Consider the following 144179-nt stretch of genomic DNA (forward strand, 5'->3'; position numbering starts at 1 on the left):
TGCAGTGTCTTCCCTGATGTTAATAGTTACTGGAACTTTTCACTCAAACACTTTTCCATTGATTTGCTCTTAAATGAGCTCAAAATGTATTTGCGCTCGCTAAGCATGAAGACGGTTTGGAGAGACCTGTAGGCGACGTTCTACGTCTATAACCCAGACCTCCTCTTCAAACAACAAGGCACCCTAGTACTCGTACGTGTTCTTGACATTTCTTCTTCCTCTCATAGCAAGATATGTGCACCTCTGAATGGAAAGAATGATTCTGACAAAGTTCAACTTTCGCATGAAGGTCCCTTTTCAAATCTGTACTGTGCCATCTGACAAATTCCTTACAAATGAACAAACGGTGTGGCCAGGACAAGCAAATGGAAGATCTGGCGGCTCTGAAACTGAATATAAAGTAGAGTAGTAACGGTTTCTAAAGAAACTGTGGCGCTGCGTTGGTAGGAGGTATTACAAGATTTGATTTTGTCAGCTGAGTTGATTATGTGAATTAGTCATTGTTTTCAAAGCTTACATTTCGAGCGCATGTCAGTAAAAATGAATTTCAAGAATTAATAGGTAGACTTAAAGCCGTAAGGGCAGGACTTCGGTGAGTTATCTAAACTATCTATCGTAGAAGAATTATTAGACATAATTCTAATACAGATATGATTTCCTGGTGATGTTTAGCAACCGAACTTCCAGTGCGCGGTTGAGTTAAACCTGACGAAAGACAAAGAGCCCAAGAAACATTTAACAAAACTGATGATAAGAGCCGCAAAGGCTTGCTTACCCAGATGTCACACTTGCCGGGAAAAAATCTCTCAGGAATTCGATTGGCCCACGTAACGGCACTTGCAATGTAGAGTAGACACATCAGAGCGACTTAGGCGCCTGCAGCTTGCCGGTACGCTAAAGTTACTCCCTACAAACATATGAGATGTATTACAGGAATAAATCCAGAGCAGCCAAATCAAAGCATTATAACTGAAACGAAAATTTCATGCGAAATCAAATTATGTTTCCATTGTACATACCTAGTGCGCATGACTAGCGCGCAGCCAGCTTAACAAAATGGCGGAACTTCTTTCTGCGATGAGCTCTCCAGTGATACAAATTGTCATTTTATTGTAAAGAGATATGAATAAGAATAGGGAATAAATCTTCGAAAACAGTAATTGAGTACTTGCTGGTACATACAAAATTATGGTTTTATCTGAAACTGAAGTGAGAATGAGTATGAAATAATAATATAAAAGAGCCAAAGGACACTTTTTCTTTGTAGTTCAAGTTTGCATAACATTGTATATCAAAGATTTTCAATGCAGGTTTCATTTTCAGAGAAAGATCAAGTCCTACATAGAAGAGGCTCTATTCGCTGTTGTACATACCTAGTGCGCATGACTAAGGCTCTATTCGCTGTTTTTCAGGCACTGTATCTGTGCTCAATCGCATGCGCATGCGCCTCCATAAATATTTTATGAATGTATGAGTGTCGCTGTGACACTCTCTTTTCAAATAAATACTATAAGGTTTGCCAATTAAGTGATTTTCGAAAGAATTTCATTAGTTTATATGTTTTGCAAAAAAGGAAAAAAAAGAAATAGCTTGCCGCAATGTGAAACATTAAGCACCAGTTGCATAGCCAACCAGTCTATATTGATAATACCTGATAGCTTTATTCAATCTTCATCCAATCAGATGGAAAACTAAAACAAACGCGGCGTTTTCCCGCGCTTTAAGCAGTTTGCGGGTATTTACTTTGAACTCTTATTGGCCACTGATAATGTAAACCTTTGTTTTGATTGGTCGCTGTGATTATTATTATTTATCCTTTTGTTTTTGAACACTTTATTGAAAACTGCTATATGAATTGAGTTTTGAACGACAAATTTACCTGCTCTAAATATTCGGTAATGGAGCGCGCTGAATTTGTCCCATACGGAAACAATGATGCAGATCACACCAAGAGAACAGATCATTGACATGTATACACTTTTCAGAACTCTTTAATGGTAGAAACCATAATATAACTGAGGTAGAAATGATCCCATGATGAATATTGCTCTCCCTGCGTAATGGAGCCTTGAAAATCAAATGGAACAAAGCACATCGACATTTGATCAAACGAATTTATATACGGCTCGCACAAATACGGGTCGAACAGAGGGAATTCGTTGAAAAACAAATAAGACAGAATTCCAACAACACTAGAAGCATTTGGAAAACAATCAGGTCATGTATTTCAAATACGGCTCGCACAAAGGGAATTCGTTTATAAACAAATAAGACAGAATTCCAACAACACTAGAAGCATTTGGAAAACAATCAGGTCATGTATTCCAAAACAGCCCATGAATATCAAGAGTTTTACTAAAGATGATCAAACCGTAGCAAACGAATTTAACAAGTTCTTTAGCTCGGTTGTGAAATCTCCGATAAAACAAAATCAACTTCTCGCTAACAAATTTAATTACGCGCCCGCTCCGGACACCTTCATTCCGAGAAACTATCCAACTTCAGAACAGTTCTCTTTCACCATGGTGGAATGCTCTCAGGTTACAGACATTGTTAATTCAATACCTAACAACAAAGCTCCAGGAGTTGACAAAGTACCACCTCGTGTAATTAAAGAGAGTTTGCCGCAGACCATCGTTCCTTGTATCACCTCCATCATTAATGCCTCTCTTGAAAGTGGTGTTTTTCCAGCCTCTTGGAAAATTTCCGAAGTTTAGCCAATTCTCAAGGATGGAGATCACGAAGAAGCTAGCAACTATAGAACAATATCGCTGCTCCCAATACTCTATAAGATATGCGAAAGAGCGGCATTAAATCAGCTGTCTTCATATTTAACAACTAATCAAAGAATATCAGCGAAACAAAGCGGCAACAAAAGATGGCATTCAACTGAAACAGCACTGATCTCTACTACTGATTTTATTCCTCGCGCTATCGACCAGAAAAAAATCACTGCAATCGTATATCTTGATATGAGTAAAGTCTTTGACACTATTAACCACGTGATTCTTCTAAAGAAACTAAAGGACATTGGTTTATCATCTTCTGCACTTCAATGGTCGAAAGCTGTCTTTCTCAAAGAAGATAAAGAAGTCCGCATCAACTCTGTATTATCTGATAGATTACCAGTAGTCAGTGGTGTACCGCAAGGGAGTGTACTAGGAGCATTATTATTTATCATTAGCATTTATTTAAACAACCTGCCAAACATCTGTCAGGATTGTTCAACTGAGTGCTATATGGATGACACAAAGCTTCTATTATACTTTAGTGCGAATGATTCTACTCAAGCTATAGAAAGAGTGAACTCTGATTTGCAACGTATACACGATTAGTGTTTCGACAATTGCTTACTGCTTAATCCTGAGAGGACTAAACTGATGGTCTTTGGCAGTCGAAGAATATCTCTTAAAGTACCAGACTTTAAATTTTCCCTACTTGGAAAGGAAATCATCCCAGCTCAGACAATCAGAGACCTTGGTGTCAGTTTCGATCCCACACTATCCTTTGACAATCATATCTCTGCGACTATCTCATCCTGCATGTCGAAAGTATCCCAACTAAGCCGCATTAGATTCGTTTTTAACAAAGATCTGCTTGAAACTATAATTAACGCAGTTGCTTTTAGTAAGATGTACTTCTGTTCGTCAGTATGGTTGTCCACATCAGCTTGTAATGTTCATAAGCTACAATATGTTCAAAATTTTGTCGCCCGAATTATTTGCAATGTAAAGAAGTATGATCATATTTCTTCCACAATAAGGAATCTACGCTGGCTACCGGTAAAAACAATCCTGTACTATCGTGATGCTACCTTATTATTTAAATGTATAATGGACCAAGCGCTTGAATATTTGACATCCGAGCTTGTAACAAGAGGCAGCGTATCTGGGCGTATAACTAGGAACTTTCAACAGCTTAACATTCCTCTTTTTAAAACTACAACAGTTCAGAGGACCTTTAATCATAGAAGTGTAGCCATCTGGAATAAACTTGACTCAAGATTGAAACTATATGAAAAACCAGCTTCTTTTAAGAGAGCTTTGAAAAGGTAACTCCTGAATGACTCTTTATTTAAATAAGCATTCTATTTTTAAGTTATAAGTAATTTATGTTGTATATATCGGGTTATTAGTTAGTTTTGTATGTATAGCACCAAGTATGTAAATTATGTAATTGTTGACTGAAAAGCCCCAGAAGGGGATGTGTTTAATAAAATGTATGTATGTATGTATGTAATTTCGTACGTACATCATCTTAGACTTTCTCGTAGAAACTAAGGAAGGAAATGGCGCACTAGCTGGACAGGGTAACTAACTAACAACTGATTTGTAGACCGGTCAAACAGCGGGTTCACTATGTAGCCTGCTAAATGATCACCTCGCTGAAAAGCTGAGTAAATGATAGTATGACTTGCTTACTGACTAAAGAGCTGACTGACTTTAAGACTGACTGACTGGCTTACTGAATGACTGACTGACTGACTGACTGACTGACTGATTGATTGACTGACTGATTGATTGACCGCTGGTTGACTGACTGACTGACTGACTGACTAACTGACTGACTGACTGACTAATTGACTGACTGACTGACTGACTGACTGACTGACTAATTGACTGACTGACTGACTGACTGACTGACTAATTGACTGACTGACTGACTGACTGACTATATAACTGACGGACTCACCGACCGAATGAAAACGAGATTTTATTTGACCGATTCGTTAATCGATTGAATGACTAACTGCTGTCAGACGGAGATTGACTGACTAACTGACCGAACCGAATGAGCGGATGAATAATGTAACAATTGTGTGACTAACTTTATTGCATAAAGGCTGATAGTTTCGAAAGAAACTGTTTGGGGCTGCGTCGGTGGGAGTAACGAAATAATTTGGATATATCGACAAAGTTGAAATGGTAAATTGGCCACCGTAATGATTACAAAAGCTGACATTTCGAGCGTTAGCCCTTCGTCGTTAGCCCTTCGCTCCGACGAAGGGCTAACGCTCGAAACGTCAGCTTTTGTAATCATTACGGTGGCCAATTTACTATTTCAACTTTGTTGATATATCCAAATTATAACTTTATTGCACGCTGGCTTTTTTTTTTCGCTCATTTCCTTTAACGTTCTTTTTATTTAAGAAGCGCGGATATAATCGAGACACCATTAAGAAAAAATTTACGAATGAACCCAGTTTAAGCCTCCGAGTGACTGCGCCATTCCTCAGCGTGGAAAAATATGACATGTTAAGCTATAGAAATACAGGCAACCTTACCTTCGAAAAATGATCTTGGGGACCGTCTTTGCCGGAATGGCAGTAAACAGTGTGAAAAATCCAGGAAACTCCCAAACACAAGATTGCGCCGACAAAGAAGCAGCTAAAGACAAGTATCTCGTGCCAGTCTCCAGGGATTGGATTAGCGACAGTGAAGGATCGCACAAGCATGTACGATGTATTACACACAAACACGATAAAACCAATCAAATGAGTCCAAATATTGCCCGTTTCACTGTGAAGTTTAAAGATACTCTTAAAGCATGCAGTAAAACATGGCACAGGTGGTCTGTGGAAACTGGATGAAAATTAATTTCCGCAAGGCCAGTCTGGTAGTTCAGAATGGGACAGAAGGTGTTTTTCATTATGAGATACCAACTCTGACTCATGGCGAAATGATTTCTTCCCCTGCAACACCATTCCTAGTCTCTTGCCAATTTTCTTTTGCAGCGTTTTACTTTCTTTTATGTCTCTGAGGAGTACCAGTCACGTCTTTTCAACAATATAAGCCTCCTTTGAGCTCGTAAATGAGTACGATCCAACAGAGAAAACTTAATTCTGCCCAGTAGGCAAACATCAAATGAATACCTACAACGCCGCTTTAAGAAATCTAAACAGTACTGACTATAGGTCATCGTATTCACCAGCTTCTCGCGCGCGTTTATGAAAAATACGATTCTATGTGCTATTCTTTTACCCAGTGATTGAAACCTGTCCTTAATTCTAAAACAATGATTTCTTGAATTAGCTTATCAAACGGAAACGCACAGTTGAAATCACGTTATCTCAACAATGCTAATGATTGACTCCATAGAAAATATTGTCTCTAATGACGCTATGAAATTAACTTCAGCTTAAGGATGTAAACTTTTCTCTCTTAATTTAATGTATCAGCGTTTGGCATAAAATTAAAGTCTCAAGAGAAAATGTAAAGTTCAGCTATTCGAACGACTCAGAGATGTGTTGCAAAACAACTCGATTTATAATACCATTCAGTGTTGTGATAAAGACTATCCTCAAGCTGTCACTTAATTGACCAAAGCATCAACCCGGATATAAAAAATCTCCCTATTATCTTTCCGTGTGTAGTTGAATTACCTTTAGTTAGCAGTTTCTCGCCTCAGTTCACTGATGCTTGTCTGTACTACGGTTCAAATTTTTAAGGATTATATTGCTCCTTACGCTTTCATTGGAGCAACTGAAGGATAAAGATATTTTCCGAACATTTAAGACCTTAAGTTTATGTTGATTTCCTTACTTGGTTCCATCGCTTCTAACTGTTAACCGACAACAGAAAGAGAGCCCGGTCTCGCCCGAGTCTTAATCCGTTTTCAGAACCATAGACAATGTTTAATAAATCATTCAAGCGCATTACTAAGCCAGGTACGGATATTATCATTCTTATGGTTTTCAAGGCTTTGAAAACAAAACTTACGCTTCAAATCCGGACAAATCTTTCACGGACTCTAACAACTTCAGAAAGGTAATAAATTTGAACGCACAACAGTCACGCGCACTATCCATTGGGCTAACTGGGCTAACTGATCTAGACTCTTTCACAGAAATTCACGAAAGTTAGTGATAGGAATTACACGATCCTCGACATCTGAATTTTTCCTACTTATTCTACTTATTATATAAACACTGAAAAAAAACCTGACCATTTCGCTTTAGCTGAAAAAGGTGCAATTTATTATGGAACCTTAGTAACGGTAATATTATCACTTGTGAAGATAACGTGTAGCTTTCACGGTGCGCGAAAGCTCGCCAAGTATTCATTAGTGTTTATATACAACATATAATACCACACGCTACTTCATTGATCGACGCCTTCCCATGAGGCTAAAAGCGATATATGATAATGATAATGATGTTCAAAATCGTAACAACGAAAAAACAACGCGGTTCATCAAGTGGATTAATAGTTATCAAAAAACATTTGAGTTCATGACTATTAAAAATCTCTCCAAAAAAAACGTCTACTAGATAGTGGGGAGTCTTCTTAAAATCTAAATTTGTATAGGTGATCGCATGGGGTAAAATTAAGGATTAATATCACGCGTGTTTTCGGAAGTTGCTGAAATTGCCCGAGTCACGCAGCGACAAGGGCAATTTCTGCAACTTCCGAAAACACGAGTGATACTAAAACTTCATTTTACGAGGAGCCATGTGATTACTTGTTTATAATATAAGGGGCAAAATGTTTTCTTACTGATCTCGCGCAAAATGGGACGCCATTGTTACAAAACAAACAGAAATTTCTTTATCTGGGCAGCCGTTGCAAAGCGATTTTCAGCCAATCATTTTCAAGTAATTTTTCCCGGGGCAATTACAAAAATTAAAAAATAATGCCCTCTGTCTTGACCAATCACAATTCAGTAATTTTGCCCCTTATATGATAAAAAGTGGAATGTTAATCAGGACACAAAGTCGATAGTTTTAAGGTTTTTTCAAGCAACAAGGGTTGTTTAAAAGCTTCGAAATCCGTATTTCAATAAGAAATTTAAATACGATCTTTTGCTCGATCGCTAATTGACAATTGGTTCATGCTTTAGCGTGCACTATCGAGTTATGGAGCACCCGGGAAGTGGAGAGCACGAAAGAAGCGTAAGAGTTGCCCGAGGCAATAGCCGAGGGCAACTCTAGCTTCTTGAGTGCTCTCCAAACTTCCCACGTGCTCCATAACTCGATGGTGCACAGCTAAGAGCATGAACCAATTGTTTTATAACATAGCCGGTAGAGTTGTACATCATATCCGACGCGAAAAACGGACAACAATATCAGAAGTGATTGTTCTCGATAAGCGAAATATTTTTTTGTGTCCAGTTGTCCTACTGTCATGTTTTCCATCGGAGTTTGTATTTGTTTCTCGTTACACCAAGCTAAAATAAAAACAAGTTTTCTCTGAGTTTAAAAAGAAACCATCTAAAAGTTATTTTTGTGAAGGAAAACCAGACAGAAAGACTGTTATCGCTACATCTGTAATTTGATGTATATATGAAATGAAATGTGTTAATACTTTTGCAGACAATTTTCCCGTCAGTTTTACTATTTCCGAGGACAACTGTAAATATTTATTTAACAATTTTAAAGTGGAAAAATTTAAGCTTATCTTTGAAGGTTGAAACAGACCAATTTGTCATTTGTTTGGTTTAACCAGTGTCTTTCTGTCAAAATTTGTTGCATTTCACCCTCGGACAAGTGAAGCGACGGCGCTGATGCCGTCTCCTTTTCCGTTGTTTTTCTCGTTTTCTGCCTCATTTAAGAACTCTAGCCCAATGAAAAAGGTCGGAAAATTGTCTTCGTTTTGGGACTGGTGGGCCGAGTCTCTGTCTGTATCTAATATTGTCGCGAAATATATTATTTTTTCCGCGCTCACAATTGCCGCTCGCGCGAAAAAAAAAAATTCTGGCGAAGCGATTTGCTGACGCTATCAGCGTGCACTATCGGGATTTTGAGCACGCTTACGTATATTGAATTTGATTGCGCGGCTCTGCTAGCTATGTTATAATTAATAATTGTTCATGCTTTAGCGTGCTCTATCGAGTTATGGAGCACGCGGGAAGTTTGGAGAGCACGAAAGAAGCGTAAGAGTTGCCCGAGGCGATAGCCGAGGGTAACTCTAGCTTCTTGAGTACTCTCCAAGCTTTCCGCGTGCTCCATAACTCAAAAGAGCAGGCTAAAGCATGAACCAATTGTTTTAGAACATAGCCGGTTGAATTTTGCATCAAATCTGACACGAGAAACGGACAACAATATCACAATTGATTGTTCGCGGTAAGCCGAAATATTAAGCAAAATAGGAAATAGTTTTTATCTCAAGTTTTCTGTTTAAGGCTCGAGCTTTATTTTACTGCGTTTAAATGCTTAATTCTTTATTTTTAAAAAAGAAATCAAGCTCGAGAATGGAACTTTTATTTAACAATTATTTCCTGATTAAATGTAAAATTCTCCTAACGACAGAGAAGAAACTTTGCGGTTTAATTGGTTAATTTACAACACGCCACATTTTCTGTTTCTCTGAGAAAACGAACACTTCGCGCAAGAGAAGAGTTAACGTAGGTCAAAATGTTTCAAAAAGTATATCGATTGCCGAAATTAGACCATTGCAAAACGGTCCAAGTAAACACTGAGAACAGTATAACAGTAAATGTCAACAAGTGTGGCTAAAAAAATTTGATCCAAGAGTGATGTGGACATTTTGAACGGTGCAGTTAAAGAAAGATCCGAAGCCGCTTGTGGTTTTCTCAGTTGCAGTGAACACAACGGGCCGTTTTCCTGCACTTCTTTCTGTATGTTTATGGCGGTTACAGTGACAAGAGATTCGGATCTGTCATAGGTCAAGCCTTTCGAAAGGACTTCGCTGCAGGTACGGAGCTGTGATGTCGAGGGCTGCGTGTTCTAATGTAAAAGACTCTGTTCGCTACGGTGACCAGAGATTGCCATTATGTGGCGGTTCTCTACACCAGCATTCGACCATAAGGGGATTGCGGTGGCTCTGACGCTGTGGTTGGTGTACATTTTGGAGAGTTTTGCTTCGTCACTGATGCTTTTCATGATCCCGTCGAGTTTGTTGCCACCAGTGGGTCGGGCGTCGAACCAAACGTTATCGTCATAATTCCACTTAGAATTATCTCTCGGATACTGAAAGAAAGCATCGCACCGAGGATTGAGTTTGGCCATGTAAAACTTCAAAGCTTTGTATCCGTCGTTCTCTTCAGGTGTTTCATACATTCTTGACAATTTCTCATTGCTGGATACATCACTCACTCCTCCGGGATGGTTTTTTGTCGCTTCATCAGCGCCATTGTGACAAATCTTCTTCCCGACGCATCAACTTCAAACTTGAAGCTCGTTTTCTTCAGCTGCCTCTGACCTTCTCTTCCTCTCCGACAAAAGAATAAAATAACGTGAAACAATACATTGCGGAGGAGAGTGAGTGGATTACTCAGTGCAATGGCTGGCGATGCTCTCAACTTCATCAAGTCTTCGCTCTCTATGGCTGGCTTGTGGGTGACATTTTCCTTGCCCTGGCGCTTCAAACAGACTATCTGAGCGTTTAATATATTTCATTTAATCGTTTAAATCGAGTATCTGAACTCAGTTTGAGCCCTCTGCTTAGGGGTGGTGCATTCAGGTATCTCTCAACAGAGCGCCTGAAACCAAAGAGAGAGGATTTGCTGTAGGATTACCCGGACTTATTCCTCGCTTCGGCATAGAACCTGCCCAGGTTTGTGTCCAGGTTTCCTACCGTCATGTTTTCCATTGAAGTTTGTATTTGTCTCTCGTTACACCAAGCTAAAATAAGAAAAAATTTTCTTTGAGTTTAAAAAGAAATCATTTGAAAGTTATTTTCATGAAGGAAAACCAGACAGAAAGACTGTTATTGCTACATCTGTAATTTGATGTAATTAAATGTGTTAATCCTTTTGCAAACAATTTCTCCGTGAGTTTTACTATTCCCGAGAGCAACTGTGAATATATATTTAACAATTTTAAGACGGAAAAATTTAAGCTTACCTTTGAAGGTTGAAACAGACCAGTTTGTCTTTTGTTTTGTTTTACCAGAGTGTCTTTCTGTCAAAATTTGTTGCATTTCACCCTCGAACAGTGAAGCGAATCGTGATGGCGCTGATGCCGAGTCTCCTTTTCCGTTGTTTTTCTTTTTTTCTGCCACATTTAAGAACTCTAACCCAAGGGAAAAGGTCGGAAAATTGTCTTCATTTTGGGACTGGTGGGCCGAGTCTCTGTTTGTATACATTATTGTCGGAAAATATATTATTTTTCCCCGCGCTAACAGTGGCCGCTCGCGCGAAAAAAAATTTTCTGGCGACGCGATTTGCTCGCGCTATCAGCGTGCGCTATCGGGATTTTGAGCACGCTTACGTATTCTTTAAAAGCGTATGCTTCAATTGACAGGTGTCACATCGTGACAGTTACTTTTCCAAAATATGTTTGAAAATTTGTTCGGAAGCCTTTTAACTACCTTTACAAATAAAAATCTTTCGGCGAAAGTTTTCTCTTGAATTTAAATAACATTTGTTTTCTTTATAACTCACTCGCAACCAAATTGTTAAGTTCAGGTAGGATATTCCCGTAATTAAACTCGTAATTGTAGCCCTAAATCATTCGGGTTATTCAAATTAAATTTGAATAACATTTGTTTTCTTTATAACTCCCTCGCTATCAAATTGTTAAGTTCAAGGAGGATATTCCCGTAATTAAAATCGTAATTGTAGCTCTAAATCATTCAGGTTCTTCAAATTAAAGAGAAAACTTTCGCCGAAACATTTTTATTTGTAAAGGTAGTTAAAAGGCTTCCGAACAAATTTTCAAACATTTTTTTTGAAAAGTAACTGTCACGATGTGACACCTGTCAATTAAAGAGGAAAGAAGCATACGCTTTTGAAGAAACAGCAGTACTGGTGTGACAAACACACACGAGTTAACTGATCATGCGACGATTTTCTCGTAAAGAGAAAAACAGAGATCTGACAGAAAGTATTTTTTTATTTCCAACAACGATTAATCTTGGAAGATTTACCTCTGTTCCGTTTTAAAATGTCACAGAAAGTCAAATTGTAAGTGAATGCAAATAGCTGTTTTGGAGTTGTCAGTCTGCTTGTTTGTTTTCTGTAATGGCGTGTGTAAATCGGTGTTTCTTCCACCGAAAAGCTGAAGTCAATGAGATTCTTTCTACCTAGACACAAGGAGATTTAATGCGACTTTTATTCATCGAATTCCTGCGTTTCTGCCGTGAAATTTACGGCGAAATAAACAATTTTTAATATAAGAGAAAAATCGAGTTTCCTGATGAGAAATTTACGACGAAAGTGTATTTTAAGATTTTGAACTGCTGCTCAATAAAATTCTTTCTTTGTTAGCCTAAACTTATAAAATCGTTTGTATCTGGTGCATGTCAAACCCATTTGTAGCTTAAAGGTTAAAAAGGGATTGTCACTCACTGAATTGGCTCGCCATTAAGTCTTGTGATCGCCTTCGAATGGAATTATTTTTTGTTACTTAGTCCGCGTTTTACAAGTCCGCGTTTTACTAGTCCGCGTTTTACTAGTCCTCGTTTTACTAGTCTGCGTTTTACTAGTCCGCATTTTACTAGTCCGCGCTTTACTAGTCCGCGCTTTACTAGTCCGCGTTTTACTAGTCCGCGTTTTACTAGTCCGCGTTTTACTAGTCCGCGTTTTACTAGTCCGCGTTTTACTAGTCCGCGTTTTACTAGTCCGCGTTTTACTAGTCCAGTCCAGTCCAGTCCAGTCCGCGAAATACCATATGCCAACATGTGTCCAGAACGAAATGTACCAAAACGAATAGATTTTGCGTCCGTGCGCAAGAAACCAATGCACTACAATAAAACATTGCATTTCTACCACAACGTTGAACACACACGGACAACAGTACACAAAATTTTGATTTCTCATCTGCCGAAAGTCTTGAACAGTTACAAGTGGACGCAGCTTAGAGATATGGGGGCAATTTTCCCCGAAAATTTACCATATTTTTACATGTTATTGGGGAGGTTACAGTCGGAGCCCCATCGCTTCGGCTCCACCGTCCTTGATTTACCGTGAGTTACACTTAACTTGTCATTCTCTTGTTCCGGTGTGTGCGTATAGGTTGATAAAAAGTAAACTAAATGTGAAGAAAGACATTCTTCACCTTCAAAAGTATAGTTCTAAATAGCAATGTAAACAGATTCAATAAAATTGATATCGAATAGACATGCTTCATATGTGTTCCACTTCCACAGTGACCAGTTAAAATACAAAAACGTTACGAGGATCTATAGACCCGCTCAAAATAACGCTTCGCTTGATTATTTTATCATAATAAGAATTCAATGTGAAATTGTCGCAAATCGTCGAAAAAGGAATGAATAATACTCTATAAATAGCCAGAGCAACTTCGACATGTTACCCCACGTATTATAGGCGATTTGTAAAATTATTTAGCAGAGAAATCCTTCAATTGGGAAAGAAGACATATACAAGCGCGAAAGTCTTCAGGATCCTGCGCATGAGAAATGCGCAAGCCTAACGCCCCCATAGTGGCGTTATACAAAATCGCCTTCGTATCCTCTTTACACTATATTAGTAATACTTAGTAGTAATTCTAGTAGTACTGTGACGCAAAAATTGAACTCGACTCTCTACTCAAGCTGTTCTTTCGCACGCATCACTTCAAACTGAGTTGTGCAGTGTCTTCCCTGATGTTAATAGTTACTGGAACTTTTCACTCAAACGCTTTTCCATTGATTTACTCTTAAATGAGCTCAAAATGTATATGCGCTCGCTGACCGTGAAGACGGTTTGGAGAGACCTGTAGGCGACGTTCTACGACTTTGACCCAGACCTCCTCTTCAAACAACAAGGCACCCTAGTACTCGTACGTGTTCTCGACAACAAGGCACTCTAGTACTCATACGTGTCCTCTCATAGCAAGATATGTGCACTTCTGAATGGAAAGAATGATTCTGACAAAGTTTAACTTTCGCATAAAGGTCCCTTTTCAAATCTGTACTGTGCCATCTGACAAATTCCTTACAAAAGAACAAACGCTGCGGCCAGGACAAGCAAATGGAAGATCTGGCGGCTCTGAAACTGAATACAAAGTAGAGGAGTAACGGTTTCTAAAGAAACTGTGGCGCTACATTGGTAAAAGGTATTACAAGATTTGATTTTGTCAGCTGAGTTGATTTTGTGAATTAGCCATTGTTTTCAAAGCTTACATTTCGAGCGTAAGTCAATAAAAATGAATTTAAAGAGTTAATAGGTAGACTTAAAGCCGCAAGGGCAGGACTTCGGTGAATTATCTAAACTATCTATCTTAGAAGAATTATTAGACATAATTCTAATACAGATATGATTTCCTGGTGATGTTTAGCAACCGAACTTCCAGTGCGCGGTTTGAGTTAAACCTGACGAAAGATAAAGAGCCCAAGAAACATTTAACAAAACTGATGATAAGAGCCGCAAAGGCTTGCTTACCCAGATGTCACACTTGCCGGGAAAAATCTCTCTGGAATTCGAGTGGCACACGTAACGGCACTTGCAGTGTAGAGTAGACACATCAGAGCGACCCAATCGCCCGCAGCTTGCCGGTACGCTAAAGTTACTCCATACAAACATATGAGATGTATTACAGGAATAAATCCGCAGTAGCCAAATCAGAGCATTATACCTGAAACGAACATTTCATGCGAAATCAAATTATGTTTCCATTGTACATACCTAGTGCGCATGACTAGCGCGCAGCCAGCTTAACAAATTGGCGGAATATTCTTTCTGAGATGAGCTCTCCAGTGATGCAAATTGTCATTTTATTGCAAAGAGATATGAATAAGCATCGGGAATAAATATTCGAAAACAGTAATTGAGTACCTGCTGGTACATACAAAATTATGGTTTTATTTGAGACTGAAGTGAGAATGAGTATGAAAAAATAATATAAAAGAGCCAAAGGACACTTTTTTCTTTCTAGTTCAAGTTTCCATAACATTGTATATCAAAGATTTTCAATGCAGGTTTCATTTTCAGAGAAAGATCAAGTCCTACATAGAAGAGGCTCTATTGTATATCAAAGATTTTCAATGCAGGTTTCATTTTCAGAGAAAGATCAAGTCATACATAGAAGAGGCTCTATTCGCTGTTTTTCAGGCAGTCTCTGTGTTCAATCGCATGCGCCTCCATAGATATTTTATGAATGTATCATCATTTTTGTTATATAATACCGTCGCTGTGACACTCTCTTTTCAAATAAATACAATAAGGTTTGCCAATTAAAAGTGATTTTCGAAAGAGTTTCATTAGTTTATATGTTTTTGCAAAAAAAAAAAAAAAAAAAAAGAAATAGCTTGCCGCAATGTGAAACATTAGGCACCAGTCGCATAGCCAACCAGTCTATATTGATAAGACCTGATAGCTTTATTCAATCTTCATCCAATCAGATGGAAAAAGTAAACAAACGCGGCGTTTTCCCGCGCTTTAAGCAGTTTGCGAGTATTTACTTTGAACTCTTATTGGCCACTGATAATGTAAACCTTTGTTTTGATTGGTCGCTGTGACTATTATCATTTATCCCTTTGTTTTTGGACAATTAATTGAAAACTGCTATAAACACGTAATTTTTTAAGTGCAGATTTTCTGAAGTAAAGAAAATTTGGGAAAAATCACAGTCAAAGAGATGCTTCTTTGCCACTTCAGTATATGTTGGGTAACATGTACTCTACAATGTATCTTTCTTACCAGGACACTCAACTATATGGAAGAAAAAAAGTTTAATAGTCTATAAAAGCCACTCCACAGTTGAATTGATTACAACTTACAACTTTTACAACAAAAACAGACTTTCTTTTGAGAACTCAGTATTTCTTGAAATTTTTACATACGTGCTTTAGATATACCAAGTAGGATATGGCATATCTGAAAGCGATTTTTCTAAGAATCTTTTTTACAAATGTACATGCAGACATTACCATAGAGATGATAATCCAAAGGGACTTTAAAAATCATATGCATGTTACATTATACCAGGACACTTAATAAGCAAATCTCTTGAAATTTCCATGCACATTTCAGGATCGATTATAACGTTACTGAATTTACCGTGTCAATGGAAGATCTATGGAAATTTCCATAGACATGTCAGGGTCAATTATAACTGCGCATCTTAAATTTTGCTGTGTTATTGGAAGGTCTATGGAAATTTCATCTTACATTATACCATTTTAACGGAAGGTCTATGGAAATTTCCATGCACATGTCTAGATCAATTATAGCTGAACATGTTACATTATACCATTTTATGGAAGGTGTATGGAAATTTCCATGCACATCTCTAGATGGATTATAGCTGAACATCTTACATTATACCATGTTAATGGAAGGTCTATGGAAATTTCCATGCACATGTCTAGATCAATTATAGCTGAACATGTTACATCATACCATTTTAATGGAAGGTCTATGGAAATTTCCATGCACATGTCTAGATCGATTATAGCTGAACATCTTACATTATACCATGTTAATGGAAGGTCTATGGAAATTTTATCTTACATTATACCATTTTAATGGAAGGTCTATGGAAATTTCCATGCACATGTCTAGATCAATTACAGCTGAACATCTTACATTATATACCGTGTTAATGGTAGGTCTATGGAAATTTCCATGCACATGTCTAGATCAATTGTAGCTGAACATCTTACATTATACCATTTTAATGGAAGATCTATGGAAATTTCATCTTACATTATACCATTTTAACGGAAGGTCTATGGAAATTTCCATGCACATGTCTAGGTCAATTATAGCTGAACATGTTACATTATACCATTTTATGGAAGGTGTATGGAAATTTCCATGCACATGTCTAGATCGATTATAGCTGAACATCTTGCATTATACCATGTTAATGGAAGGTCTATGGAAATTTCATCTTACATTATACCATTTTAATGGAAGGTCTATGGAAATTTCCATGCACATGTCTAGATGAATTAAAGCTGAACATCTCACATTATATACCATGTTAATTAATGGAAGGTCTATGGAAATTTCCATTCAAATGCCTATATCAATTATAGCTGAACATTATTCTTACATTATACCATGTTGATGGAAGGTCTATGGAAATTTCCATGCATACGTCTAGATCAATAATAGCTGAACATCTTACATTATACCATGTTAATGGAAGGTCTATGGAAATTTCCATGCACATGTCTAGATGGATTATAGCTGAACATCTTACATTATACCATGTTAATGGAAGGTCTATGGAAATTTCCATGCACATGTCTAGATCGATTATAGCTGAACATGTTACATCATACCATTTTAATGGAAGGTCTATGGACATTTCCATGCACATGTCTAGATCGATTATAGCTGAACATCTTACATTATACCATGTTAATGGAAGGTCTATGGAAATTTTATCTTACATTTTACCATTTTAATGGAAGGTCTATGGAAATTTCCATGCACATGTCTAGATCAATTAAAGCTGAACATCTTACATTATATACCATGTCTAGATCAATTATAGCTGAACATCTTACATTATACCATTTTAATGGAAGGTCTATGGAGATTTCCATGTATATGTCTAGATCATTAATAGCTGAACATCTTACATTATACCATGTTAATGGAAGGTCTATGGAAATTTCCATGCACATGTCCAGATCAATTAAAGCTGAACATCTTACATTATATACCATGTTAATGGAAGGTCTATGGAAATTTCCATGCACATCTCTTAAGATCAATTATAGCTGAACATGTTACATTATACCATTTTAATGGAAGGTCTATGGAAATTTCCATGCATACGCCTAGATCATTAATAGCTGAACATCTCACATTATACCATGTTAATGGAAGGTCTATGGAAATTTCCATGCACATGTTTAGATCAATTATAGCTGTACATCTTGCATTATGCCATGTTAATGGGAGGTCTATGGAAATTTCGATGTACATGTTTAGATTGATTATAGCTGAACATCTTACATTTTACCATGTTGATGGAAGATCTATGGGAATTTCCATGCACTTCTGGATCAATTAAAGAACCTAGATATACATGCATACTCAATCATGCATTTCACTTTTTTTAACTCTTTGTATCTCCTTCTTAAGTACTGGACAGACTCCTTTCTTAGTTTATCATTCTCGTCTAATTCGATGTCAAAATAGATTACACTTTCTTTAGGAATTTGGCTGGAAGTCCATCCAGGCCATGATACCCACTTTCCTTTGTAAGTACCTTTTAGCCACTCCACAGTGAACGAAGAGTTAGTGACTTCCTTTACCTTTGCCAAATGGGGAGGTTTGTAGTTTCCCTCAAGATTAACCGCAACTGAATGCAACCTGGCAGAACTCCTTCAAAGTTATCTACCTCGGTGACCACAGCTGTCTGCCTCCTATAAGCTCCACTGTACACCTGAAATTGTAAACAAATTATAAATTGAGTCAATTGTGAAAGCCATAATTGATAGGCATTTTAGTGTGTGTGTGTGTGTGTGGTCACCTAAAGGAAAATTCAGCTGTGGCTGAGTCAGCATCTGAATAAAACACATGATGGAAAGGTTTGGTGGGCACGTACACCAAAAGGCTTTGGCCAAATTAAAATAGCTACAAGTTTGCATGAGTAGGAGGCTTAATTGAGTTGAGCACACATTGTATGTCTTAATTTTTAGCATAAATCACCTCTCGCACAGGAGCAACTTGAGTTCTGACCATATCATCCACATCCTCAGGGACACCTTCAGGTTTTTGCCCCAAAAAACCCACACTATTCCCAGCAGCCTCCAATTGTTTTTGTCTTTCTTGAACTCTTTCCTTGTTTGCAATGATTTCTTTCAATGGCCAAGCAACTGTCCTTTCTGGCGGATGCCATCTGGTATTTTCAGGGTCAAGTAGTGATGCCCAATCTTCTTTATGTTGTTCCAGAAACAATCTTGATCTGAAATATTTTTTAATGTCTGATCTGAGCCGCTGAAGCTCAAGCTTCTCTGTATCTGGAGCAACATAATCTGGTGGGACATCTACACTTATTTCTGCGTCAGCCTGACATAAATAATAAAAATTCAATCATTAAAAAAACTGTAGCAAAAACACTTATTCCGGAAATTTCATATTTGAAGGACATGAATTAGACTAGAGAATGAAATCAGACCTAAACAATAAATAAGCTTCTAATTAGTAACTTCATTACAATAATACCATCAAGCTGTAACAGAGATCAGTTTGCCATTTTTCTAATAGTACTTGTCATTGTTACTAATATTATTATTATTATTACTATTATTATTATTGGTCTAGCATGATGCTAAGAATTAAAATGTAAGATCATCATACTCCAGCTGAGCAAAACAGGTATTATCTTCGGTGTATAAACAGAGTATAATTATCACTCGAAAGTATTGTTGGGATTTTTTGTTTTTATTTATTCCGGCTCCATAATGTACAGCAGATATTTCCACTCACTTTCACTATAGTTAACCACTGTTCTGGATCAGGGTCTACTGGTTTCCAGTTTTCCTTTTTGTCACTCCCCCAGTTCTTGTACTGCATAACGACTTTTCCTGAAGGAGCTTTTGTAAATTTAAAAGCATGAGGATTTGAGATGTTATGGAGCACAGTTGAAAAGGGCGACATCCACTCCTTCACAGCAAAAACATGTTCAACCTCTACAGCCTTTGGAGTTGGGGTGTAACAACTCTCAAAGGAGGTCATAAGCTCTACCAATTAACCAGAGAAAACATTTTAAGATATTGTATCCATCCATATTATATTGTCAGGAGAGGATAAACATCAATCAATTGAAGGCTGAAAATATAATTGTATAAACATGGCCATGACTCAATAATTATACCAATCTACTCTTCTGCAGATATTTTGATTCTTTTCAATTTGTTTGTTAATTGGATAACACCAGCATACATATCAGGTGTACATGTCATATATGGCAGGTGGTCAAATTTTAAAAGATAAATTCCTAACAGTCATTTTCCAAGCTAAAAGTTCACTGATTGCATTCCTCCTAACAGTACCTTTAAAGGTTCTTGTGTCCTTCTTTACCAGAAATTCAGAAAGCCTGTAAGACACAATTTAATATGACTATCAGTTAACAACAACATATGTGCAAAATTAGAATTTTGAAGCTGGCAATTATAAGTATCATCCCAGCAGTGAAACTTTGACTAAGTATTCGGCAGCATTAACAAGATGGTTCTGCAATGTAACTATTCTCAAAGATAGTTTCCCTCTCAACTTAATTCAATGAAAATGAAATTCTCAGATTCTTACTTGTTAAACATCTGGTCAACAGCTTCATGAGTGTGACCAACCATTAAGAAATTTAGTTTTACCAGTAAAGACAAAAATTGGATTTGAAGGAATTTTTGTTCATGATCACTGCCATCCCCACCCCATAGTGCCAGTAGAATGTTGCAAATCATTAAATACAAATTATTAGGATAAACTATATTTCATTTAAGTGTATCACTTTTCAAACTTCATTTCCTTATGAGCAGCGGGTACAACATACCTTAACAAAAATGTCAAGCTTCACAAGAAGGGCTAAAAAGTTGAGAACAAACTGATTTTTATTCTCTCTCCAACAGTTGTCCATTTGAAGGTACAAGGTATCAGGCAAGTCTTCTCCCATGCTTTGCAATTCCAGGAGTAATATGTTAATGGTGAGATTTGCATCATGGGGATATTGAAATAGGTCAAAATAACCTTTAGGCTGCCTCCCATGGTTTAACACACCAGTCAAATGGGTCCGGAGTTTTCTTGCATTAGCATATGCATGTGCAATAACTACTAATCGTGGATAGAGAAGCTTTGCCTGATCCATACCATCTTGTGCAATACATGCATATTTTTGTGGATACTTTTTAGCTTTGTCCCTGTGGTGGTAATACACTTTTCTCTCTTTCCTACAAAAAAAAATGTTTCATTACAGATATTTCAGGAAACAGTTAACATTTAAAAACACAAGCAATGTGTCTCACTGAAATTAATTTAGCACTTACATTTGAAGATCATTGTGGAAATCAAAAAGCTTGTCCAAGTATTTCCGCACATCTTTATCTTGAGCTTTTCTCTTTTCCTCACCCAATCCTGTGCAATAATCATGCACATCTTGTAAATCGGTTTACCTGCAGTAAACAACAGTTTCTTTGTACTGAAAATTGAAATGTCACAAGGAATCAATTATCTGAACCTTTAGAGATATTGCTTTGATGTAATGTATTGTAATTTTGCAGTCTGGGGTTATTGTAATCAAAGTTGCATGAAAACTACATCTGATCCAGGGATTTAAAACAACAATTGTTCTTAGTATATCATCAATTGTACATAACCATTCAAAACTAACACTACAAATTGAGGAACTTCATATCACCTTGGGTATTTTAACAAAAGGAAACACATCTCTCAAGAGATGACAAAAAGTACTGTAATGGATGACATCTTCATTCTCATCTTCCATATCAGCTTTCAAATAACCAAACATGATAGTTTTGTCCAGAAAGCTTGGAAGATGCAATGCTCCCGTGTCAGGCATCTTATCGCCAATCTATGTGAAACAAGAAGTTGTTGTAAAGTTGTCGTTGTAAAGATTTATAGCACATAAACAAATCAGTTCAGGTTACTAGGATTTCTGTTAAACTATGGCTGAGTGCACTGAGGAGTTCAAAGTAATCAGTGCAATATATTGCGAGGGATACTTATAGAAGTTTGCATTAAGACAGGCTCACATCTAAACAAAAATAATGCAAAACGAAATTCGTTTTATTGTTGTATTCTATTGTTTTTTTTTTTCTTCTTTTTTAAGAAGTGGAGAGTGGAGACGCATAGGACTTAATTAGCCACCTTTGTCAGGTCTGTCTATGTACCATGGTTCAATGAAGAAGCAATCAATCTTAATAAGGCATTACGTTGATCAGAGCATTCATTACCCTTTTGAAGAATGCTTCCATCCAAGTTTCGGCCACGAGTCTCTTGTGACTTAAGTTCTTGCTCCTTGATTTTTGCAAAACTCTCACACCAGCGTGAAAATTGCGAAACGTTTCACTTAAAGCTGCTGCGCTCAGTCCAAAAACCACGCGGTATGCTGTACTGCATACTTTGTATCCACTAAGATAATAAGGGATGCTTTGAAGGTCACTATAAGGAAACAAACATAAGGAATCACGTTATAAAGAGATGGTTACAAATACGTTTTATCTAATTTAGTCTTATTAATGATTTAGACAATCTACGAGAAGAAACTTGTTGGTGAAACTAAAGGAAAACATAAGATGTACTCTACCTTTTATTTGGTTTGGCATGCATCCATAGCCAATCAAGTACGATCTGCCTTTTTTGCAGCGAGTTATTGCCCTGAAGATTCGTACGTATCATGCACATCTCTGCAAGATCCATGACTTCCAAGCATTTCCCAGCACAACATCCAGATTTTGTTGCTATAAATATAAAGAAACCCACAGAATGATGAATATCTCTGAATCCAATTGCTCAAATATCCGTCAAAATCACGAGCGCGCTCTTGGATCGTCTGAGAACCAGGCTGAGTAATCGCCTTCGTGCCTTAATTTTGCAGTAAATGACTGTCGATCGCAAAAAACAAAACAGCGAACGGCGGAAACAAATCACCCAAGTTTCCTCTCTCTACCAAAACGTTTACCCTTCCCCACTTGTTCTGCTCTATATGGCATAGCCAGCAACGAAATAATGGCGGATTAGTTGGGTTTTTTTTTTTTTTTTTAAGTCGTTACGCTGTTGGCTGTTTTGGTGTTTACGTCCACTCTGTATTTCGAACCCAGTTTCTCTAGTAAACGACACTCAGGAATGCGTGACGATATGTCATTGGGAAGTTCGTGATACTTCCTTATCTAATTACCACAATTATCACTTCTTTGGTTAGAGCCTAGCCTAACCTCACCTTCTTTCAAAGAAGCAGCATGACACTTCTCGCGATCGCAACCTCCAGGTTTTCTCACTTTACGAACTTTCCCTACGGCAGAAAATGAACGTGTCTCTTTGTTCGCGAGGCAAGAAATTTCAACTTCTCCTCTTTTATTATTACCACATGCATAATTTGGTTAAGATGACAACTAAGAAGGTATGATGAAACTTTCTAAATTGCAGACAATTTGAATCTTTGACAGATATTTTTAAATCAGAACTTTAAATATGTTATATTATCAGATCAGGCATTCCTTCCACCTTCCCCGTACATAGTAGAACTGAATAACAAAAACTCGGCTCTTCATGTTACAATTCTTGTTAACATCAAAAAATTTATCAAAATACATCGAAATGCCTTTTTTATTGATCCTCTAATTTCCCAATAGATGGTAGTTTATAGATTAGGGCGTCAAGATTGTTCCAGTATCCTGGTTGTTGTATTATGGATTTGTGACGCTCCCCTTTGCAGTGCAAATCCAGCTCACTATCTAGTACGTGCTCTTCACAATGTTCACAATAAGCCTTTTTACTCGCTTTGTGTACGCCGCCCAAAGCCCGTTTGGATTCCCGGTCTTCCTCTACGCCTAAAGTCGGGAACTTGTCAAATTCTTTGAAAATGGGGCAAAACCTCCTGGACTGATCTTCAAATTTGATAAAATGAGGTTTCAGTTCTCTAATATTTGCGCGTTTCCGGCGTTGGGTTTTTGAGGTCAGTTCGTTCCTATCTCGTTTTTCATTTTGGATAAGTCGGAAAAATTCCCTTTTGGAATACACTGATATATCGTTTTTTTCAGCGACGTCCACGATTTTACCATCATATGAGTCAGTGGAGGAAAAATACTTGGAGGAGCTCTTAATTGCTCTTTGGCCTCGTGAATAGATATTGAATTCTACAGACGATACAAGTTGGCAAGCAGTTTTCCGGCTTTTCACAACGAGATCTGTTACTTTGAGAACATCAAAGAAGTCCTCTACTTTTCCGCCTAGATCAACTACAGTGTTTCTGAATTGAAAATTACTATCCTCAAACATAAAGAAAAACGTTCTGTTTTTGAAGTTAGGGAAGAGTTGATTAGAAATGTTACCTTCAAAGTTGCCGCTTCGCGCCTTGCTACCGCTGAAGCTTTCATTTTCAGAAAGGACCATATCGTTATCGTCCTCACAACCTGCATTGCTAGAAATTTCTACTTCTTGCTCTTTAGAAGCTCTGTGCTCAGGCGAGAGTGGTGTTTCAGCTCTTGAAGAGTCTGACGATTCGTACCCGATCGAGGCTTCCCTTTTCCGTTTAGCAGGCGTGCTTGATAAGAGAGGTTGAAATACTTCCACGGCTGACTCTTCTATTCTCGTAGCTCCGCTCTCAAAGCTTTCTTCAGTTACTGATGTTTCTACCAAAGGCTCTTCGGCGAAACTTGACAGAATCGAGAGTGACAGAGGCTCTTCTGCAACCGAACTAGAGTAATCCATATCCATAGCCGTTCATGTATTACTATTTCAGTTTGAAAAAACTAACGATTTCTTCGACAGCATGACGAGCTTTGCCCACCAAAAAAATTTATGCAAATTAGGCTAAGCCGGATCTGAGTTCCGCCTGGCAATTATTAACTGTAAGAGAAGATCTCAGTTCGCGCCCACAGCACGTTCAAGGTGTTGCGGATGAAGTTTCTGTAATTACTTTTTGGCACTTTTCGGCGTCAAAATTGCATAGTTTGGGTAACCATAACACGAATGTTTTCCAGAAAGGGACACGCGGTAATGTCGGTGTCTCTCGTGTGCAGGCATTTTTCCAGGTAAAGCCCTCGCGTGGAATCAACTCATGTTTAATTTAACGCTCCTTTTATGCGCACAATGTAAGCCAAAACAATTTTATAGTTAAACGTAAAGATCAGAATATTTTCTTCTAAGGATGATAAATGATCGACGCTGAACTAAATTATACGCTGAAGAAAATGCAAAACAGCATAACACGTAAAAGAGGAAATTTGGAAAAATACGAAGTTACGGAAACCATGAAAATCTTCGATTTTTAAGAAAGGAAATTTTTATAATTCCAAGCTAAGTAAGCTTTTCTACTGTTTCATTCTTTAAGGCTTTGTGTAGAGCGGGGCCTTTGTTTTATAAACCGTAAAACTTAGTGACAAGTCGAAAGGGCTCGCTCTCGGTTATGATACCAAAGAGTAGAGGGACACCACGGTGATCTTCCAGGTGTTTGATCATCGTCGCCGCTCGTGGTGTACTTCGCTACTTAGGTGAGCGAGATCGACGTTCTTCCTCTCTTTAATTCTGACAGCTGTGTGAGACCTGATCCTTACAATGAAAAACGGTCGATTGTGCTATTTTAGTGGCGGCTTTAACGCTCGTCCATATTCAGCGCTTATCCTAAACATGGCATCTCTAGCTATCTACAAGACACGCTGCGATGTATTATTCGTCCATGTCCAACACAACAACTGTGCTAGTGAGATAGAGAATCGAAAGATCACATTGTTGCGCTCGAGGCAGAGTGCGCTAAGTTTGCCAAGTTCTACAATGGACAACAGATCGTACGGCCTCCCGCAAGAATAAGGACAAGGTCTATCAGTTACAAGCAATGGATAAGTGGAATTGTAAAAAGTTTTAATTCGTCCGTGCATCGAAAGGCCGATGGTATGTAATTTTGCTCTTTTCCGTTCTTCACACACTCGAATAGCTGTTAAAATTAAATTTAATTGCGGGTTGTGCAGTCAAAATGTAACGTCGCCCAACATGATTTTAGTTAAACCAGTGTCTTCTGAGGCGCTTCCACCAAAATAATTTAGAAGGGAACAACAGCGCTAACCGATTTAATATCTTCTCAAGAACATGTCAAAGTCTATTAAAACGCAGAAATTAAAAATAGTAAGAATTGGTGGTTCATGTTAAAAATCATTAAAGAACAGTTCTCAGTTTGGCTCGATAGTGCTGTCACTTTGCACTAGTTGTTCATAGTGACTTACTCATTACTTTCAGTATTTGTTCGAGCTTTTCTTCGACGAAATAGGGGAAGAAATCGCAATTCACCTCTAAAACAAAAATAATAAGCTCTTCTCCCAATTGGACACCAGATATGACTGCGTAGTAATAATTGCGTTGTACGCGAAGTTGCAGTGTGAGAAAAATGAGTGAGGAAAATAATTCTAAGTGCTGTACAGCGCGGTTTTAAACATAGATTACCTAGCTAAATGACCTGCTTGTCTTTGATATTTATGATAATATAGGAAGGTCCCCAAGGAATACTAATAACCCGGCGTGTAATTTTGTGATTGACAAAACCTGATAACTCAGGTTTATGTTTGAAAGGGCAAATCATTTAGTACATTTCACTCCAGAAGTAAATAATCTCTTAACTTTCGTAATTATTATTTTGGTTTCAGGCAAATGGTGTCGAGTTGAAAGATACTAAGTTCCTGAAACATACATCCAAGCTTTGTTAGCAGGCATGCCGAATGCTTTTATAAACGTGCGAGGGTAAAAATACATTTGCGGCCCCCTGTATGGAGAGAAAAATCCAAAGTTTTTTATTACAGGGATGGTAGAGTGAATGATGTTATTTCTGGTCTGAGTCATCAAAGTTCTGTACCATTAGAGTTAAGAAAAGCTATCGGGGGAATATGGAGGTTGCTGCAAGTAGCAGCTCTTAAACTCTCAACAAGCTTTACAGGCGGCCAATTAAAGAGCATGGGGCAAGAAATCAAGCACGATTCTCACCCAGTAAACTAAAATGGTTGTTAGCAATTGAGATGGACGAACAACCAGGGAATTTGAAGTAATCTGGTGGCCTGATATTTTCTCAGGCACTAAAAATGGGAAACTGACCTTGCGATTTTATGTTCCTAAAGTGATACTTTGATTTCAATGATGTGTAGTACACAGTCTAGTTGACTTGTTCGTCATGTTTCCATAAATTTAGCAGCTGTTTCTTGGCAGTTTTTGTAAGTTTGTAAAATGTGTTTTGCATTTCGAGGAACAAACTTGTCTGTAGAAGGCTAAGATTAAACCCTGAATACAGCAAAATGACCCTGTAATATTAATGCAATTCATGTCTAGCTGGGCGCACTATACTCTGATGCCCTTCATTCTGTTGTAACCAAATTCAGAGGAAAAAAAAACACCTGGAGAAACTCTTAGAGGGATAATATCTGTGGACTTTCACCATTTCTATGGTCATCAGGAATGACAGAATAAAGCAGTAACTGTTCACAAAGTCTTAATTCACTTAACTGAAAGAATAATGAGTTGGAGGAAACTATAGATCATTTTTTTCCAAGCATCTCTAATAATTCATGATGGAAATAATAATAACATTGATAACAATAATAATGATAATAATAATAATAATAACAATGATAACAATAATAATGATAATAATAATAATAATAATAATAATAATAATAATAAAAATATTTACATTGGTTAGAGAAATAATGTTCATTATCCTGATGGTTATAATTCCTATGATTATTTCCATTAATCTAATCATTATTATTATCATTCATATTACTATTATGATTATTTCAATGTTTATCTATGAACAAAATAGTGTTATTGTTAGTCTAGCTGAATGAGTATCCAAGTGACTGAAACTGGGGCAAAAACAAATTAAGAAAAGACAGAAAAACCCCCAAAACTGTTCAGGACTGCAATTCTTGAGTTGGCTCATTGTGAAAGGTTTTGGGACTTCATTAAGCAAGTGCTGTCTGTAGTGGGCCCTGTGTCAAAGAGAGAAGAGTAGCAGCTGAATTAATAATAATAATACTAAGGACAATGATAGCATTGATTGACCAAAGTCACCCTATGACTAATAACAGATGATACGTGACAAACAGGATAAGCAACACACTTTTCAAAACAAAAAGAGCAAGCTAAAACTGCCATCAGATAAAAATAACTGTCCATAAAAGACTGACAGCATAGAGCTGAAAAAAAAATGGGGACTGGTTCTGCCATCAGATAACAACAGTCCATAGACTGACCACCCAAGAGAAACAGAACAAATCGGTGGTTCTGCCATCAGATAACAACAGCCCATAATGGACTGACTACCCAAGAGAAACAGATCCACCTGTTAGTTCTGCCATCAGATAACAACAGTCCATGGACTAACTACCCAAGAGAAACAGAACTAGGCAGGTGGTTTTGAATCAGAAAACAACTATTTAAGACCTCTGTACAATGTGTCTTAGAAAATCTTCTGCATTCTAACAATCTATTGAAGAGACAAACTATCAGAAACACTTGAATTTCTATTTGGGGGGAGGGGGGAGGAATTAAATGAAAATCTACTTGCCTCAGCATGCCATCCTCACTGAGCAGCCTATTTCAATTTGAAAATGATGATCACAATCATAAAGATAATGATAATGATAATGATAACAATAACAAATCATTACTATTATCATTTATATTACTATTATGATTATTTCAATGTTTATCTAAGAACAAAATGGTGTTATTGTTAGTCTAGCTGAATGAGTATCCAAGTAAGTGAAACTGAGACAAAATAATCTCAAGAAAAGCCAGGAAAACCCCAAAAACTGTTCAGGACTGCAATTCTTGAGTTGGCTCATTGTGAAAGGTTTTGGGACTTCATTAAGCTAGTGCTGTCTGTAGTGGGCCCTGTGGCAAAGAGAGAAGAGTAGCAGCTGAATTAACAATTATAATAATAATGAAGACAACGATAGCATTGATTGACCAAAGTGCCTCCGACTAATAACAGATGATACGTGACAAACAGCATAAGCAACACATTTTTCAAAACAAAAAGAGCAAGCTAAAACTGCCATCAGATAAAAATAACTGTCCATAAAAGACTGACAGCATAGAGCTGAAAAAAATAGGGACTGGTTCTGCCATCAGATAACAACAGTCCATACACTGACTACCCAAGAGAAACAGAACAGATTGGTGGTTCTGCCATCAGATAACAACAGCCCATAATGGACTGACTACCCAAGAGAAACAGATCCACCTGTTAGTTCTGCCATCAGATAACAACAGTCCATGGACTAACTACCCAAGAGAAACAGAACTAGGCAGGTGGTTTTGAATCAGAAAACAACTACTTAAGACAAGCCCTCTGAACAATGTGTCTTAGAAAATCTTCTGCATTCTAACAATCTATTGAAGAGAAAAACTATCAGAAACACTTGAATTTCTACTTGGGGGGAGGGGGGGTAAATAAATGAAAATCTACTTGCCTGAGCATGCCATCCTCATTGAGCAGCCTATTTCATTTTGAAAATGATTCTATCAAAATCATAAAGATAATGATAACAATAACAAAATCATTAATAATAATGATAATTATAATAATCATAACAATAACTACAATGACAAAGTCCGTGTTAGTCTGGCCTCTACCTTGCAGAAAATACAGCCCACCAACTGAAGCTGAATTCTTTAAAGGTATTGTATTGCAATTGGTCATTGAGGCACTCAAGCCACCTCACCACGACAAGGTACGAACATTGAGGTGGAAAAAAGGGTCTGTAAAATTGACTCCATGCTGATTCGAGATGATAAATCTGTGTTCGAAGCCTCTTCAGTTCCACTCCAAGGGAATTTACTCTAGCTGATCTTTCGGTAAGTTAGGAAGCGAGCTCTTCGGAGTCGTGACTGAGTTTGGCGCCAAAAGATAAATTTTTCGCGCCTTCGGGCTCAAAGTCTAGCGTGGCGGAGTTCACCAGATTTACGATAGTCATAAATCCCGCAGATTTAATAAATTCGTCGGGGATTGTTTATTACGAAGAAGATAGACCAGCTATTAGACGGAACGTGAACACAACGTGAACGAGGTCGGGAATCCTGGCTAACCCCACTACTTCGAACGATGAGTTGGCCGGCTGAAGTTCCCGTGTCGCCACACTTTGGATTCGTCGGGAAATATCTTAAATACATCGCATATGAAATATTTACGCAAAGGAACGTCACATACCTCTTTCAAAAGTAGATACCAATGCTTGCAAGGGTCAAGTGTGGCACTTGTAATCCTGCAAAGACTCTGCGTGGTTAAGTTTGCCGGTGGAAAGCCGCACGTCGAAAATCCGACTGCCTCTATGACTTCATTTCGAATGGTTTCGAAATCGAAAACATGATGCTTTTCGACATTTCGACATGAAAAATCTCGTCGAGGTTTAATATTATAATATTGGTAAGAATTTAACCAGGATACGAGGCCAAGTCGTGCGACCGCCACAGGTTTTGTACCAAAACAATAACATCGTGTACTACGATCGCAAAGCGTGAACACTGATCGATCCACCAAGTGACGCAATACTGGAAATTCGATACGGTTGTTATTCAGGTCGTACGGCACATGAAAATTGCGATATCTTTTGTTACTGTTTTATGGCAAACCAAGCGAAAGAATCAGACCTAAATAATCGAAAGAGAGGCTTTTCGAATACGGCGCCTCGCCGGTATTGCCTCTTCTGTGAAAAGGAAGGATCTTTGAAAGGCTACGTGATTAAAAATGTCGTTATAAGGAAACAGGCAGAAAAAGAGAAAACGCAGTATTTTATGACCATTACGCGCACAACAAACTTCATTTCATTTCATGATTTTGATTTTCATCGCCAACAGATGACCCCGCGTTAACTCGCACGCAATCGCGTATCTCTCGTGGATTCGTGGACGCTAATCTGTATAATTACATTGTGGTGTAATTAATGTGATGACATCCACCCAACGCCTTCTTCCCCAAACCTCGGCATCAGTTTACGATGCCTGCTGAGAATTTTTTTCTTGAGCAAAGCTCGTCATGTGGTGCGGCTGTCGGAAATTTCAAAACTCCTACGTCATCGGGCATACAAAAGAATTTCGTATAGGGTGTGCATACTAACCAATAAACAAACGATACGGGTTCAAAATTGTCGTCGCACATTCTTCAGGGTTCATGCCGGTCAGCTATTTGACAAGCCAGGCTCAACAAATTCAGTTAGTGAAAAGATATGGCAACAACACATAGTAGAGGGTCCTCACTACCTTACTCGAAATATGGAAAAAGGGAAGAGCGGCACTATTCCGGCAGAAAGTGGTATTTCACGAAAGCAGAAAACGGAGAGGTACGCACGCTGCATCATCACAATAAATCACCCATTCTAGCGCAGGATGGCACTGATCCTGGGTCTGTTGTTCACATGAAGCCGGCGAGTGAAGATCTAAGGAAACTCAAGGTACGTTTCGTTTCGAGAATTCTGAAAATTTTAATCTTTAGTTAGAAGAAAAGAGAATTTGCTCTAAGAAAGATCATGTTGAGTTTGTACGAGATGAAGATCCTTTTTTATCGTGCAATAGAAAAATAAGATCGAGGAGAATAAATGTTCTCGAGTCTGAGATTAGCTGCATTTGATTTGGCTTCCAAAAGGTTTGCACTAAGTAAACTTGGCCTGTCTATAGCAATGGATTTCCCTCTTTCGGCGTTTAGCTTACTCTGACCATTCACTCTTAATTTTTTACTACCTATATACCGTATACAAAGAAAATAATTTTAGTTTAGCTGCTAGCTTACATGAAATTTCCCACAAAAATTTAAAGCGTTTCGGAATGCGAGCACAATAGCAGTCAATGTGCAACACTTTTCAAAAATGGCGCAAGAAAGTTCCGTTTCTGGTCTTCGTTTCCGCCAAACGTGTTTGGATAAGCCGGCGATGCCGCATTTTCAATCGAATTTACTTTTCGCACCAAAGTATTTCCTAAAAGATAAGGTAAAATGGTTTTATGATATTTCACGAGGCATTCATTGTTTCTTAGGTAAAATACAACTCGGAAAAAAGTCTTCTTCTGGACGTTACGTTCTTAAATCCCACCGACGACCTCAATAAACAGTTGTACCGAGAAATTTCTGACATTTCAAGATTTGGAGAACAAGTCAGAAAATTACTTGAAGTAGAATTCTTCCCCGTGTCAAGTTCTGGCAAACGACCTGCAAGTAGTTTCTCTACTAGTGGCTGCGAGGAAAATCAAGCCAAAAAACGGCGAGATGAGAATGAGTCAAACACTATTTCGGTACAACCAAGTGAACAATTTTCTCTTGGTGCTGAGACCTTGTCGATTACGGCGTCTACGTCGACAAACGTAAACGTGAGCGCCAGTGTCTCATCTGTATCCGGTGCATCTACATCTTCAAGCGAAAGTGGAGATGAGCCAGTAATGGATTCGTCACAGCAATGCTACGCCATATCTTTGCGTGAGTGATTATTGTAAAGCTTTCGTTTGGTGGGAATTCTAAATTGTTCATTACTGAATTTTTGTGTATATTGGTTCCTAAAGTAGCTCATTTTTGTGCAGGGCCTCAAAAAGTTCTAGTATCGAGCTTAAAAGCCCCAAGGAAAGATTACACACTTCGGGATCTCGATGAAGTGTTTGTGAAATCCCTCGTGACCGAATTTAAGGATAATGAGGTCCCTTTTGGTCAAAAGCCATTGTTGGCGATAATCAAAGGCGTTTCAAGGCCAAACGAATTCAAAGAGGACAAGCTTGATTCATACGAGTTAGAGGTGATAGGTGGCAACCACCGAAGAGCGGCCATGCAGGCTATGCTAACGGAAGATCCGGAGAATATCAAGTATAAATACACGGAGGTCATTTTGTTTACAGGTTAGTAAGCCAGAGCTTTATCTCCGCACAGGAGATTTTGCTATGAAATACGAAGCAACACAATATTTTTTTCTTTTTCTTTTTCTTAAATTCTCTTATAAAGATTCTTACATGCAAAGGAGGCTATTGTTGACTGCCTTTAATTTTTCAAATTTGACAACTTTCCAGAACTGGAGTGAGGAAAAATTAAAGTCTACTTTAAGGCAGATATGTGGCCTGAACACAAGGCTAAAGATGACTCACTACATCATTGTTGTAAGAGAAAGAGATGAACCCCTTACACAAACCCTGGAGGAATGTACCCCGGGAGGAAAGGCTTACACATTGTATGTTGCCTGGAGTAGGATGTCCGCTAAAGGTGACATTTTCTTTGTTTTTGTCATTTGGTTTAGAAAATTTCCAATTTCCATTTAGTGTTAAGTCTTGATTTAGTGATAAATTAAACGACTCAGTGTGGCATGATAGTCTCTGAATGCTTAAATCTCTTGCAAACGGCTGGCCCTGGACTGACAGAGGTCGTCGAAAAAAATTGTGTCATTATTGTTGGCACACCATCGAAAAGTGCCTCAAATTGGTTTGTGGCTGAGAATGAGTTGGACCTCATGCAGCACATCATAAAGCTTTTCGTGCCTCCAAGAGGGATTGTATTAGAGTTTGGACACTCGTATACTCTAGGTAAGACACAATTATACAAACAAAATGTACTAAAGTTGCACATTTTACAGACATTGAGTCCTTTATTTTCTGTGCCATAATACAGTTACGAAAATGGTTAAAGGAAGTGAGACAAAACTGCTGACTTGCAGTAGCCTGCAGTCAAAACATCTTTAAACAATGCCAATAGGTGCAAAAGGTAATAACTTGTTTATCCCTTATTTTTATGTTTCAGTGAGTTCCTGCCTGAAACCGTCGGTTCAAAGGAACGTGAACTTATTATCCGTATATAATGACGAGAAGCCTGTTTCTGGTTTTAGGAAAGAAGCTGTCACACTGAGCCGTTCAGCATGCGAGAGATCAGGGTCCAAAGATAACGACGAGTAGAGAAATTGCATTGCAAGACAATCGTACTGAATGTAGATTTATAATCCCTTCGCCGGAAAAATTGTTTGAGTGAAAGTTTCGAACAGATCAGTCAAGAGTCATTTCAATGAGGTTAACCGTTAGCCGTTAAAAAGCAAACAAATTTCGCCGCAAGGCAAAAAGATTGAAAAATTTTGACCGTTTGTCTTAAAAAAAGTCTAGCGGGAGATTTGTTTTCATTTGAACGCAACGGAAAGAAATTTGCCGTTAGCTGTAAAAACCATTACCCTACTGAGACACTTTTATCACAGAACACACGTGAATAACAATTGAGTAAAATTTGTGTAATTACTTCGTGATTGGGTATGACATGGAAATTTCCATGGACCTGCTTTTGACACGAATCAGCTGCTATTTTGAAAATTTGACTGAGTATTACATGGAAATTTCCATAAACCTGTTTTGAAAAGGTATTTCGGACGCTAAATTTTTAGCAAATGAGTCAGTATTACTTATATATTCCATGCACCCATTTTGGGCTAAGAAAGTTTGAAATTATTATAGTTTTTTTGCTTGTGAAAGAGTATTACATGGATATTTCCATGTACCCGCTTTGGTCAGGACTGTTTGATACTGTTTGTATAGGTGGATAATAAGTATTACATGCAAATTTCCATGGATCATTTTGGTGAGGCACTATCCGGCACGATGAAATCGTAAAAGTATTTCATGGAAATTTCCTTTTACCTGTTTAAATTGGCTTAGAACGATTGATACTGTTCGTATACTTGAATAAGTATTACATGGAAAATTCTATGTACCCTTTTTGCCCAAGAACGTTTGAAATTGTTATTTTTTTTAAACGTTAAATGAGTATTACATGGATATTTTTATGTACCTGTTTTGATTAAGAATGTTTGATACTGTTTTGTATCCGCGAGTACGTATTATCTGTACATGGAAAATTCCATGGACCCGTTTTGGCCAAAAGTGTTTGAAATTATTTTTTTACGCGTAAATGGGTATTACATGGAAATTTCCATGTACCCGTTCAATTTTTTTTTTTTTTTTTTTACGTTTAAATGAGTATTACATGAATATTTTTATGTATCTGTTTTGATCAAGAATGTTCGATACTGTTTTGTGTACGCGAGTATTACATGTACATGGAAAATTCCATAGACCTGTTTTGGCCAAAAGTGTTTGAAAATATATTTTTTTAATGCATAAATGCTTATTACATGGAAATTTGCTTGTACCCCTTTCAATTTTGTTTAACAATGATTGATACTGTTAAGTATACGTGAATGAGTATTACATGGAAATTTCCATGGCCTTTTTGTGTGGCACAATTGTATTGAAATCTTAAATAATACTGACAAGTTTTCTTCTCTGAAAAAGAAATCGACATTTAAATGGTTTACTTAACCATTCGAGGGATATATGTGCCGCTGTTTGGGCGAGCTATCATAATATTAGGGTATCGTTCACCACTGATAACTGGGAAAGTAGACGCAAACATGCTCATTTTTTTACTGTTTAGTAACAAGTTGAAAGAAACCAATTAAATTGTTTTGAAATTGACTGAAACATATATAAATTTGGATGGCCGATTGAGTCACTGAAATTGTTGATTGAGCCGTGAGTCTTAGTTCATGGACAGCCGCTCGGTGATGTTGGCGATTCTTTGCTATAACCTTAGTAAGTAGACCATGGTAAAGTTTAATTTTTTTTCCAAATTTCTTACTTCAGAAAATCTGTACTTAAAAAATTACGTGTTTATATTAATTGAGTTTTGAACGACAAATTTACCTGCTCTAAATATTCGGTAATGGAGCGCGCTGAATTTGTCCCATACGGAAAGAATGATGCAGATCACACCAAGAGAACAGATCATTGACATGTATACACTCTTCAAAACTCTTGAATGGTAGAAACCATAATATAATGGAGGTAGAAATGATCCCATGATGAATATTGCTCTCCCTACGTAATGGAGCCTTGAAAATCAAATGGAACAAAGCACATCAACATTTGACCAAACGAATTTATATACGGCTCGCACAAATACGGGTCGGACAGAGGGAATTCGATGAACAAATAAGACAGAATTCCAACAACACTAGAAGCATTTGGAAAACAATCAGGTCATGTATTCCAAATACGGCTCGCACAAAGGGAATTCGTTTAAAAACAAATAACACAGAATTCCAACAACACTAGAAGCATTTGGTAAACAATCAGGTCATGTATTCCAAAACAGCCCATGAATGTCAAGAGTTTTACTAAAGATGATCAAACCGTAGCAAACGAATTTAACAAGTTCTTTAGCTCGGTTGCGAAATCTACGATAGAAAAAAATCAACTTCTCGCTAACAAATTTAATTACGCGCCCGCTCCGGACACCTTCATTCCGAGAAACTATCCAACTTCAGAACAGTTCTCTTTCACCGTGGTGGAATGCTCTCAGGTTACAGACATTGTTAATTCAATACCTAACAACAAAGTTCCAGGAATTGACAAAGTACCACCTCGTGTAATTAAAGAGAGTTTACCGCAGACCATCGCTCCTTGTATCACCTCCATCGTTAATGCCTCTCTTGAAAGTGGTGTTTTTCCAGCTTCTCGGAAAATTTCCGAAGTTTAGCCAATTCTCAAGAATGGAGATCACGAAGAAGCTAACAACTATAGACCAATATCGCTGCTCCCAGTACTCTCCAAGATATGCGAAAGAGCGGCATTAAATCAGCTGTCTTCATATTTAACAACTAATCAAAGAATATCAGCGAAACAAAGCGGCAACAAAACATGGCATTCAACTGAAACAGCAATGATCTCTACTACTGATTTTATTCCTCGCGCTATCGACCAGAAAAAAATCACTGCAATCGTATATCTTGATATGAGTAAAGCCTTTGACACTATCAACCACGTGATTCTTCTAAAGAAACTAAAGAACATTGGTTTATCATCTTCTGCACTTCAATGGTCGAAAGCTGTCTTTCTCAATGAAGAGAAGCAGTCCGCATCAACTCTGTATTATCTGATAGATTACCAGTAGTCAGTTGTGTACCGCAAGGGAGTGTACTAGGAGCATTATTATTTATCATTAACATTTATGTAAACAACCTGCCAAACATCTGTCAGGATGGTTCAACTGTATGCTATGTGGATGACACAAAGCTTCTATTATCCTTTAGGGCGAATGATTCTATTCAAGGTATAGAAAGAGCGAACTCTGCTCTGCAACGGATACGCGATTGATGTTTCGACAACTGCTTAATGCTTAATCCTGAGAGGAATAGACTGATGGTCTTTGGCAGTCGAAGAATGTCTCTTAAAATGCCAGACTTTAAATTGTCCCTACTTGGAAAGGAAATCATCCCAGCTCAAACAGTCAGAGACCTTGGTGTTACTTTCGATCACACACTATCATTTGACAATCATATCTCTGCGACTGTCCCATCTTGCACATCGAAACTATCCCAACTAAGCCGCATTTGATTCGCTTTTAACAAAGATCTGCTTGAAACTATAATTAACGCAGTTGTTTTTAGTAAGATGTACTACTGTTCGTCAGTATGGTTGTCCACATCAGCTTGTAGTGTTCATAAGCTACAATATGTTCAAAATTTTGCCGCCCGAATTATTTGCAATGTAAAGAAGTATGATCATATTTCTTCCACATTAAGGAATCTACGCTGGCTACCGGTAAAAACAATCCTGTACTATCGTGACGCTACCTTATCATTCAAATGTAAAACGGGCCTAGCGCCTGAATATTTGACATCCGAGCTTGTAACAAGAGGCAGCGTATCTGGGCGTATAACGAGGAACTTTTAACAACTTAACATTCCTCTTTTTAAAACTACAACAGGTCAGAGGACCTTTTATTATAGAAGTGTAGCCATCTGGAATAAACTTGACCCAAGACTGAAAGTATATGAAAAGCCAGCTTCTTTTAAGAGAGCCTTTGTTCTTTTAAGAGAGCTTTGAAAAGGTATCTCCTGAATGACTCTTTATTTAAATAAGCATTCTATTTTTAAGTTATAAGTAATTCATGTTGTATATAACGGGTTATTAGTTACCAAGTATGTAAATTATATAATTGTTCACTGAAAAGCCCCAAGACCGGGATGTGTTCAATGAAATGTATGTATGCATATATGTAATTTCGTAATACATCATCTTAGACTTTCTCGTAGAAACTAAGGGAGGAAATGGCTCACTAGCTGGACAGGGTAACTAACTAACAAATGATTTGTAGACCGGTCAAACAGCGGGTTGACTATGTAGCCTGCTAAATCATCACCTGGCTGAAAAGCTGAGTAAATGATAGTATGACCTTGCTTACTGACTAAAGAGCTGACTGACTTTAAGACTGACTGACTGGCTTACTGACTTACTGACTGATTGACCGACTGGCTGACGGACTGACGGACTGATTGACCTACTGACTGACTGACTGACTGACTGATTGATTGATTGACTGACTGACTGACTGACTGTCGAACTGATTGACCGACTAACTGACTGACTGACTGACTATGTTACTGACTGACTCACCGACCGACTGAAAACGAGATTTTGTTTGACCGAATCGTTAACTGATTGAATGACCGACTAACTGCTGTCAGACGGAGATTGACTGACTGACTGACCGAACCGAATGAGTGGTTGAATAATGTAACAATTATGTGACTAACTTTATTGCACGGTGGCTTTTTTTTTTTCGCTCATTTACTTTAACGTTCGTTTTATTAAAGAAGCGATATAATCAAGACTCCATTAAGACAAGATTTACGAATGAACCCAGTTCAAGCCTCCGAGTGACTGCGCCATTCCTCGGCGTGGAAAAATATAACATGTTAAGTTATAGAAATACAGGCAACCTTACCTTCGAAATATGATCTTGGAGACCGTCTTTGAATGGCAGTAAACAGTGTGAAAAATCCAGGAAACTCCCAAACACATGATTGCGCCGACAAAGAAGCAGCTAAAGACAAGTATTTCTAGCCAGTCTCCAGGGAATGGATTCGCGACAGTGACGGGTCGTAAAAGCATATACGATGTACGTAATACACACAAACACAATAAAACCAATCAAATGAGTCCAAATATTTATTACCCGTTTCACTCTGAAGTTTAAAGATACTCTTAAAGCAGTATCTAAAACATGGCACAGGTGGTCTGTGGAAACTGGATGAAAATTATTTTCCGCAAGGCCAGTCTGGTAGTTCAGAATGGGACAGAAGGTGTTTTTCATTATGAGATACCAACTCTGACTCATAGCGAAATGATTTCTTCCTCTGCAACATTATTCCTAGTCTCTTGTCAATTTTCTTTTGCAGCGTTTTGCTTTCTTTCGTGTCTTTGAGGAGTACCAGTCATGTCTTTTCAACAATATAAGTCTCCTTTGAGCTCGTAAGTGAGTACGATTCAACAGAGAAAACCTAATCCTGCCCAGTAGGCAAACATTAAATGAATACCTACAACGCCGGTTTATGAAATCTAAACAGTACTGACTATAGGTCATCGTATTCACCAGCTTCTCGCGTGCGTTTATGCAAAATACGATTCTATGTGCTATTCTTTTACCCAATAATTCAAACCTGTCCTTAATTCTAAAACAATGATTTCTTGAATTAGCTTATCAAACGGAAACGCACAGTTGAAATCACGTTATCTCAACAATGCTAATGATTGACTCCATAGAAAATATTGTCTCTAATGACGCTATGAAATTAACTTCAACTTAAGGATGTAAACTTTTCTCTCTTAATTTAATGTATCAGGGTTTGGCATAAAAGTAAAGTCTCAAGAGAAAGTGTAACGTTCAGTTATTCGAACGACTCAGAAATGTGTTGCAAAACATTTCGATTTATAATAACATTCAGTGTTGTGATAAAGATTATCCTCAAGCTGTCACTTAATTGACCAAACCATCAACCCGGATATAAAAAATCTCCCTATTATCTTTCCGTGTGTAGTTGAATTACCTTTAGTTAACTAGCAGTTTGTCGCCTCAGTTCAGTGATGCTTGTCTGTACTGCGGTTCAAATTTATAAGAATTGTATTGCTCCTCACGCTTTCATTTGAGCATTTGAAGGATAAAGATATTTTCCGAGCATTTAAGACCTTAAGTTTATGTTGATTTCCTTTCTTGGTTTCATCGCTTCTGACTGTTAACCGACAACAGAAAGATTTCCCGGTCTTTCCGGAGTCTTAATCTTTTCAGAACCATAGACAATGTTCAATAAATCACTCAAACGCATTACTAAGCGGTACGGATATTTTCATTCTTATGGTTTTCAAGGCTTTGAAAACAAAGCTTACGCTTCAAATCCGGACATATCTTTCACGGACTCTAACAACTTCAGAAAGGTATTAACTTTGAACAGTTGTTATTAGATATCCTTACTTATTGCTTGGCTGTAATAAGAAATTATTAAATTCAAGCTTCCCTTTTGGGTTATTGAGGAAAAATACACGAACAGTGTGGCGATAAAGTTTGGTGTAACTGAACCTGCGTTTCATTACCACAGACTAACCAACCGATTAAAATCCTCCTTATTTGGGCCTATTTTTTCCCAACCCGGTAATAAAAATTTTGCGAAAAAGAGAAGAGAAAGCAGTCCACCACTTTCTCGTATTTTGATATTTCCAAAATATTTGTCTTTTAATTTCCTCCAAAAGAAAAGAAAAACATTAATATTCAATTCAGTACCACCTTACGAAACATTAACAGTTCCCTTTGTGGTTTCACAGGAGCTGGTTCCCAAAGCAACATGAAGAACCACCGTAATTACATCAACAGTCTTTCGCAGAAAAATTTGAATATTCCATGTCAAACACTAAAGGCGCACTTTTTCTAGTCAGTTCATTGTATTTCTCCACCATTCAATCGGCGTTCCAGAGATTTCAGTTTGCTTCTTGGTGAAGTGGGATGATTGGTATAATATTAGAATCGATTCATCAACGAAGTCGAGAATCCAGTTAAGACCAAACAGCCTTATTGGCCTAGCAAACCCAGTGCAGGTTTAGTGAGTCCCTTCAGGTCGGGACAGCATCAAATAACACCCATGCACGTATTGCGGGCGCACAGTAAGCTCGCTCCGCGAGTTGCTGTTGCAGTCAGCTGTATTATAATCGGACTCTTTCCGAGTTCTCAAACTTCACACTTTCTAATTTTGGGATTTATCTGCATGAGAATTGAAAGTCATTTATATCTCAAAGGCTTCACAATTGTAATCAATTTAGAACAGAAGCCTGGTCACAAGGTATCCCGGCCCGAAAACGACTAAACTTCTTCTCCTGGTTGGACATTAGTAAAATATATTTCAAAGAAAATTCAATTGATCCAAATATCGCCCGGATTATTTCATTTTGACGAGAATATTGTCTTCCAATGCACGAGTTTATATATTTTGCCTGACTTAAGTGTCAACTAATTTCGTTGTATTAATATTTCTTGCTTTCATATCCAGCTTTGAACTTGACCCTCCCCAGCGTGTATTGAGCTCATGCAGGAGCAGTCATCACCCGAGTTTTGTTTTCGAAAACATTACTTTGACTCCAGGTTTATCTTTCCCTAAATCAACAGCCACTACTTGGGACAGAGAGCGAATCTGAGGGCGTGGCCGGGATTTGTGAATTTCACTAAAGTTATTTTTAGAGTTACAATTAAACGGAAGTCTAATTCCTGGGACGTCCGCACATCTTAATTGAAGCGCGCCAGCCCTTGTATTTATAATATGCATTGCAATGGCGACTGTTGAATATTCAACATGACCTTGTATTCGACCGCGATTTACAGGCGTCTGGATTGCGGCATAAATATACCGGATGACTCTATTGAAGGGCCTGGTGAGTGCGTTCCACAAAAAGAAGTTGCAGAAAGCGGTCCTACTCGTAAGCGCAAGAGAAGCGAGGTTTTGTCTTCCGAAGAAGACTCCAATTCTGTTTCCTTCGGCGGGAAAGCCGTGAGAAGAAGTCCGCGTCCGGGGTTAAAGCTTTAAAAGGTCTTCTTGAAAAGAAACAGAAGAAAGCCAAGGAATTATCCCAAGAGCAGTATCTTCGGGAACTCAGGACCTCCAAAGAAGTTCAGATATTAAAAAAGCTGGATGCAGAAGTCTATCAACTTGACGCTTCGCTGCACTGTGAAATGGAAGCGATATCCGGCCATCACCAAAGTGCAGCTCTCAGCGTCTATCCTCGCAAGGAGAGGACCTTCAGTGAAAAACTTGGTACCTACCATCCAGTAAGATTACTTTTCTGTCCATCAGGGCATTATAAATTACAGGTATTCATCCATAAAACTGTCGACGAGGGTCAAGTTGACTTGAACGATCGATTGTCTGTGGAGCGAGTGATTGAGGTTCTTCGACCACATTCAGGTTTTGTTATGTGCCCTGGAATTTCAGACTACGATGTTACCTTCGCGTATATTCGCATTCAATCATCAAACGTGAAAGAAGAGCTTTGGCCTTGGAGACACATAAGTGCTAGAAAGTGCAAGTTGTGGCACAAATCGAGGAAGCTGGATTTGGCCGACGAAATGTGCGACATATGTAGCGAGTGTAGACTTGCGAGGAGACAAACGCTTGTTGTTCGTGACAGGAGAACGAGCTTGCTAGAAGAAGAGCGCATTGAAAGACAGCAGGCGTCGTCCAAAGTTAGATTGTCCTGCTTGAGCCCGGAAGCCAAATATTGAGGCATGAGAACGTTCGAAAAGAGCGAAAGAATTTGATAAGAATTGCGGAGCGAATGATCAGTAGAACATTAGTCAATCGAATAGTTTAGGCAATTGACTGGTGCAATGAAGGACAAGAAGGTTTAGCGAAAGTTGTGGAAGAGGCTGACAATCACAAGCCCGGTACTGGAGCGGTTATCCGTGAAATGTGGCAGATGGAGAAGGAATCATTTTTCAAGGACCAGGCCAAGAATGGTAAGTCAAGAAGTTTAAGTTTCCTTTTTTCAAAAACACAAGGTAAACATCATTCATTACCATATTTCACCAGAGTTACGGTATGATACTCAAAGAGTAGTATTTCTTTCATACTATTTTAAAAACAAAGTGTGGTAGTAAAGCAGGTAGTTTGTAAGACAAATTAACGCACATGTACAAATGTACAATCAGTGAAAAATACTCTTTGATACCAGTTGATTAACAAGTAAAGTGATACTCATTATGCCACCCTTTTAAATTGAAATCATTGGTCGGAACCTTAAAAAACGCTCATCAGAGCTCGCTGCGTTTCCTTTTGCCTTAACTATATCTATATAGACTATGTACGATGACTGAAGATTGGCAATAAATAAATGTATCTGTCTAAAGCAGAGTGTTCTTTTTCGATTTTAAGAAAATAATATTCGTTCGCTATCCGGTTATTTACATGTCGGCCATGTGCATAAACAATTTTTTTTCTGTTTATGTCAGTCCCCATCGAGTCATTTCTTTCTCTTTCTTCTAGAAACTGGAAGACAAAGTAATAAGTGGTCGTCTGCAACGATAAGAGTTGATAAGTTTTTTATTTAATTAATTTTCATATGCTTTTCCAGAGAAATTTTTGCCAGAAACATGCATCAAAAGCATGAATTTACTAGTATAGGGTTGCCCTGTATACAATAGTCCAAATATCAGAACAAAAACAACCAAAAAAAATTGCTTGACAATGTGTCATAAACACAGAAAAAAACTCTTGGTCCATGTCTTGATTCACATGTAAAAGGGACAAGGAGACCATATAATTTTTGTTTTATACAATTTAATGTACTGTACCTAAATGATTTTGTGTAATTTCACTTCTTTTATTTAATAGCTCTTGCTTCCTATGCCAGAGGTTCAGCGGCATTTCGTGCAGTTCGAGACCTAGGCATCCTGCAAGTACCGTGCACCAAATATCTTCAACGTCTCATTAGCAAAAATGCTGATAGGCCTTGGATCGATGAAGACTACATTCCTCATCAAAGGCAAGAATATGAAAATTTCACCAAAATACAGGTTGATACAGGAAAGAAAAGACCATTGGGCATTGTCCTGGTTTTTGATGAGACAAAGGCTAGTAAAAGCAACCATGATAAAGTCTTAATATAAAAATAAATAAATTAACAAATATAGCTGCTGGTTCATGTATTTCTGGGTCTTTTTCTTTTGTTCTTTCTTATAATTATATCAGGCTTTATTTAAAGAAAAGTTTTATACAGTAGAAAATCTTTACACATGTAAAGGTCAGCTAAGTAAGTGCTGAAAATTAAGACCATGAATTTCTGGATGTCCAAATTGGCAAAAGTTAAACACAGGACAGAATAAAAAATTAAGTCATTGCTTTAGTGCAATCACCGTTAGTGCAAGCAATTTAACAGTTACTTCAACAATGTTGCAATAATTAATTTAGTTGATTTTACCTGGAAGCATTTACTTTACTTGAAACACAGGTGCAGTCAAAGATTGTTTGGAATTCAATGAATGGGACCATTAGGGGCTATGCTATGAGTCCAGAGGAATTGCCTTGGCTACATGATGTGTATATCAGTGTTGGAGGGGATTATGATCTACAGAAAATCTTATATATCCTTCAATTTTTGTGGAGAGATTAAACTTCAAAGTGTCATGTTATTGGTCCTTATTTCACCTTATTTCATCTTACTCAGTTTGTCTGGTGTACGATCCTTTTGGCATCACTGGTTTTAAAGCAGTTTTCCCTTTCTGGTAACCTTAGCCAGTCAACTGTTGATGGCCGTCAAGGAAGTAATGCATGTACCCTTATTGCCTCACTGTTTGGCTTTCAGTTTGGCAAACATGCTCTGCCAAAGTTAACTGCAAGCACCCCACCAAGTCAGTGGTTTGAAGTACTGGCTCAGGCAATGTTTGAAGGAAATGCTCTGCATGATCTGCTGTTTGATGGAGAGGCTAGAAATCTTGACACAGAAGATGCTGTGGAGAGCTGAGGAGATGATTTTCATATTTCAAGTTATGATCAAGCCATTGGGTTTGATTTGCAATCAGGAGATGTTTCACCTCTGATCACCACTTTGCAAGCAAGGGCAAGCCGGCAACAGAAGCAAGTGGCTGTTATGATCTCTAGCCTCCGCACTCTGGCAGTTCTAATTTGGGAGACAGAAGCCATTGCAATTGTAGATTCCCATTCCCATGGCCAGTGTGGAGCCATGGTAGGCTATGTACCCCATGGACAGGGTAGCTGTCGTGATATTGTAAATTGGTACTCAGGGGTGATGCAAAAATTCTTCAATGAAAATCTAGGCTTGCGCACTCTTACATTTGTTTCTTATGATTGCACGTAGGTCTTTTGCCATAAAAGTTAATCCAAGTTCTTTGTCTTTAGTGAATGGGGATAACAGTACATTAAACTTAACATATAAGAGTTTTTAAGGGTCATGTATTGCTTGCCCTGCAAGCAAGTACATTTTTGCTCTATGACTTGGCTTGCAAAAAGAGAATTTTTTCACAGGTATGCCACAGCTCATACAGGCAAATTGTAGCCCCTGGTGGCTGGGTAGAATGTGACAGGTGTTAAAGAAGGGAATTTTTCAATGTAGATCACACATGCAGATCGGGAGCATCACATAACTGAACTGACTGAAAGAAAATTAAGTTTTACTAGAGATACTTACCTTAAAAACTGAAGTAAAGAGCGTAAATGTTTTTGGGGTTAGAAATTAGGGCCATGCTTCCCTTATAAGTTTGTTTTCTTTAGCCCTCAAAATTTCTCTAACCTTAAAGTATGTTTTGTCCTATTTATAATGTCTCCGAGTTCCATACTTCGTACATGAAAATTAATAGAGTCTACCTTTTTTTAGTAATACTAAATGTCTTTAGGTTGTCTCTCGGTGACTGACCAGCTTCAACAACTTTACCAGATTTGGCCAACTCCTTCTCAAATTTTCCTCTGAAGAACTCTTGTTCTTGTGTTACATAGTTTGTGAAGTATATCACGGTATATCTTATTAATTACAGAAAAAGGATAAGTTGTAGTTAATGCTCCACATTTTCCCATTGACCATTTGAAAGATTTTAACAATTGCTCATCATTATACACATTAAAGTGAACTACTTCCAAAAAATTGTTTTGTGCTTGTTTAGTTTCGTCTCATTCACGTATTCTGTGATTGTCAAATCAGCATCCCTAACAAAGTTAAGAAAATCCTTCTTCACCAAAGTCAAATTACCCTCATCAAGCAGTTTTAGAGCCTGAGAAAGACTGTTTTTGTCAGATTCTTTAAGTTTCTCCAGAATATCCAGTTCAAGCTCCATGTGAATCCTGCTTTGCGAAGTGACCTTTCTCTTGCCTTTTTTTGCTGACAGGGTATCTTCTTAGTTAAATCATTTGAAAGAGAGCTGCCCCTGACATTCTGTGCAAAGTAACATCATCCTCTGGTAAAATTCTCTGCTGAACCTGATCTACAGGCATAGCAAGATTGCACGATTCGGACTGGGCGAAGTCGTAAACAAGAGAGTGCACAATTCCTGTCACGGCCCGAATTGTAGCGGATGAATGGTTAATTGTCAAGTCGGGAAACACTGGAGCACATACTCTGAATTTTTTGATGAGCCTTCCAAATACCTTATTATAGGAATATAACGAAGCATGTTAATAACGCGAAGAAAATTTACGCGTCATAAAATTAACGCGAATTTTCCAAAAGTTATGTTTACATACATTTAATTAACGCGAATTTCCGTGCGGTATGTTGCATAATTAAGACGTGAATTTAATATTTTTCGCACTCATTTCGTTAGAAAACAACAACGGCCAACAACAAAATTTGCTCTCTATTTCCGGTAAAAAACATAAGAAATGAAATGAGATGACAAAAATGCGATAGACATTTTGCGCAAGAAAGTTGAAGAAGTGAGTTATCCCCTCAGAGAAGGCGATCGCTACACTGATGAATCTAAGGACATTTTGAACTTAATATTAAAGGATGATGCGTCAACCGACTCTGACGGTGACGTAGAGGAATTGTGGCTTTGCTTATAATAAAGGTGTCCTTAAATAACGATGCTTTTAATTAACGTCATTTTAATTAACAATGAGGTAATTTAAGATACATAAAATTAACGCGAATTTTTGAAATTCGCGTTAATTACATGCATTGTTAATTTCCTATAATAAGGTAGCTTGTTAGAGTGTTCATCCAGCGCAATGTCAAATGAAGTTTGCGGTCTTTCTTTTCTTCCTCTGCAACTGCAGATACATGTTCCATGTACACCAAAAACATGTGATTCACCAGATTTCGCAGCTCGTTGTAGCGAGCCTAGAGTATTTGCTCGATGAGCTTTCGATGGGTTTCCAAATATTTCATGACTGGTTGTTTACAATGCTGTTCCAATAAGAAATTCCAGCACATGGGACGTTTACCCTCTAGTTTCATTATAACTTCGTCTAGTTCCTTTTTTGTCAGCGTCTTTGTTGCTTTCTTTTTTTGATTTCCGTCGCGATTTGCTTGATACTTTTTAGTGTTTTTGTTTTCGTTGGAATTACTGGTCGTGCTTCACTAGTACCGGGAACGACTTTCGGCTCCCTCGACTTTTTTGCGCGACGATTAATATTCCCCGCTCTCTGTCGGCTTTCCGCTTTAGGTTTTTTTCTTCCACCTTTATTTGGTGCCAAAGGTCCTGCACCGAAATCACTGTCGTCGTTGTTATCGTGCGTAGCGCTTGTTGAAGTTGAAAGTTCGCTATCAGCATCGCTGTCCGCGCCGGACCTCAGTTCCTCCTCAAAGTCTGATATTTCATCGAGCGAATCATTCTACTCCAAGGAAATCGTGGAATCAACCTCTCAATATAGATTATCGGCATCATCTTTTAAGATAAAACCTTTCCCGTGGATAAGAAAATTGCCCTCATCGATAAATCTCACCTCCACGCGCGACGCCATTTTTTTCTCACATCTTTTCTTGGATGACTAATGACATCACCGATTAAAGTTTGCGGACCTCTCGGAAAACCAACTTCCGACAAATGCAAGGGTCTAAATAACCTTAGTGAAATTCACATATCCCAAGGGCCTGACTGGGCGTTTCCGTCTCTGTCCCGATTATGGCTCTTATCTAAATTTACTTTGTTAAGCTGAGTATAGATACCAAGAAGGCTAGAAGTGGCCTTATGTCTTCAATCGGTGAGGGTGAACTTTCTATGGGAAGAAACGTTTTGGGACATTTTGTATGTACTGCCTACTTAAATCGATTTTTCTTTGATCAGTGCTGCACTAAGTGAATCATTCAGGTGAATATTAGTAACGGCTGGAAACGTTTTTCTCTGTGTAGAATACTTGTAGGCTCCGCGATTTTTTCCTTACTCTGATTATGAATAGCTTCCTGGAAATTAACTGATTAAGTTAAGTTAGGCTCTGTCTTCACTCGCATTTTGAGATTTTTGCCACCTCGTTGTCAGCCATTAATCATTAGGAAGCTTTAGCAACGACGACGGCGACGGCAACGAGAACGGCAGAAAACAATAGGCTTAATGAGCAAAAACAATCGCCCTGCACGTCCGTTTAACATTTTGGTACATTTCTTTGCCGTTCTCTGCAAAACTACAACCTGAAATAACCAAACTTTAGGTTTTCTCGAGAACGTGAGCGCGTGACGGTTAATTTTTCTTTCTTTCTCCTTACTTTAACGCACCGTTCTTAGTGATATAGTCCCTGAATAGTTCGCCGGCATTTTCCAAGTGAAACACATCGGAATAACCTCGAAAGAGTTACAAATGTTTGTATCCATTATTGTCGCAAATATATTATTTTTCCCCGCGCTAACAATGACCGCTCGCGCGGAAAAAAAAATTCTTGCGAAGCGATTTGCTGACGCTATCAGCGTGCACTATCGGGATTTTGAGCACGCTTACGTATATTGAATTTGATTGTGCGGCTCTGCTACCTATGTTCTAAATTTAACTAGGCACAGCTAGTTTACATCGGCTTTAGTGTGTCATCTCTTGCTCATCGATTTTATTATTTTCTGTTCATGTCATATTTTAAATAATTCATAATTTCCACTGTGAGCTTTTACTTATCAATTGTGATTACTTATTTCATACATTGCTAATTTTGAGGGTCTCACTGAAAACCGCTATGGCGAACTGGGCTCCCTCTTAAAATATTTTTTAATAATAATTATAATGATGTACATCGTGTATCACCTGAATGTATTTCACCTGAATGTATATACCGTCGTTAAGCCATTGTAACCGGCGGTCAGAACAATCAGTGCAAGTGTGGTGTGATCAAAATGTTCTCGTCCCGGCGAAAGCAGACTAGGGATGCTTTTAATGAAGTTTTGGACAGCTTTGATGAGCAGTGAAACAGTTTGCTGAAGAACAAGGCACGAATAATTTAAAGAAGAACGTTTATATGAGGTGAATAAACTGATACGAATGATCTTAGCCAGACTCGACAATGAACGTTTCTAAGCCCAAGCAATTATTTAGAATTATCTTTACTGTTAAATAGTGATACAGTGCGTCTCGTGCATTTCATTTATCGCGTAGATACATGTAGAGAAACAGCCTCGTAACCCTGCCACCGGATCAGTTCCAAGGCTTGTCCAAATATGAACGAGATGGCGGACGGAAATTATACCTAACTGCATTAGTAAAAATTCTTGACCTTACGCGAGATATCTGATCATCTTTAATCAATGTTCATTAGCGGCTGTCGTATTATTTGGTTAATTTAAATTTTCTGTTAGGGGATGTGGGATTCCGAAAAAAAAAAAAAGAACACATACTTGAGGAATAAGTAATTCTAAATTATAAGTTAAATTGTATCGGGACATGTGTGGCGTGTCACAAAAAGTGACTTATTCCTTCTCCTTTGTTCTGCTTAAGGTTTCGTTGAATTACTCAAACTAGTGTGCCTTGGCTGGCTTAGATTCCGACACCTTGGAAGTTACCAGAGTCACGTATGACATTGCTCGAGTTTGAAGTTGCTATTACATCCAAGATAGCAACTGCCAACTCTGATCTCATTGGCATGATGTCACATGACAGAAAAAAAAGACAATTATTAAAAGGATGTAGCAATTCTTTCCCATATATGAATCAGCGCGTACTCATAGTCGGATTAAGCGAGGCAACTGCTGACTGCCATTACCTAATTTTTATAAGTAGTCCAAGCAGTGAGGTATTTTTAATATCCTTTTTGGTGTCACATAATTGATAAAGATATTTTTTTACAATAAGACGCGAAAGAGTTGATAAAGCTATTAGAAGTTTTTTTTGCAATGGAAGTTTGCTTCTAGAGTTTTATGTACTTTAAAAGGTTCGTGTGGTGGGAAGCGGGAAGATGACACCACACCTTCCTTCCTCTAGTTACTGCTTACTAGTTACTCTTGATCACACGAGTCACTAATGGCAAGTAACGGTCATTCGTGGTCGCTCATAGTAACTCGGAGTTACTCGTGGTTACTCGTGGTCACTCGTGGTCACTCGTGGTCACTCGTGGTCACTCGTGGTCACTCGTGGTCACCATGGTCACTTGTGGTTACTCATGGTAACTAGTGGTCAATCATGATCGTTCGTGATTCACTCGTGGTCATTTGTGGTCACTCGTGCTCATTCGGTGTTACTCGTGCTCTCTCACAATCACTTATATTGCTTTTTTTTTAATATAACTTTATGTCGTAATGTTTGTCATTAACGAGTTACCCTTTCATTCTATCGTCGTTTACAGGAGCTTTTATTTCAACAAAATCCGCCCAGTGAGCAACGAGCAATTTAAAGATATCGCGCCAAGTATTCGATTCCTGTGACTTTGAACAAACTACTATTATTCAAGGCGTACGTGTGATTAAGCTTCACCGTGAGTGAATTCCAAATTCAAAGGAGACAATGCCCATAACTCTCGAATTAGCGTTCCTTCCCCCATCTTTACAGACAAGTAATCCAGTCAGCCTAGTCATGCAAGTTGAGAATTGCATTATTCGCGTTGCCTATAGATACCTTTACGAGTGTAAAACCATAGTGGTAAAACTAAGGATGGGCTTTGTATATTAATGCACCGTTTATACCGTTATCACGCACAAGTTTTCAGTATAATCCTACAACCAATCAGATCTGGCCATCGAGAACTTTTAGGAAAACTAAATTAGGGCTTCCTTTCAATGAAACGTTCCCTCTCAAGTAGATTACAGTTGTAACATTGCATGTATAAACATTTCGAGACATTAGGGATGTTTTTCGTACTCAGTAACGAATTATTCTTATTCAGATAAGTGTGACTATGTTGGGAAGGGGGTCTTGGTTACTTGCTCTCTCGTCTTCTAAAATGCCCATTTTCCCCATTACTTAGGATCCTAACTGAATAGTTAACAATGAAATTGAGGCAACTTTGTTCATTGACAATGGTATACCATTCCGTTCCTTCCTGCCCTCTAAATCCACCTTTTAAGAGCTACAAGTCAAAGGGAATTTGTTCGATTGCTCTCAAATTTGGACAGTAGCTAGTTTTACATATAAGCAATAAACAGTGTCTCCGAATTTTTTGGTTTTTAGATACTTTTTTTTCAAGAGCGATTTTTGTACGATCACTCCACACTTCTTTTAATCCTATTTCAAAAATGTTCTGTAACTTGTCACTGAAATTGAATACGACAAATCGCAGACACGCTTTTTTAGCGCTTTGGCCCCGGTAACGGAGGAACACATTAAATAGGCGAAAAACAAAATTCGCTTTGACATGTAACGTTCAAAAGGTGATTCGGACGCTCGTATTTAGAAGTCGTGAAAAATTCGATAATTAATTTTTTTTCAAATTTTTTGGTATAGTCTGAGAGCCAGTCCTATAAGCTTTAATTTGATATAGGGGTTTAGATATCTACAGTTTGAACCGGAAGCGCTACTTCGCTGGCACGCGAGACATCCCTGAACGTGCACGGTAACCTTAAGCCGAAACGGAGCTGCTAAATTTGCGAAGCGAGTAAGCTGCGAAATACGATACGCTAAGTTCTTCAAAAGAATGATGAAAGGGAGGAACTGAGAAACGATAGAACGGTGGATCAGCGGAGTTGCGGAATATGTCGGGAAGCGGACGACCGAATACATTTTACGCATGAAGAAGAAAAGAAGAGCCTCAAATAATGGAATTGCAATAGAATAGGACAATTATTCATAATTCACAAGCGAGGTAAAAGAAGCATAGGCATGTTGGAGCCCAGGGGATTGGAAACCATGAGTCTTTCGAGCTATCCCCTTTGAATTATTGTTATATTAACATTGTTAGCATTACTATTATTGTAAGAGATAGAAAACTTTTTTGAGAGACATGTTTCGGCATGCTTATGCCATCTTCAATCAAAGAGTAACAGAACGCGAGTAATTATATAATAGACAAGTAGATGAATAAAATATTTACATTATGATGTAATACAAAAGCGGGTACTAATTACAACGTGACACCAAACATCAAAGGTGTGAACTAAAACGTTGGGAAAGTCTTATAATGCTGTAATTGTTTGTTAAGTTCAAGTTCGAACTTATTTATATAAAAAGCTTCTTCGAGTTTTAAATCAATTGAGTTGTTAGCAGAATCCACAATACTAAAGCTAATCTTTTTCTTGGTTTCGACGAGGAAACATGGCTTAATAATTTTAACCATTCGACTCGCATCCTACTTTATAGGCGTTATGTTTACGACACCTTCTGTGTCTTCCACAATGATCATTTCTTTAGTAAATTTCCTTTCAAAACTGTAGAAATCCTTAACATAGTTGTGGCGGCAAGCGAACATCATGGCCGAACGAAGCGCCGAGAAAATCGCGACCGGAGAAAATAGCAACCAAGCCAGGGGATATGTTACGGAGACTTATCTTTTAATCAATCTCGTAAACTGTAGGCGAATTGAAAAAGGAGACTTATATAATCGATTGCACTCAATTAAAACACGTGGCGACTTAACAGCGTAAATAAATCTAACATAATGAAAAGAAATAATAAATGAACTAAGTACCACGGCAAACACAAAATATATAAACAAATAAGGATGAAAGAGCTTGCTCGAAATGAGATACAGGAAAATTATGACTAGAAACAGCCGCTAGACGATACGACGGCGGCGAGTAAATAACATACACACAAAGCATAATATCAGATCAAGACAAACGCTACCTTGCATAAATCGGGCAAGCTACAAAAGTGAGAACAAACGAATGCAACTTACATATCGGTCCCTATACGCCGGTGGCTTGAAACCAAAACTTAAGAAGTAAACTTAGGATGGACGCCGGACATGAACAGTGAACAGTAAAGGAGCTTACGATGCAACAACTAAAGAGAGAAAAACTATCCGAAAGGCTCAAATGGCACAAAAGCCAACTGTAACTGAAATGTTACGCAAATTTCAAGTCACGCAGTTAAAGTCACGCATTTACAATAGTCATGAGCATCAAGCCTCGAATAACTCTTGCTAAAATGGTGATGACGTATACATGTATAGTCAGCTGAAAGAAATGATTTTCAAATGTAGCAGTGGAAAACAATTAAAAAGACCATGACATGTGTTAAACAACTAATCTACTGACTCGCATGTATGTTTCAGCTGCAACAGCTCACTGAATTAATTAAAAAAATTGATTCCTCTACTAATTTCTTTCCAAGTTTACCAATGACAACATCATCTGTGTTTATCTCTTACAATATTGTTCTGTTTATTCTTGTCCTTGGTCAACCTGACCAAAAAATGATCATGCTTCCTCTACAATTTTTCATTTGAGCCTAATTACACCTTAAGTGGAACCTCGATTTAACAAAGTGCCAGGGGACTGGGACTGGTAGTCTCCCTCGCAGCCGTTTTTAGTCTCGTCACGCAACGCTCCTCCCCACTAAACTCATTCCTTGATCATGAATAAAGATTGTAATAGGCAGTGAATTATCGCAAAAGTAGATGTACTTGAGAGACCTCAGACTACATTTCCCGCGCAATTTGACATCGTTTAAACGTCGTATAATGATCAAGAAATCAAGTGCGGTCACCAAGCTAAAAGACTAAACAATCCGCCATATTGACAACATGTGCGGTCACCAAGCTAAAAGACTAAACAATCCGCCATATTGACAACATTTTAAACAACCTGAAGAAGACCAGTAAAACTGGTCGAAACGTCGGTTTTAAAAATATTTTAACCTCGGAAAATCCTGGCAACGATTAAAAAATATTTTATTTTTTACAAAGATGAGAGGTGAAAGTTTCAGGAATGCGATAAGTTCATAAAAGGTGTAATTTTGGCTCTTGAAGAATCCATGATCAGTTTAATCAAGTCATCATTTAATTTGTCATCAACCTCAATGTTTGATTTCAGTAGTTCTGTCCTCATTTCTTTAAGCTCATTTTCCAGCTGTGCACATTTTAATCTCTGGTTTTGCAATGTCAATTTTACTCTTTCAGGGTCTGTTTTGGATACAGGTGCTTTGACATACGCAGGTGTCTATTCTATTTGGCCTTCATGAAATTATTTGCTGAAGTCTGGTATTTAGTGCAAGCAGTATAAACGGAGTCATCTTTGTTACATATTAAAAAAAAAACATCCATGGGATCTCCAACTTCCCTTGTAATAATAATAATAGTGCAGTAAATGGTTTGAACCCGGGGGTAACATGTGAAGGTGTAGTCTGATCGTCCGGGTGAGTGTAGTCCTGAGAAGGACTGTTGTCGGTGGCAGTGACTGACGTTTCGACAACCTGTGCGGAAGTCATCATCAGAGTCAAGTGAATGATTGTTGTCAGTAGAATGTTCTTATTCCAGTTCGTGTGAAAAATTACAAGGGAAGTTGGAGATCCCATGGATGTTTTTTTTTCAATATGTAACAAAGATGACTCCGTTTATACTGCTTGCTCTAAATACCAGACTTCAGCAAATAATTTCATGAAGGCCAAATAGAATAGACACCTGCGTATGTCAAAGCACCTGTATCCAAAACAGACCCTGAAAGAGTAAAATTGACATTGCAAAACCAGAGATTAAAATGTGCACAGCTGGAAAATGAGCTTCAAGAAATGAGGGCAGAACTACTGAAATCAAACATTGAGGTTGATGACAAATTAAATGATGACTTGATTAAACTGATCATGGATTCTTCAAGAGCCAAAATTACACCTTTTATGAACTAATCGCATTCCTGAAACTTTCACCTCTCATCTTTGTAAAAACTAAAATATTTTGTAATCGTTTCCGGGATTTTCGCACGAACTGGAATAAGAACATTCTACTGACAACAATCATTTACTTGACTCTGATGATGACTTCCGCACAGGTTGTCGAAACGTCAGTCACTGCCACCGACAACAGTCCTTCTCAGGACTACACTCACCCGGACGATCAGACTACACCTTCACAATAATAATAGTAATAATAACGAATATTTATACAGGATAGCCCTTCAGTGCAGAAGCACTGTTATCAATGGGGTCCTGTCTACATAACATAATATAGGGATAAAAATATAAGAATAAGATAAGAATGACTACACAACTAACTAAATGCCCTAACAAAAAATTGATCTAAAGACTCCCTAAATGGTACCCAACTGCTAATTTGCTTGAGTTTTAAAGGTAAAAAATTTAAGCTGAAGCTCCTAAAAAATAAAAACTTTTCCGAGCAAAGTCAAGTCTCACTTTCGGCAGAGCAACGATGGTCCCTCTGTTCCTCGTATTAAAATTGTGGTTTAACAATTTAAAATATTCTTTGAAAGGACTACAAACATTGCCTTTTAGGCAATCAAAAACAAATAAACGAGCCTTTTTCTTTAAAACATTTTCAATTGTGGGTAGACGGAGTTCACAGTTTAGACATTTTGAGTTTTGCAGAATAATCCTTTGACTAGGTTGCTCTAGGTTTCTTATTTGGCACCTTCGTGTCTCTGACCAACCAAGCGTAATTTGACCGCAATAAGTGAATATGGGCATTATCATTGCTCTGTAGATTCGTTCAGCGCTTAAGGTGTCAGTGTTAGAACGGATTCGCCGTAATAAATTCACTCTTCCTGCAGATTTCTTGTACGTTTTGTGAAATGCTTGTCAAGATTCAATGTAGGGTCCAGATAGACACCTAGGTACTTTTAATTTGTAGTCGTGTCGATGCGAGATCCATTTACGGAGAGGTTTAGTTCTTTGCCATCAAAACCACTTAATCTTTTTGCTGTTCCGAATAGCATTACTTCAGTTTTTCCTTTTTTGAGATTAATGATGAGTTCGTTATCTCGAAACCAGGAGGCGGGGCTACTGATGTCTTCGCTGAGGTTGTGTTGAATAATATCCAAGTCTTTCGAGGATGCGAAAAGTACTGAGTTATCTGCGTAGGTGATAATCTTACAATAACGGAGCGGCTTGTGGACATGATTAAAATGAACTAAACACAATAACGGCCCGAGAATACTTCCTTGGGGAACACCTGTGAAAACAGGGTAAGGTTCTGACAATACTCCCTTAAATTGAGCGATCTGGTTTCGGATGAATAAATAGTCCGTAAACCAGTTCAGTTCATTATCCTGTATTCCCTAGCGAGACAGTTTTTCTAACAAAACGGAATGGCTGATGGTGTCAAACGCTTTAGATAAGTAAATGAAGATCGCTCCTGTAGCTTTACCTCCGTCCGCTTCCTTCCGGATGAGGTCTGTAAAGAGAGTTACTGCTAATTCCGCCGAGCGATTGCGACGAAATCCAAACTGATGTTCAGAGAGAAATTGTGTGCAAACTGCTGTTCTCCCTCATCTTCCTTTGTAGAATCTATAGGAATAACATGGTGATACAGTTTGATAGTAATTTCAGAAGCATCAACACCTTTACAGAAATTGTAGTCGTTTCATTCTTTGACCAGGGCTGATAAAGTGACGTTTCATACGGTGCGACAAAATTTGAGGTACAGTGGATGGTCTTCAACCAGGTAACATCCCAACACTTTCACGGTAAAAGGAAGGCTATCGTCCACAATTACTTCGAACTCAGGCAGAAGATAGGGCTCAACTTTCTTCTTGAATATCGCTTTATCAGGAGACATCTTAGAGGTCCACTCATTTAAAGATTTCAGACATGTAGCCCGCTTACAAAATTCGGAAAATGTTTCATAGCAACTTGTGTTGATGTGTGCGTCTAGGTCTTTCATGATCGTTCTTGCTGGTCGCGGTGTCGGTGTCAACAATTCGTGATTTCTTTGAAGCATATTAAGAATAGGCAATGCACCAAATCTAGGCTTCTTTCTTGTCACTTTCGCCGATTGAACTGTAAAAGAAGCAAAGATTATTATCAAAGACTCGAACATGAACGAATAAGACGCAGGACGCGATCGAGCTGAACTTTTCGATTTTAAACAAACATTACTTCAGCTGTTACTATGGTAGATAACGCTTATACTTACATATTTGCACATCCTTGGGTTTGAAATGCTTCTCGCATGTATAAACCCTGTCGTACTTTGATTGTGCTCTGAAGCTCAGATCCATTTCTCGCGTTTTGGTTATTTCGTGAAGCCAGGCTTCCCGCCATTTTCTGGACTCTTCGTCCTTTGCTGTAGGGAACTTCCATAAGCTGATTCTTCTCGATCGTCTGGATAAACCGCATCCAAACACCACACAGTTATCCCCTGGCATCACATGAAGTAAGCTGTCCTCAAAAAGTGACTTTTACGCCTTAAAAACTATAGAAACTTGGAAAGTATTCTGCAATGCTTCAAATTTGTCAGTGAATGCTCTGTAGATGTTTCGATTCTGTGCACGTTCATCAGAGCGTGACTCGAATAAACTTTAACAAAGGCATGTCCCTTTGAAGTTCGCTGGGTCTCCTAACCAGTCCCCTCTACTAACTATGAGCTTCTTGAATAATCACTTCAGATTCACCCAGAGCCCTGGGGTCACTTGTGAAGTTTATGGTTTTGTAAGTGACAACAGTTTGTTTGGTTTCTTTTAATTTCGCATCGAGGTCATGTGAACTTAATTATTAATTTTATCGATTTTTGTAAAACGGGTTTCATGACATCAGTTGTGTTTATTTTCATTCTGGTAAGATTATATTAATTATTTAACTTGCCTTTTTGTTTTGTTTTGTTTGTTTTGTTTGTTTGTTTGTTTGTTGGGTTTTTTTTGTCAAAAAAAGCGCTCTTGTTATTGTTTTTTGTCCAAAAAAGCGCTCGTGTTCTTTTTTCAAGTTATTGCTCGTGTTCGTTGACAAGAAATTATGTAACATGACTTTAAAGGCGATTTGCCAATTATGGTACACTCGCTACTCGCGAGTGAACACTATTCGCGGCAACTGAAGTTAGCGTAATGCAGTGCTACAATTATTTACGACAACCTGATTACGCAGTTTATTTCATTTGAAACTGAAAACACTTTACCTTACAGTGTATCTTTCTTATCCCCTACAGTTGGACTCAATGCTCGTAGAATGGATGCAAGCTGTTGTGGATCCCTTAAAAACAGCTCAGACGGCTCGTGTAAGGGTAACATGCCTCTATATGTCCATCGAAGGGAGAATTGTCTGTAAAACTGATTCAAACCAACCTCTTAAACGTTCCAGTTCTTTGCTTCTTGCAGAAGACACAGTTGTTAATTACTGACGTAGGAGTTTGACTTGCTCATTGATTTATGAAGAATAAATTCCTGCCATATTACAGGTGCATTAGAAAAGTATAGGGAAAATTTCTCTATGAGGCTACTCTCAGAGTTTATGAAGAGTTTACATTATCGTTTGCGTACACGATAACAGAGGCTTGAAAACGAGATAAACAGTCATTAGCTAATTATTTAATGTACAAAGTGTGATCACTTTTACTCCATGAAACTATGTTCTTTTAAATAGTCAGGGTTGCAATAATCACAGAGGTTTACGCCAGGCAATATATGATTCGAGACTTTGATAGAACTCAGCTCCTTCAAGGGGAGTACGGACAATATGTGAAAATAAGAATTAGCATCTATAAGTCCTTTTTTTCGCCTGGAGCACCTTGTGCTGATGAGGAGTATGTTGAGATGCGTGATGGTTATAATCAGTCTGCCAATCTACTGGGTGTATTTTGTGGAAGGAACACTCCTTAGTTTACCCTGCGATCCAGTGGACATAACATGTGGTTAAGATTTTCACCCCAGCATAGATACTGGTTTCAATGGGACTTAAGATATGAGGGAAAAGTAAGGAATGAAACAGGTAAGAATTTTTAAGTTTAATTTTTTTCGTTTTCTTATTTGTATAATTAATTACAGCAAGAGTAGTTTATAATTTGTATATTTGTTGATACATATCCTGTATAAATGTTGTTGTTATTACATGTAAATCACTTTTTTCTGTGTTTTAGATTTTCTATGTGGTAATAAATTTCGCGGGATTAAATTCTGCGAGGATTTTTTATGCGCAGGTCTTTAACTCCGCAAATTTGAAAACTTTAATCCAGCTTCTAGATAAAGAATGATGTTTGGGTGCTTACTTTCCTTCGTACAGATTATGATATGTTACCCAAGTAACGATTTCGCGTAGATGTACTTAACTTTAGACACCGAGTCTTAAACTCGATTGTCGGTGTAGGAAGATGAAGATATATAGTTTTAGGTGTACACATTTCGATGTCTCATTAGTTTTGCCGTGTTTGTGCTTAGTTCCTACAGGCCTAAAAGAAGTCGCAAAGACTCAGTTTGTCCTGCTCAACCATTCTTCATCTTTATGGTGCCCGGCGGAAGGTGGACCGGCCCCTTGTATTGTCTGGAGAATGAATGGTACTGTTGTACAAAACAGGACTAGTGTGAGACTCCGAATCAAAGTTGCAGAACAAGAAAGAAATGCAAAATACAGCTGCGAGGTGAACGAACATGGTCAGTTGAAGAGGATTAACATTAGTCTTGTTGTCGAGGGTAAGTTTCAAGTTACATATTTACTTTAAGGGGAGCTCAGCTGTTGCTTTTGCTTATGGTAACCTTACGATTTGTCTTGCAATTATTTTGGGTCTAATTTTGTTTTTGAGGGAAATTGTCTATGATTCCATGTAAGGGTAATCTAATAAATGATATTCATGAAGTCAATTTTAATTGCAGTAAAGTTTCATATCTCGAAAAAAAAGAATAACTTGCTACAATATTTTAATGATTTTGCGTTTAATTACTGCGCAGTTTACAGGTAGCTCTGAGCGTCGTTTATTTGTGTCATTAACGAAAAGAGAAGTAAATGTAAAATAAAACTATGTCAATAACAGGCTTAGTGTGCAAAATGTGAAAAATTGTATTCCCTGTCGGGGCCCCAAAGGCGCTACCTTGCACTTCCGGCGGATGTTTTTCGCTTATTCATTGTATTCCTCCGTTTCCGGGGCCAATGCGCTAACTAAACGTGTCTGCGACTTGCTACATTCAATGTTCAATTACTGGCAAAATGTGTGGCGCAAAGCATTGATGAAGGTCAGTAACAGCTGCTTAAATTACTTCAGGATATCTGAAGTTTTCCCTAAGGTCTTCTTTTTAAACAGTTGAAAATAACAACACAATGAAAGTGTGTTCCTTGGATTTTATCAAGCAATTTTTCAATTGTTTCATCTAACAAGGAGTGGGAAAGGTTCCGTTCAAGATCCCTGACCTGCAAATCAAGCCAGTTTGTAGAACTCAGATGCATGCTGATTACTTCACCCGTGAATGCCAAGAGGTAATGAACATGCAACTTCTTCTTGCCACATTATCTCCACTACTATCAGAAAACAGGTAAAGGTAATAACTTAACTAATGGATGAAAACACTTTACTGATTTACAAGAATATTTAAAGCAGCTGAAAAGGAGAAGTTAAATCATTCTCTGGAGTTTCAAAGTTAACATTACAAAGACATTGAAAGCGATTGAAAGCTATGTACAGCAACAAGTTACAAATCAGCCACTAAAGGATTTAGGGAGCAGGTTTTATTTGGAGCTGCAAACTGTTTAACATGCTTGGATGGCCTATGAGTCTTTTCTTGAATGTTACTCTTTCTATGTCATTAGCTGAAAAAACTTCCGAGGAAAGATCTCAGGAAGGAAACAGAGGAAAAACAGAAGCATATCTAGTGTTACTTTTAAGTTAGAAAGAACCAAATCAAGAGGATGGCATGATTTTCTTAGCAGTAAGGCTTTTTACAAGTTCTTTCTTTCATATGTTTTATTTTTTTCTTAATGAGGTTGTCCACAGTTCATTTGAAGTTTTATCTGTTCTTCTGTAACCTCTCTATAATCCTTTCTATGACATGCTTGGCTTCACACACGGTCATAGTGCTGGGGTGCAATCTTCACCAACCTGTACAAAAATCAAGCAGGAAGCTTTCTTAAAATGTCTTACAATAGTCATTCAAGAGGTTCATAGGTTCTCCTGAGGTTTCCAAAACGTCTCTTATGCATTCTAGGCTTAATTGATTCTATCCACTGTTCTAATGCACTCCTGTGTCAAGCCTACTGCAATAATGCTACATCTTGTTGTTCATGTTGTAAGCTGAACTATGATTGGTCTATTGGAGGGCAGACACATTCACCACAGCATAATTGAAAGTTTTTTACTTCATTATTATACAAAACAGACAGAATTCATGTTGTAGTGTGACTTTTCAATCATAGATCACAGAAGATGTGAAATTGTGGTAAGAACATTCAGTTACACTCAGCAGAGCCAAGTGCTCCTCTCTTTGTTCGTACCACTATTTTGACTTCATCTGTCACCTATAACAGAACAGATGCATGGCGATATGGAATCTAATTGTTAAACAGACTGACACCAAAGCAGAAGGTCTTCTTCACGGTGCAATAAGTGAGCCACCATAAAAAAAAGCTTGATGCGTGATTAATAAAGTCATCTTGCTTGATACTGTTGTAACACGTCTTGTACCTTATACAAAAATGACACCTGACCTAAAAAATGGGCAAAAAAGAAACTAGATCCTCCTGGTAGGTCTTGATGAAAACAAAGATAACAGTCATCATCAATTGCCGGAGATCACAGTTGACCAAGATTAAGCTGAATTTGTTTTTGTTGCACTCGTGACAACACTTCACAGATCAGTCACAAAGGGTTATTGTGTAAACACCCCAAAACAATACACTCAAGAAACCCTTGAGTACCACTAACCTTACTGGTCAACCTTTCTGTCTGTACAGGTCCGAATGTAGCTCTTGGTGGTCAAAACAAACTCATTGTACTACACTCACTCAAGCTTGTGATCCAAACAAGTTGATAGATGCAGTTGTACTACCTAATGGTTGATAAAATAATAATTATAGTAAAGTAAATTTCAATTGACCTGCGGATAAAAATCAAGCAAGGGTATAATCCTTGCAGTTGTATTGGAGTTTTAAGAATTGCTGAAAAGAAGCCTGGAAAAGCCTCAGACTGATGGGATTTAATCCCATGGCTCCCAGGTACTATTTGGCCCTACTGATAACTGAGTTATGAAGCCACACATTTGGAGGGTTCCTTCCCATGGAGTTATCTGCTCTCAGTATGATGCTTCGGTGATCCTACACAATGACAAGTTCTTTTTTTGCTGTCAGTGATGTCAGTAGTTTAGCTTGTTACCAGTCCTCTTGTTGCTTAGCCTCAGCACCCCCTCATCACAAAGAAAAATGGTGTACCCAAGAATCTGGCAAAGACATCCGTCAATCTCCTAGTATATTAGCAAAATCTGGGACAGTTGGGAAACAGTGAAATTCCTGATTGGCTTGGATTTTCCCAGCATAATTATGAAAACAGGGCTTAATCAACGTTGTGCTATTACTATATAACCTATAGATACAGAAATTTTGTGCTGTAAGTAAAGGGAATAGGTGGGTAATGTCTCACCTGGTTGTCTTTGACAGTCAGGTAGTGTCCAGACCTCTCCAAATGAGCCACCTACTCATCAGAGCAGTAAAGTGGGAGGGATGGGTGGGTGGGTAGGTAGGATTTACAGATTTAATGGTCAGTGTCAGAGGTACTTCAAATTAGATCACTGCATTAGTTTGGGGAACAAATGCCATTTCTCACCACTCTTCATTTTGGTAGGACATTCTGTACTCAAAGTACTTGTACACGAGTTGGCAGCATCAAAAGAGAACCTGTTTGTGGCCAAACATAATTTTACACTGTCCAAATTGCTGATGTAATTTTCAAACACACATAAATCTGTTGAAGTCAGTGCTACATTGTGCAAAGTCGAACCTGTCCATGATCCTGGTAAGTTGCTGTCTCACATTATCAGCCGATTTGAGAGAACGATGTTGGATAAAATCATCATAACACCACTGTGTATCTTCATGGTCTAAAAATAAGGATAAAAAAGTTTTGTTTGAAATAGCCAGGGACATCTTTGGGCTTTGACTGTATCAAGCCAGCCTACAAATAGCAAAGTACTATTTCCAAGGCTGGCAAATCTCACAACCAAAAGTGAGTTCCCTTTCTTGGTCCTTGTAAACCGTGATTAGATCAGCAGAAGGATAAGAAGACATTTTGGCTAATTTTGTCTAAAACTACCACAAAATCCTTGGAGACTGCAGAAAGAAAACTCAGGGTTGTCACTAGAAAATGTAATAGGTGTCTGATCTGAACTGAGTAGGTGGCTGCACAACACGCCCCTCAAGGGGGGTTTGGGGGTGTGTTCCCCTGGAAAAATTTGAAATTTGAAACTCTCTGAGATGCATTTTCCAGCATTCTGGGGCATGTTTGAGCAGCATTTTTTTTAGCCAGACATTGATGTTAAATTCAATTTCCCTGTTTATCGCTATAAAAACCCTCTGGACACAAGCTTTACGTTTTTATTTAAAATAAGGGTATGTTTCATTCATCAAAGTATTTCCTCTCATCTCTAAACATCACAACTGATAAATATTTGGAAATCACTCACCAAATGCTGCAAGGTTTGCAAAATCACAGAACATCCACCTTAGTTTATTTTTTAATTAGGATTGTCTGAGGGGTTTAATGACAAGTATTCCAAAAGGTCCATATTTGGTGAGCATTCTAACGTTGCAAAATCCTTAAAAAAAAAAACCAACAATCTAGCAGCAACTTTGACGGCCACGTGTATGGTTGGAATGACATTTTAAATCGCAGAACTTAATGTTCGCGTATCTCTGTCGAAATCATAAACAAAAGAACAAAATTTTCCTTCAAATTGTTGTCATGTCTCTGTCGGATAACGTAAATTATATGTTCTATTCTGCGATTCTACAAAAGCAGTTAAAGTCTCTCTGTCCCGAACCAGAAAGAACTTATTCCAATGAGAAGTTAAATTATTTAACGGTACATGTTTACAACAAAGGAAAATCTTCCTGCCTTTGAAATCTTAAGAGTGGAATGGACACAACAGTTTCAGCAAGGTGAAAAAGATCTTTATAGACACTTCCTTCTCCAACCCTCTGAAAGCTCTTTTGAAAGAATGTAGTGGATCAGCGATAATTTGCCACTGTATTTTAACAAATGGGGCCAGTTTATCTTGGTATTAAATGCTTCAGGAGCTTCACAATTATAATATTTGACAGCGATCGAAACTACCTCTTATCTTGGTGGCTCTCTTTTTTTGCTAGATTTTGTCTTCTTCGATTGACTTGACAAGTAATCGCGAAGAGATCGCTTTCTTCGCTGGCCATCATTTTCGATTTTTGAAGCATCAACGCACATGTGAATTGCGATGGTTTCGTGCTTCATGACGGTCACGCATTTATATTACTCAAGTAAACTGTCAACACCACTGATAGTTTTTGCACAATAGTTCCTGTACAAGTTTTCAGTTTTTTCCTTCTTCCATAACATCAGATATATACAAGAGAATGATCACTAAAGTAAGTCTCAGATTTACAAAAAAGATTTCTTGGGAAGACAAATCTCACTATTACAAAATTTCTGGTCATAAAGTAAGCGGCGTAAAATGGCCTGACAGCCGGCGGGTTTCCGCCGCCTACCGGCTCCTAATGACAACACTGAAACTACTCTAACTTCTGCACTAGAACTCAAACAAAGAGTTACATTATACTGGTAAATGCAATGTTACTCATGAACCTGAATTGTCAGATTATCTGCAAATAAGTTTAATCCTTTGACTCCCATGAGTGACCAAGACAGAATTTCTCGGCTTACAACTTCAATACAATAACAAGCAGACGAGTGATGAGAATAAAGAATCCAATGAGTTGATCCAATACCAAATTCTCCAAACTAACATTACAAGAATTGTGTGGCAGACAGTGAGAAGAATTATAAATGAGATCTTGGCAACGAAAGATTTAAATTGAAATCTTCCCCAAGGAGAAAAAAAAAAAAACAAGGTTCCATAATGTACAGAAAGGACTAAGAGGACAAGATTAGTAGGTGCTTTTTTAGTTAAGAATGCACACACAATAACACCAGAAGGCTTGGCATACAATGTAAGTATGGGTTACAAGTCCAACTCACTTTGTTTGTATGCATAGTAAACATTCAGTAAGGTCAGGTGGTCTCCATCAATGTGAGCAAACTTCATCTTAGCTTCATCAGCTGCCCTCTTAGCTTCATTTGGTCTCATAAACACCTGAGGAACAAACAGACAGAGGCAGGATCATTAATAAATGACTTATAATGATAACAATTTATCAAAAAGTATTTTTAAGTAAATCAACAGGTTGACTTGATATCTGTATACCTGATAACATAGCAGTAACGGAGAGAATTTCATTAGAACAGTTATGGTCACAACTGGCAATCACCATCTTGGCAAGTTGAGGGTCGAGTGGAAACTCTGCCATCATGGAGCCCAGTGATGTGAGGTCTCCATTGTCATCAAGGGCACCAAGATAGTTCAGCAGTTCAAGTGCTCTCATCAAAGTTTCTGGTGCTATCAAACTGACAAAAAAAGAATGAAATCTTAGCTTTCTTTGTTTGGTTTGTATGCAACCTTTTACTTGCAAGACTTTGAGCTATTCCTTAGAAAATGACACTTCTGAGAATCACCACAAATCAAGGGCTAATACAAATGTACCAGCTTGCTCACAAGCAATGAACCTACCAGGAGGATCCATGAAGTCAAAATGCACCAAGTCGTCAATGCCCAACTTCTTCAGCAGTGGCACCACAGTACCAAGGTTGGACCTCAGGATTTCAGGGTAGTTATTGTCTTGCATTTCAGTTTGATAAGCTTTCTCTGTGTACAATCTGAAACACTTGCCAGGACATGTACGACCAGCACGGCCAGCTCTCTGCTGTAAACTGGCTTTTGATAAAGCAGAAACTAACAGTGACTTTACACGGATATGGGGATTGTACCCCTATTATAGACAAACCAAAGACAAAATGACTTTACACTCGGTCAACCTGTTAAGGAACAATGATAAGGAACAATAAAATATATATGCAGAATTAGAAAGATGTATATTTTTGAGCTTTGTAAGAAAAAGCTATTGACATTTTTTTACCTTGTCACAAACATGGGACAGAGGAAAAGTTCTGAGACCTTACGAGGAATTGAACCTGCACACTGAGTCTAATGGTCTGGGGTTGGATTCCTTAGCGGAACTCAGAATGTTTTCTTTGTCCCATGCTTGTTAAGAGACAAGGAAAACAGTAAAATACTTTGTGAAAAGTAGACAGTAATCAAATACTGAAGTAAGACAGACCTTCTGCTTGGAAAATCCAGGATCTATAACAAACACCACACCATCAATGGTAAGAGATGTTTCAGCAATGTTGGTGGACACCACACACTTGCACCAAATGGCACCATTTGGGCGTTTTGCTGGAGGAGCGTCAAAGATGCACTGCTGCTGTTGCGGAGGAAGAGTTGAATACAGAGGGATGCAGTGGAACTCGCCTACTTCAGGTCCCAGGTTATCAGTTTCCTTCTTCAGTCTCTTGCATGCTTCTTCAATTTCCTGACTGGGAAGAAAAAAGTGAAATGTTGAAAGGCTACTTTCAACTTGGTTTAACTTTGTTTAAAATATATGCGAACTGTGAAAAATTAACACAATGCTCATGTTTAATGTCATTCAGGAATGGATGGTCCTTTAAAACTAGGGTTATATGGCACATAAATTTCTAGCTTAAAGAAGTGGCAACTAAAAGTCTTCTTAGTGTGAGATTGATCTTCACAGAAATGAACACTACTTAAGCAGTAGTGAAAATAAGGCCTGAAAAAAATTCACTTCACAGGTTTATTATGAACCTTCACAATGACCAGCTCCTAGTTGGCTTGTTAACTCAGTTGGTAGAGCATTGCACTGGTACTGTAGAGGTCATGGCTTTGAATTCTGTACAAGCCCAAATTTTTTTTCAGGCCTAATTTTCACTACCGCTTAAGTAGTGTTCATTTCTGTGGAGATCGATCTCACACTAATTTCTTTAACCGCAGTTCGTATACATGACTTTCAAATAAATACATTCACAAGCATTAAAAAGTTTTCAACTTCCACCACTTTTACTGATTAAGCACCAAAACGTTAATAAAGGATTTTTTCCCGTGATTTCAGGCCCCATGTTAATCAACTCTTTGGTCATTCTTGTCCAAGAATTTTTAAAGTAAATGCAATTTAGGTTTAGAAATTTGAACAACTTGAACCCACTACATCCTTACATCAGTATTCTTATTTTCTAGACATTTCCTACAGTGCTGACATGGAGAACTTTTCTTAACAATCATGAGCTTCCTTAGTTTGTGATCATTTTCTTTCTTCTCGTGACCTTAATGCTTGTTTCAGGGGTCACACTGCTGGGAGAATTTAGATGCTTATCACTCTTAGGGGTTAATCCTTTCACTACCGAGATCTCATAAGTAACTCTCTACTGTCTCTCATACAATTCTCATGATGTGAAGGTGTAGTCTGATCGTCCGGGTGAGTGTAGTCCTGAGAAGGACTGTTGTCGGTGGCAGTGACTGACGTTTCGACAACCTGTGCGGAAGTCATCATCAGAGTCAAGTGAGTGATTGTTGTCAGTAGAATGTTCTTATTCCAGTTCGTGTGAAATGATCGGTTGGTTTTGCCGTGATGTTATTGGCTGTAAGACTCAAGTGACGTAAGTCGTTCGTGATTGGTCTGTTTCGGTCTGTCGGTAAAGCTAGGTTGTTCTTTTTCGGTCGTTTGTGATGTTTATGTCGTGAATGAGTCGTTTGTATGGGGCGGGTAGTTGTTGACATCTGTTTAGGGGAGTCTGTTCTAAGTTAGTAAACCAGCTTTCCAGAGTCAGTCGTTGAAAATAGTCAGTGCTGTAGGTTAGGCATTGCGCAGAGTCCCAGTCAATGTTGTGGTTGGTAAGTCGATGGTGTTCAGCAATGTGATTGCTGACATCACCTTTCCTCGTCGCCCGTCTGTGTTCAGTCAGTCTTGTTGTGAGGTTTCTGCCAGTCTCACCGATGTAGGAGGCTTGGCAGTCGGAACAATTGATCTTATAAATCGTTCCCTGTCTGTTCCTCGGTTCGTCTTTGTCTTTAACGTTGGTTAGTAACTGACGTAGTGTGGTGATGGGTCTGTGGGCGACGCGGATATTGAAGGGTAGTAAGATGCGCGAGATGTTTTCAGACATACCTTTTATGTACGGTATGGTTGCTGTAGTCGTAGGGGTTGCGGTGTCGTTTGTTTCGGTAGTGGTAGTGGGTCGGTGAGTGTTTCGTCGGATGAAGTCGTTGTTGTAGTTGTTCTTCGTAAAAACACGGTGAAGGTATTTGTTCTCGTCGGATAAGCTGTCTGTCGAGTCACATACTAGTTGTGCGCGTCGTGTTAGAGTTCTGATAGCTTACCGACAGACCGAAACAGACCAATCACGAACGACTTACGTCACTTGAGTCTTACAGCCAATAACATCACGGCAAAACCAACCGATCATTTCACACGAACTGGAATAAGAACATTCTACTGACAACAATCACGCACTTGACTCTGATGATGACTTCCGCACAGGTTGTCGAAACGTCAGTCACTGCCACCGACAACAGTCCTTCTCAGGACTACACTCACCCGGACGATCAGACTACACCTTCACATGTTACCCCCGGGTTCAAACCATTTACTGCATTACGTTCACTTGGACGACAGAGCGAAAGACTTGCGAATGACTACATCACCTACGCAAGCACTGTCAGGCGAATACGACAACAACTCTGGTTCAATCACCGCTGTAAAGATCACGGCCTTGTTCCGGCCGGGCTCAAACTTAAGCCCCCGTTGAACACACAGGAGGCCATCCAGATCGTCAAAGCCACCTGCAGACGACTGGTCAAAGCGCGGATAAATGATTGCCACAGAAGACTCAAACACCACAGAAACAAATTACGACAACTACACGACCAACTGAAACAAGTGATACCAACTGACCTACTTGACACCGTTACGACAATTGCCGACAAACGAGCCAACAAGACGACTGAACGCGCCCGCACTGGACATCAACAAAAATTGACACGACTGCTACGAGACAAAGAAGAGAGACGAAGCAAACCGGACGACAACTGGGTAAGTAACATTTCTTCTCGTTCCTTAGACAAGACTGAAACTCGGGTACTATCATACGGACTAAAACACTCAGTAACACCTAAACGCATACCGACTGAGGCTATTGTATCTAGTGTTGAGGCGGCCCTGTCTCGGCAACGAGAACTATCTGAGCCGACCAAGGATAACATCAGAAGCAGAATTGCCTCCACTATACAATCAACGTCACTACATGACAGCAACTTGACTAAAGACGAACAACGCGCACTGAAACGACTGAGAAACGACGAGAACATAGTTATCCTTCCAGCCGACAAAGGACGAGTTACTGTTGTTATGGACAAAACTGACTATCACGACAAAATGGACGCACTAGTTAACGACAAACGAACCTACGAAGAACTCAAACGTGACCCAACTCCTGCTCTTCAACGTAAACTCAACAGTAAACTACTGACACTCAAGAAAACGAACGCCTTTGACAACCAACGGTACTATCGACTGAGGTGCTCGGTACCACAGCCACCGAAACTCTACGGTTTGCCGAAACTACACAAACCTGTTTCCCGATGCGACCTATTGTTTCTTTCTGTGGCTCTCCCACATACCAACTATCCAAGTACCTGACGACAATACTACAACCGCTAACCGACAAATCCAGACATAAACTACAATCCACTGAAGACTTCATTAACGCTACCAAGACTGTTCAGATACCTGACGACTACAAACTAGTGTCATTTGATGTGAAATCACTGTTCACAAGTATTCCACTTCAATTAGCATTACAATGCACTGAAACTGCAATCCGAAAATCTACCGAACCACTACCGCTACCGACAGACGACATCATGGACTTGCTAAACATTTGCCTAACGTCTACTTACTTTCAGTACAACGGTAAACACTACAAACAGTTACACGGCACTGCCATGGGGTCTCCAGTTTCTGTTGTTATAGCAGAAATTGTGATGCAGAACATCGAGGAACGCGCCCTTTCGACTTGCCGACAAACGATACCGCTTTGGTTACGTTACGTTGACGACACATTCACCGCCGTTCGACACGACGAAATTGACGCATTCCACAACCACCTTAACGAACAAAACACTGACATACAGTTTACCAGAGAAGTCGAAGAAAATGGCAAACTTCCTTTTCTAGACTGCCTGGTAAGCCACAACGACAACTCATTACGAACGACAGTTTACAGGAAACCGACACACACCGACAGATTACTAGACGAGTCATCCTACAACCCTACATCACACAAAGCCACAACTATCAGAACTCTAACACGACGCGCACAACTAGTATGTGACTCGACAGACAGCTTATCCGACGAGAACAAATACCTTCACCGTGTTTTTACGAAGAACAACTACAACAACGACTTCATCCGACGAAACACTCACCGACCCACTACCACTACCGAAACAAACGACACCGCAACCCCTACGACTACAGCAACCATACCGTACATAAAAGGTATGTCTGAAAACATCTCGCGCATCTTACTACCCTTCAATATCCGCGTCGCCCACAGACCCATCACCACACTACGTCAGTTACTAACCAACGTTAAAGACAAAGACGAACCGAGGAACAGACAGGGAACGATTTATAAGATCAATTGTTCCGACTGCCAAGCCTCCTACATCGGTGAGACTGGCAGAAACCTCACAACAAGACTGACTGAACACAGACGGGCGACGAGGAAAGGTGATGTCAGCAATCACATTGCTGAACACCATCGACTTACCAACCACAACATTGACTGGGACTCTGCGCAATGCCTAACCTACAGCACTGACTATTTTCAACGACTGACTCTGGAAAGCTGGTTTACTAACTTAGAACAGACTCCCCTAAACAGATGTCAACAACTACCCGCCCCATACAAACGACTCATTCACGACATAAACATCACAAACGACCGAAAAAGAACAACCTAGCTTTACCGACAGACCGAAACAGACCAATCACGAACGACTTACGTCACTTGAGTCTTACAGCCAATAACATCACGGCAAAACCAACCGATCATTTCACACGAACTGGAATAAGAACATTCTACTGACAACAATCACTCACTTGACTCTGATGATGACTTCCGCACAGGTTGTCGAAACGTCAGTCACTGCCACCGACAACAGTCCTTCTCAGGACTACACTCACCCGGACGATCAGACTACACCTTCACATGTTACCCCCGGGTTCAAACCATTTACTGAATTCTCATGATGTTACTTGGGAGAATTTGGCATCTGATCAACTAATAATCCCCTGATTAATATTATTTTTTTCTTTATTCTCATCACTTGTCTTCTTGATATTGTATTGGCATTGTAAGGAGAAATTCTGTCTTGGTCACTCACTGAGTTTAAAGGTTTAAAGGATTACATGAAACATGCCGATCTAAACTCAAAAGGGGAATCAAGAACTTTGAACACACACCTCTTGCCCAGTAAGAAACAACAAAATGTCGCCCTCCACTTCCTCACACATGTGAATCTGTACCACTGCTCTAATGGCTGCCTCCAAGTAGTCTCGTTCAGGTTCAGGAGTGTAAAAGATCTCTACAGGATGTGTTCGTCCAGGGATTGTCATGAGTGGACATTCGTCAAAATATTCCTGGAATTTCCCGACATCTAAGGTGGCACTCATGATTATAATCTTAAGGTCATGTCACTGTCGTACAACCTGTGGAAAACAGACGCATTTTATACAACTTCTGTAAGTTACAGGTGTAACAGTGGACCAATGCAGTGTCACCTGCACATGTACTATCAGCAGCATGATTAGTGAGAATATTGGTCTGATTATTTAAACAAATTTTAGCCGTTGTTAAATGAAGCCGCATTCTAAATGATCTTCAATTTAGTCCAACCATTTACTTGAACATTTATTTTTGTGAACAGTGTCAAGAGGGTTGAAAGCTGGTAGTAGAAAGAACATTTATTTAACTAAACCGATCCCTTTGAAGGGAAAACCTAAGGCCCACTCATTGAATAAAACCATGACTGTTTTCAGTTGGACCTCCTACAAATAACCAATCCTTTGTGATAAAACAGTTCTTTTCATGTGTAAAATGACACTACTGTTTGCACCACACTGCAAATCACTGAAAACAGCCTTTCCCTCACTCATTGTTGCCCATTTGCAGCAAAAAATTAAAATCACAGAAGATCAAGGCTTGACCTTTTCAACTTACTGGCCAGGTGGTTAGTGACATCTTAGATATTACGACAATTTCAGTTTGTTTACTAGCAAAACTGGCAGGTGGAAATTGAAAACCACTGGCCAAAGCTGAATTTCTACCACTCTGTAGCTAGTGGGCTACTGTTAATGTTGAGCCCTGATGATGAAAAATTATTTGGAGGGGGGGGGGGGGGGGGGGGGAAGGGGGCTTCCTATACAACGGGTTCTTAACCCTATATCTCCCAAATGTGATAAAAATGTAACTTACTACAAGGACAAAAGAAATTAACAATGAAGTAACGTGGAGTTATATGGGTCAATGTGTCAACAGTTTTGTTGGCTATACTGTGGTACTTGTTAGAAGAATATGAAATCTCCAGATGCATGCACACACTGTACCTCTTTCAGTAGACCCATGAGAATATCAGTGGCAAGAGTTCTCTCGTGAGCCTCATCAAGACGAATGACTGCATAACGATCCAGTAGAGAATCAGTCATAGCCTCATGCAACAACATACCATCTGTCATGTATCTGGAAACAAATTAAAATGAGCTTTAAATGACAGTCAGGAATGATTACCTCATTTGTTCAGACATCTGGGATAGAGCTACCAGCCAAACTAATGCCTTTGCATTATTTTTCTCACACCCTCTTCCTTCCTGTTTTTTAACTCTCTTTCTCCCACTAGTGATTCTCATTTTGACCTAACACCAAATTCTCCTAAATACTTAATTAACAAGGAAATATTAAGCAGCTAGAGGTAAGAATTAACAATCAGATCTTGAGAGTTACAGAGTTAAGGATGAAATTGACTTTTTCTTCCTTACTTCAATATAATGCAAGGACTAGTGCAATCTTCAAATCGGATTGTGTACCCAACCTCCTGACCTATGGTGACATCCAATTCGTCAGCTACACGCTGAGCAACACTAATGGCAGCAACCCTCCTGGGCTGCGTACAAGCCACACACTTGTGTTTGTCAATGCGAGTTTCAAGACACCACTGTGGAATCTACAAAAGTAAAAGAGTTTGTCAAAATTGTTTTTCTTTTTTCACTACAAACTGCACTTACAGTAATGCAAAACAATGCAACATACAAGACAATACACAGACTAGGAATACTTAGTCTTGGGTGTATTATCTGCCTGTAATCATGAGAAACAAGTTGATCCTAATGATTACTATTTCATAGTATTAAAATAAAGAGTCTGTTACACTGCCAAGGCTGGGCTGGACACTAATGGTAGCCCACTAGCCACAGACTAGTACAAATTCAGTTTTGGGTGGTGGTTTTCAGTTTCCACTGGCCAGTTTGGCTAGTAAATGAACTGACATTTTCATAACATCTAAGATGTCACCAGCCACTTGGCTAGTAAGTTGAAAAGTTAGTGTTGAGCCCTGCAAAGAGAGAGTGGAACTGTATAGAATAATAATAAAAAAAAACAAATTTGCCTGAGAGGAAATGGTGATCGAGTGCTCTTCAATCCAAAAACCTGAAAAGACTTACTTTGTTTGCATGCATGGTAAACACTTAGTTTACAACAAACAACAGTTGAGACCCTACTATATGTACAAGGAACAAGGAAAAAATATCTGTTCAAATGTACCTCACTTCCCTTAATTAGTTTCACACAGCAGCTCAGCTGGAATTTGTACAGTAACAGTAACTAGTATCTACATGTAGTAGGCATCTGTTACGCCCAACTGAAGCCTGAATTCTTCCAAATATTTACAGTCTCTAATTCCTCAAACTTCCCCAACCACAGCTCATCTGATAAGGAGTACAATTTAACCCAACTTCTAATAAACTACTAAGATAATTTAGTGTTATTACATTGGTTGATAGTGCAAAATGCTCACCATAAAGGGTTTCAAGTGTTTGCCCTTTGTCAAAGCAAATAAATACTTCATGTAAATATTACCTGGGTTGCTTTACCAGATCCAGTCTCGCCAACAAGAACAAAAGCTTGTTTTTCCTTCATGGTTTCCATGAATTTTTCTCTGTATTCCCATACTGGTAGCTCGATTCTCTTCTTGAGAATGTCAAAATATTTGTCTGAGAATAGCTTCCCATTGAAAGGATTGATCTTTCCACGAAGATTGCTTGGATTACTACCAACAGAAAAGAGACCAAAATGCATCAGGAGGTATAGTGTACATAAATTATACTTCTGACAATAGGTCAGAGAGAATTTTCTTTTGAATCATTCTAGATTTAAGGGGTGGGAAGGTTTATGGTATTTTCTCCCTGGCAGGGCTTGCATTTTTGACACTAACTTTTCAACTTACTAGCCAAGTGACTAGTGACATCTTAGATGTTTCAATAATTTCAGTTTGTTTACTGCCAAACTGGCATGTGGAAATCAAAAACCACTTTTCAAAACTGAATTTCTACTGTAGTCTGTGGCTAGTGGGCTACCATTAGTATCAAGCCCTGTCCTGGTACCAACTCGCCTGCACCAACCTTTGCACTTATAAATTCACTTCAATAAGCTCATTTTTAAGTTTAGGTTTGATGTTTTATGGAATGACAATGACTTTATTAAAGATTCTACAATTTTTTGTTAGCCTTACACCATTGCAACACAATAACAAAATCACTAAGATGCTATGGACAGTTTACAACACCTTTTTGACACTTACATACACGTATTATGTGTCAGCAATGTGGATTTCTCTAGTAAGAAACTTTTATTTTGTTTATATAATTTATTATAGTTTCTTGTGTATTTTATGTATTAAGCCAGAGAATCAAAGCAATTGTTCAAGGATTTGGATCTCAGCATCTAAGTGTTCCTATGTTTAAAGCAGTATGCTGGTTGCCTAACACTTTGGTTTGTAAATGACTATGAATAAATGAAAATCATACATATGAACTAAGAAATAATTTAAGGATAAGAGAAGGAACTTCACAGTGATGAACACTACTTATAAGGCAATGGAAAAGTAAATTTAAGGAAATGTAATTCCAGGCTACCAGATGCAGCAAGTGACTGTGAAAACCAAATGAGTGACATTCACCTCTACAACATCCTACCAATAAAACAGCTGAAGACCAAGTAAATTGACACAAAACAATTGCCTCAGGAAGAAAGGGAAGGGTAGCAGCCACTCATAAGTATGTGTTACACAAAGCCACAGAAACAATTATCCATCCAAGGCATGTAAAACGCTCCAACAGCACTTGCATAGGCATGTAATTTCTCCGTGTCTCACCTAACTATCGCCTGAATTACTGGAAGTTTCTTGTGACATTGTGACTGTAAAATAATTCCTTACCTACATGTGTTGATTTTTTTTTTAAATTTTTGTTTTTCTCCTTTTAATTTTTTGTTTGTCTTGAGGCAAATAATTTTATCCTGTTAATCCAGTGAAAGCCTGGACGTATGAATTTAATCGACCTAACGTGAGTTTTCAGACTAGAGTTAATAAAACCACAAGAGGGGAATTCGATGTCTTAGGTGTTCTCTATCGCGCGAATAGTAATCAATTCGGAGACAAATTTAGACAGCAATTCAAGAAAATCGTTTCTTATATTTCATACCCTTAAGTATATATAACACAAGGGAACCTCCTGTGAAATCAGTTATGATTTCGAGATTTGGAAAATACCGTCTTGCATAATAATTTCACAGCTGTGCAGATTCGAGAAACGGCCAAAATTAAACTAGATAAGCTGTGATTCAAATATTTCCAGAGCACTGCCTTCCTGAGGAAAGACTGTGATCGAAGAGATAGTTTTATTTAAGTCTCTGTACCAAAACCAGCTGCAGATTAATTTAAGCTCGGCGATATTCAAAACTGAAAAGCTGTCCTTTCCATATGTATCAGAGCCTACCTGAACTCCTCCTTAATCCTTTTCGCGGTAGTTAACGAGTTGGATGAGTTCCCATCGACATCTAACCTCCTTTTCGACATCTTGCAGGGACATCAAAGTCAAATATTCCTATAAACGTTCTCTAACTGTTATATTAACACAAGCGCCACTAAGATTTCCATCGAATTTTGCCGGCTGAGAAAATGCAAAAGACACGCGTTTTCATCTCTTGATCCCACAAGTCTCCGCGATCATAAAAGAGACTAAATATGGTAAAATTTCCCATAACTTCTGGCGAGCGGTATACCGCGCGAAATATTGAAAAACATGGCAGACGAGAGGCGAACGACAGTTCAAGTTTGGTTCGCGTTTTCGTGTGGTAGATTGATAGTTTTAGCATCTATGAGTAGAAACACGATCGTGATGGATACATACTTATAAGATGGCAGAAAGTACAGTCACTACGAGGGCATTTTATGGGGACAATTATAAGAGGTACCTGGACGTCACTTAATCAGCTGTTCTGTTGATTTTCATTTACGACTACTACTAGTTTGTTTAATTTTCTGGCTGTAGAACGAATGAAGCTTGGCAACAAAAGATGAGTAAATTGGAGAGATGTGCCAGGGAATTCGGAGATCACCCGATTTTACTTAAACGTCAAAGGTACGCCCATTTTTTTAGTATATTTGACAGAAATCATTACCACGTTTGAAATTATGCAAATGTTATTCATCGGTAAGAATCAAACATCTTGGGGAAATGAAAATTCTCAACCCCCCTTCAAATTTTGCATGCAGTTAGGCACTCAATGGGGATGCACAAAAATGCCCTTGTTAAGGGTTGCAGCACTCCTGTTGCTATGGTAACAATGGCTGCTTGTTCGAGGCCTTTTACACAAAAGAAGTGTAAAATGTTTATTTGTCTATCTCAAGCTACATGCAACATTACAGATTGGTACTTCTATCATACATAGTGACATCATTCATCTTTACTTTTATGCATTCTATTTTCCCTTGGAGTGGATGTGAACACACGAATAGACTATTTATTTTGGTATAGTTTTGGTCACTTCTGCTGTAGGGTAAAACAGGGAAAACGTTTGTCTAAATTTCTCCAAAAGTACACCAATTCTGGAACTGAAACTATGCAGGTAGTTCATGGTTATAATAATTATTCTAGTTTTTAAATGTGTAAAAATCTCTGCGGGCCAGCCTCTACTTTTCATAGTGGTAATTCGCGAATGAAGGCAAAAATTAGATATTGCATAAATTGGCAATGTTTACATCTAATGTTCTCAAGAACAAATGTTTCACGCAAATGAAAAGTGCAAGACTTTGAAAGAATGTTATCTTCTGAGCAATATCCTAAAGAGAGATCTTGCCTCTAGTTTTAATATTTAAAAACAATTGATCAACCCTCATGGAGGACTACCCGAGGTAACAACAATCATGTGTGTATCATCCAGATTCCAAGTACTGTATCTTCTCTCATGGGAATTTGTGCAATCCGAAATCCTCTGATGATACACCGATATACTTGTCTGTCATTTGAAACATGTTAAAGTTGGCTGATCTACACGAAACTATCTTAAGACCAATCATTTAACATAAACATGTACATTATCATGATGGCGTGATGCTGGATTTCTCCATGAAGTTTCCAGTTTCCATCAGGTTGCTCCAAGAAAGACAAGAAATGGACATTAATTGTTTCGATATTTCAGCAGATTTCCGAGCGTTCTGTAGTAAAAACAACCAAAAAAAAGAGAAGAAAACCTTATTTAACGTTTGTAAACACTGAGAGTGAGAGTATAAATCACAACTTGTCAGCGGTAGTAATACATGTAAAATCAAAATCAACCACTCATGCAAAAACTATCACAAAGTGGAGATTTTGAAGTAAGTAAGTAAAACTTTATTTACACAGGGTAGCCCATTCAGCACAAGGCTGGTTTCCATAGGGGCCCTGTTTCTTAAAAATAAATTACATCAAAATTCTCAATTATTTCTAACACATCCCCATTTAAAACTGTACTTCACCATTTAAAAATGTACCTGACATTTGAGGTATCTTAGTTCCTGAATGAGCCAATCAGATCTCAAATGCATTTTTAATGAGTTCTCTGGGAACTAAGTTCCTGTGTCAACCAATCAGATTTGGTTTCCAAAATGGACTTTGCTCTTTAGGAACTAAGTTCCTCAATAAACCAATGACATGGAAGAATACATGACATGACATTTCTAAATTAAGGTTTGCCTATTTTATTTATTTCAACACTAAATATAGCAGACAACAATGTTACACTTTGGAAATGAGTCGAATACACGATGGTCTACACGGAAACGAAAAGGCATCTGATACTATACAATTCTGTAATAAATGCCACAATGGTTTTGCGCGCTTTTTACCAGCGCTAATACATAATCTTATTAGTAGTTTTCTTGTGTAGTATCGCTAAGTATTTTTACAAGTTGTACCGTAATTTGACGAGCCCGCAGGGCGTGTGAAAATACAAAAAAGGAGTAAAAGTACTCAGCGATACTATGCGAAAAAACGGCTAATAAGTTATTTATTATCCAACACGCCAAACTGTTATCTATGTTGTTCAGTGCGGGTGAATTTCGCGGATATTTATTTACGGGGCATGCGTGACAGAAGTATGCGAAGCGGTACCAAACTGACGCGTTGTTTTGTTGCTGTTTCTATTTTCTTCCATGAATTAAAGGAAGAAATTTCCTGGACGTCGAGCTGTTCTTCTTCGTTTGATTCATCTAGTAAACTTGGATCTATATTTGCCAGCCATTCTGACTCTTCGTCCTCGGATATTTGATTCAAATTGTCTGCTGTTTTGTTTTTCGTCATTTAACTACAAATCCACCATTCTTCGCTTTCGCGCTGCGAGAAAATCTGTTTAACCGATACTGTAGATTACAAATACCGGGTGACATTTGTACTCAACCAATCGTTGTCTAACATTTTCAACGCTGTAGTGTATGTATAAAGGGCAGAAATTTCCTCTCCTACGATTCAAATGCGTTGTTTATTTTGTTTCGGAAAAGTATTTTGCTACGCTTCAATGATCTCGTCTCGGATTGGTCAAAAACTGACAGGTGTATTCATGCGTGGAAATCAACTGACAGTCGCGAAATGAGATGAAATCGGCGTTGAGTTTTTTGTTTTCCTCTTCTCTCTCGGGAGTTAAAAAAATCCATTCCCAAAGGAAAATTAGGCAGATCTTCATCGGCTTATTCGCTTGTTGCCATGTCTAGTCTAACATTTTTACGGAAGTTTTAGCCGGTTTTTTAATGAAAAATGCCGAAGTCACTCGCGAAAAAAAAAACAAAGTGTCGCGAGGCATTTGACATCCGTAGCGTGAATCAGTGGGAAGCACGCTCGCGCAATGACTGAGTTTGATTGCACGACTCTTACAAGCTATGTTATGATAAGCAACATAGACCGGTCTAAAAACTTATCGCAAGAGCAACATTTCCGGGGGAGACTGTTTTGACTTGTGTACATCACCATTTCAAAATGAACGATTGGTTCATACGTCAGCGTGCGTTCATCGAGATATGAAGCACGCGGGAAGTTTGGAGAGCACGAAAAATGCCTAAGAGTTGCTCGATGCGTAGCCGAGAGCAACTCTAGCTTCTTGAGTGCTCTCCAAACTTCCCAAGTGCTTCATATCTCGATGAACGCACAGCTGACGTATGAACCAATTGTTTTATAACATTTTCAACGCTGTAGTTTTTGTGTAATGGGCAGAAATTCCCTCTCCCACGCTTCAATGTGTTGTTATTTTGTTTAGTACATTTTGAAATGGTGATGTACACAAGTCAAAACAGTCTCCCCCGGAAATGTTGCTCTTGCGATAAGTTTTTAGACCGGTCTATGTTGCTTATCATAACATAGCTTGTAAGAGTCGTGCAATCAAACTCAATCATTGCGCGAGCGTGCTTCCCACTGATTCACGCTACGGATGTCAAATGCCTCGCGACACTTTGTTTTTTTTTTCGCGAGTGACTTCGGCATTTTTCATTAAAAACCGGCTAAAACTTCCGTAAAAATGTTAGACTAGACATGGCAACAAGCGAATAAGCCGATGAAGATCTGCCTAATTTTCCTTTGGGAATGGATTTTTTTAACTCCCGAGAGAGAAGAGGAAAACAAAAAACTCAACGCCGATTTCATCTCATTTCGCGACTGTCAGTTGATTTCCACGCATGAATACACCTGTCAGTTTTTGACCAATCCGAGACGAGATCATTGAAGCGTAGCAAAATACTTTTCCGAAACAAAATAAACAACGCATTTGAATCGTAGGAGAGGAAATTTCTGCCCTTTATACATACACTACAGCGTTGAAAATGTTAGACAACGATTGGTTGAGTACAAATGTCACTCGGTATTTGTAATCTACAGTATCGGTTAAACAGATTTTCTCGCAGCGCGAAAGCGAAGAATGGTGGATTTGTAGTTAAATGACGAAAAACAAAACAGCAGACAATTTGAATCAAATATCCGAGGACGAAGAGTCAGAATGGCTGGCAAATATAGATCCAAGTTTACTAGATGAATCAAACGAAGAAGAACAGCTCGACGTCCAGGAAATTTCTTCCTTTAATTCATGGAAGAAAATAGAAACAGCAACAAAACAACGCGTCAGCTTGGTACCGCTTCGCATACTTCTGTCACGCATGCCCCGTAAATAAATATCCGCGAAATTCACCCGCACTGAACAACATAGATAACAGTTTGGCGTGTTGGATAATAAATAACTTATTAGCCGTTTTTTCGCATAGTATCGCTGAGTACTTTTACTCCTTTTTTGTATTTTCACACGCCCTGCGGGCTCGTCAAATTACGGTACAACTTGTAAAAATACTTAGCGATACTACACAAGAAAACTACTAATAAGATTATGTATTAGCGCTGGTAAAAAGCGCGGCAAAACCATTGTGGCATTTTTTACAGAATTGTATAGTATCAGATGCCTTTTCGTTTCCGTGTAGACCATCGTGTATTCGACTCATTTCCAAAGTGTAACATTGTTGTCTGCTCTATTTAGTGTTGAAATAAATAAAATAGGCAAACCTTAATTTAGAAATGTCGTGTCATGTATTCTTCCATGTCATTGGTTTATTGAGGAACTTAGTTCCTAAAGAGCAAAGTCCATTTTGGAAACCAAATCTGATTGGTTGACACAGGAACTTAGTTCCCAGAGAACTCATTAAAAATGCATTTGAGATCTGATTGGCTCATTCAGGAACTAAGATACCTCAAATGTCAAGTACATTTTTAAATGGTGAAGTACAGTTTTAAATGGGGATATGTTTTCTATATATATAACTAGGATTTTAAAACTACATTAACAGCCTAAGACCACAAAGCCAAAACTCAGTTAGGACCTAAAATAGTAGATAAAATATCAAGTTAAGATAAAAAGAAATGTCTTGCTTGGCGGCAGAATGTTTGAATGTTTTCACTCTTCACAATGTTTAAAGGAAGTTTATGTAAAATTTTTGTGCCAGAAACAAGAAAGGTCCTTTTCCCAAAATTTTGTTTTACTTTTGGTAGGGATAGCCTCATGCTTTGCCTTGTGGAATAGTTGTGAATATTCGAAAATCTGGTGAAATATGATGAAAAGTAACTAGGAACTAATGAGTGAAGACAGAGAAAAACAAGTTTAGCCTTGTGGTAATAGTGTCTACTGGAAAGATTCGGCCATTGCAGCTGCTCGATTGCTTAAGATGAGCAAGAGCATTGTGTAATAATCCATGCAGATCTATTTTTGTAAGCGCTGTAGTCGATCTATGTCTTGCTGTGGAAGGTTGCTCCAGGCAATGTCACAGTAATCAAATAAGGGAAGAATTAAAGCATTAAGAACAAGTGTTGCTGCCTCCTTTGTGTTGTTTGCTGCCTCCTTTGTTGTTTGCTGCCTCCTTTGTGACAAAACTTCTAATACGGCCCAGAATACTAACTCTTGATGCCTTTTTTTTTACTTTCATAGTGAGCCTTGAACAACTCAGTATCAAAGTTTTCCTCCCTTTTCTTTTTTTGGTTGTTTTCAGAATGCATGGCAATCTGCTGAAATATTGAAAAATGTCAATTTTTCCTCTTCTTTGGAGCGACCTGATATAAACTTCATGGAGAAAGCCATTGTCACGCCATTCTGATAATGTACATGTTTATGACAAATGACGGGTGTTACGATAGTTTCGTGTAGATCAGCCAGCTTCAACATGACGTTGTTTCAAATGAAAGACAAGTATATAGGTGTATCGTCAAAGGATTTGGGATTGCTCAAATTCACATGAAAGAAGGTACGGTCCTCGGAATCTGGATGATATGTACACGATTTAAGTTACATGATTGTAGTTGCGTTGGTTAGTCCTCCATGTAATATTTTTTTAAAATATTACTGCTAGAGGTGAGATTTCTCCTCGGGATATTGCTCAGAAGATAACATTCTTTCAAATTTTTGCACTTTTCATTTGTGTGAAATGTTTATTGTTGACAACATTAGATGTAAACACTGCCAATTTAGGCAATATCTGATTTTTGAGCTTCGTTTGCGAAATGCTACCATGAAAAGTAGAGGCCGGCCTGCAGAGATTTTTACACATTTAAAAACTAGAATATTATAACCAACTAGGTGCAAAGTTACGAATGATGCAGAGCGCTATTTATGCAATAGCGAAAATCAGACCTGAAAAAAATCAGGCCTGTATGGGATTCGAACCACTGACCTCTGCAATACTAGTGCAGCTAACAAGCCAACTGGGAGCAGGCTGTTAAGTTTATTCTTAATAAACCCGTGATGATAAATCAGATACAAATATGAACTTTCATATATTCAAATATGAACTTTCATATATTCAGATATGAACTTTCATATATTCATTGTATCTAAGTGCATAGTTTTCAGTTCCAGAATCAGTGTAGTTTTGTTTAGCTTTAGTTATTTATTTTTTGGCAAATGTTTCAACCACTTTTAGTATCTAATAGCTGAATAATTTTGACTGGATAATGACGTTACTGCCATGTCCAAAATGTCCCTGTCTAGCATGTCAAACATATTCAAATGTTTTAAAAAAAAATGTTTTATTGCAATTTTCTATTAGTTTAAAAACATTTTCCTGAAGGCAATTTGCTTTTTCGTCATTGTTTTTTTATCCATGAACTGTGTACATAATACATAATACATAAGTATGGGGCTGTGCGGTGCGAAATCCTACCCTCGTGTCATCTTTAGTTACAAATGGTCCCTACACAATTCCAATTTACACCTTTGGCTTAAAAAAATTTAATATGTCACCAAATTAAGATGTACGATTATGCTATAATTAATCAGTGAACCAAACAATTTAGATAAAGATAAAGATAAAAATGATCATATAAACCAGGAGTTTAATGGGAAATTTTTTTTATTAACTTAAATCATGAGGAAAGGGATGATAATGATTAGAAAACAACCTAGCATGCTCCGAACCTCACTAAAATGCCAGCATGGACTTATATATTTTCCTTCCTATTTACTTCCTTCTCCTCAAAATACATCACTCCAAGACCATGAGGTTGTGTGCAGGTAGAACCAATGTTGCATCGGGGTATTGGGGTCTAGTAGAGACCGCAAAAAAAAAAAGAAAGAAAAAAAAGCAGATCACAGCTGAAAACCATGTGTAAAACCATCAAAATGATTTAAATTTCCACATCCCTGTTATCAAAACCCTAATGCAGTGATCAAGACTAGAGAAATGGAAACCTAAACCTAATAGGAAAAACCGAAAACCATATCTGATACCAAATGCGAAACCCATTGGAATTTTTTGATAAAAACCCAAAACCATGTTAAAAGAAATGGAAAATGTGCAAACTGGAATGAGCACCAAAACCGAAAAGCAGATTTGTTTTCGGCTAAAAGCTGAAAACCATTCTAAAAAATAGCCAAAACTGCAAGACCAGAAATCCCAATGCCCCTCCTCATTGTGATCTGAACTTTTTAAATCTCTTAGTTGCTGTTGAAGTTAGGCCTGTCCTCTGAGGTTTTATAACTGCTGAATGTTTAATGTGTTACTAGTGGGTGTAATGGGTGCTTTAGAAAAGACTGAATGTCTAATGTGTTTCTAGTGGGTGTAATGGGTGCTTTAGAAAAGACTTACTCTGTCACTTCCACTATGCTGCATGTTCAGCTTTACTCTTATCTTTGCTGGTAATTAAAATTACAACTCAGTTGTGAAGTTACGTCCCTAACATTGATGATGTTTTTTAGGATAGACGACCCTCCACCTATCTTTGAAACTTTCCCACGACAACAGATGGCCTTTGATTACCTCGAGACTTGTCAAGAGGTAGGTGAGCTAAAGGTTTAAAAGTTTCTTTTAATTTCTTCTCATTTCTGGGAGTTGAGACACTTTTTAGCAAACGTAATATTATATATATACTTTTTTGTCACCTCAAAATTATAATTTTCTTAAAGCTTCCTTCAACTATTTAATTCACTGTGATTAGCAGGTCTAGGCCTAGTATCACTCAGAAAGGCAATTCTAATCCTCAAAGAAAAACATACCTGCAGTTTATAGAATCTCAATGGTTAACAAAACATCAGCTTCTCAAGATTTTAGAATAAGAATTCTCCTTTGACGAATTTGACGTAGCTGTTCCTAACAAACACCAAGGCAGACAATCATTAGTGAAGGTTTACAGTTTGCCTCTCATCTTAGAACATTAATTTCTTTCTGTGCCTCAACCATTCCATAATTTATTCAGCAGAGTTACTTCACCTAAATTTTTATTTGTTTCTGGAAGAATGTCTTGCAATGCAAGTGAAGTAACTGGGTTTTTACCTTTTAATTAGGAATAGCTGTTTTTTGGATTTGTTTTTCTCTTTCTACGGTCACTGTAGTATTGGGTTCATTCTCACCATAAAGCAAAACTAGTTGAAGGATAGGAAGTAACGAAATACTGTAACTAATAGCACATTTTATAGTGAAATTTAATTTTTTTACTGGATAGGATGTTCATGTGTTTGCGAAAGAGAAAGACTGTGATGGAAAACGTGGCTATATTGTTGCAACTTTGCCATATTTTTGGTACAAATACACAAGGTCAGGTATCACATTTATTTTACTGCAGTTCTTAGCAATCTTCAAAAAATGCACTAATGGGTGGATCCAGGGTTTTTCTCAAGACACAGTGGGACAAGTAACAAATGACCCAGCTGATGTCTGCACTGACAAAAAGAAGGGCTACTGCTTGAAACAGCCATGCTAAACTACCATTCTCAAGGCATCAGACATACATTTTTCAATCCTGTCTCGTGTTTTTCTCCAACACAAACAAACTGCTGAGTTTTCTTATACAGGTGTAAGAAAAGTGCAGGTCATCTCAGAGGGATGGGGTGCACATCTCCTGCATCCCTGCCCTGGATCTCTCCCCTACAAGGCATGGTATATTTAAAACTTCTGGCAATGCAAAAGCTTGGTGGGAAGGGTAGGTGAAGCTGACCAAAGAAGAGTTCAACTGACCTTTATACAGATCCTAAATTCAAAATGACTAAATAGCTCAAAATGAAGAAAGTTGATGCAAGTGCAAAAAAACAAACACACAAATGAACAGACAAACAAAAACCTTATTCTTTCCTTGTCATTCCCGATATTTCTTTTTTGAACTTGGTAGGATATGTTCACCAGAGGACAGAATTAATTATTATGAAGTTACACCAGAAGGTACTCTTAAATCTGTGTATAATTTAATTGTTTAATACATATTTTTAAAATAGCCATTCATAGACTTTGTGCTTTCACTCCCAAGATCTTATTAGTAAGCCTCCTAACTGTACTCTTTACAATTCTTGTGATGTTAGTTTGGAGAAATTGTTGTTGGATTGACTATTCTCATCAGTTGTCTGCTTGATATTGAATTGATGTTGTAGAGAGGTATTCTGTTATGGTCACTCAGTTGGGAGTTAAGGAGTTAATTGGGAGTGAAACTGTTGAAAACTGAGATGGCAAATTATTCTAGATTGGTAAAATAGTGTTGAGATGAAGGAGGTGGCCATTGTAGCTGTTGATAATAAAATAGAGGTCTGGGCCCAGTTGTTCAAAGGCTGATTTCCGCTAACCCAGGGTTAAATTTTAATCAAGATTCTTTGTTCCTTTGTTCAAAAGCCTTTCTCACAACAGATAATTTTCTTTATTCTTTGAAGGATGTTCAGTCATCAAACTGTAGACAAAACGAATTGTACTGAAGCTTTTTTTAAAAGCTTTCAGATCTTAAATCTGATTTTGATTCACACTAACCCTGGGTTATCTCAACCCAGTTTTGAACAACCCGGCCCTGATGGAGTGAATGATTGTTGTCTTTAAAATGAGGAAGTCTGGTAGCAACTATATTGTGGAGTTGGTTTGATGTCTTACACTTAAGATTCTGTCGCAATATCATTGACCTTTGAATAATCATAGGGGCTGCTTGTCGACTGTATTTTGACCTGGAATTCAAAACCAAATTTAATCCACAAAAGGATGGAGCCAGTATGGTAGACATTTTCATCAAGGTGAGTAAAAGACAGTTCATTAAAGACAAGAGAATAAGTGCAGACAAACGAGAGAATATTTTCCATTGCTGAGTAAATGTGTGTGGGAGGAGGTCTGCATAATAAAGGAAAAAACTGTGTTGGAGGTCTAGAGCACCACCCAAGGCTAAAAGCCTCAGCTCATACTCAAGACTTATGGTACAGTTTTTCTCGTATGGACTGATCTACACCAGTAAATAACTTGATATCTATTTTTTCTGCTGGCTTGCTTTTTTCTGCTATAGAGCAAATTAGATAACATAGAACAAAATTAATACTGGACTGTTGTCTGTATTGTAAAAAGCTGTACTGGAGAATTCTATGAGTTTTTTGCTCAGTGAAAACCCCCAAGCCTGATCTGTCATTCCTGGGGAGCATTAAACCCTAGCCTGATCTGTCATTCCTGGGGAGCATTAAACCCTAGCCTGATCTGTCATTCCTGGGGTGCATTAAACCCAAGCCTGATCTTTCTGTCCTGGGGAGCATTAAACCCTAGCCTGATCTGTCATTCCTGGGGAGCAATAAACCCTTGCCTGATCTATCTGTCCTGGGGAGCACTAAACCCTAGCCTGATCTTTCATTCCTGGGGATCATTAAACCCTAGCCCTAACTGTCATTCCTGTGGAGCATTAAACCTTAGCCTGATCTTTCTTTCCTGGGGAGCATTAAACCCTAGCCTGATCTTTCATTCCTGGGGAGCATTAAACCCTAGTCTAATCTGTCATTCCTGGGGAGCATTAGACCCTAGCCTGATCTGTCTGTCCTGGGGAGAATTAAACCCTAGCCTGATCTGTCTGTCCTGGGGAGCATTAAACCCTAGCCTGATCTGTCATTCCTGTGGAGCATTAAACCCTAGCCTGATCTTTCATTCCTGGGGATCATTAAACCCTAGCTTTATCTGTCATTCCTGTGGAGCATTAAACCCTAGCCTGATCTGTCATTCCTGGGGAGCATTAAACCCTAGCCTTATCTGTCATTCCTGTGGAGCATTAAACCCTAGCCTGATCTGTCATTCCTGTGGAGCATTAAACCCTAGCCTGATCTTTCATTCCTGGGGATCATTAAACCCTAGCCTTATCTGTCATACCTGTGGAGCATTAAACCCTAGCCTGATCTGTCATTCCTGGGGAGCATTAAACCCTAGCCTGATCTTTCTGTCCAGGGGAGCATTAGACTCTAGCCTGATCTGTCTGTCCTGGGGAGCATTAAACCCTAGCCTGATCTGTCATTCCTGGGGAGCATTAAACCCTAGCCTGATCTTTCATTCCTGGGGATCATTAAACCCTAGCCTTATCTGTCATTCCTGTGGAGCATTAAACCCCAGCCTGATCTTTCATTCCTGGGGAACATTAAACCCTAGCCTGATTTGTCATTCCTGGGGAGCATTAAACCCTTGTCTGATCTTTCATTCCTGGGGAGCATTAAACCCTAGCCTGATCTGTCATTCCTGTGGAGCATTAAACCCTAGCCTGATCTGTCATTCCTGGGGAGCATTAAACCCTAGCCTGATCTGTCATTCCTGGGGAGCATTAAACCCTAGCCTGATCTGCCTGTCCTGGGGAGCATTAAACCCTAGCCTGATTTGTCATTCCTGGGAGCATTAAACCCTAGCCTGATCTGTCATTCCTGAGGAGCATTAAATCCTAGCCTGATCTTTCATTCCTGAGGAGCATTAAAAAGAGGACATATTATGGAATGAATATGAATATTTTTTTCTTCTTCAGTATGTTTGTCACCACCTGAAAATTATTTATGGTGTTGATTGTAACAGGAAATATATTATAGATTTGGATTCAAGGTTAGTGTCTATCAATGAATGGTTCTTTCCATGCAAATGCATGATTCAGATAAGATTTCTTATTATCCTTGTGAAGTGGTATTACTATTTTCTATGATATACTGGTGATTAAAAAATGGTAATTGATCAACTTAGTTGCTCTCTTCAGTGCAAGTGAAAGTATTCCTGAGGTCTAACATACTTGGGATTCCTACAATTTTAATGATAATTATCACTTTAAAAATATAGAGATGCTTTATTCCAGAGCCTGGTATGGTCTTTTCAGATGTTTCAAAGAGAAATGCTCCTCTTTCATTCAGTGCGTCATGCTGAAGTACAACCATGTTGTTCATGTATCAACAGTTTTTTCCTCTTTGTTTTAAGGTTTTGGCCTCCTTTTGTTGTTTCCATAGCTTCTCTCATTTTCCTTTTTGACTTTGGCCACTGCTGTTGTTCAGCTAAGATGATAAAGTAACATTGTCAGAGGAAATTTAGGTCACAATGACTCAACCAAACCCTGACCTTATCATGGTATCTCTTTACCTATAATTTATTCACATTGCCAAAATCGCAAGAGAACTTCATTTCTAAATAATAATTTTGATCCGTTGATCTATATAATTACTCTGTAATCCCCTGAGTCATTATCAAGTAAATTGTTGTTGATTTGTTTTCAGTACTTCCTCTAAGTTTTCGAGACAACTGATCTTCCACTTACCTGGTGCTGTATTTAAAGATAACATTCATGCTGGTAAAATGCTGTTGTTTGTGGCACAGAAAATATTTACTCTATTGTGCTACTTTAAGTAACTCAGAGTCTGCAATTCTGCAGATAATTTGAAGGATTGAGGATTTCTTACTGTTATCATGTTTTGTAGTGGAACAATTTGAAGGTCTTCATTAGCCTTCAGAAAATGGATTTGCTCTGACTGCCTAATTCTCCTGCTTAATTTTTGTGGCCCTAGCTATGTTTAATCCAGATATGAAGTTGTTGTGTATAATACTGTATTACTCAATTGAGACAATTTTTGATTTTGATCAAGAACTCTGATTTTCAGGAAACTTTGTCCGACACATTTGCACATTACTGGAAAGGAAGCTCAGAGTTGGTTCTGAGTTTTCTGCCAACAAAGATGTGGGTTCTGACTCTTATCAACCAACATGGCCAAAGAGTGAGGTCTTGACTGGAAATGGCTCTGTCCACACATCTGAAATTAATGCAAAAATACAAGAAGAGACACAACATGAAACCTTTACCTCAGGTGCAGTTTTGGACTGATTGTGTAGTGTTTGCAAAGTCAGTTTTATTATGTTATTGATGTTCAGTATAAAGTATGGTTTAAATTCATCACACTGAAACAGAGAATTTGCATTGTGACCGTTATGGCCCCTCATTACCAGAGCTTTTCCAGGTTTCTGTAGCTAATCCTTGGAAGGTAAAGTACTGCTGTCAAATGGCAAGTGTGTGCATTGGGATTAATTTTTGGCTGCTTGTTCACCAATTTTCTGCCCAAATTTCAATGGAAATATAAGAAACAACCAGTGTCTCCCAAACTAAGCAAATGGAATTTTGAAGCATTTTCAGAAATTTTTAAAAGGAAACAAAAGTAAGGAAAAGAAAACACTTTTAAGAGACTTTTTCAAACACAAAGATTAGTTGGGTGAGGGTTTCCTTTACATTTACTATCCTATTCTGAGATTTACCAAACAAAAAAATTATTCATTAAATTTTGTAAAATACAGTGACTTATTGGCTTGTGTGGTTTTATTGTAATTAGTGCCATGAGATAACTTGGCTCTGACAGCCTGAAAGTATGCCACCTGGTCATTACAATGTTGGCATAGATAATTATTTGACTGATGTGTTGGCAGGTAACCTTCATCACTTGGCTGAGTTTCCTGATGACCTCTTCTATCTCAAAGTGGAGAGAGTCGCTGTTCTCGTCTGGAGTACGTGCACAAAAAAAATCAATTTTGTTGTGAAGCTAAATTCACAAAGTAACTGTAGCACTCTCATTTGCCTTTGTAGTTAATCTGCAAGAACTAAGAGAACTTATTGTGAAGGATGGAAAAGGTGAATTGGGGATTTTCTGTGACCAAGGTGTGTTTAATAATGAGAAAGTAAAATCAGAAGCCAATACAAGTCATATAAATGTTGCATTGATCTTGTGCAGATGAGAAAATTTTCACTTGCTGACTTCATTAGTTTTAACTTTCGGGGTTTATACAAGAAATAGAAACTTTCGAATTTTCAAGTCAACAAAGACAGGAAAAGATTCTCATCTGGTTCTCTCCAGACAGAACACCTATAAGGTAATTGTAATGAAGGAATTCTCTGTTGTGCCTTTATTATCAACACATGTCAGATGGAGAGAGTTTGACCACATTTTTCGTGTCTTGTTTGTCACGTAACAGCCTAGCTTCAAAAATGTGAAAGGAAGTTTCTCCAAAGATTCTGAGTACTTGCTATTTCTTGATTCACTAGTATCCAATGTCAGATGAGCACACAACTTGTTTGACAAGTGTGATGACAAATCTGAGTCTTCACCCGGTGTAACTTTTTAAAAAATTAATTCAGTCTATAATTAGCGCTTCTTTCTATTTTGTAATCCTTTTCGTTATCACACGGTATGCAAGTGGGAGGAAAAGATGTCAAAGTATTAACATGTGGCAGCTGGGAGAAATCTTGCAAAAGATCTTCTCGAATGGATGCACGCGATTCAAGTATGTTTTGTTGTTAATTGCCTATCAAGAATTTTTGTAGACGTAACGTTGAGTAAATACGGCTCTGTGGTAATTTTCTGGCCATGGGAAGATTTAAGACAAGTCAGGGAGAGGTTTGCCAGGGTTCTGACTCTCAGTATTGGTGCTTAACCCCCTTGCAGACCGATCGCCATCTCGTGTTGCTCAAGTCCTTATTTACCTACAGGCAAAGAAACCCTGGCACTGAAGCGTTTGACAAGGGCTTTCTTGCTGGTCATTTAGCCCATTTTAGACTGACAGTTAGGTGACGATCAAAGGAAATTTAGCCGAAAGTGATCAGACAGTTAGCCGACAATCAAACAACAGTCAGCTAAAAGTTGACGGACTGTTAGCCCATTGTTGACCTATGTGTTAGTTGGAGCAGATTCTATACCTCTCCTGTGGTCTCTTTTTTTCAGTGATGTTAAAGAAAGTTGATCACAAGAAGGAAGTTTGTCTTTACTTAAATTCTTCTCCTTGTTGCTAGGTTCGCTTTCTCAGCATGGATATGAACACTCCCCTTATCCTGAAATTGACAACTTTATCTTAAGTGTTCTCACCAAGGGTGGAGTACAGGGTCAAATCAGGAGATGGGTTTATTTTCCACAAGGTACCGTCTTAGACAGAAGCTTTTACAGATAAAAAATATTTATATATATTAATGATTATACGTTTACAGGTAAAAACGAGCAATATAATATCCCGACTTTTCGGCGACTTCATGAAGCCATTATCAAGGGTACTTGATAATGGCGTCATGAAGTCGCCGAAACGTCGGGATATTATATCACTCGTTTTTACCTTTCTATGTATTACTAAATCTTTGTTAATATAGATTATACGTTTGTCAATAAAATAGTCATCTTTAGGAATTGAAGTCGCAATCAGTTCTACTTTTTTCCATTGAATGCTCTTCCAAGTGAGTCACAGATCACTTGTTTGTGACCCAAGCAATAAAGTAGGTTATTGCAAAGACGATTAGAGGCAAACATGCGCGATTGGTTGAACAACAATCTCGAAACTGCATTTTGTCTAAACCGAGCCTTCGAAAAAGCCTCTAAGTCTCAGAGACAGTTCCTCTCTTTCATTTTTTTCTTTTTGTCTTGAAGTATTGACTGGTACTGTTTATTTTTAGCTTGATATGGGATGATGCTACTGGATCACTGATATCTAAAGCATTAGAACATATAGGAACATTATATCAATATTTATGTTGTGCATACATTCAGTTCAGTCTGAGGCGTGCCTCTGGACAAGGAATGTAAGGAACAGGAGATCAGCTGTTCCTTCAAACTGAGTGAATCAGGCTGTGATGAGTACAGAGAATTTCTAGAGATAAGGTCTAAACAAAAAAATTGCTTTTTATTCAACAGGAAAGTTAATCACTTATGATGTTATTAATAACCGTTGGTGTGAAAACATCGGAAGAGCGCACAAGAGTAATAACGTGATGTAAGCCATTAAGCCACTCTTTCAGTAATGATTAACAGGCAGATTCTGTTTCCGTGCATCTGTTCAGTAATAGATCACAGGTAAAGTCAAAATGTGGTAAGAACATAGAGTCTTTCCACATTTGAACGTCTACTGTGATCTATAACTGTACAGACCTTCTGTAACACGAAATATATTTGTTTTATATTGTTAGAGAGCAAATAATGTAAATGGTGACGTCATCTATGCGTCTGTCCTCTAATAGATCATAAGTAAGAACCAATCAGAATGCACGTGTTATTCAGCTTATCATATAAAGTGCATGTATTTTCTGTGCCTTACAATGTGTTTACTTCGGGTTTGGATCACGACGATTCTACTGCATGGTGCTTATGTTGTTCTATCCAAACTCCCTTGAAAGAAAATGAGCTTAATAAACAAACTATCGTCCATGAATTATAAGAAAGGTGAATCAATGATTATGGAAAATACACCAACACGCAGTTAATTTTTTTATACTAGGATTGTGGCAGACTTGAGACTTGGTGTTTACTACCAGAAATGCCACGACCCCGAGTGTAGAGGGATTGACTATCGTTCCCCTGGTATGTTCTGGATGCCGAAAACACATCTTTTAGGATTTGTCGGGGAGCAGACTTAAAAATCGAGAATGCGGAAGAACGATTCATGGAGAGTTCTCGCGCAGATTCCAATTGAAATGCAAAGTATGCCAGGTTTTTTTTCCAGGAACTGGAGAAGTAACCTTCAGTTTCTATCTACCTACCTATCTAATCTATCTAATCTATCTATCTATCTGTCTATCTATCTATCTATCTATCTATCTATCTATCTATCTATCTATCTATCTATCTAATCTATCTATCTCTCTCTCTATCTATCTATCTATCTAATCTATCTAATCTATCTATCTAATCTATCTATCTATCCATCTATCTATATTCAAATCTTTACCAGCATCATTCTAGCTTTTTACAGTCCTTCAAAAAGATAATCAAGAGACGCTCACTCTTAAAATTATAAGAAACGTGTGTATTTTTGCGAAACATTTTCCAGACTTTGCAAAAGTATGGAAATAAAGATGGAGCCTTAAAAAATAATCGGGGAGAAGTCTGGAGTCTATTCCTAACGGCGAGAAGTGCCTTACTAAATTACACATTCATCCATTAATTACTCAAACATTGGGAAAGCTTTATGGGTTGCGCTATTTGTGGAAGCATTGATAGGATGAAAGACTTTTTACCATATAAACTAGTCATAGCCTACTGTCGTATGTTCAAAAAAAGCAATTTGCAAACCATTTATCGTGTGGTTACTTTCAGAAAAGCCTATACCACAGGAAATCAATCCGTTGTCAAGTTGTGAGGTAGTTGAATAATCACTCTCCTGTATAACAAATTTGAATACGATTCATGAAGTGTAGTTTTCGCTGATTAATCCCATAGCTCTTTTGTTAATTCATTTAAAAATCTTTCAAAACCGTTTATTTTCATTTTTCAGTTTGACGAGTTTTCAAGTGATGATTTTGATGACCAAGAGCTTTGTAAGTTATCTGAATGCGAGCAGAGGCTAAATGATTCAAGGAATGATGAAATGGAAGAAATGCTAGATACAAACGAGAACAACATGAACGAATATTGTGTCCCAAGAAATAAACAAGATGTAACGCAATTTGACAATAGTGGTTGTGTTACGCAACCTAAAGTTGGTGATTGTGACCTCAGTAATGACTTGGACGATGCATTACTGCTTGAGCTTCAGATTCCACACCACAGTTGTGATAGCGAGGGTGCAGTTTCACATACAAGAAGCCTTAGGGATCACAACAACCATACGTTACAATCTTGTCACGATAATGAGAATTATACAAACCAAATACGGAAGTCATCAGACGAGGGAAGCAAGAAAACCAAAATAAATAAAACGGCTGGAATTGACCTCTCACCAAATTATGCGATTTGTCAGGATGAAACAGAAGGCAGGATGAATGGAAAATATATGTGTGGTGGGGTATTACTTGAGGATTATTGCGTTGATAATGCAAGGGAAAAGTTTTTATCAAAAGAGGAAGTTTCTGAGGGGTTGGATGAAGAATCTCTTGGTGATTTAGAGTTGTCCATGGCTGCGAAGGAGGCCGAAAGTACGGCTTTACTCAATTGTATCCTACTAGTTTAGCACACTTTTTTTTTTAAGTGATAACTCTCTTTACCAGGAAAAGCTTCAAAGATAGTGTGAGTTATTTGTTAAGTTCAATTCGATGTTGTCCTGTAGAACCCTGATTTCAAGTCAGTTTCGAGAAGTGTTGTCTAACTACATAAATGAGTGGTAAACGATGTAGCGCTGAGATATCTTAGTTCTCAAATATGTGATCAGCTGGTTTTAACGGAAAAGAAAGCTTTGTAAAAAAGAGGCTTTCAAAAGAAGCTGTAAGAACCTAAATAAAAAACTTTAAAAAAGAAGTTTGAAAATCACTCGCCTTCGTCTCTTCTCACATTCCCAGATATTTAATCATGTTTTAGAGCCCGGAAAAAGAGTTTTTCATTGCTCTCATGACATAATTAGTTGTCACCGATCAAATGCAGGCCCCTTTAATAGAGCATCCGCTTGGAAACCGAATTGACCAATCAGAAGATGCGTACTATGTTCATTTATGTTAGCCTCGTATAAAAAATATGGCCGGTTCAAGGTGTTCAGTTGGTAAAAGGAAACGTGTTATTAAACTGTGCGACAGTAGTAGGGGAGTACAAAGACATGGGAGGATTGGGTTGCTGTCGCTGATCTTACCTTTTATCTCCCCCCCCCTCCCGAAAAAAAAATTACCATGATATCCGGCAGTTGGGTCGGGCATTAGTACATATTTTAGCCCACAAGAGCCGATGTTGAAGCTTTGAATTGATCGAGGCATAACATCTGTTGTCCAAGTGTGATTTCAAAACTTTTAAGTGTAAATCATGTTATTGTTATTGTAGTTGTTGGAAATGAGATGTAAACTGTGTTGTCATTTTCTCTTTCGTGATCACTGTGTCGCATCTTGCCTAATAATGGTAATGGAAGTGGAGTGCAAATTGGTCTCAAATCATAGATGTGATTTCAAAATCTGTGTTGAATATGTTTGGACGTAAGGAAAGAAAACTGGGTCTAGTTCATAAACTCGGCTGACTTCCTCAGTATAATTTAGAATAAAAGACTTAAAATCTATCTCCATGGCGACATCATACCTCAAAATGATCAATTCAATTTTCCTAAGTTTGCTGGATTTACTGTATTGTCTCCATTGATATGTTTTCTAAATTACTGTAAAAACCCTTAAGAAGCCTCTCTTGGATAAAATGTTAATGGCTTTTTTTTTCCGTTGTCAAACTGTAATAAGCTGGTGACTCACGCCATGTAAAATTGACAAAACCTTTTATATTTATAGAAATGCAAAACTAGCTAAAGGCACAATTGCTGACGTTATACCACAGATGTTTGAGGATGTCGTCCATAGTGACTTGAAATGAATGGAAAACTCACTCATTAGAATGTATCTTTAAGATAATGATCTGGAAAAGCAGTGTGCAGCCTGTTTTTTGTGTATGACTTCATTGCTGTCAGTTTTAAGACACTCGGATCTGAATCGAAGTGAGGGAGCAGCGAAAATATATCTCAGGTATTTATTTCTTTTTGATATTTAAAATGTACAAAGAAAGATAAGATTAAATGACATTGAATTATGATATCTAAAAAACCGAGTGAAGGATGATACTTCAATTCCACAGGAAAAAAGAAACATTTTTTGCGTCCTTGGAATTCAAACATGACAATTATTTATTACTACCTCTCCATTTTTTTCGTTTGAAGGGCTGATAGAGAAATTCGTAGTTACTCAGGCCTGTCCTCAAAAACTTCGCCCAATCCTCAGAAAAGGAATCGAAGTTCAGAAATTTTAAAACTGGTTAACGCTGTTTCCTATTTTACGTTTTTAGTGGTTACTTAGAATTTGCTCGCAGGGATAATAACAACAATATGTCCACATTTTTTATACAGTGAATTGTTTACCGCGACACGTTCTTTCTGGCGCTCGAATAAAGCAGAAATATCGTAGAAGAATAAGACAACTTTGAAGATTACATCAATGGAGAAAATGTAATTGCAAGGTAGGGGAGAAATTTCTGTTTTCAAGAATCTCTTTACCAACCTTCGTTTCCGGTTTAGGGACAATTTCATAATATTGTGACAACATGAATCGTTCTTATTCAGTTGTCAAATGTGCTGAATTATGGTTAAGAGAAGTTCCCGTTAAAGCTTCAGTTATGCACAGCAGTCTCTTTAAAAATTGATATAATACATGACGATTATGATATGGCTACATTTTATCATTTTTAACTTCTTTGTGAGAAAGACAGACTCGGCATATGAGACCTGTCGTGTATTATGAGATTCCACAAACATACAGTGCGCTTCACCTGGATAAAATGCATTATCCATTACTTTACTTTATTATCCAAATCTTCTTCGTGAGTACAAATAACACGCGAGACGAGTACAAACCACGCGATATTTGTACTCCAGAAATACCCGCGAAATTCGCTCCCACTGAAATAACAATTTGGCTTGTTGGATAGTAAATCTCTTATCAAACGTTTTGTTGTGTAGTATCGCTGAGTATTTTTACTCCTTGTTTGTATTTTGACTCGTCCTAGAGGCTCGTTAAAATACGGCACAACTCGTTAAAATACTCAGCGATATTACACAACAAAACGTCTAATAAGATGTATTTATTATCCAAATGTGCTTCTTAGAGTACAAATGATGCGCGAGACGAATACAAATATCACGCTATATTTGTACTCCAGAAATATCCGCGAAATTCGCCCGAAAATTGGCGTGTTGGATAATAAATCTCTCGCCCTACGGTCTCGTCAAAATACGGCACAATTCGTAAAAACACTCAGCAATACTACACAACAAAACTTCTGATGAGATATATATATTTGAGTATATTCTGAAACTCTACTCGATCTTCAAACCTCCCCCTTAGCCCATCCGCAGAAAACAGGAAGATGTTGTCCAAAAGGACCTTCTGGCCTTTCATTATTGCTTTCTGTAAGCACTGTTCTCTTTATCTAATGGAGTATCAAGTTAAGAGACTAAATGTGTTATTTAAACCTATTCAATAGGACTGGAATTAGTTAATTTTAGACACTCGGTTTTTGTTCTCACCAAAATAGCCCCCATGTTAATTCCTTAAATATCCAGGCCTGCATTAAATAACTCGCGAGAAAGTAAGTGACACGCGCACGGGAGACACACTGTGGATAACCCCGGCTGGAAAACATTAAGAAAATAGAGTAACTGCTCCTTGCGAAATTTCGAGAAAACACAGCACTCAAGTTGATTTCCGCTTCTCTCTCGAGTCTGACTGGTTATATTAGCAGTAGATCACGACCATGTTTGTGTCGTAATTTATGTGGCGCTTGAAGTCAACAAAAAAAAAATGCATTAGCGGTTTTTTTTGTTTCAATTTTTGACTACATTGTACTGAAAAACGATCATTTCCAAAATTGTACAAAAAAGAAAAAGGGCCCCAATCAATGCGCTCAGAATCTTTTTACTTTTGTTGTTTGGCATCAAACGCGCGCTCGCGTAGTTATGTCATTTACATTTTATACGAGAACAATCTGTCCTAAGGGCGCTTAATAAAAATTTCATTAATTAAATTTTGATAGCAAACTGAAACAATAAAAGAAATGAAGTGTGTATCTTACGAATTGAAATATCTTAATAACTATAGACAAGAGCTTCGGATGCCGGCTACGATATCTTCTCGCTTTTAATTTTTTCTTTTTTTTTTTGGGCACTCAGCAAGAATCTGAAATATACTTTGGGTGCTTAATTTTAAAACTAGGTGGTTTAAGACATCTAGATTTATCTGAATATTTACCAGTTAGGTTTCAGTGAGTAGTCCGTCTGAGTTACGTTGGCCAATTTCTGGATTGTTCAATGTAATGGTCTCCGAATGTTGACCATGGACTTCTCCAAAGCCATTTAAAATTATTTTTTAACCGCAGGAAAGTTCGAAATTTCGAAATTTGCAAGGATTACTTTAAAATCTGAGCAGGGAAACTCTTAATTTGTGGAGAACAACAAAAAGGAACTATTTATGCGGTCAGCAGTCGTTTCGAAGGAGAGCGGTTGATAATCGACCCACGCAGCGCGTGCCGGTCTAAGTCACGCGTCCGGTTAAGTTAAGTGACCGCATTGCAAATGAAAAAGTTTTGGTCGAGAAAGACTTAATGCTTCCTGAGAGCTCCACATCAATGCGACCAAAGTTCTCTTCTGTGTGATGTCATTTCCCTACGTTCTTCTTAGTAGTGTTCATAGACATAACCAAACATATATAGCTTAGCTTTTAATAACCCCTCACATCAGTATACATATTCTCCATGTTCTTCTCTATACAGTTCTCTCCTATGTGATGTCATTTCCCTATGTTTTTCTCAGTAGTGTTCATAGACATAACCAAACATATATAGCTTAGCTTTTAATAACCCCTCACATCAGTATACATATTCTTCATGTTCTTCTCCATACAGTTCTTAAGGTGGTGACAAGGAGAATTTGTTTAACAATCAAAGGTGTACATGTCTTTAGCTGGTGATCATTTCCTTTATTCTCGTGACCTTCATGTTTGATTCAGGGCTGACAGTGTAAGGAGAAATTAGGGTTCATCAAAAAGTCATATTTAGCATTCCCTTAAACGACTCTAACAAAAGCTTCTTCCCTCATTTTTCTATCTTTTTCTCTTGATTTTATAAGCAGCTGGGTTAATGGCGGAAGTATGCCTTCAGAGAGTCGTCCCACGGTTTCGCTCAAGCCTACTTTTGCAAGCTCCAAAAGGGCATTATGTAGAACTGAATTTCACTTTCAATTTCATCTTGAAGACTTCATATGAAATACCGTGCTTTGATGATAATATGTACCTTGAGTTTCGTGATGGATACGACGAGTCTGCCAATCTTCTTGGAAGATTTTGTGGAAGAAACATTTCCGGTATTGTGCGATCTAGCGGACAGAACTTGTGGTTGAGAAAATTAGATAACTCCAATTACCTTTTCAGAGGTTTATACAGAAACAAGACTGCTAATACAAAAGGCAAGTATTGAGATACTGAAATCAGACCCTGACAGCCATTTTAAATATATTGAGAGTGGTTATTGCCTATGCTCCTCAGACTCAAATACTTCTGTGATGGCTCAGTATTACTTTTTCTTATCCTTCAGTCAAACCCAACTTGGATAAAGTGCTCAAGACTCAGTATGTGCTTTTCAACCGTCATCAATCCCTCTGGTGTCCAGCACAGGGTGCACCGGCACCAGTCATTGTTTGGAGAAAGAACGGCACAGTGGTACAGAACAGTACAAGTGCACTGTATCGGCTGACAATCACTGGAGAAAACAGCGACAAGTACAGCTGTGAAGTGAACACACAGGATGGTTTGGACAAAAAAGAAATCCGTCTTGTCATCGAAAGTAAGTTTTAATAATGAAAATTTGATTCTTAACTGAATCAGGTCAGGGGAAAATATAGTGAACATTTGCAAGTTTCTATACCTCTAACCTTTAAGACCGTAACCATAGTTTTATTGACCCATCAAAATTTTTTCTTGCATTGCTCGGGATTAACATTGAATTTTCGCAAGATGACTTGAGGGTACCAACCCTTATTAAAGGACTCAAATACACTCCTTAGTAACTCCAACCAAATAAACTAAAATCCCTTCAATAACTTGCATCGAACAATACGATAGTCAAAGTATATCTTATTTTTTATATTCTAGGGTGCCCAGATCCCTGCCGATGTACCACTGCAGTTGGAATTATGCGCTCGGTTACTAGCGTTGAATGTGGGGCGAACTCTTTGCAGTCAGTTCCACAGCACTTGCCCTTTTCTACAGCGAAATTGTAAGCATTTCAACTCTTCGTTTTACGAGGGGGGTAATGAAGGAGGGGGGGGGGGCGGACAGAGAGGAAATATATAACAACAGGACAAGATGTGAAACACTCGACCTTACTCAATGGTACATCCTCCTTTCAGGGTCTTGGAATACAACCAGATAGAGGAGCTACCACCTGGAGTCTTCGATAACAACCCAGAATTGACCATGTTGTAAGTAGATGATAGTTATACATACCTGTATGTTGATACTGACGCGCATTGAGGTACGAATTACCTAATTTCTCACTTGTTGTGGGTTTAGTCAGCTATGAGCTAAGGCAATGGAACAAGGTGCGATGGTTAATTGATTGGTAGTGATAAGCAGAAGGGAGTAACCTGGCCTCCTTAAATCATCAGAAAATTTTTTCAAAACAAGGCTATTACCGGATATTGGTGGCCTTGGATGTAACAATTTCATTTTCTATCTTTACCAAGTTCTTTTGTTTTCGTATTTGTTTCATTTTCATGCGTCAGATACCCTGCGCGGATATTGTGATAAAATAAGAGAGGGAAGAAACGAAAGTTGATCGTTCTCGCAGGCTTTCTCTCTATAACTGTTTGCTGTACCCTCTCCCCCTCCTACCCCTCCTCCTCCCTCCTCCCCCCCCCCGCCTCTTCCCTCTCTTTACTAATACTCATACAGCGGTGATCATTTTATCATGTGATGGTTAGACAAAGTTTTAACTCTTTTAGATGGCTTCGTAATGACAAGATCAGGATTACCGAGAAACTTTTTATATTCTCTTAATCAGAAGGAAAAATTTAACTTTATCTTCAAACTATGGTTCTTTTTTATCTGATTTCAATCATTATGATCCCAGTAAGTTTTAAAACAGGTCAGAAGAACACCTTTCGAAAGCTTTTTCCCCTAACGCAAGCAAGGTAAAAAAATAATCGCAGGAGCCTTCTTACATTCAGAAACTCAGCCATTCGAAAAGATGGTGTCAGAGTTATAGTTCTCCGAACTCCAGCTCCATCTAGACCTCAGTTGCTTTAAAGGAATTAAATATCTTTTTAAAATGATGTTTAGACGTACTACACTACTCTTTTGTCAGTCCCGCACCGGGAGATAACTCTTTTCCATTAGTTCCTAGTTTCGCACGTTTCCCTACAAGGGCCTTCCCCTAACGCAAACAATGTAAAAAAATAATCGACTTGGACTTGTCATATTCAAAAACTCAGCCATTCGAAAAGATGATACGGTGTCAGAATTATAGTTCTTCGAACTCCAGCTCCATCCAGGCTTCAGTTGCTTTAATTAAAGGACTTAATTTTCTTTTTAACAATGCTTAGACTTATTACCCTAATCAGTTCCTCACCAGTGGATAACTGTTTTCCCATATTTCCTTGTTTCGCACTTTTCTCGTTCAAAAATAAATAAACCTCAACCCTCCCTCCTGGCGTAAAAACCGATTACGACGCAACAACATTTCATGACTTAAACCATTCCAGCTAATACAAATCAAGCTTTAGAAATAATTGCTTTACAATGTCACATGTTCAATCCTCTTACTTTATTCAAAAGGATTACAAGAGATATATTGATGTGAACAATACGTCAATACTTATCGTCCCTGTATAGAAAATGCTATTGATTGAATTTCTATTTCATAACCGTGAAACCGAGAGCGCCTTCTCAGTATTCTCAATACAAGGTGACGTTGTTGAGCCGAGAGAAACTCTAGCTTCTTGAGTGCTTAGCAAACCAGCCAAACACATTGACTGGCTCTCGAAATATTTCGGGTGCCCAAAACATTTTTACAAAAAATTATCGCAAAATTTGAATTTACGCTAGCCAGAAAAAAAATGACACAACAAAAATATACCATAGATAAAATGTTTAGCCTAAACCTAGGATATTTCGACCATCAACAGACTTTAGCAACCTGATAGAGGAGATATTACGGCAATGATCAGTTACTTGTCATAATTACATGAAGAATAGCTTTTATTCGGCTTGAAAGAAATGCTCTGATATTTGTCCATTATTTAAAGCCTGGATAAACTTCGGGCTTAAACAAGATTCGAACTCGTGCCTCCCAGCGCTACTATCAACTGAGCTAAAGACCCACACGTTGGAATCGAGATACAGTTGAGGAAGTTCTTCTTTCTCGTGGAGGGGACTCGATCATATAATTTGTAATTAGGTAAATTTCATTTCATCGGTGGTATTGACAATCAAATGAAGCTTTATTACTGGTAGGTGAGCTACAAATTTTAGCAATTGCCGAAATAAGCCTAAAAAGAGAAAATTCATTCTCCAACCCGCACATTTACCAAAGTCTGGTTCCAAATTATAATAAAAATCCCATTCTCTTAGTTATCATTTGCACTACTTTCAGCCCTTATTTCACCCAGTTCAAGGGTAACAGTATCAATCAAGGAGATTATAACCAATAAACTGTTTATATCCTCTTGATCAAAAGGACATATTTAACTTTATCTTCAAATTACGGTGTTTTTTTTTTTTTAATTTTTTATCACAATCTGATTTTAGTCATTATTAATCCCTGTAGGGTTTAAAGCACGCCAGATGAACACCTTACATGGGCCTTTTCCCCTAACGCCAGCAATGTAAAAAATCATCGAATTCGACTTCTTACATTCGAAAACTCGGCCATTCTAAAAGATGGTGTCAGAATCATAGTTCTCCGAACTCAAGCTCCATCTAGACCTCAGTTGCTCTAAAGGACTTAAAATGTTTTTTTTTTGGCGGTTTTTACTCTTTTGTCGGCTCCACACCAGGGGATAACTCTTTTCCCCATGTTTCTGATTTCTCACTTTTTGCCGTGCAAAAATAAATAACCTCAACTTTCCCTCCCCAAAGCCTATATAGTCTCATAGCCAGAAAAGATAGTGCCAGAATAATAGTTCTCCGAACTCCATCTCTATCTAGAAATCAGCTGCTTTAAAAGAATTAAAAGAAAATTTTAATGATGTCTAGACTTGCTACACTTCCCTTTTGTCAGTTCCGCACCAGGGGATAACTGTTTTCCCCTTGTTCCTGTTTTTTTTTTTTTTTTTTGCACGTTTCCCGCGCAAAAGTGAATAAACCCTAATCCTCCTGCCCCGATGACTACTTACTCTCATAGGACACTCTATAGCCCTTTAATATTTACTTGGCATAAAAACCGATTACGACGCAACAATATTTCATGATTTGAACCATTGCAGCAAATACAAATCAAGCTTTAGACATAATTGGTTTACAACATCACATGCTCAATCGTCTTACTTTATTCAAAGGGATCACAAGAGATACGTTGATGTGAACGATCACGTTAGTATTTATCGTCCTTGTATAGAAAATACTATTGCTTGAGTCTCTATTTCATGACTAACCGAGAGCACCTCAGTATTTTCAACACAAGTTGATTCTGAAAGCCGAGAGTAACGTTAGCCTCTTGACTGTCTTACAAACCACCCAAACACATTGACTGGCTCTCGAAATATGTCAGGTGTCCAAAAGATTTTACGAAAAATTGTTGCAAAATTTAAATTGACGTTTGCCAGAAGAAAATGACACAACAAAAATATACGAAGGACAAAATGGTTAACCTATATTCAGGATATGTCCTCCATCAACAGACTTTAGGAACCTGATAGAAGGGCTATCACAGCAAGTATTAGTCACTTATCATAGTTACATAAAGAATAGCTTTTATTCGGCTTGAAAGAAATGCTCTGGTATTTGTCCATTATCTGAAGCCTGGATATTCTTTAGGCTTGAACGGGCTTCGAACCAGTGCCTCCCACATACTAATTCAGCGCCACTATCAACTGAGCTACAGAGTCACACATTGAAAGCGAGGTACTGTTGAGAGGTTCTTCTTTCTCGTGGAGGGGACTCATATAATTTGTAATTAGGTAAATTTCACTTCATCGGCGACATTGCCAATCAAATAAAATTTTATTTGTAGCAGGTGAGGTAAAACTTAAGCAATTGCCGAAAATAAGCCTGAAAAGAGAAAACTCATCCTTCCACCCTCTAAAGTTTGCCTCGTTCCCAACGTGCCATGTGTAGAGAAATCTGAAAACAAGTTTGGGGTTACTTTCTATTTCGAACGAAAGTTTTCTTTTTTTAACACTTCAGTGTGTTAAAAATGTTTTGAATTTACTGATTTGCTCTTGCAATATTTGTGTTTATTAAGGGACTTGATAACACTTTTTAAATGTTATCTTTTTTTATTACTATAAAACAATTAAAAAGAAATGGTTAAAAGGACACAATAACTTAGAGACACTTTCGGATTTAGAATTACCTATTTAGGAGAGATCTTAAATTCGGTTATGTGAATCTCTTAGGTACCTGGGTGAAAACCAAATCAAGGAGCTACCAACCGGAGTCTTCACTAAGAACTCCAATTTGACTGACCTTTACGTAACACATGTTTGTTAGATACATATTTCTACGGAGTTTGGACTTTAGCCTTTATATTCGTTATTGGACTTTTTACACAGATCGTGGGGGTACCTTTTGGTGTGTTCATTAACAGCACCAAAATTATGCAAGTGCTAGTTCACAATTATTTCACGAGCGCAAGTTGAATGTGAGCTGAAACACAGAAAATTGACGACACTACAAAGCTTTAATTATGAAATCAACCTGTAAGCCGAGTAAAAAGCTACCCTACGGAAAATTATTCATAACATCTTTTTCTGGTATCGGACATTAGCAAGACTGGTAAAAATCGTTACGATTGGCAAGATTGAATATAAACGTATGGCAAGAGTTAATATAGTTTTCGGAACGATTATGTCGCTAAAATATTGCTACCTTATAAACACCATTGGGTTTCTGTTCGAAGTTAAGCTTCGGCCCACGCTATGTTAACCACAAACTGACTCTGAAAGTAAAATATCAACTTGGAACAGACCGTAAATCCATGGGAAATTTTTCTTGTAGGTACTATAGGCTTTTGTTATTCATAGCAAGCAAAATAATGAATACGGACTTTTTGTCTGCAATCAATGCCCTGCAGAAACTCACACAGCAAAAAAACTGGCTTCACCTCACGGTAAACAAAAATTGAATTCATGGAAAACGCGGCATTTTATTAAAGTTTACCCGTGTTTTCCATACGGAAAATCCGACGTTTTCTCACCGGTGAATCCCACTATTCGTTTTATTATTTGGTAGTTTTCCTTCGCGGTAAATACTGGTAAACAACTTATTTTCCGGCATTAGTCGCTCGGTTAACGCACGGTAAATGCTGATAAACAATTTATTTTCCGGCATTAACCGCTCGGTTAACGCACGGCAAACAGCTTGTTGTCCTGTTGTTCATTGGCATTTTCCGAGTAAACAACGACATATTCACCGGAATTAACGCCTGAAAAGACGTATTTTCCGAGAAGTTGAATGTGTGTAAAATACAGAAAAACCAAATGTTTTCCTGTGTTTGCCGTTCGTATAACGCACAGAAAATGTCATATCTTCTTTTGTTCGCAACCATTCTTCGTCCGGTGAACAAAATGTTCAGATGAGTTTTCCAGTCGAAAGCATCCATTTTGTGACATTTTTCCGCGATGATGAATTCGAGAAAATTCGTTGAAACGCATTTTCCGGCGTCTGACCATTTATTGCTGTTCGGTTAACCTCGGTAAAATAACATGCACTCTGCCATTTACAGCCGTCTTGCGTATTCTAACGTTATGTTCGCTGGAGTTAGCCAGTCAAAAGCATGCATTTCCCAATGTTTTGTGCAACGGTGAATTAGTGTAAGGCATACATTTTCTCGCCTTTACCGCCGCTTGGTTAATCGCTGTTCGACCCAATTAGTGCAAGTGACCCAACTGCCTGAAAGGACCCAATAAGCTCAATTTCCTCAAATGATCCACTCAATTTCCAGCTCAGTTTCTTTTTTTCAATTTGTTTTTTCTCAATGATCCAGCTCAATTTCCTCAAATGATCCACACGGCTCCAATAACTGAATTGCCTCAAATGACCCAATCGTGGTCAATATTCTAAATATTAGACAAGATGTCCATTTGCGTCTTCATGGAGCAGGATAAAGAGCAGGAAATAATGATCACGATCGACGGACATCTTATATTCATGGCGTTGACCGTCAGCGTTTCTCGGATAAGACGCTTAAAAAATGTATTGTTCGGACGCGTAGGAAAGCAGCAGGAAAACGTTCCGGAAAACGAACTATTCATTAGCCTCTCCTTGGAGCAAGAAAACAATGGACGACCATCGCGTTTTCTTGTCGTTCACTATAAGTAGTTCTTACATATGATGCACGATTCTCGCAGTAGATATTTCATTGTATCTAATAAGTAGTTCTGTGTGAAAACGCTTGGAAAATGCAGCGCTTGTGCGCTCACGAAAACTACAGAAAAACATATAGGAAAACAATGTAAGCTGTTGACGAGTGTTTCTACAGAGCAGGCAAACAATAGACGAACAACAATTTTTCATGGCTTAATCACGTTCGTTAGTGAATATGCTTGCTCGGGAAAACTATAAATAAAGGTTCAGGAAAACAAGTTGTAAACTAGCGTTTTCGTGGAACAGGAAGACAATCAACAAAATCATGACTCCGTGGGTAATTCTGCGGTAAAACGCTTGGAGACTGAAATCCAGCTTTCGTGCGTTCTTGAAAACCATAGTAAAACGTTCATGAAAACAAGCTATACACTAGCGTTTTAGGGGAGTAGGAAAGCAATCACAAAGTAACATCATGTTTTCATGGCATTCACCGTTAGTTATTCTGTGGGAAGACGCTTGTAAAATGCAGGGTTAGCGCGTACAGGAAAACTATAGAAAACCATTCAGGAGAACAAGTTATTCATTGGTATTTTTCTGGTGCTGGAGAACATACAATGAACCTAGTGCTTTTCTAGAGTTTTTGTGAGAATTTGCCTTCCGTTTCCAGATATCGGAAAACATTAGTATATTGCTGAATTTTTCAATCATTCACCATTTTGGACCTTGATACTTCTTTATTGTCAAGGCGTAGATCTTTACAACAGTAACCAGGTTTGATCTCAAGGGCGTGAAGAGCGTGAAAAGGCCAGAAGTCCATTTTCAGAATATTATATAGAATACAGAGATAGAAAATGTTGACTCCCACGGATCGAGTCGACTCGTCATTAAGAAAGTCGATCTGTCTCACCGGGAGTCGATTACCAAAAGAAGACAATACATACTTAAGCGTTGACTTTGGGTATACAGTGTTGACAAATCACAGAAGTAGACAATGCACAAGTAAGCGTTAACTTGAGGTATTCAATGTTGACGAATCGACATGATTTGCACGGATCGACTCGACTCGTCATGATCACTAAGAAAGTCGATCCAGTTCATCTTTTCATAATTTGGGTTAAAGTTCTTGCATGTTAAAGGGACTAATACAGATTCCATCACACGCTTGAGAGGAACAGAAAGTGTTTAAGAACAAATGTACGAGCATATTTTCCCGCCCAATGGAGGCTGTTGTTTATACCTGCATTTTACCGAGCCTTGGAGGGTTCAAAACTCAGCCATTCAAAAGGAAACTTGGATTTAACAGGTGTAGCAAATAAGATAGATTCTAACTACCTCATCCCTCCTTCCCACTTTGACTCTTAAATATCTGCGTGGCACACAAGTTTATGGAACCGTCACAAAATCTCATGACTTATATCTGTAAGGCGAGTGCAAACTTAGTCGCGGACAAAACTGTTATAGAATATTATTTGGTCAGTGTCTTGCTTCAGGAAGACGGGTTAGAACTAGTAGGACTGGTACTGGTATCTTTTCCTTAGCCAGATAGAAAATACAGAAGAAAAACAAATGAGATCAAACGTTCAACCTAAATCAAGGATATATCTTCCATCTGCAGACTTGAGACAACCTGATAGAGGAGCTAACACCTGAATTGTTTCAATAGAAAGCGTTTACCAATCATTTATCATAAATATATGAGCATTAGCGTTCATTTAGCCGGAAGAAATTCTCCGATGTTTGTCCGTTATTTAATCCGAAAAGTGAACAAAGAGCGAGGCTCGTGGAAAACTTGGAGCTTCAAGAAACAACTTATGTTCAAGGACAAATATTATGTGTTCAATCGTCTTACTTCATTATCAGCAAGACTAGTAAAACTTTTAATGGATGACTGTCAGAATACAAACAAGCTGCAAGGATCACAACAAATATGTTGATGTGAACAATTACATTAGTAATTATCATCCCCGTATAGAAAACGCTATTGATTGAGTCTCTAATTCATGATGAACCTAGATCACGTTTCCTAGTATTTTAAACGCAAGTTGACTCTGATTGCCTCACAAACTTAGGTAAAACCTAGAATTCTTGGTATATTCTTTACGTAGGAACTTATACAGGAATCAGATAGCAGAGCTACCACGTGGAGTCTTCCGCTACAACACCAAGTTGATTCAACTGTGAGTAAAAAATATGCAATGCCTATTCCAAGACATACATTTTTAAATGACCTATACAGACCCAATTACATGTCTAAAACGTCTCAGCTTGCGTAGTTGCAAAATTTTGGTTCCAAATTTTAAGTCCCAAGGGCTCATAAAACATGCAATGGAGATTAAAGCTTAAAAACTAATCGTTCTTATGTGCTTGAAAAATTGCTGGCTACCGGAAGCCTTACTAAGTTACCCGGAAGTAAGTTTACATTATTTACCTTACGTAATGAAAGCATGATGTGGTCTCTTAAATATTAGAGTTTAAATAGCCTAGTTTTAATAACCCAGAAAATACATTAGATCAAGAAAAGATACTGTTCGTAGTTACTTTAATTTCGATCAAATAAAAGGGTTACCACCTGGAGTCTTCGATAACAACACTGAGTTAACTGTATTGTAAGTAATACATTTATCCGTTCATATTTCACACTACTGCACTACTGTTCAGAGAGACGCCTTTAAACGAACGTTGCAGGGTTCAAAACAAAGCCATTCAAAGGGAAATTTGAGTTTATTTGTATAATACAATAGATAAACTCTAGCTTCCTCCTCCCTCCTCCCCTCTTTGACTCTTAAATATCTGCGTGACTCACAAAAGCCAATGTAACCGTCACACAATCTCATGACTTGGACCTGTAGCGTGAGTGCAAACCTATCCGCGGACAAAACTGTTATGCAATACCATGCAGCCAGTGTCTTGCTTATGAAGACGGGTTGGAACTAGTAGAGCAGGTACAACTGATCACAATTAGTAGCAAAAATCAAAATATTCATGGTGCTGCAAACGATCAAATAAATTGGTAAACATTGACTGGCTCTCGAAATGTATCGGGTGTCCATAACTTTTTATGGAAAATTATCGGAAAAATGGAAATTTTCTCTGGCCAGATAGAAATTGGCACAAAGAAATACACGAATGATAAACTGTTCAACCTAAATCCAGGATATGCCCTCCAGCTACAGACTTGAGACAACCATATGCAGGAGTTAGCATCTGAAGTCTTCCAAAGCACAGCGACTATCAGTCCTATACTATAATTATATATACAAAAACTTCCATAAGGCCCGTAGAATGCTCCGATATTTGTCTGTTTAAAAAAAAAAAGAAACAAATTAACAGAGCAAGGCTCGAAGGAAACTGCGAGCTTCAAGGAACGACTTATGTTATTAAAAGAAACAAATCTCCAGGCATAATGTCAAGTCAAACGGCAATATTTTGTTCGTCATCCTTCAAATATTTCTAGAGATGCAGACAATAAATCATTAAAAACAGGTTATCTTCGAAAAAGCGGGTTAATTTCTCTGCACGTCATTAATCCATGAATTCGCAATGAAATATTTTCTTTTAACCCGCAGATTGAAAATCAAATTTAACAAATGGTGAACACCATAGCGCACACTATTGAGTTTTGGATGCAGGCGGGAGGTTGCCAAGCACAAAACTGAGAAGCGCATGAGTCGCGCAAGGCGATAGCCGAGAGTAACGTTAGCTTCTTGAGTGCCATGCAAATCACCCAAAAACATTTACTGGCTCTCGAAATATGTTGGGTGTCCAAATCATTTTACGGAGGATTATCGAAAAATTGAAATTTACGTTGTCCGGAATGTTTAACCTAAATCCGGGATGTGTCCTCCATACACAGACTTTAGCAACCTGATAGAGAAGCTATTATAGTAATTATCATTTATCATAATTACAGGAAGAATAGATTTTATTATGTTTGGCAAAATTGCTCTGATATTTGTCCATTACTTGAAGCCTGGATATACTTTAGGCTTAAACGGGATTCGAACTCGTGCCTCCCAGCATAGTTAGTAGAGGGGTCTATACTAACTGTGCTCCCAGACACTAATTAAGCGCTACTACCAAGTGAGCACCAGAGCCAAACCTTGGAAGCGAGGCACAGTTGAGAGGGTTTACCTTTTCAGTGGAGGGGACTCATACAACTTGTAATTACATAATTGCTAAAATTTAGCAATTTCCGTAAATAAGCTTCAACGAGATGGTTCATTTTTATCTGATTTTAATCATTATAATCCCAGTAAGTTTTAAAACAGGTCAGACGAACACCTTTCGAAAGCTTTTCCCCTAACGGAAGCAATGTAAAAAATCATCACATTAGCCTTCTTACATTCAGAAACTCAGCCATTCGAAAAGATGGTGTCAGAGTTATAGTTTTCCGAACTCTAGCTCCATCTAGACTTCAGTTGCTTTAAGGGAATTAAAAATATTTTTAAAATGATGTTTAGACGTACTACACTACTCTGTTGTCAGTCCCGCACCAGGGGATAACTCCTTTCCCCTAATTCCAGCGTGGTTTCGAACGTTTCCCTTACAAGGGCCTTCCCCTAACGCAAACAATGTAAAAAAAATCAACTTGGACTTGTTATATTCAGAAACTCAGCCATTCAAGAAGATGATATGGTGTCAGAATTATAGCTCCCCGAACTCCAGCTCCATCCAGGCTTCAGTTGCTTTAATTAAAGGACTTAAGTTTTTTTTAACTATGCCTAGACTTATTACACTAGTCAGTTCCTCACCAGTGGATAACAGTTTTCCCATAGTTCCTTGTTTCGCCGTTTTTTGTTCAAAAATAAATAAACATCAACCCTCCCTCCTGGCATAAAACCCGATTATGACGCAACAACATTTCATGACTTGAACCATTCCAGCTAATACAAATCAAGCTTTAGAAATAATTGCTTTACAATGTCACATGTTCAATCCTCTTACTTTATTCAAAAGGATTAGAAGAGATATGTTGCTGTGAACAATACGTCAATACTTATCGTCCTTGTATAGAAAATGCTATTGATTGAATTTCTATTTCATAACCGTGAAACCGAGAGCGCCTTCTCAGTATTTTCAATACAAGTTGACGTTGTTGAGCCGAGAAAAAATGAACTCTAACTTCTTGAGTGCTTAGCAAACCAATCCGAAAAACATGGAATGGCTCTCGAAATATGTCGGTGTCCAAAACATTTCTACAAAAAATTATCGCAAAATTTGAATTTACGCTAACCAGAAAAAAAAAATTTTATCAATTGCCGAAATAAGCCTAGAAAGAGAAAATTAATTCTTTAACCCGCACATTTAGCAATGCCTGGTTCCAAATTTTAATAAAAATCCATTCTCTTAGTTATCAATTGCACTACTTTCAGCCCTTATTTCACCCAGTTCAAGGTAACAGTATCAATCCAGGAGATTATAACCAATTAACTGTTTATTTCCTCTTGATCAAAAGGATATATTTAACTTGATCTTCAAATGACGGTTTTTTTTTATCACAATCTGATTTCAGTCATTATTAATCCCTACAGGTGTTAAAGCGAGTCAGAGGATCACCTTACATGGGCCTTTATCCCCTACCGCAAGCAATGTTAAAATCATCGAATTGGACTTCGCATATTCGGAAACTCGGCCATTCTAAAAGATGGTGTCAGAATTATAGTTCTCCGAACTCAAGCTCCATCTAGACCTCAGTTGCTCTAAAGGACTTAAAATTGTTTTTTTTTTTGTCGCACCTTCTCAGTATTTTCAACACAAGTTGACTCTTTTGTACTGACAACAATCATTCACTTGATTCTGATGATGACTTTCGCACAGGTTGTCGAAACGTCAGTCACTACCATCGACAACAGTCCTTCTTTTTCTAAACTCAGTTATGTTAATTTCTTAGGACGTTATGGCGAAACCAAATCAAGGAACTTCCACCTGGAGTCTTCACTAACAACTCCAAGTTGACTTACCTGTATGTAAAACATGTAACGCTCATTTACCAAAACCTGGTTACAAATTTCATAGCTATCAATTCCACTGCTTTCAGCCCTTAATTTCACCCAGTTGAAGGTAATAGTATCAATCCAGGAGAATATAACTAATAAACTGTTTATATGATAAAACTCAACTCTCCCTCCCCCAAGCCTAATAAGTCTCGTAGCCCTTAAATATTTACTTAGCATAAAACCGATTACGACGCAACAACATTTCATGACTTGAACCATTCCAGCTAATACAAATCAAGCTTTAGAAAAAACTGGTTTACAATATTACATGTTGAATCGTCATACTTTATTCAAAAGCATCACAAGAGATGTGTTGATGTGACCAATCACGTTAGTTGTTATCGTCCACGTATAGAAAAACCTATTCATTGAGTATCTAGTTCAGTAGTAAGCAAGGGCACTTTCTCAGTATTTTCAACAAAAGTTGACTCTGATAGCCGAGAGAAACTTTAGATTCTCGAATGCGTAGCAAACCATCCAAAAACATTGACTAGCTCTCGAAATATGTCAAGTCTCCAAAACGCTTTACGGAAAATAATCGCAATAGTTAAATTTACGTTGGCCAGAAGAAAATGACACGACAAAAATATACGGTATGTAAAATGTTTAACCTAAACCCAGGATATGTCCTCCATCAACAGAGTTATGGAACCTGATAGAGGAGATATCACAGCAATTATCAGCCACTTACCATAATTAAATGAAGAATAGCTTTTATTCGGCTTGAAAGAAATGCCCTGATATTTGTCTATTATCTAACACCTGGATATACTTCAGGCTTGAACGAGACTCGAACTCGTGCCTCTCACATGCTAATTCAGCGCTACTACCAACTGGGCTACAGAGCCTCACGTTGAAAACGAGGTACAGTTAAGAGGGTTCTTCTTTCTAGTGGAGGGGACTCATATAATTTGTAATTAGATAAATTTCATTTGATCGGTGTCATTGAATCAAATAAAGCTTTATTACCATCAGGTCAGCGAAATGTTACCAATTACCGAAAATAAGGCTGAAAAGAAAGAATTCATCCTTCAACCCTCTAAAGTTTCCCTCGTTCCAAACGCACCATCTGTTGAGAAATCCGAAAAGAAGCCTATAGGGGTATTTTCTATTTCGAACGAAGTTTTCTTTTTTCAACATTTTAGTGTGTTAAAAATGTTATGAATTTACTGATTTGCTATTGCAATATTTGTGTTTATCAAGGGACTTCATAACACCTTTATATGTTATCTTTTTTATTACTGAGTCAATTAAAACGAATTGGTCAAAAGGACACAATAATCTAGACACACTCTGAGATTCATGATTACCTATTTAGGAGAGATTTTAAATTTAGTTATGTCCAATTCTTAGGTATTTAAGTAAAAACCAAATCAAGGAGCTACTACCTGGAGTCTTCACTAACAATTCCAAGTTGACTCACCTTTATATAACACATGTAATGCACATTTACCAAAACCTGCTTTCAAATTTGAATAGAAATCCCACTCTCATAGCTATCAATCGCACTGCTTTCAGCCCTTATTTTCACCTCAAGGTAATAGTATCAATCCAGGAGAATATAACTGATAAACTGTTTACATCCTCTTGATCAGAAGGACATATTTAACTTTATCTTCAACTTACGGTTTCTTGTTATCAGATCTGATTTCAGTCATTATCAATCCCAGTAAGTTCTAAAACAGGTCAGAGGAACACCTCTCATAGGCCTTTTTCCTCTAACGTAAGCAATGTAAAAAGAATCGAATTGGAAATCTTACATTTAGAAACTCAGCCATTCGAAAAGATAGTGCCAGAATAACAGTTCTCCGAACTCCAACTCCACCTAGAAATCAGTTGCTTTAAAGGAATTTAAAAAAAATTTAATGATGTCTAGACTTGCTACACTACTCTTTTGTCAGTTCCGCACCAGGGAATAACTCTTTTCCCCTAGTTCCTGGTTTTGCACGTTTCCCGCGCAAAAGTGAATAAACCTTAACCCTCCTGCCACGATGACTACTTACTCTCATAGGACACTCTATAGCCCCTTAATATTTACTTGGCATAAAAACCGATTACGACGCAACAATATTTTGTGATTTGAACCATTGCAGCAAATACAAATCAAGCTTTAGACATAATTGGTTTGCAACATCACATGTTCAATCGTCTTACTTTATTCAAAGGGATCACAATAGATACGTTGATGTGAACGATCACGTTAGTATTTATCGTCCTTGTATAGAAAAAACTATTGCTTGAGTCTCTATTTCATGACTAAGCGAGAGCACCTCATTATTTTCAACACGAGTTGATTATGATAGCCGAGTGTAACGTTAGCGTCTCTAGTGCCTTAGAAACCACCCAAAAACATTGACTGGCTCTCGAAATATGTCAGGTGTCCAAAATATTTTACGAAAAACTTTTGCAAAATTTAAATTGACGTTTGCCAGAAGAAAATGACACAACAAAAATATACGATGGACAAAATGTGTAACCTATATCCAGGGTATGTCCTCCATCAACAGACTTTAGGAACCTGATAGAAGGGCTATCACAGCAAGTATTAGGCACTTATCATAGTTACATAAAGAATAGCTTTTATTCGGCTTGAAAGAAATGCTCTGATACTTTTCCATTATCTGAAGCCTGGATATTCTTTAGGCTTGAACGGGCTTCGAACCAATGCTTCCCACGTACTAATTCAGCGCAACTATCAACTGAGCTACAGAGTCACACATTGAAAGCGAGGGACAGTTGAGAGGGTTCTTCTTTGTCGTGGAGGGGACTCATATAGTTTGTAATTATGTAAATTTCATTTCATCGGCGACATTGACAATCAAATAAAGCTTTATTTCTAGCAGGTGAGGTAAAACTTAAGCAATTGCCGAAAATAGGCCTGAAAAGAGAAAATTCATCCTTCAACCCTCTAAAGTTTGCCTCGTTCCCAACGTGCCATGTGTTGAGAAATCTGAAAACAAGTTTGGGGTTACTTTCTATTTCGATCGAAAGCTTTCTTTTTTTAACATTTCAGTGTGTTAAAAATGTTTTGAATTTACTGATTTGCTCTTGCAATATTTGTGTTTATTAAGGGACTTGATAACACTTTTTAAATGTTATCTTTTTTATTACTATAAAACAATTAAAAAGAAATGGTCAAAAGGACACAATAACTTAGAGACACTCTCGGATTTAGAATTATCTATCTAGGAGAGATCTTAAATTCGGTTATGTCAATTTCTTAGGTACCTGGGTGAAAACCAATTCTAGGAGCTACCACCTGGAGTCTTCACTAAGAACTCCAATTTGACTGACCTTTACGTAACACACGTTTTCTAGATACATATTTCTACGGAGTTTGGACTTTAGCCTATATATTCGTTATTGGACTTTTTACACACAGATCGAGGGGGTACCTTTTGGAGTGTTCATTAACAGCACCAAAATTATGCAAGTGCTAGTTCACAATTATTTCACGAGCGCAAGTTGAATGTGAGATAATAAATAATCAACAAAGTGCACAGGCAGAGTTTTTTGTAAATATCTCACATTTTGACAACGAACGGAAGTAAAAAGGTAATTCCTTTCTAAATGGAGTACAGTTCCAATGGCCTCAGCTCAAGTTCTTTAGCCCTTTTCTAGCAAGAGTGTTTGATCTAGTGCTAACCACTGGGATTCCCCTTTCCCAGTACACAGAGAAAACCCAGACATCTGCTTTCCCCTTTACCCCTTTATGACCCGTCACAGCCCTTTTAGTATCTTTTTGACGCACACAACAGTGACGACACTACAAAGCTTTAATTGTGAAATCAACCTGTAAGCCGAGTAAAAAGCTACCCTACGGAGAATTTATTCGCAACACCTTTTTCTGGTATCACACATTAGCAAGACTGGTAAAAAGCGTTACGATTGGCAAGATTGAATATAAACGTGTGGCAAGAGTTGATATAGTTTTCGGAACGATTATGTCGCTAAAATATTGCTACCTTATGAACACCATTGGGTTTCTGTTCGATGTTAAGCCTCGGCACACCCTATGTTAACCACAAACTGACTCTGAAAGTGAAATATGAACTTCGAACAGACCGTAAATCCAGGGGAAATTTTTTTTGTAGGTAATAAAATAGGCTTTGTTATTCATGGCAAGCAAGATAATGGATACCGACTTTTTGTCTGCAATTAATGCCCTGCAGAGACTCACACAGCAAAAAATCTGGCGTTCACCTCACGGTAAACAAAGATTGAATTCACGGAAAACGCGGCATTTTATTAAAGTTTACCCGTGTTTTCTATATGGAAATTCCGACGTTTTCGCGCCGGTGAATCCCAGTATTCGTTTTATTATTCGATAGTTTTCTCTCGCGGTAAATACTGGTAAACGACTTATTTTCCAGAATTAGCCGCTCGGTTAACCCACGGTAAATGCTGATAACAATTTTTTTTTCCGGCATTAACCGCTCGGTTAACGAACGGCAAACAGCTTGTTTTCCTTTTGTTCATTGGCATTTTCCGAGTGAACAACAAGATATTCATCGGAATTAACGCGTGGGGAAACGTATTTTCCGGGAAGTTGAATATGTGTAAAATATAGGGAAACCTAATGTTTTCCTGTGTTTGCCGTTCGTATAACGCACAGAAAATGTCATATCTTCTTTTGTTCGCAACCATTTTTCGCCCGGTGAACAAAATATTCACTTGAGTTTTGCAGTCAAAAGCATGCATTTTCTAACATTTTTCCGCAACAGTGAATTCGAGAAGATTCGTTGAAACGCATTTTCCGGCGTCTTACCATTTACTGTTGTTCGGTTAACCTCGGTAAAATAACATGTACTCTGCCATTTACAGCCGTCTTGCGTATTCTAACGTTATGTTCACTGGAGTGAGCCAGGTGAAAGCATGCATTTCCCGATGTTTTCTGCAACGGTGAATCAGTGTAAGGCATACATTTTCTCGCCTTTACCGCCGCTTGGTTAATCGCTGTTCGACCCAATTAGTGCAAGTGACTCAACTGCCTGAAAGGCACCAAGAAGCTTAATTTCCTCAAATGATCCAAACGGCTCCAATGACTGAATTGCCTCAATTGACCCAATTGTGGTCAGTATTCTAAATATTAGACAAAATATCCTGGTTGTCGTTTTCATGGAGCAGGATAAAGAGCAGGAAATAACGATTACGATCGACGGACATCTTATATTCATGGCGTTGACCGTCAGCGTTTCTCGGATAAAACACTTAATAAATGCATTGTTCGGACGCGTAGGAAAGCAGCAGGAAAACGTTCCGAAAAACGAAGTATTCATTAGCCTCTCCTTGGAGCAAGAAGACAATCGACGACCATTGCGTTTTCTTGTCGTTCACTAGAAGTAGTTCTGTGTGGAAACGCTTGAAAAATGCAGCGCTCGTGCGCTCACGAAAACCACCGAAAAACATATAGGAAAACAATTTAAGCTGTTGACGAGTGTTTCTACAGAGCAGGCAAACAATAGACGAACAACAATTTTTCATGGCTTAATCACATTCATTAGTGATTATATGAGAAAACACTTGGAAAATGCAGCGTTCGCGCGCTCGGAAAAACTATAAATAAACTGGCTAAGGAAAACAAGCTATATACTAGCATTTTCGTGGAGCAGGAAAACAATCAACAAACATCATGATTCCGTGGGTGATTCTGCGGTAAAACGCTAGGAAACTGAAATCTAGCGCTCGCGTGTTCGGGAAAACCATAGTCAAACGATTAGGAAAACAAGCTATACACTAGCGTTTTAGTAGAGTAGGAAAGCAATCACAAACATCATGTTTTTATGGCATTCAGCGTTAGTTATTCTGTGGGAAGACGCTTGGAAAATGCAGGGTTCGTGCGTACGGGAAAACTATAGAAAAAAATTCAGCAAAACAAGTTATTCATTGGCATATTCCTGGTGCTGGATAACATGCAATGGACATAGTGCTTTTCTAGAGGTTTTCTGAGAATTTTCCCTTCGTTTCCAGATATCGGAAAACATTAGTATATTGTTGAATTTCTCAATCATTCACCATTTTGGACCTTGATACTCCCTTATTGTCTAGGCATAGATCTTTACGACAGTAACCAGGTTTGATCCAAGGGTGTGAAGAGCATGAAAAGGCCAGAAGTCCATTTTCAGGATATTATGTAGAATGCAGAGATAGAAAATGTCGACGAATCGTCTCGACTCGTCATTAAGAAAGTCGATCTGTGTCACCGGGAGTCAATCACCAAAAGAAGACAATACATACTTAAGCGTTGACTTGGGGTATTCAGTGTTGAAAAATCACAGAAGTAGACAATACACAAGTACGCGTTAACTTGAGGTATTTAATGTTGACGAATCGACATGATTTACACGGATCGACTCGACTCGTCATGATCACTAAGAAAGTCGATCCGTTTCATCTTTTCATAATTTGGGTTAAAGATCTTGCATGTTAAAGGGACTAATACAGATATCATCTCACGCTTGAGAGGAACAGAAAGTGTTTAAGAACAAATATACGAGCACATTTTCCCGCCCAATGGAGGCTGTTGTTTATACATGCATTTTACCGAGCCTTGGAGGGTTCAAAGCTCAGCCATTCAAAAGGAAATTTGGATTTAACAGGTGCAGCAAATAAGCTAGATTCTAACTACCTCATCCATCCTTCCCACTTTTACTCTTAAATATCTGCGTCAGTGGCACACAAAAGTCTATGGAACCGTCACAAAATCTCATGACTTCTATCTGTAAGGCGAGTGCAAACTTAGTCGCGGACAAAACTGTTATAGAATATTATTTGGTCAGTGTCTTGCTCCAGGAAGACGGGTTAGAACTAATAGGACTGGTACTGCTGCTCACAACCACGAATGAAAGTTGTAAGGGTGCTGTAAACCGTCACATTAATTGCTAAACATTGAATAGCTCTCGTAGAGTGTCTGGTGTCAAATCATTTCATCGCAAAATCTAAAATTTTCTCCAACGAGATAGAAAATACAGAAGAAAAACACCTATGAGATTAAACGTTCAACCTAAGTCTGGGGTACATATCCTCAATCTACAGACTTGAGATAATCTGATAGAGGAGCTAACACCTGAAGCGTTTCAACAGACAGCGATCATCAGCCATTAATCATAATTATATGAGCAATAGCCTCCATTAGGCCGGAAGGAATTCTCCGATATTCGTCCATTACCTGTTTCGAAAAATGAACTGAGAGCGAGGCACGAGGAAAACTTTGAGCTTCAAGAATCAACTTATGTTCAAGGACAGATATTACATGTTCAATCGTCTTACTTCATTATCAGCAAGACTGGTAAAACTTTCAACAGATGACTGACAGAATACATGCAAGCTGCAAGGATCACATCAAATATGTTGATGTGAACGATCACATTAGTAATTATCTCATCCCCGCATAGAACACGCTATTTATTGAGTCTCTATTGCATGACTAACCTAGAGCACCTTCTTAGTATTTTCAAGACACATTTTTAAGGGACTCCTACAGACCCAATCACAAGTATAAAATATCTCAGCTTGCGTATTTACAAAATCTTGGTTCCAAACTTTAATTGCCCAAGGGCTCATGAAACATGCAATGGCCGTTCCTTAAAGTTGAGGATTAAAGCTTAAAAACTAATCGTTTTTATGTACCTGAAATATTGCTGGTCACGAGAAGCCTCACTAAGTTACCCGGAAATAAGTTTGCATTATTGCCTTAGATAATGAAAGTATGATGTGGTCTCTTAATTTTATCAGGGCTTAAAAAGCCTAGTTTTAATAACCCAGAAAAAACTTTAGATTAAGAATATATCCTCTTCGTAGTGACTTGGATGAAAACCAAATAAAAGAGCTACCACCTGGAATCTTTGCTAACAACACTGAGTTAACTGTACTGTGAGTACTACATTTATCCGTTCATATTTAAATAAATAAATTAAATAAATGCGTGTTTATTAAAAAAAACCATCCGATGAAATGACATATCTGATGTTACTGTAAAAATATATATAAATGGGAAAAATTACAGTAATTAAATAGAATAAAAATGATTAAAAATGATTAGAAATACACATGGGGTGTTTACACAGCTAGAATATATTTAAAAATTAATCTATTAAAAAAGCTATGTTTAAAACGTTCAGTGTTAATGTTGGGCCTGACGATGGATTTCCTTCGAATGTTTGCAATATAATCTTTGTATCTTGAGAGTAGGCTTTTTAATGGATGGTCATCATGTTTGAAGTCATAAAAAAGGCGTCTGTCGCTTTTCTCCAAAAGTTCATATCTGTTGTAATTGACCGACGTATAGCGCCTCTTATGGCATCTTTTTAGAAACCTTTATGTAACAGTAACTTCGGAAACACTTGCCGCATAAACTGAAAGACCGTATAATAACTTAGGGATCACAATTGAATTAAAGAGGTGGTCTATTTCGTCTTGGGTATGTCCTTCTTGACGTAGGCTTCTGATGACAAATAAACACCTCTTGGCTTCATGGAGCTTGGCCTTGACATGCATGCTGAACTTACAATTATCTTGAAATGTGACGCCCAATAAAGAAATGTTATTATATTGTTTGATATTGTGAGACATTGGGTAGACTGTTGAATTGCCTTTCTTACGCATAACTAGCTCCTTACACTTACTAGTGTTACAATGCATGCCGTTTGAAACAGTCCAATCCATAAACTTGGACAAGGCAATGTCAGATTTATCCGGGGAATCTTTAGTGATCGTGACTAAGACGGTTGAATCGTCTGCATACTTAAACAAGGATATATCTCTGTACCCATCTATCTCTAGGTCATTAAAAAATATGTTGAAAGGATATGAGCCATTGACACTACCCTGTGCCGTTCCCTTGTTGACAATTCTCCACTGGGTCAAATTATTGAAAATCACCTTCTGTTTTCTGCCTTCAAGAAAGTTGACATACCAGTTAACAGTGCATGAATCAAGTGGACTGCGTTTCAGCTTTTCAACTAGGAGATTGTGTTTAACGTTATCAAAAGCTTTTGAAAAATCCATCGTAAACATTCTCACCGCTAAGGTGTCCCGTCTATCCAATGCCGCAAGAAATGTATACTGCATTTCCAACAGAGCGTTTACACAACTTCCACCTGAACGGTGCGCAAATTGAGAGTGATTCAGATGTTGCTCCAGGCGCCTCTTGTTAAAAATGTTATATATTGTTCTTTCAAACGTTCTAGCAATAACTGGAGTAACATTGATTCCTCTAAAGTCCGCGTATTTGACTGGTGTCTCGACTTTTGGGAGTGGATTGATGTTAGCCTCCTTCCAACAGCTTGGCCAAATCTGCCGAGCAAGAGACATGTTCCATAAATTTTTGTTCACTGGGTAAATATCTCAACATAATCTTTCCATATCCAGAAAGGAATCCCATCAGGTCCGGTGGCAGTAAGCTTTCTTCGTGATAAGGCAATAAACACTTGAAATGTAGATAGTTGTGGAGCAGGGGTGTTCGCATCAATCTCGGCAGGAACTGGTTCAGAATATTCTCTATCAAAACAAATGCCACCAAAATAATCATCTAAACAAATGATGAAATCCTTGTCTGGTTCGCAGCTACTTTTGTCTTTACGCATGGACAGTCGATCAACTTTCCTCCACCAGGCTAGCGATCCAAGTTTCCCAGACGCTAAAGCTCGGCGATTTTCAGCTATTAGTCGTCCTATCTTCTCCGTCAGTTCAGCTAGGTCTCTCCCGCCGCCTTTTCGAGATCTTGGTTTTTTCTTTAAAAGCGATTTCACTAATGGACTCATCCACGGAGGGTCTCTGGAAGACATTCGAATCGATTTGCTTGGAAAACATTCGTTCATTAATTTAGCTAAGGTGGAGTGCAGCGAGTTCACCGCTGTATCGATGTCAGAGTTATTATTAACATGATTTAGTCTTGCTCAAGGAGCTTATCGTAAAACATGATTCTGCGATGCTCTCGGTAATCACGCATTGTGCTACTGAATCTCAAGGGCTTTAGTCTCACACCTGCTGGTAAAATTACGCCTTTATGGTCTGTTTTCATTTGGGCGACAATAGGGTAGCACCTAGAGAAGAGGGCCTCATTATTAGTCAAGCAATTGTTCAAAACAGAAGCGCCTCGAGTTGGAAAGTCAACCAGCACTTTTAAACCAGATAAATTCGAAAGCTTTTCTTAATCAAGCCGGTTGAGGTCTCCTCCACATAGCACTAGTCCCCTTGGATGACGCCCGAGAAACTGATCTGCAGTATCCGTGACATATTCAATTAAGTCGTCTTCCTGGTAATAGATCCTGGTGGATGATAAATACCACAGATCAACATATGATGGCCCGATGGTAATTCAATTTCCAGACTGATGGACTCAAACAACTCCGATCTCGAAACCGATTTCACTTTTACATTTTTCGTCACATAAATCGCTACGCCTCCTTTCTCTTGCTTGTCTTTGTCTTTGTCAAACCAGTTTCGATCCCTTCTGTGGATGGTGTAATCGGATTTATTAAAAACTAGATCATTGGATAATGCAATTCAAGACTTTTTATTGGCTTAGCCATTATGGTATATCAGCCAATATACCATAATCTACAAATATGGCAAGCGTACGTTTCAGCTTAAGATTAAAAGGGAGCTAAAAATTTAATAAAATTTAATAATTTAATTTAACGTTTTTAATAAAACAATTATTCCACTCGCGCTTGTTGGATATGAGATGATTATAGCCAACTCGGCGCTACGCGCCTCGTTGGCTATCTATCATCTCATATCCAACGCGCGCTAATGGAATAATTGTTAATTATTAAAAACTAGATCATTGGATAATGCAATTCAAGACTTTTTATTGGCTTAGCCATTATGGTATATCAGCCAATATACCATAATCTACAAATATGGTAAGCGTACGCGTCAGCTTAAAATCAAAAGGGAGCTAAAAATTTAATAAAATTTAATAATTTAATTTAACGTTTTTAATAAAACAATCATTCCACTCGCGCTTGTTGGATACGAGATGATTATAGCCAACTCGGCGCTACGCGCCTCGTTGGCTATCTATAATCTCATATCCAACGCGCGCTCGTGGAATAATTGTTAAATAGCTGCGACCGAGTCCGGCACGATCCTTTTTAAATGTGTTTCGTAAACAACGCAGATGTCAATATCATTCGTAAATAAGTCAGCTTCAAGTGCCAGATTAGCTTTAATTCCATTCTGTGTCTTAGTCAAGCTACAGATATTTAGAAACATGCATTTAGGGACCGCATATTTGTCTTCCGTTGTGGAATTAGGGCTAGAGTTGTTAATTTGAGAACGGTTAGTTCTTGTTAAGCTGTTGTGATTGCATCCGCGGTATATCGACGGGTGCTTCTCGACTGGGCTTTTGGTAACCAAAACAGGAATAGCATGCCGTCTTGTTTTTCGTCCACCTCCAGGCTTTCCTCTGTAGGTAAATATTCCAGATCTTTTCAGGTCTTCAAAGATATGCGTTTCAATGACAGACTTAGGATAATGGCTGAAACGGAAAAACGAGTTCCTCGAGTAGTCGAAGCGTGACGCGGTTATTTTACAAGATGGCGGCGTCGCACTCAATTCGTGGGGAGGCTTGCCAGTCGACAAAGTCTCATTTTTCCAAGGACCAGGATTGATGGAAACATCCATATCTATGGTAATATCGATCGTAGGCTCAAAATCTGTTGGTGAAAAACATGTATAACCGTGCTTCGACCAGGCAAGTCAGTACACGCTGAATCGATCGAGGGATTTTAACCAACCTGCGAGAATCGGAACGAAAGTTGAATCCTGATATTTGTCCATTATCTAAAGCCAGGATATGCTTCGGGCTTGAACGAAACTCGAACCCGTGTCTCCCACATACTAATTCAGCGCTACTACCAAGTGAGCTACAAAGCCACACGTTGAAAACGAGGTACAGCTGGGATGGTTCTTCTTTCTAGTGGAGGGGACTAATATAATTTGCAATCAGGGAAATTTCATTTGATCGGCGGCATTGACAATGAAATGAAGCCTGTTATGTGTGTAATGCATGTTTATTAAATACATATTTCTGCGGAGTTTGGACTTTAGTCTCTATTTTCGATATTGGATTTTTTAAGTAGATAATGAGAGTATCTTTGGAGTGTTGAATAACAGCATCAAAATATTTCAAGTGCTATTTAGTGTGAGATGATAAGTAAACATCAAACGGTACAGTCCTGAGTTTTTTATAAAAAGTTTTTTTTCAATACTAACACAATCAAGAAACTGTGTGTTGATTTTTTTGGTCAATCCATCACGCTACCAGAGTTGCAAATAAAAAGAAAACATCTATTGTCTGCTTCACGACACATTTTTAAGCGACTAATACAGATCCTATCACACGCTTGATTGGCAGGGTTCGAAATCCCATTCTCACTGTTATCAATTCCACTACTAAGCAAAAAAAAGGGTGGGAGGAACACAATTCCGCTATATCAATCAAATTTATTCAACCCATATGATCACCCAGACCAAGGTGATAATATCAGTCCCAATAGTAGAAAAAAATTGTTGAGAAGGACAAATTGACCTTAATCTTAAAATCACGGCTTTGTATTTTATCAATGGTAACTAATCCCACTAAGTCTCAAAACAAGTTAGCGGATCACCTTTCATGTCGTTTTTTCCCTAACAAAAGCAATCACAATAAAAAATAGTCGATTTGGATTTCTTGGCATACAAGGTATGCGCATGCTGTACTGAAGGAAATGGGTCATTGGAAAAATGATTTAAGAATTGTTTCTTGGAGCTCCGGGGGACTTCATAAAACGTTTTAAATGATGATAAGAGTACTACAGGACTCTCTTCTCAGTCCGAGACCAGGGGTATCTGTTTTTCCCAATTCCTTGTTTTGCTCTTGTCCCTTGCGAAAATAGATAAATCTCAGCCACCTCCCCCAGTGCCTATTTATATTCTTAGGGCACTCCATAGTCCTTTAGTAATATCTGCGTGAGACAGAAGCCGATGGCGATGTGATTATAATTAATGACCTAAATTAATAGAGCTAGTACAAATCAAGCCTTAGACATAACTGGTTTACGACATCACGCAAAACACATCATAGACCATAACTTTCTAAACGTATCAAACGTGCAGATATTTTCCGAAGTTTTAAGAAATGCTCAGCCAGACATCTTTGGCAGAGTAGAAGATAAGTCATCCTAAGGAGGAAAAATGCAACTTCCCCTTTTCTCCACAGGGAAAGGCTAAACAACAATATAAGGGGACTTCATGACACTTTTTAAATGGTATTTTAAACCCATTCCTAGTTTAGTTTATCTAACCCAATTAAAACAAAAAAATGTTGAAAAGGACAGACAACATAGACTCACTCTAAGACCGCCTTTCTTGACATGTCAGTTACGAAGGAACCAGACAGACGCCTGAACACCATGCAGTGTCCCCAGAATACCAAATCACACTGACTAGTACCTTGCGTATGAGTCACACCACGCTTGATCAGTGGAGCCCGGTATTGTCTGACCGGGCGAAGTGCCTTGTGACAAAGCCGTCAGTCATCTCCGAGGAAAAAGAACATTTGTCATCAGTTCTTGTTTCCAACAGCTATCCCTCCTACTTTGTACAGAAGGTCGCGACAAAATAAAATAAAATAAATAAGATAATAATAATGATAATAATAATAATAATAATAATAATAATAATAATAATAATAATAATAATAATAACTCTCCGGTGAGCAGAGAGCCCGTTAGTTTATGTAACCCAATTTAAACAAAGAAAAAAATTATCAAAAGGGAAAATAACATAGACGCACTGTAGGAATAATGATTATCCACTTAGGAGCGATCTTAGGTTCAGTTTTGTTTATTTCTTAGGTACTTAACTGGAAATCAAATCAAGAAGCTACCAGCTGGAGTCTTCAATAACAACTCCGAGTTGACTGGACTGTAAGTGAGACATTCATAAGTTAACATTTGATGAATTATTTAGGATACATAGGATGCTTTAACAGAAATGTGATTTTAATCCTAATAATCCCACTAAGTTTCAAAACAAGTCAAAGGAACACCTTTTATGGGGTGTTTCCCCTAAGACAAGCAATCATGAGAAATAATGATTTGGACTTTTTCCATACAATGAATAAATATCCTGAACTGAAAGAAAATGGGCCATTTAACAAGATGCTTTAAGAACTGTTTCTTCGAACTCCGAGGGACTTTATGAACCCTTTCAAAGGATGCGTAGACATGCTACAGTATTCTTTTCTCAGTCCGACACCAGGGGTAGCTGTTCTCCCCATTTCTTGGCTTTGCTCTTTTCCGGTGCGAAAATCTCAGCCCCCTCGACCCAGTGCCTATTCATTTTTTTCTGGAAATTTATTGCTGATCGGTTAACCTATGGAAAATACCCTGTATTCTGCCATTCAGAGCCGTTTTGCAGAATAAGGACCCTAAAACAAGACTTCATGCCAAATTTCAGCCAAATCGGTGAAATGAAATGGCCGACGAAAGTTCGGAAGTTACACACAGTCGCACTTAACTATCACTGGTGACCAATTCCTCTTTCTTAGGGCATCTACTTCGTATGCAATTGCGAGCGCATCTTCATGACTGGTAACAATAAAGTAATCTTAAAAAAAAAAATTTCATTTACAGCACAATCAAGGACTTGATTTATTTGGCAAGAGTTGCAAGTAAAAAAGCATCTGTTGTCTACTTCACGACACACATTTTTAAGCGACTAATACAAATCCTATCACAAGCCTGATTGGCGAGGTTCGAAATCCCTTTCTTATTATTATCAATCCCACTACTTGAAAACAAAGGGGTCGGAGGAACACAATTTTCGCTATGTTTATCAAATCAATTCAACCCATATGATCACCCAGTCCAAAGTAATAGTATCAATCGCAATACACATAAAAAAATTGTTCATAAGGACAAATTTAAGTGACCCAAACCGTGATTAAAATCACGGTTTTGTATTTTACCAATCGTAACTAATCCTACTAAGTTTTCAGGGCATCACCTTTCATGCTGCTTTTCCCCTAACAAAAGCAATCACAACAAAAAATAGTCGATTCGGATTTCTTGGCATACAACATACGCGCATGCTGTACTGAAGAAATGGGTCATTCGAAAAAATGACTTAGAATTGTTTATTCGAGCTCCGAGGGACTTCATAAAAGGTTTGAAATGATGATAAGAGTACTACAGTACTCTCTTCTCAGTCCGAGACCAGGGGTAACTGTTTTTCCCAATTCCTTATTTTGCTTTTGTCCCTGGCGAAAATCGATAAATCTCAGCCCCCTCGCCCCAGTAACTATTTATTTTCTTAGGACACTCCATAGTCCTTTAGTAATATCTGCGTGAGACAGAAGCCGATGGTGATGTGATTATAATTTATATATGACCTAAATTACTAGAGCTAGTACAAACCAAGCCTTAGACATATATGGTTTACAACATCACCTACAACACATCATAGACCATAACTTTCTAAATGTATCAAGCGTGCAGATATTTTCCGTAGTTTCAAGAAATGGTCAGTCCGAAATCTTAGGCAGAGTAGAAGATAAACCATCCTAAGGAGGAAAAATGCAGCTTCCCCTTTTCTCCAGAAGGAAAAGCTAAGCAACAGCATAAGGGGAACTCACAAAACTTTTTAAACGGTATTTTAAACCCATTCAACTTTAGTTTATCTTACCTAATTTAAACAAAAAAATGGTAAGAAGAACAAATAACAGACTCACTCTAAGATAGTCTTTCTTGACACATCAGTTACGAAGGAAACAGAGAGGCCCCTGAACGCCATGCAGTGTCTACAGAACACCTAGTCACACTGATCGGTACTTAGTATACGATTCACATCACCCTTGATCAGTGGAAAGCGGTATTGCATAACCGTCTCCTGCATCTATTCATTAGTTAATTTGGTTTGGCAGGGGACGTTAAAGAACCCACTTCACGAGATTACTGTGACGTGGTCTGGCCTGGTTACTGGGAACTGGGGGTAGGGGGCATGTGTTATATTCGCCTTCATTTGATTGCAAACTGCTTAGCAGTCTGTTAAAGTCCCCCGCACAGTGTTGTGAAGCGCCATGGGTTCAAGATATGAGCGCTATATAAATACAAGTTATTACTATTATCATTATTATTATTATTATTATTATTATTATTATTATTTACCGGGCGAAGCACCTTTCACAAAACCGTCAGTCATCTCCGAGGAAAAGAAACACTTATCATCAGTTCTTGTTTCCAACGGTTATCGCTCCTCCTTTGTACAGAAGGTCACGACGAGCAGAGAGCCCGTTAGTTTGTCTAACCCAATTTAAACTGCGGAGTTTCGACCCTAGCCTCGTGTTTCGTCATAGGATTTTTTACACAGAAAATCGGGGTACTTTTCGAGTGTTTAATGACAGCACCAAAATTATCCAAATGCTAGATAACAATTACTTTACATTGAAACGCATTTTCCTACGTTTTATCATTTACATGTATTGCTGATCGGTTAATGCATGAAAAATACCATGTATTCTGCCATTCACAGCCGTTTTGTGCATTCTAACGTTATGTTCACTGGAGTTAACCAGAAAGCATGCATTTTCCGGTGTTTTCTGCAACGGTGAATTCGTGCAAGGCATGCATTTTCCCGCGTTGACCGCCGCCCGGTTAATCGCTGTTCTACCCAATAAGGGCAAGTGACCCAACTGCCTGATAAGCTCAATTTCCTCAAATGATCCAAACGGCTCAAATGACTGAATTGCCCCAAATGACCCAATCGGGGTCAATCTTCTAAGTATTAGACAAGATATTCACTGGCGATCACAATCGACGAACATCTTGTTTTCAGGGCGCTGACCGTCATCATTTCTCAGAGAAAAAAACATTAAAACTGCATTGCTCGGACGCGTTCGGAAACAGCTGAAAGACGTTTCGGAAAGCGAATTATTTATTAGCGTTTCCAGGAGGAAAGAAAACAATCGACGAACATAGTGTGTTTTTGCCGTTCATCATTAGTAATTCTGCGTGAAAACGGTTGGAAGATGCAGCGCTCGTGCGCTCATGAATACTGCAGAAAATCGAACAGGAAAACAGTGCAACCTGTTCACGAGCGTTTCAATACGGCAGGAAAAAAATAGACGAAGAACACGTCTTCATGGCCTAATCACGGTCGTTAGTAATTCTGTGAGAAAACGCTTGGCAAATGCGGCGTTCGCACCCTTAAGAAAACTATAGAAAAACGTTCAGGAAGACAAGCCATACACTCGCGTTTTTTTGGAGCAGGGAAACAATGGACAAACATCATGTTTTCATGGCACTCACCATAAGTTATTCTGTGAGAAAACGCTTGGCAAGTGCTGCGTCCGTATGCCTAGGAAAAATATAGAAAAATTTTCAGGAAAACAAGTTATGCATTAGTATTCTCGTGGAGCAGTAAAACAATCAACAAACATCATCAAAATTTGTGAATATATGAAAGTCATATATTTGAACTGTGGTCAAAGAACGAGTATGAGAGCGATCTTTGCAGTAACGAACACCCCTTAAGTAGTTGATTCAGCACTTCATGGGTCTATTACGAACCAACCTAATGACCAGCTCCCAGTTGGCTTTTTAGCCCAGTTGTTGGAGCACTACACCAGCATCGCGGAGGTCATGGGTTCGCACCCCATAGAGGTCGGAATTTTTTACAGCCCTCATTTTCACTACTGCTTCAGTAGTGTTCGTTACTGCGAAGATCGTCCTCTTAGTCGTTCTTTAACCGCAGTTCAAATATTATGGCATTCATCTTTTCAGAAACGTTGATTCATCAATTGTCGACGGGTTTATTACGAACCAACATAATGACCAGCTTCCAGTTGGTTTGTGAACTCAGTTGCTAGAGCACTGCACCTGTATAGCAGAGATCATGGATTCGAATCCCGTACAGGCCTGAACTTATTTCAGGCCTCATTTTCACTACCGCTTAGCAGTGCGTGTCCACAAAAATCAAAAATGAGCGGCAAATTTAAAGATTTCAGAATCGGCCAGATTTTGGCTATTAGTAGTCCATATTGAACTATTTATCGCCATGGGGTTGATTTGTCAAATGGTGTTTCCTTTCGGCAGAAAATGATGATACCCGATTTCAGAGCCAAGTATTGAAAAATTATGCTCAAAAATTAGCCATCTTGAAGCTGATGGCCTCCCGTAACTATAAACTCAGAAGACATCCAGTTGCAATCAGCTTATTTTGCAATGTTTGCAGGTTTCATATTATAATTCCTATGACATTTGAAAAACAATAGGATATTGACTGAGACCTGAAAGGAAGCCCTCTGTTTTTCCATGGAAATAACTACTAAACTTCAAAAAATAATTTACCCTACTACCTTTATCACAAATCAAATGAAAATTTTTATTTAGAATGCCGAAGAAATGGGATGTTAGCTGATATAAATTTTTTTTCTGGGGAATTTAGGTTGTGCTGGGTGAAAGTGTACTCAAAATTGCAATTTTTCGGGAAATCAAAGAAGAGAGTGCGTGAAAGACCGTGACAGACAGTTTTCTCATTCCAGCCCAAAGCCCAAAACTGGAATAAAGTATATCTTCATGTTGTCGCGGAGTTTTGTTATTTATTACTTTTTTGAGAAAATACGGCAGCTAATGGAATGCTTGTTTTATCACTAACTTGTACAATTTTATTATGTGAACAGTACATAATTATGCAGCACATTTACAAATTTCTTTCAGGTGAATGATGCTGTTTTACCGGTACAAGAGTTAATTAATTGATACCATTTCTACTTTTAGAGCAGCTACCAGCTGGAGATAATTTATAGTTTAAAGAATCAAGATTTTATCACTGATCACTAGGGGCTATGAAATTGTTGATCTAAAAGCCTTGAAATGAACTATTTATCATTGTTGTTATAGTTGCTAATCATAAACAAGTTGATCCCAATTCAATGATAGGGAATTTTTCCCACAGCCTGTCGCACGCTATGCAACTTAGCAATGGCGTTCTCATGCTCCTTTCAGAGAATAACTGGAAAAGACCGCTCGTTTGATAAAGCAAGAGCCTTGAAATTGTTACTTTACGCAATTGCTCAAAGGATATTTCGAATCATTGTTCTCACTGCTCAATTTCTGGAGTGAAAACGAAAAGTGAAATTATACCTGGTAGAGTGGGTGATTTCCGCAAGGACGAGACGCAGAGCTTAGACACAATCTTCCCACACCACCGGCGTGAACTCGGACCTGGCTGGCGACGAAACACTTCCACGTGCTGTGTGCCACAAATCTTATCCCAACATGGAGCAAATAGAAGAGCGGATCGAGGAATTTTGAAAATGGTGAGTTAATTCTCAGGTTCATGTTTCCAAAAGCTCCGCTGTCCCTGACCACTGTAGAGCATATGCTCTGAGTGATCCTGAGGACCCAAATTATTCTGTGACTTGTGGTCACACCCATTACAACTCTGACCGCTGCTTGGTTGTCTCGTCTGTAATGAGGGAGATTAAGAAAGGCTTAGAAACGGCTGAATGCTCGGACAATGAAAATGAAGAACTGTCTTTTGCTATTTCCCAGGCCAAACATTGAATGCTGGAAAGCCTATTTACTGCGGTCTTTAACTCAGGATGAATGCAGACTTGACATCATGAGCGGCTTCAGCGCTCCGTCCATTTTTTTAGTACTTGACTGGGTGATGAAATATCTTCCACGTAAGTTCCGGCAAAGCCAGTCGGATTGGTTTGGTAAAAGAGGTATATCGTGGCATATAGTAGTGGCGATTAAATGCAACAGCGGAGAAATGGAGATGATGACATTCGTTCATATGTTTGAGAGTGCTACCGCCCAAGACAGTAGCTCGGTGTCAGCCATACTTGATGACGTCTTTATTCAACTCAAGACTATTATGCTAGAACTGCACACCATCTATATTCTAAGCTACAACGCTGGATGTTATCACTTTGCGCAGACTCTGATTAAAGCTCCTCAGATTGCCAAACGTCATGACCTTTAGATCTCTCGGATTGACTTTTCTGAGCCACAGGGAGTCGAGGAAAGGGCGCTTGCGATCGCAAGGAAGCCCCTATAGTCACACATGGCGAAATATCTGAATTCTGGACACGACGTTAAGATTGCTGCACTGATGAAAGAAGCTATGGAGTCTTCCAGGGCTGTGCGCGGCGTAATTGCGAAGGTGTGCAGTCCTCCCAATGCTCCATCCATCAAGAGTTTCCGATGGGATGGGCACTGAAATCGACACAGTCCCGTAGTACAAAGGTTACTGACAATCAAAAGCAGTACCTCAATTCCAAGTTTCAAAATGGAGAGAGAACAGGGAAGACAGGCGGATCCGATTGATGAAGTCTCTAAAGCCATGAGGAATGCAAAAGATAGCAATGGGGAGAGACTATTTAGCTATGGGAATTTTCCCACAAACCAACAAATTAGCAGTTACTTTTCTCGCCTTACTTCTAAGCCAGCATTCAGCATTCAAATTTAATCATATATGACTCCTACAACATCTGTGAGTTAGTGTTGAACTCTTAGCTTGGCCCCTTTTCTGTACCTATGTTACGGGGTAACTGTGAATCCTTTGGTCTTGAGATATCGGAAATTACAGTTCGAAGTAAAAAGCCATTTGTGGCCTTGCTCTCAAACCTGGTACAAGGCTGTACCTGTAGCTGTGGCAAGCGCTCATAACTGTAGTCGGTACACGTTATTACTACCTGGCAGCTCGATTTTATCGTATCTGGCCACCAAAATGATTCTCGTCATTTTTTGGCGAAACACCGAGTTATTTGACAAATGAACCTTATTTAGAGATAAATACTATTATAGGGACGACTGATAGCCGGAGTCTGAACAATTTCGAGTTTTCGCATTTTTGCCCCTAATTTACGACTTCGTTTGATCCTTGGAGACATTCGCTCTTAGTTTGTTGTAAAATTGAGAAGTATCTGTTCTGTAACATATACTTTGGTGTCTAGTATCTAAGTTAGTTGTTGTGAAAATTTTTTATGAATGGTTTGTAGAAGGCTTGTAAGCCAATTAAAAAACACAGTGGGGTAAACAAACCCACTTTAAAGCCAATTTACCGTAGGAAAAAATAAACCAGTCAACCTCGGGCTTGAAAATGCTGCCCGAGTCTTGCGACCTCGGGAAGCATTTTCAAGCCCGAGGTTGACCAGCTTACAGTTTTTCACTAGATGGACTTCCCACCCGGCAAACCACACGAGCACGTTAACATAGACATGTTAAAGATAACAATAAAACAAGAATAACGATAAAAACGAAAAGAAAAAATTAATACATGCAGATAGCAGGACTCAACTACCACAGGAATGACCATTATATTTTCAATGAGCTTTTTCGTTGAGCACGGGCGGAAATAATAAATCTGTCTGTCACGGTCGGTCGCAAAATGTCTTGTTTGATTTTGCGAATATGTGCAAGTTTAAGCGCTCTCATTAACTACAGCCTTATTTTCCCTGAACAATAGTCATATCAGTGAAAAGCCCAATTGTAAAGGGGAGTGACCCCTAAGTTTAATTTAATTTGTGATAAAGGTAATAGGGTAAAATTGTTTTTTCATGCTAGGAAGTAATTTCCATAAAGCCTGAACATGGGGGGATCTTTCAGATCTCGCACAATGTCAGATTTCTTTTCAAATGTCATAGAAATTACAGTGCAAAACCTGAAAAAGTTTTGAAATAAGCTGATTGCGTGTGAATATCTTCTAGCTCTTTATTTAAGGCATCAGGTTTTCTTGAAAATTGCTAGTTCCCAAGCCTAATTTGCTCACATCTGGCCCTAAAATTTAGTATCGCCATTTTCCGCCAAAACAAAAATCTATTCGAGAAATGAAGCACAAAGCGATGAATAGTTCAGTATGGACTATCATTACATGACTCGGGCAGTCAGAGGGCCAATAACTAAAATAAACCAATCGAAATGCTCTATTGCCGGTCAATATTCTCTCAGTATTGGACCGGGCATTGTCCCGAATGGTCCCGAATGATACCGCTCTTGTGTCCCTTCGAACTTCAGTCGTATAATAAATCTCTTATTAACCAAGCTTTCTCGGGACCGTAATGGAAGAATATCGGCCCTCGGTCTTTTTTTTACGGACTGAGCACAGCGAGGTCCGTACTGTCAAGACCTCGGGCCGATATTCTCCCCGTACGGCCCTCGCGCTTGGTTAATAAGATATATTTAGTAGCCGGAGTTTGAGCAAATTTCCCTTTTCCCTTTTTTGCCGCTAGTTTCCGATTTTGTTTGATTCTTGTTGACAATCACTCTTAAGTCATGTTTGTTACTGCGAAGATTGCTCATAGTCAACAAACATCATGTTTTCATGGCATTCACCGATGGTAATTCTGCGGTAAAACGCTTGGAAACTGAAATCCAGCTTTCGTGCGCTCGGGAAAACTATAGTAAAACATTTAGGAAAACAAGCTATATACTAGCGTTTTCGTGGAGCAGGAAAACAATCCCAAACATCATGTTTTCATGGCATTCACCATTAGTTATTCTGTGGGAAGACGCTTGGGAAATGCAGCATTCACGCGCAGGAGAAAACTTGAGAAAAACATTAAGGAAAAACAGCTCTTCATTGGTATTTTCAAGGTGCTCAATAATAATTATGCGATGAACATCGTGCTATTGTTCAGTTTTACTTAGCACGAACAATGAATTTGCCGCCCGTTTCCAGATATCTGAAAACGTTGGTATAATGTTAAATTTTTCATTCATTCACCATTTCGAAACTTGATAACCCCAGTAAACAACACAGATGAACAAGCGTGGCTGGAAATCAATTTGCTAAAGAACGCAGTACTTGAACAAGTGCTTGTTCGTTTGTTCCAGATGAACTTTGTTAGCCAGAAGTTTTGGGTAAAGTGTCCAGGCCTTCCAGCCTTTCTTCAAGACTTTGCACTCGGTGAAAATCCTAATCTTTGAACACACTATCCAGCTCTAGTAAAAAGGAACTTTTTTGTCACGTGCAGCCTTTCAATTTCAAAAACATGAACAGCCCACTTATCTTTGTACTGTGTACTTTTAGGCTTAGAAGATTCAAACAAAAGCTTCCTTGTGGTAACTTTTAGAGTTCAAAACCGGGTAGACTTACCTATTGCTGCTTCTTCCGCTTTTCAAAATTGCAATTGAGGTCAATGCAAAGTGCAACTGCGTCTGATTAAAATGAAAACACCTCTCATTACATTGGCTAGCAAAATGTACATGTGTTAATGAAGCAAAAGAAAGATAAACTAAATATATGCGTGATCACTTTCCTCGTGATCAAGAAACCCTGATAAAACACTCTCCCTTTTTTTATGAAATGCTACCTGCAAAAACTACAGTTCTAGTCCCAAGCTCTTTTCTAAAGGACACAATAACACAGTTTCAGTCTAGGCATCATGATTACCCGTTAAGTACATGTTAAATTCAATTTTATTATTTCGATTTCTTAGGTATTTCTTATGACCTCAAAATCTCTTTATTAACAGTGCAATCTTATTAACTTCGGTTCTAAGCTTTTTCTTTGATTTCTTGCATCAGAAAGAGTTTGTAAGGCTGCATTTTTTGTTAAAGCTGAGTCTGAGGTGTTTAAGCTCAGGGGTCTTCGACAGTAATAATATGAATAAAAAAAAGAAACAAAACAAAAGAGAGCGAGGCTCGAGGGAAACTACGAGCTTCAAAGGAACAGTTTATGTTAATAACAAAACAAATATCCAGGCATATTGTTGGGTCAAACGGGAATATTGTGTTCATTATCCTTCAAATATTTTTCGAAGTGCGGATAATAAATCATTTAAAAACAGTTCATCATCGAAAAAGCGGGTTAATTTTTCTGCACGACATTAATCTATGAATTCGTAATGAAATATTTTCTTTGACCAGCGGATTGAAAATCAAATTTAACAAATGGTGAACACCATAGCGTACACCACTGAGTTTTTGGATGGTGCGGGAGGTTGAGTAAAATGATTGAATTCTCTGGTTTATAAAGTATGCAAATTAGCAGTGTTACGCGCCTTGCACGAATTAATTCGATCATTAGCACTCTTTGAACAAATTTAACAACAAGCTACAATAACAACCCTCGGCACAATTAAAATCGAAAATATATTCATCACAGCAAAGAACAATAGCAATGAGCATCACAATTATCACACATAAGTGCGACTAAAATCGAAGATCCAACACAGACACAGAACAATAGGATTTCATGGGATCAATAATTATCATAGATAATTACTTCGGCACATGGCATTATGAGAAATATGCCTCGGTAATTATCCATTAAATAATTTCTAATTGGGTCAATTCCATTTGATCGGGGGCATTGACAGTCAAATAGAGCTTTATTACTAGCGGGTGAGCTAAAACATTAGCAATTGCCGAGAATAAGCCTGAAAAGAGAAAATTCATCCTTCAACCCTCTTAAGTTTGCCTCGTTCCCAACGTGCCATGTGTTGAGAAATCTGAAAACAAGTTTGGGGTTATTTTCTATTTCGAACAAAGGTTTCTTTTCTTGACATTTCAGTGTGTTAAAAATGTTACGAATGCCCTAAATTGCTATTATGATATTTGCGTTTATTAAGGCACTTCATAACACTTTTAAATGTTATCTTTTTGTATTACTATGAACCAACTGAAAATAAAAAGGTAAAAATAACATAGGCACACTCTCGGATTGATAGTTATCTATTTAGGAGAGATCTTAAATTTAACTATGTCCATTTCTTAGGTACTTAAATGGAAACCAAATCAAAGAGCTACCACCTGGAGTCTTCACTAACAACTCCAAGTTGACTCACCTGTATGTAACACATGCGTATAAAATACATATTTCTGCGGAGTTTAGACTTAAGCCTCTGTTTTCATTATTGGATTTTTTTACGCAGATACTAGGGGTAGCCTTTGGGGTGTTCAGTAACAGAACTAAAATTCAAGAGCTATTTAACAGTTATTTTACGAGAGCAAGTCGAATGTGAGATGTTAAATAACCAACAAATTGCACAGCACCGAGTTGTTTATAAAAAGCTCACATTTTGACTACGAACAGGAGTAAAAAGCTATTTCCTTTCCAAATGGAGTGGAGTTCCAATCGCTTCAGCTCAAGTTCTCCAGCCCTTTTCCATTAAGAGTGTTTGATCTAGTGCTAACCGCTGGAATTTCCCTTTCCCAGTACACAGATAGACACTCGAAAAGATGGTGTCAGTGTTGTAGTTCTCTGAACTCTAGCTCCATCTAGACTTCAGTTGCTTTAAAGGAATTAAAAGAGTTTTTAAAATGATGTTGAGACTTCCCACACCACTCTTTTGTCAGTCCCGCACCAGGGGATAACTCTTTTTCCCTAGTTCCTGGTTTCGCACGTTTCCTTACAAGGGCCTTCCCCTAACGCAAACAATGTAAAAAATAATCGACTTGGACTTGTCATATCCAAAACCTCAGCCATTCGAAAAGATGATATGGTGTCAGAATTATAGTTATCCAAACTCCAGCTCCATCCAGGCTTCAGTTGCTTTAATTAAAGGACTTAAATTTTTTTTTTTAACAATGCTTAGACTTATTACACTAGTCAGTTCGTCACCAGTGGATAACTGTCTTCCCATAGCTCCTTGTTTCGCACTTTTCTCCTTTAAAAATAAATAAACATCAACCCTCCCTCCTGGCATAAAAACCGATTATGACGCAACAACATTTCATGACTTGAATCATTCCAGCTAATAAAAATCAAGCTTTAGAAATAATTGCTTTACAATGTCACATGTTCAATCCTCTTACTTTATTCAAAAGGATTACAAGAGATATGTTGCTATGAACAATACGTCAATACTTATCGTCCATGTATAGAAAATGCTATTGATTGAATTTCTATTTCATAACCGTGAAACCGAGAGCGCCTTCTCAGTATATTCAATACAAGTTGACGTTGTTGAGCCTAGAGAAACTCTAGCTTCTTGAGTGCTTAGCAAACCAGCCAAACACATTGACTGGCTCTCGAAATATGTCGGGTGTTCAAAACATTTTTACAAAAAATTATCGCAAAATTTGAATTTACGCTAGCCAGAAAAAAAATGACACAACAAAAATATACCATAGATAAAATGTTTAGCCTAAACCTAGGATGTGTCGACTATCAACAGACTTTAGCAACCTGATAGAGGAGATATTACGGCAATGATCAGTTACTTATCATAATTACATGAAGAATAACTTTTATTCGGCTTGAAAGATATGCTCTGATATTTGTCCATTATTTAAAGCCTGGATAAACTTCAGGCTTAAACAAGATTCGAACTCGTGCCTCCCAGCGCTACTATCAACTGAGCTAAAGAGCCGCACGTTGGAATCGAGATACAGTTGAGGAAGTTCTTTCTCGTGGAGGGGACTCGATCATATAATTTGTAATTAGTTAAATTTCATCTCATTGGTGGTATTGACAATCAAATGAAGCTTTATTACTAGTAGGTGAGCTAAAAATTTTAGCAATTGCCGAAATAAGCCTAAAAAGAGAAAATTCATTCTTCAACCCGCACATTTACCAAAGCCTAGTTCCAAATTTTAATAAAAATCCCGTTCTCTTAGTTATTAATTGCACTACTTTCAGCCCTTATTTCACCCAGTTCAAGGGTAACAGTATCAATCCAGGAGATTATAACCAATAAACTGTTTATATCCTCTTGATCAAAAGGACATATTTAACTTTATCTTCAAATTACGGTTTTTTTTTTAAATTTTTTATCACAATCCGATTTCAGTCATTATTAATCCCTATAGGTTTTAAAGCAGGTCAGATGAACACCTTACATGGGCCTTTTTTCCCTAACGCAACCAATGTAAAAATCATCGAATTGGACTTCTTACATTCGAAAACTCGGCCATTCTAAAAGATGGTGTCAGAATTATAGTTCTCCGAACTCAAGCTCCATCTAGACCTCAGTTCCTCTAAAGGAATTAAAATGTTTTTTTTTTGTCGATTGTTACTCTTTTGTCGGTTTTACACCATGGGATAACTCTTTTCCCCATGTTTCTGGTTTCTCACTTTTACCGTGCAAAAATAAATAACCTCAACTTTCCCTCCCCAAACCTATATAATCTCATAGCCCTTTAATATTTACTTGGCATAAAAACCGATTACGAAGCAACAACATTTCATGACTTGAACCATTCCAGCTAATACAAATCAAGTTTTAGAAAAAAACTGGTTTGCAATATCTCATGTTCAATCGTCTTCCTTTATTCAAAAGGATCCTAAGAGATATGTTGATGTGAACAATCACGTTAGCAGTTATCATCCACGTATAGACAAAGCTATTGACTGAATGTCTATTTCATGACTAACCGTGAGCATCTTCTCAGTATTTTCAACACAAGTTGACTCTGATAGCCGTGAGAAACTTTAGATTCTCGAGTGCTTAGCAAACCATCCAAAAACATTGACTGGCTCTCGAAATATGTCAGGTGTCCAAAAACTTTTACGGAAAATTATCGCAAGAGTTAAATTTACGTTGGTCAGAAGAAAATGACACGACAAAAATATACGGTATGTAAAATGTTTGACCTAAACCCAGGATATGTCCTCCATCAACAGAGTTATGGAACCTGATAGAGGAGATATCACAGCAATTATCAGCCACTTACCATAATTAAATGAAGAATAGCTTTTATTCGGCTTGAAAGAAATGCCCTGATATTTGTCTATTATCTAACACCTGGATATACTTCAGGCTTGAACGAGACTCGAACTCGTGCCTCTCACATGCTAATTCAGCGCTACTACCAACCGGGCTACAAAGCCTCACGTTGAACACGAGGTACAGTTAAGAGGGTTCTTCTTTCTTGTGGAGGGGACTCTTATAATTTGTAATTAGATAAATTTCATATGATCGGTGTCATTGAATCAAATAAAGCTTTATTACCATCAGGTGAGCGAAATGTTACCAATTACCGAAAATAAGGCTGAAAAGAGAAAATTCATCCTTCAACCCTCTAAAGTTTCCCTCGTTCCAAACGCACCATTTGTTGAGAAATCCGAAAAGAAGCCTATAGGGTTATTTTCTATTTCGAACGAATTTTTCTTTTTTCAACATTTTAGTGCGTTAAAAATGTTATGAATTTACTGATTTGCTATTGCAATATTTGTGTTTATCAAGGGACTTCATAACACTTTTAAATGTTATCTTTTTTATTACTATGAGTCAATTAAAAAGAATTGGTCAAAAGGACACAATAACCTAGACACACTCTGAGATTCATAATTACCTATTTAGGAGAGATCTTAAATTTAGTTATGTCCAATTCTTAGGTATTTAAGTAAAAACCAAATCAAGGAGCTACTACCTGGAGTCTTCACTAACAATTCCAAGTTGACTCACCTTTATATAACACATGTAACGCACATTTACCATGCAAAGCCTGCTTGCAAATTTTAATAGAAATCCCACTCTCATAGCTATCAATCGTACTGCTTTCAGCCCTTATTTTCACCTCAAGGTAATAGTATCAACTCAGGAGAATATAACTGATAAACTGTTTACATCCTCGTGATCAGAAGAACATATTTAACTTTATCTTCAAATGACGGTTCTTTTTTTATCAGAATCTGATTTCAGTCATTATCATTCCCAGTAAGTTTTAAAACAAGTCAGAGGAACACCTTTCATAGGCCTTTTCCTCTAACGCAAGCATTGTAAAAAGAATCGAATTGGAAATCTTACATTTAGAAACTCAGCCATTCGAAAAGATAGTGCCAGAATAATAGTTCTCCGAACTCCAGCTTCATCTAGAAATCAGCTGCTTTAAAGGAATTAAAAGAAAATTCTAATGATGTCTAGACTTGCTACAATACTCTTTTGTCAGTTCCGCACCAGGGGATAACTCTTTTCCCCTAGTTCCTGGTTTTGCACGTTTCCCGCGCAAAAGTGAATAAACCTTAACCCTCCTGCCCCGATGTCTATTTACTCTCATAGGAAACTCTTGATAAGTAGTTTTTTAGAAAAGTTTTTCAAGATTTAAATTAGTGATACTAATTTTGAACGACGTTTCGACCTCGCTGAGGTCATTTTCAAGCTAACGAAAAGGAAAATTTTTACATATATGTACTAAACTCAAGACGTGGGATGATAAAGGCGATACAATATGGAAATATGTAAACGGTAGGCGTAAAATGGAAGGAATTGTTGAGAAAGACAATTGACCTTAATCTTAAAATCACGGTGTTGTATTTTATCAATCGTAACTAATCCCACTAAGTTTCAAAACAAGTTAGCGGGTCACCTTTCATGTCATTTTTCCCCTAACAAAAGCAATCACAATAAAAAATAGTCCACTTGGATTTCTCGGCATACAAGGTATGCATATGCTGTACTGAATAAAATGGGGCATTCGAAAAAATTATTTAAGAGTTGTTTCTTCGAGCTCAGAGGGACTTCATAAATGTTTCAAATGATTATAGGAGTACTACAATACTCTTTTCTCAGTCCGACTTTAGGGGTAATTGTTTTTCCCAGCTCCTTGTTTTGCTCTTGTCCCTTACGAAAATAGATAAATCTCAGTCTCCCTCGCCCCAGTGCCTATTTATTTTCTTAGGACACTCCATAGACCTATAGTAATATCTGCGTGAGACAGATGCCGATGGCGATGTGATTATAATTTATGACCTAAATTATTAGAGCTAGTACAAATCAAGCCTTAGGCATAACTGGTTTACAACATCACGTACAACACATCATAGACCATAACTTTCTAAACGTATCAAGCGTGCAGATATTTTCCGTAGTTTCAAGAAATGCTCAGTCAGACATCTTTGGCAGAGCAGAAGATAAGCCATCCTAAGGAGGAAAAACGCAACTCTCCCCTTTTCTCCAGAGGGAAAAGCAAAGCAATAACATAAAGAGACTTCATGACACTTTTCCGTTAAATGGTATTTTAAACCCATTCCTAGTTTAGTTTATCTATAACTCAATTTAAACAAAAATTATTTGAAAAGGACAAATAACAGAGACTCACACTAAGATCGCCTTTCTTCACACGTCAGTTACGAAGGAACGAGACAGACGCCTGAACACCATGCAGTGTCTACAGAAAACCAAATCACAAATCACACGGACTAGTGCTTACCGTATGATGCACACCACCCTTGATCAGTAGAGCTCAGTATTGTCTGACCGGGCGAAGCGCCTTGTGACAAAACCGTCAGTCCCCTCCGAGGATAAGGAACATTTTCTCTCTTCTCTGAGCAGAGAGCCCGTTAGTTTATCTTGCCCAATTTAAAGAAAAAATGGTCAAAAGGGTAAATAACATAGACTCACTGTAGGAATCATAATTATCCATTAAGGAGCGTTCTTAGGTTCAGTTTTGTCCATTTCTTAGGTACTTAAATGGAAATCAAATCAAGAAGCTACCAGCTGGAGTCTTCAATAACAACTCCGAGTTGACTGAACTGTAAGTAAGACATTCATAAGGTAAAAAATTTGATGGATTGCTTAGGATATATAGGATATTTTAACAGAAATATGATTTCAAACAGGTCAGCGGAACACCTTTTTATGGGGTTTTTCCACTAACATAAGCAATCATGAGAGATAATAATCGATTTGGACTTTTTGCATACAATGAATGCATATCGTGAATTGAATATAATGGGCCATTCGACAAGATGATTCAATAACTGTTTCTCCGAACTTCGAGGGACTTTATAAACTCTTTTAAATAATGTGTAGACGTACTGCAGTACTCTTTTCTTTAGGGAAAACTTTTCTCCCCACTTCTTGGTTTCGCTCTTTTCCGGTGCGAAAATCTCAGCCCCCTGAACCCAGTGCCTATTTATTTTCTTACGACACTCCATATCCCTTTAGCAATATCTGCGTGAGATAGAAACCGATGACGATGTCACTATAATCTGTGAATTGAAATATTAGAGCTAATACAAATTAAGCTTTAGACATTACTGATTAGTTTTAAAAATCTAGATCAGATGTTACATTCGTAGCACTCTCTCGACTTTACTATTTAAGCATAGATCTCTACAACAATAATCAGGCTTGAAAGGCTGGGAAATTTATCATTCCCAAGACTTGAAATTTAAATAGGGCCTCCAATGGAGTTCTGATTGGTTTAAAGCTAATGTCAAACCTTAAATTCTTGGCACATCCTTGACGCAGGTCCTTACATGACAATCAGATAGCAGAGCTACCACCCGGAGCCTTCCATACCAACTTAAAGTTGATAAATCTGTAAGTTAAACTCAAGGATTTAAAGATTAGCTTGATAATTCTTTTTTTTTTAATCTGCCCGCCAATTGCCTGCATTTTCGCTATTTACAAATTTCAAGCACAAAATCTGCTGGCTAAAATGGCCCTTTTTTCATGGCAAACAAAACGAGGCCAGGTATGTTTACATAGTAATTAACAAACCATTGCACTCTCTAAAGAAACCAACTTTACTATTTAGGCATAGATCTTTAAAAAAAATAATCAGGCTTGATAGGCTGGGGAATTATCATTCTCCAAAGGAGGGTATAAAAAGTTTGATCCACTAAATTAAAATGCATGCAGTTGAAAGACTACATATCACCATGCACTTTGTGGTAAGAAATGAGTTGCTGCGCTTTCCAGTGGCGAAATGCACTGCTTGATATTCAAATAGAGCGAACCATCGTACAGTGGT

At 38.1% G+C, this 144179-nt stretch overlaps 4 protein-coding genes, 3 long non-coding RNA genes and 4 pseudogenes across 8 annotated transcripts; 5 read left to right on the forward strand and 6 right to left on the reverse strand.

Annotated features, from left to right (window-relative positions):
* Positions 1-272: 272 nt before the first annotated feature.
* Positions 273-5704, reverse strand: LOC148743002 (adiponectin receptor protein 2-like; annotated as a pseudogene).
* A 7669-nt stretch (positions 5705-13373) lies between these two features.
* LOC148743003 (adiponectin receptor protein 2-like) lies at positions 13374-38758 on the reverse strand (annotated as a pseudogene).
* On the reverse strand, positions 17375-24307 carry LOC111327898 (uncharacterized). Its single transcript, XM_088761560.1, is given in 14 exon segments — positions 17375-18167; positions 18170-18250; positions 18517-18876; positions 19297-19550; positions 19863-19906; positions 20119-20181; positions 20361-20753; positions 20850-20950; positions 20952-20975; positions 21221-21394; positions 21777-21984; positions 22130-22283; positions 22763-22834; positions 23874-24307. Coding segments are annotated over 14 exon segments (2613 nt in total). The 5' UTR covers positions 24259-24307; the 3' UTR covers positions 17375-17867.
* Positions 24305-27568, forward strand: LOC148743004 (uncharacterized). Its single transcript, XR_016001877.1, has 2 exons — positions 24305-25431; positions 26178-27568. It is a non-coding gene; the product is annotated as an uncharacterized LOC148743004 (long non-coding RNA).
* On the reverse strand, positions 25381-30559 carry LOC148743005 (uncharacterized). The gene is made up of 3 exons (XR_016001878.1): positions 29738-30559; positions 29001-29049; positions 25381-28419 (listed from the first exon to the last, which is right to left on the reverse strand). It is a non-coding gene; the product is annotated as an uncharacterized LOC148743005 (long non-coding RNA).
* Positions 30574-33931, forward strand: LOC148743006 (uncharacterized). Its single transcript, XM_088761549.1, has 5 exons — positions 30574-30977; positions 31555-31990; positions 32092-32400; positions 32569-32758; positions 33290-33931. Exons 1-4 carry the CDS (start codon positions 30753-30755, stop codon positions 32577-32579), a joined length of 981 nt encoding a protein of 326 aa, XP_088617675.1. The 5' UTR covers positions 30574-30752; the 3' UTR covers positions 32580-32758; positions 33290-33931.
* Positions 38759-42318: 3560 nt separating the features above from the next.
* Positions 42319-47332, forward strand: LOC148743007 (uncharacterized; annotated as a pseudogene).
* Positions 47333-56267: 8935 nt separating this feature from the next.
* On the reverse strand, positions 56268-57241 carry LOC148743008 (uncharacterized). The gene is made up of 2 exons (XM_088749394.1): positions 56787-57241; positions 56268-56650 (listed from the first exon to the last, which is right to left on the reverse strand). The coding sequence occupies exons 1-2, from the start codon at positions 57016-57018 to the stop codon at positions 56268-56270; spliced, it is 615 nt and encodes a 204-aa protein (XP_088605520.1). The 5' UTR covers positions 57019-57241.
* A 2656-nt stretch (positions 57242-59897) lies between these two features.
* LOC148743009 (ATP-dependent RNA helicase DHX15-like) lies at positions 59898-76018 on the reverse strand (annotated as a pseudogene). Its single transcript, XR_016002108.1, has 10 exons — positions 75827-76018; positions 73911-74100; positions 72815-72999; positions 72386-72518; positions 71243-71488; positions 65981-66235; positions 65374-65632; positions 62199-65202; positions 61488-61611; positions 59898-60665 (listed from the first exon to the last, which is right to left on the reverse strand). The product of XR_016002108.1 is annotated as an ATP-dependent RNA helicase DHX15-like (transcript).
* A 352-nt stretch (positions 76019-76370) lies between these two features.
* LOC148743010 (DNA-directed primase/polymerase protein-like) lies at positions 76371-94808 on the forward strand (the record flags this gene model as incomplete). The annotated part of the gene is made up of 15 exons (XM_088762193.1): positions 76371-76471; positions 84081-84159; positions 84824-84915; positions 85487-85536; positions 86272-86363; positions 88106-88179; positions 88836-88909; positions 89217-89420; positions 90188-90232; positions 90796-90882; positions 91388-91510; positions 92274-92352; positions 92854-92936; positions 93672-93715; positions 93850-94808. Coding segments are annotated over 15 exons (1902 nt in total), but the record flags the coding sequence as incomplete, so codon positions are not given.
* A 4759-nt stretch (positions 94809-99567) lies between these two features.
* Positions 99568-100538, forward strand: LOC148743011 (uncharacterized). Its single transcript, XR_015995051.1, has 3 exons — positions 99568-99860; positions 100169-100292; positions 100426-100538. It is a non-coding gene; the product is annotated as an uncharacterized LOC148743011 (long non-coding RNA).
* The last annotated feature ends 43641 nt before the right edge of the window (positions 100539-144179 follow it).

Source organism: Stylophora pistillata, chromosome 1, assembly GCF_964205215.1.
Source record: "Stylophora pistillata chromosome 1, jaStyPist1.2, whole genome shotgun sequence".
NCBI classification, from domain to species: Eukaryota; Metazoa; Cnidaria; class Anthozoa; order Scleractinia; family Pocilloporidae; genus Stylophora; species Stylophora pistillata.

What these genes read in the sequence shown, in the direction of transcription:
- LOC148743006 (XM_088761549.1), top strand. Translation starts at nt 30,753, where the DNA reads ATGGCAACAACACATAGTAGAGGGTCCTCACTACCTTACTCGAAATAT. An exon ending in AAGATCTAAGGAAACTCAAG is followed by an intron (nt 30,978 to 31,554) that starts GTACGTTTCGTT and finishes ATTGTTTCTTAG; the next exon opens with GTAAAATACAACTCGGAAAA. An exon ending in ATGCTACGCCATATCTTTGC is followed by an intron (nt 31,991 to 32,091) that starts GTGAGTGATTAT and finishes ATTTTTGTGCAG; the next exon opens with GGCCTCAAAAAGTTCTAGTA.
- LOC148743008 (XM_088749394.1), bottom strand. Translation starts at nt 57,018, where the DNA reads ATGCCAGGGGATAACTGTGTGGTGTTTGGATGCGGTTTATCCAGACGA. An exon ending in ACCCAAGGATGTGCAAATAT is followed by an intron (nt 56,651 to 56,786) that starts GTAAGTATAAGC and finishes CTTCTTTTACAG; the next exon opens with TTCAATCGGCGAAAGTGACA.